This window comes from Sciurus carolinensis, chromosome 11 (assembly GCF_902686445.1).
Source record: "Sciurus carolinensis chromosome 11, mSciCar1.2, whole genome shotgun sequence".
Lineage (NCBI taxonomy): Eukaryota > Metazoa > Chordata > Mammalia > Rodentia > Sciuridae > Sciurus > Sciurus carolinensis.
In genome coordinates, this window is record NC_062223.1 from 125,539,810 (window position 1) to 125,657,671 (window position 117,862).

The 117,862-nt window shown below is 38.4% G+C and overlaps 5 protein-coding genes across 10 annotated transcripts; 3 read left to right on the forward strand and 2 right to left on the reverse strand.

Annotated features, from left to right (window-relative positions):
* Positions 1-14,206: 14,206 nt before the first annotated feature.
* On the forward strand, positions 14,207-18,364 carry Pate3 (prostate and testis expressed 3). Its single transcript, XM_047518047.1, has 3 exons — positions 14,207-14,255; positions 17,685-17,807; positions 18,240-18,364. Exons 1-3 carry the CDS (start codon positions 14,207-14,209, stop codon positions 18,362-18,364), a joined length of 297 nt encoding a protein of 98 aa, XP_047374003.1.
* An 8,924-nt stretch (positions 18,365-27,288) lies between these two features.
* Pate4 (prostate and testis expressed 4) lies at positions 27,289-28,367 on the reverse strand. The gene is made up of 4 exons (XM_047518048.1): positions 28,316-28,367; positions 28,192-28,215; positions 27,758-27,898; positions 27,289-27,458 (listed from the first exon to the last, which is right to left on the reverse strand). Exons 1-4 carry the CDS (start codon positions 28,365-28,367, stop codon positions 27,289-27,291), a joined length of 387 nt encoding a protein of 128 aa, XP_047374004.1.
* Positions 28,368-69,175: 40,808 nt separating this feature from the next.
* Positions 69,176-81,163, forward strand: Hyls1 (HYLS1 centriolar and ciliogenesis associated). 3 transcript variants are annotated; one of them, XM_047518618.1, is made up of 4 exons: positions 69,176-69,305; positions 71,902-71,956; positions 77,323-77,445; positions 79,838-81,163. In XM_047518618.1, the coding sequence occupies exons 3-4, from the start codon at positions 77,432-77,434 to the stop codon at positions 80,763-80,765; spliced, it is 942 nt and encodes a 313-aa protein (XP_047374574.1). In that variant the 5' UTR covers positions 69,176-69,305; positions 71,902-71,956; positions 77,323-77,431; the 3' UTR covers positions 80,766-81,163. The 3 variants fall into 3 exon arrangements, with proteins under 3 accessions (XP_047374574.1, XP_047374575.1, XP_047374577.1); XM_047518619.1 differs by having other exon boundaries at positions 69,199-69,296; XM_047518621.1 differs by having other exon boundaries at positions 69,237-69,320.
* Pus3 (pseudouridine synthase 3) lies at positions 71,090-83,072 on the reverse strand. Its single transcript, XM_047518617.1, has 4 exons — positions 83,036-83,072; positions 76,391-76,811; positions 75,708-76,273; positions 71,090-74,912 (listed from the first exon to the last, which is right to left on the reverse strand). Exons 2-4 carry the CDS (start codon positions 76,763-76,765, stop codon positions 74,486-74,488), a joined length of 1,368 nt encoding a protein of 455 aa, XP_047374573.1. The 5' UTR covers positions 76,766-76,811; positions 83,036-83,072; the 3' UTR covers positions 71,090-74,485.
* Positions 83,073-84,379: 1,307 nt separating this feature from the next.
* Positions 84,380-106,154, forward strand: Ddx25 (DEAD-box helicase 25). 4 transcript variants are annotated; one of them, XM_047519558.1, is made up of 13 exons: positions 84,380-84,498; positions 85,106-85,172; positions 85,411-85,452; positions 85,922-86,057; positions 87,897-87,989; positions 88,098-88,200; positions 89,763-89,877; positions 91,073-91,250; positions 100,489-100,726; positions 101,735-101,897; positions 103,986-104,174; positions 105,311-105,435; positions 105,634-106,154. In XM_047519558.1, the coding sequence occupies exons 1-12, from the start codon at positions 84,436-84,438 to the stop codon at positions 105,370-105,372; spliced, it is 1,449 nt and encodes a 482-aa protein (XP_047375514.1). In that variant the 5' UTR covers positions 84,380-84,435; the 3' UTR covers positions 105,373-105,435; positions 105,634-106,154. The 4 variants fall into 4 exon arrangements, with proteins under 4 accessions (XP_047375514.1, XP_047375517.1, XP_047375516.1 ...); XM_047519561.1 differs by lacking the exon at positions 85,106-85,172 and having other exon boundaries at positions 84,407-84,498; XM_047519560.1 differs by lacking the exons at positions 84,380-84,498; positions 85,106-85,172; positions 85,411-85,452; positions 85,922-86,057 and having other exon boundaries at positions 87,897-88,002; positions 88,081-88,200.
* The last annotated feature ends 11,708 nt before the right edge of the window (positions 106,155-117,862 follow it).

The following is a 117,862-nucleotide window of genomic DNA, read 5'->3' on the forward strand; positions in this document are numbered from 1 at the left end:
AAAAAAGAAAAAGTTCTGAGAGCTATAAAATTGGTGAATCATGGCCCCTCCCATGGGCTTTTGGCTCTGAAGTCCCCTTCTCTTCAGAAAGTTCAGTCTCTATTATTGTCTTAAATAAAACTCACTGGCTATGCTCACTTACCTTGGCTGTTCACAGTGTTCATTCTTTGACTCTGTGGAACACAAATTCAATCCCAATCACCAGTAAGACTGGTATTATCCCAGTATCAGGGAGAAAGGAACATTTGTACATTTGTTTGTGGGACTACAGACTAGTAAGACCACTCTGGAAAGCAAGTTGGAGATTCCCTAAAAAACTAGGGATGGAACAACCATATGATTCTGCTGTCCCACTTATTAGTATTTTCCCAAAAGATCTAAAATCAGCATACTACAATGATACAACCACATCAAGGTTTATAGCAGCACAATTCACAATAGCTAAATTATGGAATCAACCCAGATGCCTCTCAATAAAAGAATGAATTAATAATTGTGATACCCACATACACAAACACACACACACACACACCACTCAGCCATAAAAATAATTAAATTATGTTGTTTTCTAAATAATGGATAGAAATGGAGAATATCATGCTAAATGAACTTAGCCAAACTCAGAAACTCAAAAAGTCAATTTGTTTTTCTCTCATATGTAGAAGATGGAGTTAAATAAAGGAAAGGATAAGATAAAGAACCAATCAAATGCAAACTAATAGATAAGTGAAAGAAAGTCTGGTAAAGCAGAGGAAGGAGAATGGTGATACCAGTCCATTGCAGATTAAGAATGGGTTCTTGTTCCTTAGTGTTAAAGATTAAACACCCCAGAGACACTGAGGCAAGCATAGGGAGCAAGTGTTATTTAAGTAAGTGATAGAGACAAACTTCTAAAAAGAAGTGGGGCCTCAGAGCCAACAGCCCATGAGGAGGAAGCTTGCTTTTTTATAGACCCCAAGAGCCCCTTTTTAATTATTGTCTTCTCTTTCTTCCCTGCATATGTGACCAACAGCAGGGGCATGGAAGTTAATTGTTAGCAACCCTTTGATCTCCCCTTGATAACCAATCTTCATCCTCTTTTGACCCCCGTCCTTCATTACCTACACTAACTGCCTGACCTTTGCCCCAGCCTCAGTTTGCTGAGGAATGTGACATATTCTGTCCACTTAGGCCTGGCAGGGTTGCAGGTGAATTGCTTTTTGGCAAAAAATCATGTGCAGTCAGCACAGTGGGCCCATTTTATAGAATTATTCTTTCAGTCTCATGGTCCCACCATCTTCATATATCTTTCCTCTAACATTCCCCTTCAAGGACTCTGGGCCCCTAAATTTTTTAGGTATTTTTGTGCCAACTTTTTCCAGCTACTTCCTGCTAAAAGGGGGTGATGTCTAGGGGAAGGAAACACAAAGTTCTTGTTCTCCATCAGGGAGTGCATGGAAAGTTAAGGTTTTTAGTATCAGAGCAGACTAGAGATCCATGGTGGCAGTAGGTGGGTGACTGGTTGAGATGTGTACATAATAAGGCAGGGATCATGCTAAGACAACAATAAGTAATAGAGTAAAACTTTATTCTTGCCAAAAATTAGCATGGTATTATTGTTTGGTCTCTGAAAACCATGAAGATGGTAACTCTCTAGGGCTTTATAAACATTGGCAGAGTTGTTAAAAACATATACACAGCATTTAATTTTTATAATGTCACAGATGTCCTCATGAGCTGTAGTTAAAATTTCTAATGCCATTTGATTTTTGTAAAATACTTTTCTATTGGCGTTACCTCTATGTTTAGTAGAGATCACTTTATCTCTGTCACTTAGGGCTTTCTTGGTAAGGTTAGTTAGGATTTTCATGTGTCACATTACATCTTTTAGACAAATATGAGAGATAAATATTGGGGCTACATAATCATAGTAGCAAACACAGATCAAGCCTGACTAGGTAGGAGGTTAGGAAGATTTGCGGATCTCAAATTGATTCACAAAAGCTTGTGACTCTGACAGTCTTTTTGATATTTATCAAGCACTCCTTTCTAAAAATCCTTCCTTTATGGCCTCCAGGTTTACTTACTTTTGGTGGGGCTGACACAAGTATACATCTTAAATTACATTAGAGGAATTATTGTCTTTCCTTTTAAATGCCCATGTATGTCTGTGCTTTAGTTATAATTCTCCTGCCAGGTGTTTAAGACCAAGCTGATCAAAATTGATCTTATTCCTATCTACTGTGAAGAGTCAGCTGAGATTCCTCAGGGGGTCACTCTTGGGAACTTATGAGAAGCCCCTTTGCTTCTCTAGTTCATCTGTCAGGATAGGTCAGAGTCTTCCTGACCACATGAGGCTTCCCTTGAAAGCCTTAGAGAAATTTCCCTCTCCAATGAGCTTCTTCTTTGTAGAATGTGCATTGGTTGGCTTTCTGTTTTCTAGGGTCCCATTGATCCCACTGATCAGGAGGTCATTTGGCCCAGAGTTGCAAAACCCTTTCAGAAGTCCCTTTGTTCCCTGGGTTCAAGCTGATCTCAGAGGGCAAGAGTCAAAAATTGGCTATTTTCTTTATTGACCATTTTATGTTCTTTAGTCTCCAAGTTTTGGTTTTAAACATCTAGAAGGCCAGTTTCACTAGTCTTAAAGAAGGAGGACTGGGTTTTAACTTCAAAGTCTATAATTTTACAGTTATTTACCCCCTTTCATTTAATTGGGGGTCAGTATTACTGCTGGAAGTCAGCCTTATATTCTCTTTATCTTGTAAGTGATGGTTTATTATCTCAAATTAACTCAGGCTGTTATATTAGAAGTTGTATTTGTGCAAAGCACTCAGACAACAATTATAAAATTTTACAATGAAAATACAAAATGTAATTGACAAGAGAAAAACATATTTAGTTTGTATAATAGCTATTAATCAAGAAACATAACTTTTATAGTCCCAAACCTTTATTTAGTTATATCCAGTTTGTTTGAGATCACAGTAATCTTTATAACAAAAAAAAATCTAATCTATCTTTTTGAACTTAACTTTTTGAACTGAACTTAACTTTAAATGAACTCAAGTCTGACCTACTTTGGAACCATCCTAACAGAGAGTGAGTTGAGAGACAGAGTCTTAATTTAGGTGAGATGGCCTCTTGACAAATCTTAGGTAAAGTGTTTTATTTCTGAAGCTGATTTTTGTCTCTTTCTTAAATATTATTTTACAAAGTTCTCATATATTGTTTCCTGAGTCTATAAGACTATCAGTTAACACCATACAACATTGCATCTGAAACATTAATCAAACAAGCTGAGAGTTTTTTCTATTTTTTTAATTTTATTTGTTCTAATTAGTTGTACATGACAGTAGAATGCACTTATACATTTTGATAAATCATATTTAAGTAGAGTGCAATCTCTCATTTTTCTGATTATACATATTGCAGGATCACACTGGTCAAGCAGTCATATATGTACGTGAGGTAATAATCTCTGTTTCACTCTACTATCCTTCCTGAAAGTGGCAAAATGTTTTCATGTTTCACATTGTCAACCTTCAAATAAATGAGGTTGACATTTTAGCATTTTAACTTTGCAAGTTAATCAGATATCTCCTTTATCAAACACATTTGGAAAGATTAATACCAGTGATCGGGACAGGCAAATAAATCATTGAACTCCATAGCTTTGTACAACACCACTTCTGAGAATCTTTCAGTGCAATGGTGCTAGAGGAAATGCCCATTTGCAGGTGACCACAGTTAATGGGGCAGACTACATGCCTGGCATGGAATTTATGGGTTCAATAGCCTTGAATTCAAACACCTGCTGCCCTGGGGTGGAAGAAATATGGGCACACTCAATAGCCTTGAAGTGCCAGCTGTCTGGAGCTAGAGAAGATATTCTGCAAGTAGATAAGCCACAATTAACCTGTTCCTGTTTGACCTTATTTTTGTTTACCTTGAGGTTTTTCTCACAATTAATACCTTTGATGCTTTTTGCCCATAAAATAAAGCACGCAGAGTCTCACTGTTAGTTAGAACCAGTTTCCTTCAGAACTGGTTACCCACTGGGCCCCGCTATTCACATATAATTTTTTTTTGTCTTTCTTTCTTTCTTTTTTTTTGAACTTTCTTTTTTTTATTTTTTACAGACTGAATTTTGATTCATTGTACACAAATGGGGTACATCATTTCATTTCTATGGTTGTACATGATGTAGATTCATACCATTCGTGTAATCATACATGTACTTAGGGTAATGATGTCTGTCTCATTCCACCATTCTTCATAACCCCTCCCTCTCATTTCCTTCTACATAATCTAAAGTTCCTCCATTCTTCTCTCACCCCTGACTCCCCCACCCCCATTGTAAATCATCATCCACTTATCAGGGAAAACATTTGGCTTTTGGCTTTTTGGGATTGGCTTATTTCACTTAGCTGTTTCTTATAATTTCTAATTTTCCTAATCCAACCCACCACCCACATTGGAGAACTGTTCATTCACCATGCAGGTCACAGTGAGATCCATTTATATTATATTTAATTTACTCATTTTTAACTGTAAAAACCAAGATATCAGACAAATGTAGTTAACAGTATAAGTCATATTTTCCCAATTGAAGAAAATTTCTAGAAGCAATGGATATTACACTTCAAACATTTTATAGAAACCAACACTCCATTAATTGCCCAATCACCTCGAAAAACTTGTGGGTTAGTAATTTTAAAGACATCTTTACTCTTATCTGTTTAACTAATTTAAATTAAACTTTTTCTTAACAGTTTAAGTCATGTGAACTAAAAGGTATTTGGGGTTGGGGCACAGTGGTGCATGCCTATAATTCCGGCAGCTCTGGAGGCTGAGACAGGAAGATTGTGAGTTCAAAGACAGCCTCAGCAAAAGCAAGGCACTAAGAAACTCAGTGAGACTCTGTCTCTAACTAAAATACAAAATAGGACTGGTGATGTGGATCAGTGGTCGGGTGTCCCTGAGTTCAATCCCTGGTTGCCCCCGCCCACTGAAAAAAAGAGGTATTTAGATCTGTTCCTTTTTCTTTTTCTTATGTTTTAATTTATGAGCACTCATGTATCTACTTGCCAATTTTGGTACTATATAAATTGTATATAGACAAAGGCACACACATAGACACACATACAATACACAGGTGCACATGAAAACCAACAGGAAACAAGGATTTTTCAGCTTTCCCTTGAGTAATTTACCTCCTAGTAAAGACAGTTGGAGAAAGAGTGCAAAAAAGGAAACACTTTGTTAAGATATAACAAAACTAATCAAAACAAAATATATTAATTTAGGCATGCAGAACTCAAATGTGAATTCACCATAAAACCATGAGCTCAAAAAACACAGGAATTTTTTTAAAAATACAGAAGATCTAAAAAAAAAAAAAAATGACATGGCTATAATTACTCTAGTAAATGAGTCCACAGAACATCTTTATCAGAACAGAGTGCACTTTTGGAACAGATTAGAATCAGTCCAAATATTTAAAGAATGTGGAAGCCCTGAAATCCTCAAGTAAGTGTTCTCAAGGTAAAAGCGGACTTGTACATGTAAAATCATTCCATTTTCTCTGCGTGCTCAAGCATTTAGGGGGGAACTTATTGAGAAAGCAGAATCACAGAGTATGAGCAGACAAGAAAGTCATTTATGTCCCAAATCAGCTTGAATTTTAAAGTGACACTTTTTTCTCTCTGGTTCCAAACTAGTTTTGGACAATTGCCTATGCAGCTTAAATTCCAGATGCAAGCCTTAGATAGATAGATACCTGGCAGAAAGCTAAGGAGTAAGGAAAGCTACCATTTTGAGTTTGAGAGATGAAATCTCATAGGGCACTTTTGATTATTATTTTTTCTTTTCCCTTTTGTAACCAGTCTCTGAAAGTGAATTATTATAGCTTATGTTTTCCCCTGGAGACCATTTTTTCAATTCCCCCAGTTGGTAATCAGGCCAGGTTTGGATGCAGAAAATTATAAGGCATCTCCATTTTTTCAACTTTGATTAGGTCATCCCCTATTATTACTTTTGAGGATAAGGTTCCCCTCTGAAAAAAAAAAAAAAAGTAAAATGAATGAACGAGAACAGAATATGGGTGCCTCACCCAGGGAACTGTCTCTTTGGCTAGGGGAAGACGTTTTCCCAATCCTGGAGGCTCTGGTGGTCAGCAGTTCTCTTTCCTCCTTCCAAGACCTCTGGATTTAACTGCTGCCTGACCAGCATGGTCATAACTTCTTTCCTCCTTCATGGGTGGTCGTGAGAAAGGTACATGCCTTCAGATTATTCACACTTACTATATGACTTGTTATCCTGGGAGACCATGAAACCCTTAGATGCCTTTCTTGGAATTAATCCTGGTCTGTCTGTGTTGAGCCTACTATTAGTTAATAAATACTTGGGGGAAAACTAGGCCTCACTCAGAATAAAGGATACTAACTTACTGATAACTACTTACTCATGTCCCTCATGGGTGAGGGAAGGGTTCCCATTGGAGGGATGGGCTGGCTTCAAAATAAAAGCTAAGAAATATATATATCAGAAAAAAAGACAAAAATCAAGAATATTTTCAAAGCAGGGACATGACCGATTGAGCCGTCCAGAAGGTCTTTTTCTAACGAAGGAAGGAGCCTGTGCTTGCTTTATTTATATTGGTACAGATGAAAGGGGACAGGTAGGAGCTTCGTCAAGAAAAACAAGATAGGGGTGGGAGTAAGCAGGCCATTTGACTCTAGTGGTTCACTCACATCTCTGGTGCCCATACTTGAACCTTAGCAGTGAGCTAACACAGGATACCACATGACTCAAGCATTCTCAAACAGTGAATATCTGACTGTGAGTTGCTGAGGCCAGATATTCCAGGTTAATGGCTCAAACTTCACCCTGTTCTCAGAGTAATGGATGGCTTCCTACACTATTTGATTGGAGGGGAGCATGTGGGCTATTTACAGGGATGAAAGGAAGCAGAGATTTGGGGTATTTTCTCCTTAGTATACTCCCCTTGGTTGGCTATGATTCTCCATCAGAGAGCTTATATTGAGGCCATGCTTGGTAGCAGAAGAAAATGAGGTACTTTTTCTAGAGGATCTGTGGATCAGCCTTGCCCCAGTTTTCTAGTATTCAGGCTAGTGATGACCCTGGCATAAATATTGAGTTTGAAGCTCCCATCTGAATACAAGAAAACAGAACCTGGGCACCTGCTAGGGACATCTCCCTTATGAGTTCCTGAGGGTCAGCAAACCCATCTCTTACTCCCACGTCCTGCAAGATACTGCCTCATCAGCAAGGATGTAAGGATCTTTGTTTGCCACATGCCAAAGACCTAAGGAATACAGACTTATTGGCAATTACTGGCTTTCCCCTGGTCACTATCAAATTTGCAAATGTGGCGCCCCAAAGGGCAACCTACAGTATTCTTCTGCTTCATGTGTCTATGTATTTAGTGAGCCTAGCTCGTAAGAATTCTCCTTCTATTAAACAAGGTCAAAGAGGTCTGTGCAAGGCCAGAGTCAATAGGGAATAAATAGTTTATGCTTCAATCACTGTGGGCCAAAAGACTCTCCAGAGGGCAAAGAGGACATCTAGTGGTTGTTAAATGCTCAAAGTCCATTTTATGGAGAAATCTAAGAGGTGAATTGAAAGGGTATGGGGCCCATGATCTCAAGGATTTTGAGATGGAGATTGTAACAGGGAGGCCTCATCAGCTAGAGGATGGTGGGTTCAAATATGTCTCCCAAGATCTCTGAAAATAGGAATGTGTAGGTATAAGTCTCCCTTCTGCAGCAAAGAAGCTAATGGGGCACACTGGAGCACAGAAACAACAATGAGGGGAATCCCTACAGGCTTGTAAGGTCTCAACATGTGAAAAAGGGAATCTAGGCTTTTCCTTATTCACCATTTCATGTAAAATGGCCCTCTCTCAACTGCTAGAGTCTGATCAGAAAGGGAAGGGGAGTGCTCCAGAGTAATGAACTTGGGAAAGTGTGGTCAGTTTATACAGAGGTGTATGTGTTACTGGGGCATTCATTGAGCACTGCCTAGTCAACTAGTTACCACAGGATACCCAGAGGGCTGTCAGAAGAGGAGATCAAGAAGGAAACCTTTGAGATTCACCAAGGAGTGACCCTGGCCAGAATCTCAAGGTTGCTTCCCTCCTTAGTCAACTTTTCTGCTTCCAAAGGCAGACCAGAACCAGGGGCCACTGTCTACTAGCATCAGATGTGCTCTGAGCCAGGATAGGAAATAACCTTTGCAGAGCCCAACATGCCTGACCCATAGGGCAAGTGATTAGGAGCAATAAAATGCCATGAAGGTTTTCACCCACGATTTTAAGATTGACAGTCACACTGACCACATTTCAATGACTGATGTATGCCCAGAGATGTAAGGTGCAGAGGAACTTACCTTGGTGACAATCCCAGGAGAGACTCCAGCTGCTACCAGTCTATTGCAGATTGAAAATGGGTTCTTGTTCCCTAGTATTAAAGATTAAACACCCGAGAGACACCCAGGCAAGCATGGAGAGCAAGTGTTATTTAAGAAAGTGATAAAAACTTCTCCAAAGAGTAGTGGGCCCTCAGAGCCAAGAGCCTGTCAGCGGGGAGTGCTTGCTTTTTTATAGCCCCCCCAGGACCTATAAATTATTAACCCTTTTTAATCATTGTCTTCTATTTCTTCCCTATGTAAGTAACCAAGGGCAAGGGCACAGAGGTTGTTAGCAACCCACTGTTCTGTCTTTGATAACTAGTCTTCATCCTGTTTTGACCCCCACCCTTCATTACCTACACCGACTGCCTGACTTTTGCCCCTGCCTGTTTGCTGAGGAATGTGACATATCCTGTCTACTTAAGTCAGGCAGTGCTGCAGGAGAATTACTTTTCAGCAAAGAAAGCATGTGGGGTCAGCACAGTGGGCCCATTTTATAGAATTATTCTTTCAATCTCTTGTTCCCACCATCCTCATGTCTATCCCCAAACAATGTGACGGGGGAGGAGAAAAGGGAGGATCATGAACTTGAATGCTACATGACTTTCTTGGGATGAACCCAACTACTGTGTATAACCATAAAGCTCTAGTAATAATATTTTTTAAAATAGCTAAAGTATTTCCAGTGATCCCAGATTTCTCCTTGCAAGTAAATTGGCAATTTTTTTGTATTCAATCCCATCCAGGTGAAGAATATTCAAGGTACTTAGAAGTCTGCAAGGACGTTGGATTTTGCCCTTTTTGTACACATCAGCAGTATAGCCAAGAAGAATTTTTTTTCAGCAGCACTTAAGATCTTGAATTGAAGCCTTTATTGATTATTTTATTCATTATTTTAACCATTCAGATTGTTACAAAGTATAATTCAGGTAATCCCTGTCATCAGTAAAGTCATCTCTTTCAAACTGTGTCAAGAGTAGACTCTCAAAAAAATAAAAATAAAAAACTAAAAATAAAAAAAGAACACCAGAAAGAAAGAAAAAGCAAACAAAGAAAGGTTGGGGGAGGATTGTCTTACTAAAATAGGTTCTTTCAGGCTCATGAAAGCCAGGGAACTTTCTGTGTGATAGAGAAAACTTCTTGTTCTCCATTAAGATTTTTAAATGTAATGATTTAGAAAACTACTTCTGATAGAACTGAGAGTTTTGTTTGTTTTTGGCCTGATGTCAGAATTCATTTTTGAGTTATCGGAAGAATCAATGTGTGCCTATCATCAAAGGAATGAATGGTCCCAGTGTGAGGGGATTTCTTTTCATTACCAAAGTAGCAAAACTAGCTGGCTATCCAGCATTGTAGAGGCTCCAGCTGTGAAGAAAGGAAAGAAAGAAGCTTTTGTTCCCAGCCAACATTTTATATGATAAAAATTGAGTATTTTTTCTTTTTTGTTATGATTGCCAAAAAATTGGCTTTTGCAGCTTCTTAAAGAGACCTAATACAAGAATTCTTTGATGGTTTCAGCATGCTTATAGCAAGCAAAATCAAAAGGATAAAGGGGAAATGGCTTTGTCTAAAAATGCCTTTAGTTTTACCAAATTTTAAAACATAAAGGAAAATGGCAAAAGTGCCAGTTCCTCAATGACTGCTTCAAATTTTTAAGAGAAATATGAACTGTGCCATTCAACAAGAAAGGCATTTTAGATTTCCTCGGTTTGCATCCCCAAACCAGTTCTAACACGATTTACTAAAGTTTGTCCAATAACATGGAGCTTCTTCTCATTTAGCCTGCTGGGAAGAGATTTTATAAAAATGATCAAGCTATCATTAGGAATGTGCCAACTTTCCCAAATTGAACATTCTTATCAGGAAAAAAAAAATCCACATCCTGAGATGTAGACACAAGTGAGATGCTATTTAATTTTGTCTGTCTTCACACTTCCATTCACAAGAAAGTTTTTATACAAGTTCAAAAATAAAAATGGAACTATTAAATTCCTAAATTTTCACTCACTCCTATTGGTAACCAAGTCTCAGGGACTGCTAATATTCTTGTGGTTTGTTGCCAATATTTGATACAGTAAGGGGTTATTTTTATCAGTTAGAAATTAATTAAACATAAAAATGTTTCTGTTAAGGTTCATGAACCCTGTGTATTAGTATATTTTCCGTTACTACAATGAAATCTTGAGGCTGAACACTTCAGAAAGAGAAGAGTTTTCCTTAGTTCAGAGGTTCAGAGTTCAAACAGCATGTTGCTGGCTCTGGTGAGAACCCCTTTGACTACATCACATCATAGCAAATGGTAGCATGGTGGGAAGCCATGTGAGAAATATCACATGGCAAGATAGGAAACCCAAACAGGGAGAGGCTGTTTTATAAAAACTTGTTCTCTGGAGAACTAAGGGTCTTGTGAGAACTACTTTAATTTCTTCTGAGGACATGCTCCCAGTGACTTAGTGACCTCCCACTAAATCCCACCTTTCTAAGATCTCATCACCTCCTAACAACATCACACAGGAACCAAGCTTTCAATACATGAACCCTTGGGAGACAAACCACATCTAAATCATAGCACTTCAAAACCAGGACACCAGATTCCATATTAGTAAAACTTGCTCAAGAATGAAGGTAAGGTACTAACAAATCAGCATGAAAAAAGTCCCAAAAGAGCTTTTTGGAGTTTTTTATTATCCATTGTGACTTTTCATTCAAAGCATCACACTGACAGCAATGTGGAGAAACCTGAATTTTAATTACCCTAACCTAGACTTGGACCCCATCTTTGCTCCTTGCCAGACACTCCACCACCACGATGTTGAGAGGGATTCATGAGACAGTCTGTGTGAAAGCAGCTAGCTACTTGTGTGGCACATAGTAAGCAGTCGACAAATGTTGGTGTCACTCTTTTTCCTTTCCTCTCTACCCATAAGTAACTGGAGTCCAGAGTGGGTGCTGAGCATATAATTTACCAATTTTATCCGGACCCTTCAGCAGGCACCCCTCCCATGTGTCGGAGTTTTTTAAAAGGCTATTGTCTCTCATTTAAGTCTTCATTTACACTCTGTAAATCCAGTGCTGCCCTCTGGGAACCCAGGAAGAAAACAGATCCCTGACTCTGTGCCAAAGTCCATTCCTCCAAAACAAAAGACAGCATTTAGGACAGCAAAGTACCAGTGAAGACTGCTCATCCATGGTATCACCAAGATCTCAGTCACCCACACCAGAACCAAGAAAGACCATAAGCACAAGGACATAGTGTTTCTTTTTATCCTTCTAACAGTAGAGCAAATAGCTTCAATGTTGAATGGAGGGCATTAGTGGCATGGGGATATGTTAATTTGGATTTTGTGCCCCATGACTCAGTGGCATCATGGATAGTGGTATTCTGTGTCAGTGGAGTACTAGGTACTTCAGAGTAATATGATGTCATGAACCATAAAATGTTATAAAGTGTTGTAAAAATGGTCAAGATCTAATATCACAGATAAATGGATTGCTAAAGACACAATGAGTTATATAGTGGTCAACCACAGGACTCCAGAGCCCCCAGGAAATGCTCCATAACAGTTTTCTTCCTAGGTTTTAATACCCATCCTTGCCTGCCCCATGATAAACACACACACACACACACACACACACACACACACACGCACATTTTTCAAGAGAAAATTTGATAGATGAAGGCCCTGTGGAAGGATGGCATGTACCGCAGAGGATCCCAATATTTGGGTAGAGTGACAAAATTCCACAATCCTAACTGGAAATAGTCTGATAGACTAGAGATTCAAAATTCAAGGGGCCTTTCAGAAAGCATCTACCAAGGTCTACCAAGGAGAGCCATGAAGGAAGAAGAGTAGACCCTGTGTAAACCCACTGCATTTTGATTACAATGTCTGCTTCCCTTGCTCTGATTCTAGTGTCTGTATCTTTAAATAGAAGATAAACCAGAGAAATCAAGGGACAAACAAAATGGCCAAGGGAACTGAAGCTCTAAAGTCTCAGGGGTTTGCCTTCTTGACAAAACCAGGAATGCTCTGAAAAATGCCAGTGATTCTAACATCCTCTCCTGGAATCTGGAATATAAAAATAGATTCAAAGACTTCAGAACCTTACTCTCCATACGGAATCAATTGGAACTAATTCTCTCATGTCTAAGTCTTTAAGAGTCTCTCTTCTTAAGCAAAGATGAGCTCCATACTGAGGAGTCACAGCAAAGAAACATTGCAAATTTTGTGACATTCCACCCAGGACCTTATTCTATCTGATCTTCATCTGATGTGTAAAAACATCAGACCCACCATCTTTTAATGAATATGTTTCTCTTACAACTCGGGGTATGAGGGAAGGAATGATAGTAGAGTGAAACAGACATTATTACCTCATGTATATATATGACTGCATGACCAATGTGATCCTACAATATGTATAATCAGAATGAAAGATTACACTCCATTTATGTATGATCTATCAAAATGTATAAATGCATTCTACTGTCATGTATGACTAAATAGAACAAATAAAGAAAAAATCAAAAAATAAAAAATAAAAGAATACATCATTAAATCAGTTTAGTAAAAAATATTCCTGGTATTGCCAACCAAGGTCCCATCAGCTGAGCAATATGTTTAGGACACTTAGAATGCCAGTATTTTTCCATTTCCAGTGCTTTACCCAGGGTGAAACTTAACTGAGTTATTTATAGAGCTAGACACCTGAATCATGAACACAACTGGCCAGAATCAAAATATAAATGTGCTCAAGATAAAGTCGTGGGGCAATTCTAGGGAGGATTTCACAACCCCACAAAACAAACATTTCCTGGCCTTGAAGGACAGATTTCTGGAAAGGTGAATGAGTTCTGGGTTAAGAGTCAAAAGTTCTAGGTGGGAGGCTCAGCTTGGGCACTGGCTCTACATCTTTTTATCTCTTTCATGCTCCTGTTTCTCCCTTATAAAGTGAGGTGCTAGACAAGGTTGTCTACCTCATTCATTGCTCTTCTCCCAACACATTGAACTGTGTCTCGTATCTAAAAGTTCTCCATGAATATTTGTTGAATATAAATCTAAAAGAGCATTGAATCATGTAGGCAAAAAGTGTGTGTACTCCAGAATTAGAAAATCTTACTATGAGTACTCATACTATCTATCACTAGGTATGTGGCTATGAGTAAGATTCTGGACCTCACCAAGCCTCCCCAAGTCTCAGTTTCCTCCTCTGTGAAATACAGAAAATAATTAATAATAATAACAATAACAACAACAACAGAGTCAACCCTTCAGAACCACAAGTTCTGCACCCACCATCAACCAACCATGGGTCAAAAATATTTGGAAAAAATTAGTTGCATCTGTACTGAACAAGTACTGACACTTTCATTGTTGTTATTCCTTCAGCAGTACAATATACTAAGTTATCATTCGCCTTATATTAGGAACTAGAGATGATTTAAAGTTTACTAGAGTATAAGCATAAGTCGTATGCGAAGACTACACCACTTAATATATTGAGCATCCGTGGATTTTGGTATCCACAGAGGTTCCTAGATCCAATTGTCTGTAAGAACTATGGTACAACTGTGATTACTATAATGGATCCCATCATTTATTACTATTATTTTCTGCTGTGGGCAGGACACCCAATGTACTTGAGCTCCAAGAAGAAACCTTGTGTTGCCAGCTCCCCTTAGGCATGAATAATCACTAGCCTATGATAAAGGAGAAAGTCTCTTCCCTGGAGCCTAAAGACCTTTGCTTGCAAGCCCCAGTTTCTTTTCCACTGCACAAGAAACTTCTGGGTCAGAATGAACAAACACTTCTTGTTGCTCTTCTACCTCACCTGCCTCATTATGGGTGAGTCCCAGACCTGAGGAGTGGGCTTCAGTGACAGGATCTAGGGAACACCAGGGAAATTTCACATGTGTAACTGTGTCCATGTGGGAATGAGCTTTGACCATATTCAGAAAGGAGGAACCACCCTTTAGAATGCTCCCTCTGATTTCCTTGCCACCTTTCTGTCCTTCTCAAATTTCTACCATTCTCCTCAAGGTTGCAAGCCTCGTTATCACCATCCCTTCATCCTACTTATTTCCTCTGTCCTCATGATTCAAAACACTAGGAAGATTTCCCTTAGGACATTCTTTCCACTCATAAATTTATACCCATTTGCTGAGGGATCTGGTCAGTCTATAATGAATAATTTTGTAGTTTGTTTTACTCCTAGACAATGATTTCTGATAACCTTTTTCAGGGACTGTATATTACCAGAAGTATATTTAGGAGAGGAAATCCTGGATGCCCTGGAATTAGATTTTTAAGAAATGGCTCAGCCACTGTTATAAATTTATAACTTTGCTTCCTCATTTGACAAATAGATATGATATCTATCTGCAAGGCTTTCATGAGGAGTAAGTCAGACACAGTTTGAGAAATCATGACCAAATGAGGTGCTCAATAAATGCACTCTCTTAAATGAGTCAAAGAGAGATTCTTTGCTAAAAATGGAGCCTGTAGTTTAATAATTCGACCCACAGGAACTCATACCACTTGTTGTGTTATAATTCATGAGGTCTTTGAATCCATTTGAAGCTCAAAATAACATGATATATCCCCAAATAATATTGAAGCAACAATATACAAAGCAAATTGATGTCAAATGTCAGAAATTCCATCGCAATAATACTACCTTGGGTAAAATGTTTTAAAACACTCATCTCATTATCATACTCATGCCTCTCTGAAGGCCTGTCAAAAGACCAGACCAGCATTAATAGCACTAGTTTTTTTTTTAATGCTTCTATTAGAACATTATAGTTACACATAATACTGAAGTTTGTTCTTTTTTTTTTTTTTTGCTATTTTTCTTATTCCTTTTAGATATATGTGAGAGTAGAGTGCATTTTAACATATTATACATACATGGAGTAACTTATTCTAATTAGGATCTCATTCTTGTGGTTGTACATGATGTGGAGTTACACTGGTCGTGTATTCATATATGAGCATTGGAATTTTATGTCCAATGCATTCTACTGCCTTCCTATTCCCATTCACCCTCGCTTCCCATCATTTCCATTTTTCCAATTCAACGAGCTTCTATTCTTCCCCTCCCTACCCTCCCTTATTGTGGGTTAGCATCTACATATGAGAGAGAACATTTGGCCTTTGGTTTTTTGGGACTGGTTTATTTTACTTAGCATGATAATGTCCAGTTCCATCCATTTATCAGAAAATGCCATAATTTCATTTTTCTTTAAGGCTGAGTAGTATTACATTGTGTATATGCACCACATTTTCTTTATCCATTCATCTGTTGAAGGGCACCTAGGTTGGTTCCATATGTTAGCTATTGGGAATTGAGTTGCTGTAAACATTGATGTGGCTGTGTCACTGTACTATGCTGATTTTAAGTCCTTTGGGTATAAATCAGAGTGGGATAACTTGGTCAAATGGTGGTTCCATTCTAAGTTTTCTAAGGAATCTCCATATTGCTTTCTAGAGTGATTGCACAAATTTGCAGTACCACTAGCAATGTATGAGTGTACCTTTCCCCTCATGTCCTCACCAACATTTATTGTCACTTGTATTTTTGATAATTGCCATTCTGACTGGAGTGAGATGGAATCTCTGCGTAGTTTTAATTTGCATTTCTCCAATTGCTACAGACATTGAACATTTTTTCATATATGTGTTGACCATATTTATTCTTCTGTGAAGTGCCTGTTCAATTCTTTTACCCACTCATTGATCAGATTAAAGTTAAAGAATTGTTTCTGTTGGAGCTCAAAATTTTTTCAGCTTCCTTTCTCAGGTGAGTTAGGTGGGGTTGCTGGAATGTGATGGGAGATCCTGTAGGAAGGACTCCTGGGGACTAGGTTAACTCAGTTAACCTCCAGGTTCTTCCTTTAATGGTGTATTTGTCTGGGTAGTTGCCAGAGCATGCTGGGAGACTGTCCTCCAGGAAAAAACCCTGGGTTTCACTGGTGTGGTAGAGGGGTCAATTCTTGTTCCCTTCAGACACTTATGAACTGCCTGGTTTTAGGACTCTTGGGTTTAGGTCCAAACTCAATCAACTTTTCCCCAGTCTTTTGAACTCTTAGCCCAGTGCATCTCTCCCAGCCTGGCTGGACTGTCCTATCCAGGTGCAAATCTCCCAGCTGAATTTGCAAGTGCCCAAACTTTCAAGTAGTCATTCTGGAGGGGGAAGTGGGGAGCCAGGTGTGTTTCCCCAACCAGTTCTCCCCTATATAAACCCCTCTCCACACTGGATTTTCTTCTGATCACTAGACACAACCTGTTTTTCGGGTTAGGCACAGTTGTCAGAATTCAGATCCCCCAGCTGCCATTTCCCATGCTGGAGCTGCAAAATGGTTCCTTCCTCTGATGTCCCTGGTAGCCAGGAGAGATGCCGCTTCTTTTCCCACATAATGTTGTGCAGGACACCTTTCAGGTGAGTAGTGCAGTGTCTTTGATCTCTGATCTCTCCATATTCAGACAAACTTCAGACCTCCTAAAAATGGGGGCTCCTTTAATTGATGTATCCCTCCACTATTTTAGTGCAGGAGAGATCACACCTGCAGGTACCACTGCTGGTGGCAGAAGCACTGAGGATTTCTTCTTTATTTTGTTATATCCAACCACCTGAGTCTTGATCTACTTTGATTGTCCAGAGTTAATTCCCAGAAAAGTTCCCCTTTCTCACCTTGCTCAGAATTTGTGTGTCTGAATTCTTGGTTTCATGTCACAGAGCAACCAGGAAAGCAACCTTCTCTAATCTGCCATTTTCATGAAGTTTGTTCTGACATAATCATACATGCATGAAATAACACCCCAATTCAGTCCATACTGCCCTCCCCTCCTTCCTCCCCCTATTTCCCTTCCTCCACTCTACTTGTCTTTCTTCTATTTATTTTTTTATAATTGGTGCATTATAGATATACATAAAGGTGGAATTAACTGTGGTGTATTTATACATGTACACAGCATACTTTTATCAAATTAAGCTGGATAAATCAATCACATGAAGGCTACAGTTTTGCTTAAAGTCACCCAGATTAAAAGGGTTGAATCCTTTTATTTGCACAATGGCACTTTCATTTCATCACTATGGGATGAGGAATTGGTAAAATGTCCAACTGTGTATTGCCTAAATACTCCACCACAGGCTTTTCATCCATCCACCCACACCCTGACCACCCCACTCCCTGCAGGTCTAATATTTCTAGCTCCACACAAAGTCTCTGCCTCTGTCTGACCTCACACCAAGCTCTGTGCTCTCTCCAGAAGCAACATCTACAAGATGCATCATCTGCCACCTTCGCACCCGGACAGATCGCTGTAGAAGAGGCTTTGGTGTTTGTCATACTCAGAAAAATGAGTCATGCATGAGCCTAAAAATCTTCCAGAGTAAGTTATAGGATCGTGGAGGTGCTGTGAGAACCTTGGAAGTCTTAAGAGAGTATCTCAGCAATTTTGTATCTTAGATTATGGCCAACCCAGGGGAAGAACCAAACTGTAAAATGCTCCTGAGCATTGGGAGTACAGGTCCATGTGCATGCAGACAAGAGGACTTGGGGAAATGGGACAGAATAGATGGGTATCCATATTCCCAATAAGAATGGGGTGCCAGATTTTTACTCTGAAGGAATGAAACTGGTGTGCAGAGTTGCCAGGGACACTGGCAAACAACCCAACCACTGCCAACCAGCAATTTCTACATGGTTTCTATAAGCTGGAGACCATCCCTACATATCCCCTGCTGCCTGAGAGGTGCCAAGCTTGACCTGCCTTGTAGAACTTAGATCGCTGACTTTTTTCTATGACACTTTCCTATTTCAGATGATACTCTCCAGGTGTTATATACAGTGTGTCAGAAGTTCTGCAAAAACTTGAAATATGACTTCAACAATCGAACTTATGTTCATGAATGCTGCTACTACAATTCTTGTAACTATAGATTCTAAGATATTTGTCCCCCTAGATCCCATTTGAGAATGTCACAGATGTTTCTTACCCTTCACATTCTGTCTGCCCTGGCTTTCCTGGCCTGTCTGTCCTGACGGTACTCCTGCTCCCTCCTTAACCCCACATCATCCTTCCGGGTGCCTTCAGCCTGGTTTCCATGGTCAGGGAATGATGGTTGTGAACAATGGAATAGCATTTCCATTCTCCAAGAAATCTGCCCTGTAGAGTAAAATTTAAAACAGGACCATTCTAGAACCTCTTTTTTAGCTTACTTAAGTGAGATGGACCAGAACAGTTTCAATTAAAATACACAAGTATCTGTAATTAAACATTACATTTATCATTATCATGATTAAGCAAAAATAGGAACAGAGAGTATGGTGGATTTTCCTCCATGGACACAAAGTTATTTCTACCAGTTCATGATGGCCTCTTCAGACTCAGTTGTTCTGATTTTCCTGACAGAGTTCATTCTTACACATGTTAGCAAGAGACAAGAAATAAAAGAATTTCCCATTTCTTTCCCAGCTCAAGCATTCCTATCAGGATACAATTTCATGGACTGGAGAGGTTGCTCGGTGGTAAAGTGCTTGCCTATGCACAGGTGCAACCTGGTTCAGTCCAAGCACAGGAAAAAAAATATGATTTAGCCAGCTTTACACCATTGAGACCAAAAGAGCTGAAAAGAACAACGTAGAGGAGGAAAAGTTTATTTAGGGCTCACAGTTTCAGAGGTTTCAGTCTATAGATGACCAACTCCATTGTTCTGGCCCCAAGGTGAGGCAGAATATCATGGTGGAAGGGTGTGGAGGGGGAAAGCAGCTCAGGACTTGATAACCCAGAAACAGAGAGGTGGGGGAAGAGGGAGGAGGGAGGGAGAAAGAGAGCTCTCCTCACCATGAACAAAATATATACCACAAAGGCACACTGCCAATGACTCACATTCTCCAGTCACACCCTCCCTGCCTATAGTTATCACCTAGTTAATCCATTCAATTCTGTTAATGCACTGATTAATGTTCTCATAACCCAATCATGTCACCTCTAAATTTTCTTGCATTGTCTAACATATGAACTTTGGGGGGACACCTCATAGCTGAACTATAATAAGATATATGCCCATGGCATATCGCAACTCTAATTCTTTCCTTCTTTTTCTTACCTTTATTCTTTTCCTCCTTTGCCATCCACCTCCACTATCACCTTCCTACCTCCCATTGCTACACAAACTCTCACTCTAAAAGCAGGATGTCCTTCAAAGATTTCCCCAGTATGTCCCGTGACCTGTGGTACATAACCCATGGTGCCTTTCAGGGTCCCTCAGCTGTGGTGCCAAATGGTACACACTCAGCGACATCTCTGTCTCCCCAGGGCAGCTCTCTTTGAACCTTAGGGGTTGAGCACACAATGGATCTGAGACAACCTTCCCTTGTTGCCTATCTGGAAATAATAAACCCACTTCACATATATGTGTGTGTATAAGTGTGTTCTGTCTCATTGAACTGAAATAGGTAATCTGTGCATTGCTGGATCTAAACAGCAGCCTGGAATGCAGCTGGCAGAAGTTTATGGATTCCTGTTTCTTGTGGTTGGCATAGTGATAATCTTTACCATTCTTCATGAGTGGGAGTCCTCACTTGGGATTCTCTGTATACTATAATCCCCTCCATGTGTTATCTAGAGGAATTTGAAGCCTAAGAACCTTGCAACTACAAATATTTCTCTATACTCTCCAATCAAGATTGAGCACTTGCCAGTTACCGAGCCCTTGGTGAATATTCACAAGGGACACTCAAGAGAGCAGGAAAACTATAATTACATTTTGAGATTCACAGATTCCAAACCATCATATATTCCCAAAATATATGATGCTGATGTTTCCTAGTCACCCAAAATCTGTCATGGCAAGCCTATTCTTCCATCAGCAGTGAAAAAGTTTCACAGGTATCTTCAAGGAAGATGTTGGTCTCTGTTCTACTAGTTAGCAAGTGCTTGTTCCTTTCTGGAATTGTTTGTTTTTGCTTTGAATTTACAAATATCCAATATTATTGTAAAATATTTGACTTTTCATTACTTTACACATTTTTATAGTTATTGCAGTAGGATACATACTTTCCAAGCAACTCTCCACATTGAAAGCAGAAGTTAGAATATACAAGTCTTTATTGCACATTTCTCTTGTCATGAATTCTATGTGAATTCTAAGTTTTGCTGCATACTCATTTATAAAATTGTATTTAATGCAACCAAACTCTAGACTAAGTCATATAATTTAACCTGATCTTAAGTTGAGTGAAGACTTAGTGTTTTTAATACAACAAAAAAAATTTTTTTCTGGACCGGTTGGAAATAAGTTGATGCCACTATGCCTCATAATCCCTGGATTCTTCAATGTGTTTCCTAAAATCAATGACATTTTCCCAAATAACAACAAGGCAGAAACCTCAATTACAAAATTAACATTGATACACTGCTATCATGTAAACCACAGACACTTAAGTTTCATGAATCTCTCAGCAATGTTTTTATAGCAAAATACCTCAATCCAAGATCACAATATTGCTGACAGATGCCAAGTCCTTTTAGCACCCTTGCAACTTGGAATAGTTTCATAATCTGTTCTTGAGTTTCAAAATGGTCTCAATACATTTAATAACTATAGGTTAGTATTTTGTGAATGTCCCTCAAATTGACCTTCCCATTGTTTCTACTTGATTCAGGTTATGAATCTTTGGCAGGAATGTCATATGCCTATCAAGGAATGAATATATGCCTATCAAGGGGCATATGATTTTGTTGCATTCTATGTAGGGAAAAGGAGTGGGGCAAGAGGAACTTCCCTAGCTTCATCTCTGGACCCTAAAATGGAGGCACAAAAAACTAACCTGTCCATGTAGCAGCCTTCTACGGTGATTTCCAAGATTTGCTAACCATTATCCCCTCCCATATCAATTTCTGCATTTTCTGTGACAACTTAAGTCTTTGTACCCTGCCCAATTTTGTTTCTTCTAACAATTTTTTTATTTCACAAGATGGAGCTACATTTTTGTAAGTGAAATTTTAACACATAGTTTTACATTTCTGAGATCTTTGAGGGCTTAGGTCACACTAGTAGACTTTGATTTTGTCATAGTACTTTCCTTTTGTCATCTTAGTTGTCTGTTTTTTAATAAAAGGATTTGTGGAGGTTTATAAACTATGCTGCTCTCTCTCCAATGTGTTCCACCTGAAAGTTCACAGTACTGCCCTACTAGTACCAAGAAAAGCCTTTAAAGTCAACACAAGAATCTAAGGCAGGCAGCTCACAATGTCCTTCTGACTGACAGTCCTTCTGTGACAATTCTGACTGTCCTGTGACAGGTTGTTTCTTCTAACTAAGGCAGGAGAGCAGTTAGCTTTACCAAATAAATCTGTGTTCACATCTCATAAACATATAACCAAGTGGCTGAAAAAAGTAGGTTTTGTTTTTTCAATTTTTTTTTTGTCACCACCAGCAGCACCTTACCAATTTAAATCAGGCAATTCACATATATGTTCAGACATTCCTGGGCACATTTTGAAATCTTCAGTTATTTTATAGCATATTCTACAGAAAATGAGAAACCAAATTTTGTGAACTTCCAATCACACAACATCTCTTAATGATAATTGTAGACTCAGCCTCCTCTAATTCCAGTCTGATAAGGACTTGTGCAAAATTTGAAAACAGAATAAAAGTTGGAAGAAATGGTTTTCAGATGGTTTATCAATAAATAAGTATATTTATGCTGAATTTCTATTTTTATGCATATTTATGCAAATGAAATCATGTTCTTCAGATGTTAATAGGTTCCAATGGAGTTTATAGTTCTGTAAGAATTCAGCTTGACAAGACTGTTTTATAACTGCTATGATTGTCCCTGAGTCGCCTGGTTGGTTTTTCTGTAGAGTTTCAGAGCATACCATATTTCTACCATCTTGAAACCCCTCCTTTGAATGTCTAATTTCTGACAAATTGGGATATGGGATGTAATACCCAAAGGGCTTCTATGTGTCAGATATAATATAACTGTCTAATATCTTGAGTTTTATAGTTCTTGCTATGATCCTAAAGAATAGTGAGCTTCCTTAGTTCCCTCTTGTGCTAAACATCCCAAGATGGCTATGGGGGAAGAATTTTTTTATTTGTTGCAAATTAATTTGGTAATTTTGGTGATGAATCCTTTTGCACAAATTTTCAGCTCAGTGTTGATGTACTGACCCACATAAAGGGAAAAGAAACTTTTTGCCTGGAACTTGTTTCAAAACAATCCTATCCCAGTGTATGAAAAACAGCATCAAGGTACCATGACACTAAAGAAAGAGGCAGATGGATAAAGCATTGCCCAGGTTGTGATTTATTGGGCACTTCAACAGAAGAATGGTCCTGGGTGACAACAAGGGCAGTCGATCATCATAATTTGAGTCAAAAAGAAGGAGCATGTATAGTTAGGATAAAACCAGGCCCTTGAAAGTAACCAGTTTATCAAACACATCAGGAAGATTCCTGGAACTGATGATGCCAGGGTCTGGTAGTGAGGCTCCACATACCCTCTAATAGCTTTATTTATTTGTGGTATGTTGGAACTTCAGAAAATCCCATCTATTCTCAAAGCTCCAAATAGCTGGCCTTCAATTTATCAAGATTTATTCATAAAAAAATATCAGTATCCAGAAAAATTTCCTTTTTAAATGGTCATACATCACACCCAAGAAAGACCCAGTTTGGCTGACTCAAGTTGTCTCTTGAGGCATCAAAAGATTCCTAGTAAGTTCTGACATCTCTTTCCCTTGCAGCCTAGTTATCTAGTTTAACTCTTGGGGCAATTATTCCCCCAGCGATCAAACTTCCATTCTTTCTTCCAAAGTGAAAATTACTCCTCACAACTTCCTAAGGCTTTGGAAAATATGGGTCCCTTTCTGAGTCACAGTTTAAACTGACTTTCTATGAAGCCACCTAGTTTCTGGCTTTATTCTTCTCTTTCCTGAAATGAGAGCACAGAAATGTTGGGATATTTTCTCTCCTGCCCATGCAATACCCTATTCAACTCTTAATTTGCTTATTCTAAAAAGTTAACAGGTACACATGAAAAAAATAGGATGTAGTAAAGGAAACCGAATTTGTCATCTGCGGTATCTAGACTTCTCTTTTATTTACAACAGTTGATTCTCAACTGGGACAGCTTTTTGTCCCAGTGATTTCTAGGGACATTTTATTTTCCTGATTGGGAAACTGATGTTACATCTAGTGGGTAGAGGTCTTGAACACTGCTAAATATCCTACAATGCACGGGACAGTTCCACATCAAAGAGTTACCCAGGCCAAAAAGTCAATAGTATTGCAGTTGAGAAGTCCTGATTCACAAGATTAACATACTTCACTCTAGATCAATATTAAATCTGCCCCTCCTTATTGGGACATCTCATTGAATATTAGTAATTTCAGGACAGGAACTTGGCTACTAAGTGAGAAAAAGTAACTACTCTGATATAAAGATAGATCTTTAGGTCCCTTTCAGTTCCTGGGGGCTAATAGCTAAAATTATAGAAAATGGAATTAATCTAAACTTACTTGATCCCCACTGTACACAAGAAATACGAGGGGTTGTAAATAACAATAAATAGAAGACATATGCTATCTTCAAAGAGCTTAATAGTCTTGAGAGGATAAGGCATGTGCACTTGAAAAGCAGTAACATTAAATAGAAATATAAGATAGCAGTACAAGTGCTTAATAAGTAAATAAGAATGGCTGAGAATAATATACTTGAGTTGGTTCTTAAATAACTGATTAAAAATAAAAACAATGAATTTTAGAGCTGAAAGTAATTAATGACATTTCATGTAAATCTTTATTTTACAGGTGAAGTAACTGAAACACAGAGACTAACTTGTTTGAATTAGGATGCAAATTTCTGAGACAAGAACTGTAGACTCCTGATGCCTGACCCTTTGCTTCTGCCCTCCAACATACTGCCTTTGTGGTTGCTGGAAAAGGAGAAAAGAGTAGAGAAGGCTCTGTCTGTGTCTCAGTGCAAATGTACATCCCCATCACATCATTACTGTGGACATTTGTTGGGTGAGTGAACCATGAGGGGTTCACATTATGAAGCACCATAAAGGAATAAGCATCTTGGTATGAAAAGATAAGACTAAACAAATTAATAATATTCTCAGTCTAGGTGTTCTAGATGTTAAATGAGAAATAAAGGAAGTAATATAGGAATTTCAAAGATGATCAGATTCCAGAGGCTGGAGGGAGAAAATCTTTACCACATGCACTTCAGATAGAGCATTAATATCCAGGATATATAAAGAACTCAAAAAACTTAACACCAAAAGAAAAAAAAAAGCCAAATAACCCAATCAATAAATGGGCAAAGGAACTAAACAGACACTTCTCAAAAGAAGAAATGTTGTCAACAAACATATGAAAAACAATGTGCTACATCTCTAGCATTAGAGAAATGCAAATTAAAACTGCACTGAGATTTCATCTCTAGTCAGAATGGCAATTATCAAGAATAAAATTAACAATAAATGTTGGTGAGGATGTGGGGAGAAAGGTAAACTCATATATTGCTGGTGAGACTGCAAATTGGTGCAACCACTCTGGAAAGCAGTATGGAGATTCCTCAGAAAACTTGGAATGGAATGGACCCAGTTACCTCACTCCTAAGTATATACCCAGAGGACTTAAAATCAACACAATACAGTGATACAGTCACATCAATGTTTACAGCAACTCAATTCACAATAGCTAATATATGGAACAAACTAGGTGCCCTTCAACAGATAAATGGATGAAGAAAATGTGGTATATATACACAATGGAGTATTACTCAGTCATTAAGAATGAAATTATGGCATTTGCTGATAAATGAATAGAACTGGAAACTATCATGCCAAGTGAAATAAGTTAATCCCCAAAAACCAAAGGCCAAATGTTCTCTCTGTTTGTGGATGCTAATACATAATAAGGGGTGTGGGGAGAATAGAAGTTCATTGGATTAGACAAAGAGGAATGGAGGAGGGATAGGAATAGAAGTGACAGTAGAATGAATTGGACATAACTTTCTTGTGTTCATATATGAATTCATGACCCGTGAAATTCCACATCATGTACAACCACAAGAATGGGATACTAATTAGAATGATTTATACTCCATATATGTATAATATGTCAAAATATACTCTACTGTCATGTATATCTAAAAAGAACAAATAAAAAATAACAGTCTCAGTCCAGGCGTTCTAGATGTTAAATGAGAAAGGAAGTAACAAAGGAATTTCAGAGAGGATCAGATTACAGAGGTTGAAGGGTAGTTAGTGATGGCTTGGTGGAAGAGGAGGATTGTAGCTGAGTATTCATTCAAGAAGCATGTGATTTGGGAGGACATAAGAGAACAATCTAGATAGACACGGTAGTATGAACCTCAGAGTTAAATAAGCCAAGTGACTTTGAAGACCGTGAAGAACAAAGCCAACTGGAGTAGAACACTGGAGTCCAGGGAACTGGGAAATAAAGGCTGGAGAGGCAGGATGGGTCTGTACTGTGCTAGATCTCAAGAGCACTGAATTTATTCTTGCAAAGAGAAATCACTGCATGATAACTTATTACCTTAGGAAGACTAATCTGGTAATGAGGTAGAGGATGGACTGAGCCATGAGAAACATAAGAAAAGGAGCCATTCATCGAATAAGAATAAAAATAAAGAATAACAATAGTATATAACATCCATTATACATATATTGCAAATATTTTCAATTTAGTTTGGAGATTTAAATATTTTTACACTTTTGTACATATGACATATTAGAAACAAGCAATCATAATCCTTGTTATCAAGAGGCATACTTTTAAACCCGTGACACTACTACATATGGATATATAATTATACAATTAAAAAATAAATAAAATTGTGCCTATAAATTCTTATTCATGGGAAGGTTAACATGGGGTAAAATGTAAGTCTAAAATAAGTGAATAATAATAATCAGAGATTACTATTCCATGGCTTTTAATTTTGTTAAGAAAACTACAGGAAACATCTCTAACCCTTATCATTCCTTAACAATAATGTGTCAACAGATGAAAAATAGTCAGCTTTTATCAATAGGTGCATTGGTAAGTGCAAAGTAATATTTGTATATTTTTGAAAACTAATATCCTTTGCATGCCAAGAGACAGAGTAATTGACCAACACTCAAACAAATGCTTATCATGATATACTTGACTTTGGCCATGAGAGCAAATTAGATGATTAGAAACAAGTGGCCTGGGGCTATGTAGTCAGAAGCAGCTCTGACCAGTATAGCTTCCAAAAATGGCAGCATCTATTATGACCTCATGTGCATTGACTATTCTTTGCACATAAGTTAGATAATACTTTCTGCTGCTTAATACAAGTTCTCTCTACACCTCCTTGAAATACCTCTTTCACCCTCATCCCAGATATTTCTTCCAAAATCTGCAATTTCTACTTCTATCCAATCTGCTCTCTTGATCTTCCACCCAGAAACTCGTACAGGAAAATTCTTTACCTCCTTTGCAAGAGACTGTACACTTTTGTCTTTAGCCCAGGTTCAGCATCAGAACCTAAGGCCAAGTAGAGACTTCTAGGACATATCACATAGCAAAAACCCAGAAATTCAACCAGAAGGCAAAGTTGAGGTTCTTTTGACTTATGGCTTTCTTCTTTCCAAGCAATGAAAGTATGGATGCTAAAAAGACTAAGTTTCCATAAGTAGATTTCCCGGACTAGAAAACAGAGTGTGGTCTAGGTTTGAGGAAAATTTAAAATGTAAAATGTAAGATGATGTTGCCATTGGGTAAGGAAATGGTCAAGAGGACAGGAGACATGGTTTATAGTCTTAAATATTTTAATGTTCTTAATCGTTTTTTTTAGTCATCATGGTCTATTATATGTACCATATCTAAATTTGCTTTGCCATTGTTACATCTGTTTTTATCCATGCAGCAAAATGTTTCTCTCATAACATCTTGAAATATCTGCAACATGCCCGCCTCACAGGGCTCACATGAGAGTCTTGCATAATGATACAGGTATATGCCTAAAGAGAAGAAAAGCAAATGTGATTGACTTGCCTCACACTTCATCATCTTCCTGCAGTGGCTTCACTCCAGAACGTAATCAAGTTTCTGAAGACTAGAATGAGTCCCCAGTCCACATGTCTCTTGGGTCATAACCAAGCAAAACATACCTGATTGCTTTCCACACAAGCCCATGCCCAGGTCTGTGTCTGAAGAACCCATTGCTCTACACTTTTCCAGGATCCCAGATTCTGCAACTTAACTCCAGGGATGGTAGATACCACTGGTAATATTGTGTCTCTCTCTGAATTTCACTTACCCAAAAGGCGATCATATAAGTAATGGTTACTCGTTAGACAACTCTTGTTTTGTTCACCGAAATTTAACTTCCAGCAGGTTCCCATGCCACCCTTGCATCTGTATCCATCATAGTAATCACAGTAATTGCAAAATCGAATCACTATAGAAAGAAAGGAAAGTTTTAAAGAAATGCTCAAAAAAAAAGTAATTCTGCTTCCAAAAACTAGGGCACTTCAGACCTCACAAGAATAAGTTGACACTGTCCCCAGTCTCTCTCAGGGGTCCTTACTCCCTCCAATAGTAGCAACTATGAAACCCCCAAGAATTAAGGATCTGTATTCCAAGTCTGAAGGCAGAAAGAAGACATTGGAGAAGGAAAGGGTAGAAGGACAATGCTAACTCAAGCATGTCCCCCTATTATTTATCCAAGAACTGCAAACCAAATTCTCGTACAATTCCGTGTCATGACTCTGCTTCCTGTGAACACACACAAAAAAATTCACCTTAAGTTATTTCACAGCATCCTCCAAAGCCATCCCTCTCATCACCCATCTTTGCCTCCCTCTTCAGACCTTACCCTCATCCATGAGGAGCACTAGGAATACACCCAGCAGAAGCAATCGGAACATCCCGGGACCCATCCTTGGGAAGATACCAGTGGGAAGTTCCAGCTTTATTTATTTCCATCAACTACCCTCAGGCATCCCACTTCAATCATGAAATCATAAATTTCAGATCAAACCACCTGAGTCCTTTGCTACGTTTCCAGGAGAAGGTACATCCTGTCTGTGTTTGCAATCCTCCAACTGCTTAAATGTCAGCCTACACAGACACCCTACTTCATTTGATCAGATCTATCATAAGGTACTTATTCACATGATTTCAGGACCTCTCTTCTCTTCATTGTGTTTGTTTCTCTGTTAGTCTACAGGAAATGTGTCTAACATCACATCCACATGACATCCTTTCAGATAGGATGAAGCTGGGGTCACAGAGCATCTGGAGGTAAGCTATTAAGTCCCTCCAGTGAGACCACATGCTTCTCCTCACAGAGTATGTCACCAGAACCAAACCCCAATACTCCAGCTGTGGTCTGACTGCTCAGTCTCTCCCTGAGGGGCTACCGCAGCTTAGGACAAGGGAGAAAGGAGAGGAGATAGAGATCACATTAGCTTCTAAGTTTAATTCATTAATATTTTTTCAAAAGAGAAAAAAACCATAAATGACTCCAGTGGGAGAACCATGCTGTTTTTATGGGGACAAACAGGGAGGTATATTTGGACTGGTCACTGGGAAGAATATGCAGAGGGCTGGACGTGAGTCTTCCCATTTGTTCCTGGCCTTTACCTTATTTCCACCAGAAGATGTTATCCTTTTCTGAAGTCCTTCGTCTTCTGTGAGTTGCCACCTCCTCAGTGAGGTGTCTCCTAACCACCATATAGATAAAAGAGCAAGAATCACACACACCTTCTTTGTGCCTGACCTGAACTCAATGTTTCTTGAGAGTACTGAACACAGGTTGTGATCCCATGGCTTTTCTTCATTTGTGTGCATTTTGTCTCTTCCCTTCGTAGGACAAATATTCTCTGGATGCCAGAATTTCTGTTGCATTCACTGCTCTCTCCTCAGGGCCTAGAATCATGTCCTGTATATATCGATCATCAGAAATAATGTTTGATGAAAAGATGAATGGAATGGTTAGATATAGGCAGCATGAGAGGCACAAGGGAATGATTCTCTAATTCCAAGCACACAGGATGAAATAAGTTTGCAGTATTCACTAGAGAGCAGACAGGCAATAGAAATGACAGATTTCCCTGTGGTGGGGAGCCAGTGAACGTGGGACCAATTTAGCTAAGTAGACCCATTCCAAGAGTATAACACATTGGACCAAAAAGCACAATCCCTATATAACCCTTACTATGAAGATACCCCTTCACACACCTGCCATGTGGCCCTGAACAAGTTACTGAACCTCTCTGTGCCTGTGACTTAATATATGAAAAGCAAGAACTCTCACAGGTATATCTGAGGTAGTTAGGACATATGAATACACATATGGGAATTGAGGAAGAAAGGGGCACAAATATATAAAAGAGTTCTATACTTGGTTTGAGGTTTTCTCCTGGATGTGTTACTCATGTGATGTCTTTGAATTCTCTGAACAACCTTGTGGGTTAGGAACAATTGACTTCCTCTTACTGATGAACCAGGGGTTGTTAGAATTAAAATATTTTGGCTAGGTAACAAACCAAATCATATGGCTCAATAGGATATTATCTTTTCCATACACTGGAGGGTCTTCAGTATGGAGATGTGTTCCCAGGGTTGGAGCTTCAGGTGGGCTGTGTCCTAGTACTATCATGACAATGGCAAGAGTGGGAGAATGCACGAGACTCTCCACCAAATGACAATGGGTCTCCCTGCCTGGCAGGGACAAGATTCACTCAAACTAGAGGGCCCCATGAGCCTGGCTGGGATCTGGGATTGACATGCCATCATCAGGAAAGAAATTCCCAGACAGCGTTGGAGATCCCTTTCATGGGTCTTGCACTTGGAAAATGGAAGACACTGGCAGCAATCCACAGGGTTAGAGCTAAGAGCATCAAGCTTGGCCTTCCTGCAAAGGACTCCTTGTCCCAATCCTGGAAGATGCTCCTGTACCATGACCTGGGCATTCAGTGATTAAACATGTGGGTGGAATTCCAAACTCCATCCGACCCATGTCCTTCTCTTACAGTGTGTCCAAGCAACTTTGAACATTTTGCTCAGAAAAAGTAACAAGAATTCTAGAAATATGCTGAACTTGTTTAGAACTTAAAAAAAACCTTCTATGCTGAATTCTGAGGGAAAATAGTATGAATATTTAGTCACATTTCCATCCATTAATATTTCTCCAAAATATGCCACAAATTCATATTAACAAGCACCATTGTTTTTTGAATCATATATGTGTTGTTTGGATTTTGCACATAATATATTATTGTGGCATTTGTACCTTTAAATCACTGCCCTTCCTGGAAGTTAAGGCCTGAAGTTGGGCAGCAAATGCAAGAGCTAGTCACCAAAGATGAGAGGCTGATGGCTGGGTCTGCCTTCTGGACTCAATCATACCTTTAGCCAAACTCTCAACCTTTCAATGCCTCTCACTCTACCAGTTTCCTATGGGCCACCCAGACACACTTCTCCCTCCCAGAGAGAGGAACACTTGCTGTCCCATCTGCTCTTTCCTCTCTACTTTTGGTGTCTGAGCCTCCAGAACTTTCTTAGCTCTCCCCTGAGTCCTCTCTTTAACACAGAGCCTGCAACCTTCTCCCCTCCAACCCATCCTCCTACCCAATGCCTTGTCATTTCTCAAACCTGACTCTTAGACCTGCCTCAGACCTGAGCTTCCTGGAACATCCTGGATTTATCCCAGGACATGGGTCCACTAGATGGGATCTCACCCTGGAAACCCTTGACCTTCCATCTCCCCCTGCACAGCCAACCAACCCAAGTGAGCCTCCTGATAAGCCCCACTTACACTCCTATTATTTGCCCTTCTAAGCTTCTATCCTTGGACAACCTTGGACAGAAAGTATCATTTTACCAGATGTGTAAAATAAAGGAAATAAATGGAAGACATGGTTCAATGTCAATATTACATTCAGGAAACAGGACTCAAGCCAGGCAGGGTGCTGCACACCTTTAATCCCAGCAGCTTGGAAGACTGAGACAGGAGGATTGTGAGTTCAAAACCAGCCTCAGAAAAAGTGAGGTGCAAAGCAACTCAGTGAAACCCTGTCTCTAAAAAAAAAAAAAAATAGGCCTGGGGATGTGGCTCAGTGGTTGAGTGGCCCTGAGTTCAATCCCTGTTACCCCACCACCACCAAAAAAAAGAAAGTAAAAAGAAATAGGACTCATCTAAAATGTCTCCAAAATATAAAGTCAGAGGGAGATCCTCATCCATATCCTCTAAAAAATCATTCCAGACACCATGCCAGCCAGGTGAAGCAAGAATAGAATACAAATTTGGTATTGGTTATGAATTCCAAGTCACCTCCTTTCATAGGTCATCTTCTACACCAAATGCCCAGTATAGGAGCTTAACTTGTTGAACCTGGTGAAGGCCCAAAATAGCAATGACTAGCTTCTTTAGAAAAACTCTAAAGGATTTCTCCATGACCTCTCTCCTGCAGCTTTGCCTTGGCTGAGTCACCAGGATCCCAGTGTCTCAGGGCGAAAGGTTTCATTCTGGGTTCATTCTCTCAAACTATTCCAGCTATCGGTCCTCTGAATCCCAGGTCTTCTGTCTGTCAGAAGTCATCACATTTAAGAGGGATGCGTTTGGGGATAGGAATTTCCTACAGAGTGCCCTCAGAGTGCAGTTCTGTCCACAGCCCCAGTCATAGTAAATGTTCTTCACAAGTCTTCGGACATGGCAAGATTGACAGGTAAGGCTGGAGAAGAGGAACTGGATGTTCCAGCCCTGTGTTAGTTTCCATTTATGGGACAAAATACCTGAAAAAAATCACCATGAAGGATTAAAGATTTATTTTGACTCACAGTTTCAGAGATTCACTCCATGCTTAGATGACTCCCAGACAGAAACATATAGTGGATATGTGTGGCAGAGGAAAGATGCTCTCCTCATGGCTCCCAGAAAGCAAGGAAAAAGAGGAAGGATCTGGGGACAAGATATATTCTCCAGGAGCATGCCCCCAGAGACCTTCTCACTTCATCTAGGTCCCACCTTCCAGAGTTTCCACCACCCTCCAATGGTCATTTCAGCTACGAATTCTCCAATGATTAATCCATTAATGAGAACAGAGTTCACACAATCTAATCACTTCCCCAAACCTATGAACATCACAGCATTGAGGACCAAACCTTCAATACATGAATCTTTTGGAGGTACTACATATTCAAACTCTAACAAGTGCCATAGTGTGACTTCTGTCTGTTCTCTCCTGCCCAAGAAAACCTATATGTAATGCCCATGAGAGTAATAATGTTCACTTTAACTTTACAAGATTTGTTATAAAGTCCTTGGAAAAGGAGGACCTACTGCCATGACATATTGCTTCATGGGATTTATTATTTATATTTCCCAAACAAAAGTAACCCAAGTGCTGGACCATCTGTGTTCTCCAATGCCAAAGCACAAGGAAATAATTGAGGTAAGATGATGGCAGACTTGGGATTTGGGATGCTCAGGAAACACCCAAATATCCTAGTCAGAGTAGGTTTCAGTTGCTTCAGTCAGCAGGGTCACTCTCAGAAATCACCTGTCCAGGGAGTGCAGTGGGTCAGGGACTACACATGATGCTCTGACATGGGAAGAAAAACCCTACCAGTAGGGCAGATTTGGCCTAATAAAGGTTAACTGCCACCAAGGTTAACATTTGGCTTGCATGTTGGAGTGGGCAGGAGATCAAGAACACTTTCTTCTAGATGGTCTTTGAAGTCATGTACTGAGGTTCAGAACACACTGGTTTCTTTCAGATGGGTGATCAGCTAGGAAATTAGCTGAGCTCTGAGTCACTGAGGGAGGATAAGTACTGGATCTCTTCATCCCAAAGTAACCAAAGACTAAAGACATCCCTCAGAGGATATGTAGATGTCTAGGGAGCTCTACTTCTCTTGGGGACATTTTGGGTGTATGTAAGTGCCTTTCTTTCCAGATGCAAAAACCTAGGCATAAGCAGTTTTCTTCTGGAATGCCTACAGGTTTTCGTTAAAAAGGATAGAAAGAGAACCTAATCCCAGACCAAACCCAAAGTTACGCACAATTTCCTGTTTTAGATCTCTGCATTAATCTTGCCAATCCTCCTGTGCTCTCCCAAAGACTGATCCTCAGTACTCTCATATCTTTCTCTCTTGGGGAAGACAGAATCACAGCTCTTTAACTTTTCCCATAGCAAGGGATTAGAAGACACTGAAGCCAGAGAATGACCCTGGCCACAAAGGGACACACTCCCTAAAGGCTGTGATTCAAATATCTGTGACTATACTCTGTATTAGTCTGCTAAGTCTGCCATAACAAAGTAAAACAGCCTGGGTGGCTTAAACAACAGAAATCTATGTTCTCTGGTTTGGAAAGCAAAAGCCCAAGATCAAGTTTCTGGCAGGACTGGTTTTCCTGAGGTCTCTCTCCTTGGCTTGTAGGTGACCACCATCTTGCTATGTCCTCAGATGGGTCTTTTCTCTGTGCACACAAATCCTGGTCCCCCCACCACCATGTATGTATGTGTCTCCTTAAAAGGACAACCAACAATCATTGGATTAGGTCCCACCCATATGCCCTCTTTAGCAATAAAAACATCTTTAAAGGTTCTATCTCCAAATATACTAACATTCTAACATCTTGATGGCCAGGGTGTTCAAAACACAGACTAGGGGGAGACAATTCAGTTCACAGCATGGCCTCTGATGGAGCTAAGACTAGCATGGAACATCGATGGCAACATTCAAATGGCAAAGAACTGAACATAATAATACAAATTCATTTACTTTCAAATATACTTTCAAGAAAAGCCCACCAAAGGGGGATTTACATGAAGCACAGAAAAGAGAGCCCAGAGAATAGATTGATTTGCACCTGGATGAATCCTCTAAAGTGTAAGAAGAGATTGACCCTGAAGCAGAGGTGCAGGCAAGCATGAGAGTAAGCCAGACTCTGGGGCTTGGATTGGACACTGCCTATGATTTCAACAATTGATGACAATCCTCTAACAGCTCTGAAATAAATACCTGACCTTATAGATAGTAGCAGAAATTAACATGTTCAGTTTAAAAACTACCTACCAGAAAGAAAAGAAATTCTCTGTCTAGGTATTGAGGTTAGAGGAATAAACTTTCATTGGCAGAAGAAAACACCATACTGTTTGGGAATTTAGCACATGGTGGAAAAAAATGATAGCTGATGATCTTCAAAACAAAAAGCATTACAGAAACAGATTCCCTGGAGAAGAGTTCAGGAAAGTTCTCACTGACAATTTAAGAGGAAGAAGAAGAAAAGACATTAAATTGGCATGAGTAACATTCACAGTTTAGAGTTGGTATTCTAAGCCTCAACAACATTCCGGATAGATGACCTAACAACCAACATCTTGCATGCAGAGCCTAAGGTTCCTGAGAATATAAGAAATGGTAAATATAAAATAAAATGATACCTCTGGAGTAGTCTGCTTTACTGCCTAAGGGCAAATTGGAATTTATTTCAAAGGGAAAGTAAACTAAATTCAGGGGATGAATATTCAGAGACTGGCATTCAAAATCCAATTTTGTAGAAGACAAAAACCCCAGAAGCCAGATAATTATTTGAGAGGAGGGGGGGAAGTAAATACTAGAAATAGGAATCAAATTAGCACAAACAAAAGGAGGAATTTATTCTAAGTGTTTCAAAGTCTCACAGTGTTTCATGGAATTCAGGTAGAGAAGCAACAGAATAAACATTAACACAAACCCCCAATCACCCTCTTTCTTCTCTCTTTTCATGAATACACATTTTTCCTTTCTCTGACTTTAGAGGAGATTTCTATTTATCTACTTTTTGGAATATGGCCATCATCAAGTGAAGGATATGGAAAATAACATCCCCCAAGGAAAGGGGAACAACAGCCCACAGGGAGACAGTGTAATAGGGAGAGAAGAGGAAGGCAAACAATGGGCCTTGGGCTCTGGACTTTCATCCCAATAACAATGAGTTTCAAGCTTTTACAACTATTTTCCTAAGTTAGGTTTTTTAACCTGTGCAACTAGTTTCCTGACTGCCCAACCACTCATCTTCAGTCTCTAATGATGAAGTCACACCAAACATTCTGCTATGATTACCTCTCATTAAGACAGATTCCTCTTATAACCAGTGACCATTTTCTCCCCTGAAAATGTACCATTCTACTAATGCTTAATAAAGATAGCTTGCTGATCTATTTGGGGTCTGCTCCAATTTCCTTTATTTTTACTTACATTTTGGTTCCCTGACTAGGAAACAGTAGAAAGGGATCATTTACCCTCACTGTCCTAACAAACCTTCTAATAGTCACATTAACTAAATGGCTGATAAAACCTGGGAAGAGACCATTGATCGACCAGCACCCCTGTGGTCCTTCGAAGTCTGGGAAACCCCCAGCCACAACTGGTTCAGATATAGCTGAATTCCCAGACTGACTGCTCCCCTCCTTCCCTCCCACCCTATAGAAGTAGGCCCTTCATGCCTTCCAAGTTCACTTTAGTTGAATAGCTGCTGGAGCATGACCTGAAATAGACTCCATACTTGGGCTAGGTTTCTGAGGCTTTATTGCTAAGTGAATGGAGAAAGGACCTCTATCAGGCCCTTCACTGGTGGTTGGAGGCATCATATTTCTACTCCCTTCCCTCCCCCAAACCCCTCTTACCTTACTCCCTCCTTAAGACCTCTGGATTGGAGTCTGCTTTTTGCCATCTCATTCCTGCATACAACACTGGCCTTCTCATCCTCTGGAGAGATAAGACCCCCATCCAGACTCTTACAGAAAAGCACACTGCTTGAGACCTCACCATTTGGTTCACCAGGACCCAGGGGATCCACAGCATTGAGACTGGGGGGAAGATGTTCTCTCATTCTCTGGTGGACCAGTCTGGTGACATAAGATTTCAGAAGACGAACTGATCTCAAACCATCACCCTAGTCAAACCTTTCCAACATAGAAGCTACCCAGTCTATTCCATGGGACTTCCCCCTGTCTCATTAAAAATTTTAAGATCCTGTACTTCCAAACTGACCTTAAAACTAAACACCTCTTTAGGCTTAGTACTCAGATTTGGCCACAGTACAAATTAGACAATCTAAATTGATGGTCCAAGTTTGGGACCTTTGATCAAAAAATCCAAAGCAATGGTCTGAGGTGCCCTACTCCAAGTTTTCTTTTCTCTCTGCTTAAAGTCCTCATTATGCCAGCCCTGCTCTGCTTTACAACTAATCCTCACTGACTCACAACTCTCTTCTTCAATTTGCTGCCCAAGAAATAACCAATGAACCCTTCTCCTTACAGATCCTGGGGTCCCACTGCCCCTTCATCAAGCACCCTTCATCAGGGTCCTGCTGTTTCCCCATCTAGTGAAAACACTGTCCTCTTTTTGGCTTGACTTACTGAGGCTATTGCCAAATATACCACCCTAGATCTTAATACTCTTGTTGGTACTCTCTTTCTTCCTGTCCAATTAATTGGCATATCTGCACCCAATATCTGTAAAAACATTAAGACAGTTAGAACAGGGTCCCAAGTATCCTCAGCAGCAACTTATAGATGCTCTTTCAAGGTCTTTAACAATAGGAAGATGAGGCCAAAAAGGAAAAAGAAAACCTTCTTAAGGTTAAATATCAGCTCCTGGCTTCAGCCATCCATAGCCCTAAAAAAGCAACTGCTGCTCATGGCCACACTGAAACCTCTAATACACCTCCGGGTCCCTGTTTCCAATGTGGGCAGATTGGACACTGGGCAAAAGCCTTCCCTAACCCACAACCCTCCACCAAGCTCTGTCCCAACTGTGGGCAATGGGGACACTGAAGATAGACTGTCTCCAGGGAAGAACACCCCTCCCCTCAGTGCAACCTGCCTCCAAGTTCCATACACTGAGTTACTTAAATGGAGGTAGGGCCTGGACTCCACTGCCCCTATCACCTCAGATGATACATCCAAGGAGCCCCAAGTTATAGGGATGGTGAACAGTCGAGCAATTTCTTTTGTGGTCGACACTGGGGTATTTCCCTTCTGAATCAATGGCATGGACCCACTTTAAAAGCAAAATCCCCTATTATGAGACTCTCTTGAACCCCTACAATCCACTAAAGATACCCTCCCTCTTTTGTATGTTCAAATCCCTCTCACTATTCCATTCTTTAGTTGTGCAAAATTGCCCCATCCCCCTACTAAGTCAGGATCTCCTCCATAAATTAAAAGCCTCCAACATCATTCCTCCTTTAAGGTCCATTACCATCATTTTAATACATTCTAGCCGAGACCTGTCAACTTGTCAAGCCTCCTGATTATTCCTTGCTTGCTGGGAGTAACCCCACAGTCTGGTATACCTCTCAACCTAACATTGCTAAACACCATTCACTTGTTCATATACAAGTAAAAAGACCCTACATGCTTTCTTTTCCAAGAAGCAATGTACCTGCAGCCCTGCCTGACCTCTGAGGACAGGATATGTCCTTAGCAAACCACCTGTTCACTGCAGGAGAAAATACAGGCCCAAAGTAATGTTGATAAAAGGAACCAAGATTCCCTGAAGTAGGAATTTTTGTGACCAGATCTTCATCTGGCAGGAAAAAGACCAAAAAATCCATCTAAGTTAATTCAAGTAAAACTATCACTCATCTGTCCTAGTTCAGAAATCCAAATTATTTGTTTTCTCTAGTGTACACATCTCTCAGAGCACTACAGGTTGTGTTCCACTTCAAATTAGAAAACATAATATGAAATCATGGTTTTATGAATAACATGTAAAAAATTTTAAGGGCATAATTAGCTGGCAAATGTCCTCCCTTAAATTAAAATAATTATCAAAAGATTAATTAGTATCTGCCATTCCAAGTGAGGTTCCAGTCAGAGGTCAAAGAAGGAAGGGTAGAAACTGCTGACTCCTAGATGCTCTGTGATTGGGGAGCTGCCCCTAGCCAAAGAAACAGTTTTCTTAGCAAAGGAAACCATATTTCTGTTCTTTTTCTTTATTAAAAGGGGAACCTCATCCTCAAAAGTAATGGAAGGGAGCTGGGGCTGGGGCTCAGTGGTAGAGCACTTGCCTAGCATGTGTGAGGCACTGGGTTTGATTCTCAGCACCACAAATAAATAAATAAAAATAAAGGTCTATGGACAACTAAAAAAAAATATTTTATAAAATAATGAGAGATGATGTTTTGTAATTTTCTGCATCCAAATCTAGCCTGATTATCAACTGCTGAAAAAATGGTCAAAATGCCCTAGGCATGAGGTTTCTGCTCAAAACAGCAATTTACCTCAGCTTCTGCCAGATCTCACCAAGACTTCCTTTGAAATGTAAATGACAGAAACCTAAAGGCTCAACAGGGCGGACCAATCTGAGACTGAAGGTAAAAAAAAAAAAAAGAGAGAAAAAGTGTCTTTGGGAGACCTAAAACAGCTGGCTACACCACAGATAGAGAAAATAATTTCAGGGCCCCCCAACCTCTTTCAATACCAGAACTCATGCTAGAGGGAGCCAAAATGTAAACTGTACAGTGCTTTACTAAAATAAGTAGCGGCTGCATCATTTTTTTTTTCTAGGACTTGTTTTTTTTAATTGTATATTTTTGAGCTCATAGTCTTTTGTGGTGAATTCACATTTGATCCTGCATGCCTAAATTAACATATTTTTCTGATCAGTCTTATTTTATAGAGGTTATCAAACTCTTTTTGTTCAGAGGCCAAATTTTTCAAGGTTTATCTCTCAATCTCATAGAGACTTTAATAAACATATGTAACATTGCAATGGAGACTCACCTACAAAAGCCACAAGATCTTTGTTTTTTGTCTGTTTTGTGTATTTATACACACCTGTGTATTGTCACATCTACATGTGTTTGTGTCCATGGTATCAAAAATCACATGTAGATAAATGAGCACTCATAAATTAAAATCTAAATAAAAATGGATCCAAATACCTTTAATTCACATGATATAAAAAGTTCAGTCTACTCATAAATCCAATGCATTTTTATACATAAGTGATGAATCTTCAGAAACAGAAGTTAGGAAAATTATCCCATTCACAATAGCCTCGAAAAAAATAAAATACTTGGGAATCAATCTCACAAAAGAGGTGAAAAACCTCTACAATGAGAACTACAGAACACTAAAAAAACAAATTAAAGAAAACCTCAGAAGATGGAAAGATCTCCCATGTTCTTGGATAGGCAAAATTAGTATTGTCAAAATTGCCATACTACCAAAAGTGCTATACAAATTCAATGCAATTCCAATTAAAATCCCAATGACGTACCTTACAGAAATAGAGCAAGCAATTATGAAATTCATCTGGAAGAATAAGAAACCCAGAATAGCTAAAGCAATCCTTAGCAGAAAGAGTGAAGCAGGGGGTATCACAATACCAGATCTTCAACTCTACTACAAAGCAATAGTAACAAAAACAGCATGGTATTGGTACCAAAATAGACAGGTAGATCAATGGTACAGAATAGAGGACACAGACACAAACCCAAATAAATACAATTTTCTCATATTAGACAAAGGGGCCAAAAATATGCAATGGAGAAAAGACAGCCTCTTCAACAAATGGTGCTGGGAAAACTGGAAATCCATATGCAACAGAATGAAATTAAATCCCTATCTCTCACCCTGCACAAAACTCAACTCAAAATGGATGAAGGACCTTGGAATCAGACCAGAGACCCTGCATCTTATAGAAGAAAAAGTAGGGGGCTGGGGAGATACCTCAGTCGGTAGAGTGCTTGCCTTGTAAGCACAAGGCCCTGAGTTCGATCCCCAGCACCCAAAAAAAAAAAAAAAGAAGAAGAAAAAGTAGGTCCAAATCTTCAACATGTCGGCCTAGGATCAGACTTCCTTAACAGGACTCCCATAGCACAAGAAATAAAAGCAAGAATCAACAACTGGGATAGATTCAAACGAAATAGCTTTCTCTCAGCAGAGGAAACTATCAATAATATGAAGAGAGAGCCTACAGAGTGGGAGGAATATCTTTGCCACTCATACTTCAGATAGAGCACTAATTTCCAGAATATATAAAGAACTCAAAAAACTCTACACCAAGAATACAAACAATCCAATCAACAAATGGGCTAAGGATATGAACAGGGCTAAGGATTCTTCACAGAAGAAGATCTACAAGCAATCAACAGATATATGAAAAAATGTTCAACATCTCTAGTTAATAAGAGAAATGCAAATCAAAACTACCCTAAGATTCCATCTCACCCCAATTAGAATGGTGATTATCAAGAATACAAGCAACAATAGGTGTTGGCGAGTATGTGGGGAAACAGGTTACACTCATACATTGCTGGTGGAGCTGCAAATTAGTGCAGCCACTCTGAAAAGCAGTATGGAGATTCCTCAGAAAGCTTGGAATGGAACCACCATTTGACCCAGCTATCCCACTCCTCGGCCTATACCCAAAGGACTTAAAATCAGCATACTACAGAGATACAGCCACATCAGTGTTCATAGCTTCTCAATTCACAATAGCCAGATTGTGGAACCAACCTAGATGTCCTTCAATTGATGAATGGATAAAGAAACTGTAGTATATATGTATACAATGGAACATTACTCAGCCATAAAGAATAATAAAATTATGGCATTTGCAGGCAAATGGATGAAATTGGAGAATATCATGCTAAGTGAGATAACCCAATCTCATGAAACCAAAGGAAGAATGATCTCACTGATAAGCAGATGAAGACACATAATGGAGAGTGGGAGGGGTTAGTGTTAGGGTTAGGGTTAGGGTTAGGTTTAGGGTTAGGGTTAGGGAGGGTGGCAAGAATGGAAGAAGTAGGGACTGTATAGAGGGAAAAGAGGGGTGGGAGGGGCGGAGGGTAGGGAAAAAAATAACAGAATGAATCAAACAACATTACCCTATGTAAATTTATGATTACACAAATGGTATGCCTTTACTCCATGTACAGAGAAACAACATGTATCCCATTTTTTTACAATAAAAAATAAATAAATAAATAAATAAACTTATATAACTAAAAAAAAAAAGTTCAGTTTAAATTAGGTAAACAAATGAGAGTAAAGACTCTTTAAAATTACTAATACATGTTTTCCTAAGTGGACAAACTATAAAATGTTGATGTCTAAATCCATTGTTTCTAGGATTTTTCTTCAATAAGGAAGAGATGACTAATGCTATTGAATACACTTGTCAGATATATTGGGTTTTTACAGTTAGAAATAAGTAAATTATATTTTAACATCAATGGAACTAATCTTCATGAATGTGTTAAGGAAGCATTTGGCTAACTTACAAAGTTAAAATGCTAACTGCTAAAAATAAAATCAAGTACTCTTGACTTCTTGAATTCAGGGTATTATATTAAACTTATATAACTAAAACAACTAACTTATATTAAACATTATGCATGTTTTCATTAGGCTTAAGATTGCTGTGTCTGTGCCTTTACTAAAACAAAGTTACTAAGAGTCCAGATTCTATCAGGTGTAATTTATATGCAAAGAGTGTAAGAGGTTTCAATTGGGTTTCAATTAAACATAAAAGTATTTTAACATAAAAGTATTTCTTCTTAAAGTAAAATAATTTGTCTAAATCCAGAAATTTCATAAGGGTTGTTTCAGAATGTGAATTAAGAAAAAACGGTCAACAGCTAGGAAAAACAAGAAGGTTCTGGGTATGGAAATATATTTTAGTATGAAAAATAGAAGGAATAAGAAACGTTTCTGGGAAAGACAGTCTTTGTGTAGTAAAGTTGTGATGTTTAAGTAAGCAACAAGAGGGTCTGAAAAAGTGATAAGAAGGTCTGTGTAAGTGAAGGATAAATTTCAAATAGTTTGTGTATAATTAAGTTGGTTATATATAAGTAGTACAATCAGTTAAAGCCATTCAAGGTTTTTCCCTAAGGTCAAATATTAATGTACTAATGTATTAATGTACTAAACTTATATAACTAAAACTTATATAACTAAAAAAAAAAAAAGTTCAGTTTAAATTAGGTAAACAAATGAGAGTAAAGACTCTTTAAAATTACTAACACATGTTTTCCTAAGTGGACAAACTATAAAATGTTGATGTCTAAATCCATTGTTTCTAGGATTTTTCTTCAATAAGGAAGAGATGACTAATGCTATTGAATACACTTGTCAAAGTTTAATCTATGTGTTTAAGAATTTCTTAGAACATTACTCTTAGCATTGTGTCTGTTAAGTTTTATTTTTTAGAGCAACTAGTCTTGAAGAAATTAGGGTTTGTACAACCCTGGTTAAACAACAACTGTTATTTTCAATACTACTTTACATTACAGAGTCTAGATTTTCTTTAGAAGCTAAACTTCATTAATATAAAAACATCAATGTAATTGTGGTTTCTCCTTTGTCTAGTAAATGTATTCATATCTTCCAGGTGTGCAAGTCTTTAAAGTAATAGGCTTAAAAGAGCACTTTATCAAGCAGGTGTTCACCAAACTATAAGTTGTCTGTAATGGTAATTTTAGACACACAAAAATAGTAAAATTAGTTGGGGATTTATTTATATCATATAATGTTCTGTAACTGAACCTGAATTTTATGTTACTTTTACAATATATGTAAACTTTATAAAATGATATTTAATAAAGAGGCAAATATCAACTTCAGAAATAGAACACTGTACCTAAACATTTGCCAAGAGCCCCACCTCACCTGAATTAAGACTCTGTGCCTCTCACCTTACTCCATGTTAAGATAATTTCAAACTAGGATAGACTTAAGCTCATTTAAAGGTATCTTCAAAAGATAATTTTTTATTGTAAAGATTACTGTAATAAACAGGAGATATGTAACTAAGATTTTAAGTAAAGATTTGAATTATGGGAATTATGTTGCTTGGTTCATAGCTATTATGCAAACCTAATGTGTTTTTAACTATTGTTAATTTCATTTTGTGTTTTCTTTGTCAACTTTAAATGTCATCTGATAGTGCCTTACAAGAGTATAACTTTCAATATAACAATCTAAGTTAATTTGAGATAATAGACCATCATCTATACATAGGACGTAAGGCTAACTTCCAGTACTAGCACAGATCCCAATTAAATAAAAGAGGTAAAGGACTATAAAATTATAGCCATTAAAGTTAAAGCCCAGACTCTTACTTTAAGACTGGTGAGACTGACTTGCAGGATTTTTAAGACCGAGGCTTAAAGATAAAGGGTAAAATAATCCAAGAAAACCAATATTTGGCTGTTGCCCTCTGAATCAGCTTGAACCCAGAGAACACAGGAACTTCTCTAAGAGCTTTGCAACTCGAGGTCCCATGACCTTCCAATTAGGGTGATCACTGGGACCCTGGAAAAAGAAAGCCAGTGCACCTGCTGCCAAAAAGGAGGGTCACTAGAGAAGGGAGACATCCTTGATGCTTCCAAGGAAAGTCATGTGGTCAGCAAGAACTTGACCTATCCTGGCAAACGGCACTAGCAGAGCTAAAAGGCTGCTCACAAGTTCTTCTGAGAGTGAGCCCTGAGGAAATTCAGCTGACTCTTAACAACAGATAGGAACAAGGTCAATTTGACCAGCTTGATCTTGAATATCTAGCAAAACAGTTATAACCAGAGCACAGTCATCCTGGGCATTTAAAAGAAGAAACAATAGCTATTTCAATGTAACATAGATGTTCACTTGTGTCAGTCCCATAGCACTGATGTCCCCCAAATTCTGACGATTTTTCCTTTATGAGGCTCATAGTTACCCCTGCCTACAAAAATTGAACAGGACTCTATACCTTGGTCTTCCTTACTCCTTAAATTACATTTTACCTAAAAGTTTGCAACTAAAAGTTTGCCTATCCTGATAGCATCATACACCAGACACAGGAGAGCCCTTCAGTTTATTCCCTATACTTATAGAGCTGGAGATATCCACCAGGATTGGCACAGGAACAGTGGCATTAGGAACCCCTATTCACAATAAATTGAAGCTATCCACCAGGTCACCGATTTGGTACTAACTTTACAAAATCAATTGGATTCCCTGGCATCTGTCATCCTGCAGAATCATCAGGGCCTAGATCTCCTTACTGCCAAATGAGATGACCTCCTCCTCTTCCTCAGGGAAAAAATGTTGCTTCTATGTCAACTAATCAGGACTGGTAATGGACAAGGTTAAATAATTACAGGATCGATTGGAACAATGGAGGTGATTGGAACAACAAAAATCAACTCAAAATGGATCAAAGACTTAGGCACTAGAACAGAGACCCTGCACCTAATAGAAGAAAAAGTAGACCCAAATCTCTACTATGTTGAGTTAGGAACTGACTTCCTTAACAAGACCCCTAAAACACAAGAAGTAAAATCAAGAATCAATAAATGGGAACTAGGGTTGCGACTCAGTGGTAGAGCATTTGCCTAGCATGTGTGAAGTACTGGGTTCAATCCTTGGCACCATGTAAAAATAAATAAAATAAAGGTATCGTATCCATCTACAACTAAAAAATATTTTTTAAAAGAATCAACAAATGAGATAGAATCAAATTAAAAAGCTTCATCACAGTGAAGGTAAAAATCAATAACAATATAGGAAAAAGTCTTTAGCACACGCATCTCAAATAGAGCATTAATCTCTAGGATATATAAAGAATTCAAAAAATTAATACCAAAAAACAAATAACATAATTAATAATGATATAAGGAAATGAACAGACACTTCACAGAAGAATAAATACAATCAATCAACAAATATAGGAAAAAATGTTTATCATCTCTAGCAGAGAAAGGCAAATCAAAACTACACTGAGATTCCATCTCACTCCAGACAGAATGACAATCATCAAGAATACAAATAACAATGAATATTGGCAAGAATGTGTGAAAAAAAAACACTCACACATTGCTGGTAGGGTTGCAAATTGATGCAAAACCACCATGGAAAGCAGTATGGCGATTCCTCAGAAAACTTGGAATTGAACCACCATTTGATCCAGTTATCCCACTCCTCAGTTTATACCCAAAGGAATTAAAATCAGCAGCGTACAGTGACACAGCAATGTCAATTTTTTTATAGCAGCTCAATTCACAATAGCTAAACTATGGAACCAACCTAGGTGCTCTCTAACCGATGAATGGATAAAGAAAACACAATGGAATATTACTCAGCCTTAAAAAAGAATGAAATTAAGGCATTTGCCAGTAAATGGATGGAACTGGAGAATATTATGCTAAGCACAAAAAGTCAGTCCCCAAAGAATCAAAGGCTGAATGTTTTCTCTGATATGCAAATGCTAATTCACAATAAGGAGGTGGGAAGGATAGAAGTATTTTGAACTAGAGAGGAATGAATGGAGTAAAGGGGGTCTGGTGGTTTGAATAATAGTAGAACAAGTCAGACATTATTACCCTATGTGCATATATGATTACACAACTAGTGTAACTCTACATCATGTACAATCAGATGAATGAGAAGTTATAATCCATTTATGTATGATTATGTCAAAATACATTCTACTGTCATGTATAACTAATTAGATCAAATAAAAATATATTTTTAAAAATTCCTGGACACCTAGTATTATTTCCAGAGTCTTTGGGATGGTGCATGAGGTTACTGCAACTTAGATACTTTCAGTAATGTTAATTGTGAACTCTCCAACCACCCCAATCACACCTATAAAAAAAAAATTGCAGTCTCTCTTAAATACATGGCATGCATTCATTCATAAAGGAAAGGAAAAGGGGTGGACTTTTATCTTACAGCTATGCATGACCCGGATAAACCCACAGAATAGCATGTGATCTGATATGAATGACAAACATCACATATTTTGTAGTGTATAAAAAGATTGAAGACTGCTGATTTAAAACTTCCTGCACTAGACTCTGAATGTCTTGGATACCTGCATTGTGACATATTCATTCCTAATACCAAGAACAGCACCTGACTCAGGATTGAAATATTTGTCAAATGAATGAACTTTATAAACCTTGCCTGCAGCAGGAAGCAAGATGTACTTCAATCTTTGTGTTGTGTAATATCCTATCCCATAAAATTCACCATTTGAGCCTTAAATCGGGATTTCTGACACTTCTCATTTGACTATATATAAAAGTATTTGAACTTGGTAGTTGATTGCTTAACAATAATGGAATACTTTAAATAATGTAGAGAATATCATGAGTTTGGGAAGTACACCTTTAAAAGTTTTCAAAACCAAAAAAATAAGGGCCTTTGTGTACAGAACAACATATAAAATATTTAAGCTGAAATGGTGGTGGCAGAAGGTCACAAAGGAAAATTAAAAACAGAAGCCAGTACGAAGTTGTACTTGGTCTTCCTTCTTCTCAGACTTGTAAGGAAACCTACACTGAGGTGCCGCATCTATTTCCTGCCACTCCAATACTTGACACAGTTCTGTTGGAGTAGAGGATCCAATACTTGACACAGTTCTGTTGGAGTAGAGGATCCAACACTTGATACGGTCCTGTTGGAGTAGTAGACTCAATACTTGACACGGTTCTGTTGATCACACTCCCTCTTGGGGGCCATAGGCATGGCATGTCTCCATGTGTAGTTGCTTCTTAATATTAATAATCAATATATCATTAGAAACTTATTGGAAAACATTGGGAAGGTTTTACTGTATTGGGACACATAATAGTACACAATAAAAATTTAGCAGTAATACACAGATAAAATATATGAAAATAAACAATTGTAGCTGTGCTCGAGTTAAAAGGAGACTGTGATTGCTTTAGTATAATAATAGATGGATAAAGAGGCATTCATCTGAGCTTGGAGGCGGTGTTTAACCTTTGTTGCTTTCCTAGTTTTGATAGTTTATTCCAGAGATAATTTACACAATAAAAATATTTAGGTTAGTCATAAATACAACTTTTTCCTATGTTTAGTCTAATTCTTTGAGAATCAGAATAAGATTGTAATCCACCATTATATGAAATAGAATAGACTAAATTTCTTTGCCCTTTAATAATAGTAAAAACTTTTCACTGTTAAACACTGGAGTTCATGGTGTAGGTGGTTTCTCAGAAAATCTAGTGACATGTTTGTTCTGAAGGTTGAAGGTTGGCAGATCATGGTGCCCTCAGTTTAGCTGGGAGACAAGGTTGTTTTAGTTTAGCTGGGAGACAAGGTTGTTTTAATCTAGCTGGGAAATAAGGTTATTTTGGTCTGGGCTGTCATACAGAGAGAATGTGTACTTTGAGAAGAATCATAGATTGTATTTTTGAAGGTTTTTCTTATTTTAAACTAACCATAAAATGATACAATCATTACTAAAGAAAAATATCTACAAAAAGGCTGGCAGAAAAAATAAAGACAGATTTAGCCTCAGAACACTTGATGTCTCTGTCTGCTGCTTCTCCACCGCACTGATGCCTCCAATCCACCTAGGACCCTCGACCCCGGCTAAGGCTGGACCCCGGCACTGAGGACAGTCCCTGCTTTCTAAGCAGTCATATCCCATATCACAGAAGCACAAAATCCCCAACTGATTAAACCAGAGTGGGTTTGTGAACCAAGTGTAGACAGATCCACATACCATGGATCTACAAACCTAGGAGGGAAGAGCAAGCTGGGCCTTTCCCATATCCCAAGAATTTGAACTTAGAAAAAGATTGAGATCTGAGTAGAGAAAAGTTTCCCAAGACACAATAAGGGCAATCAAAACTAAAGCAAATGAAGGTATAAAGATACTTCATAGAATGGAATATTAGGAAGGAAACAAGAACAAAGCAAATTTTAGAAGTGGCCTGAATCTATTCAAGGAAGTCAACTCTCTTGGGGGTTATTGAAAACCACATTCAGAAATTAATCATTCATCATCATTAATACCTTATCAAATTACATTTCTTATTTTTAAACATGTTTAACCTTCTGGTTAATTTTCTAAACATGAAATACAGTTATTGCATACTTTACATAATACTAGAACATAAAAAGAATTGAAGTTCTTGCCCCAAATCACACATTTTAAAGATGACCAGTTTATAACATAATCACACTCCTGTACAACAGTGGGAGTTAAAGTCCTAAGCAGACAGCTGTCACAGGAATCTGTCCCCAGAGGAAAGGAGGCCCTGAAACACTTCCTCTTGCACCCTCTATTGGAGAATGTTCTGATTGCCACAAGATGAGGCCAATCTTCCCCTAGTTCATTTCAGCAGGGAAACAGAAGTCTGGCCTCAAGGCTTTGATTCATTCAGTAACTTTGTCAATTCCATCTCTAGATACCAAGCACTGCCCTAGGAGCTGGGAAAACAATTGCAGATATGACAGATATGATTCCTAATTCTCCTAACACATATATACAAGCAAGTAAGTAAAAGAATAATTACAAAGTATAATATAACCTATGAAAAAAGCAAAGAAAGTATAGGGGTATAAAATATAAAAATGACAAGATGGTCAGAGAAGAGCTCCCTGTAGATGGCTACATTAAGAGAAAGAAGGATGGATATGCCTGAACTGTGGAGCAGCGGAGAAGAAGGGACTGGAAAGGTCCAAAGGCAAGTGGAAAAGGATCTGGCATGCACAGGAAATAAGAGCAGGAGGTTTGGCAATTAGTGAGGAAAAAAGGGGAGGGAAAGGCGCACTTCAGCTACTGTGGAGAGAACAGATCAGAGACAGAAAGAAAAGTGGAAACACTGACAGGATATGAAGAGATGATGGTGCCTGGGGCTAAAGTCATAGTGGTAAAGATGGAGAGAAATCCAAGCATCAAGCACCTGAGGTTTATCTTTGCTCATTCTTTCCTTAGTTCTCTGTCTTACACACTGGGAATTGAACCCACAGTCTCACACATACTAGACAAGTGCTCTCCCCCTGAGCTACATAAACAGCCCCTTTTTTGTTTTTTTAATTTTGTGAGCCAAAGTCTCACTAAGTTGCTGAAGCTGGCCTCAAATTTGCAATCCTCCTGCCTCAGCCTCTTGAGGTGCCAGGATTTCAAGTGTGTGCCACCATCTATGAACTGAGATATATTTTTGATGTATAATCAGTGATCTACTAGGAAGTCCAAAGTAATTTTTATTCTGGGAAAGAAGTGTATATCAAAGACTGCCAGGTTTCTGATACATGCAAAAGGTTGGGAGTATCATTATTCATGTTGAGAAACCTATTTGAGGAATTTTGGAAGTCTAGTATTAAAAAGGGAGATATTACTGTAACTTAGTACATATTGTATCTGAGAGATTTGGGGAAGACTCAAATAAAATGGCAAAATATTCAGTACATAGTTGACTGTGTTGCTCAGGAGTTAAGACTGGGTAGAAAATAATTATAGGAGGAGTGGATTATCAACATGAAGATGTTCTAGGATTAAATAGCCAAGGGGATGGAAATGTTCTTGAGAGGAAGAATTTAGATTAGAAAGTGAAAGGAATCTAAAGTTAAGATCTATGGAATGACATTTGGAAGAAGAAGAGGAGTAAACTTTTTTAAAAAAAACTATTCTGTAAAGGATTACCCTTGAGATTATAGCACATAGGTTCAATTTATTCCAAGAAGTTACCTATTGTTACTTTTCCCACGTTGCCAGTAAGTTTAAAACTTTAGCATACTCTATCTCACTTAATTCTACCTAGCCAAAGTTTTATTGTTGTAATTGTTTAAACTCTGCAGAGCCAAGCAAATAATCAGTGAGCTTGAAGACATGTAAATAATAACTTCTGAAACTGGCATGCAAAGAGAAGAAAATGGAAAAGACATAACAGGATGTCCAAAACCTAGGGGACAGTTACTAAAATTATGCATAATGGGAGTTCCATCAGCAGAAGGAATGATATAAACATCACTACCCTATATACATGTATGATTACACAAATGGTATGAATCTACATCATGTTCAACCATAGAAACAAAAAAAGTACCCCATTTGTGCACAATGAATCAAAATGCAGTCTGTAAAGATAAAAAAATAATTTAAAAAAAGAAAGATTTGAAGTAACAAAGAGAATTTCCAAAATGATTTGTAGACACCAAGCCAGAGATACAAAAAAAAAAAAAGAGAGAGAATGCCAAGCAAGTAAAACACAAAAATAAAAATAAAATAAAATAACTAATTATACCATGATGAAACTGTAGAAAAACAAAGGCAAAGAGAAATTCCTGGAAGAAGTCAGATTAAAAAGTCACCTTACCTATAAAGAATAAAGGATAAAAGTTATTTTGGACTTCCCTTCAAAAAACATGTGAGAAAAGAGGAATGAAATATTTAAAGCATTCAGGGAGAAAACAATCACTTGAAATTCTATGCTCTGCAAAGTTCTGTTTAAAAGCAAAAGAGAAACAAAAATTTTCTCAGACAAATAAAAATTGAGAAAATTCATTACCAGTATATTTGCCTTGCAAGAAACATTAAAGAAGTTATTTACAAAGAAGAAAAAACTATAGTGGCCAGATACTTGGAATTTCAGCAGATCACTGAAGAAGGAACAAGCAAAAGTAAAATAAAACTTTCATAACAATTTGTTCAAAACAGTACCAGCAACAATGTATTCAGTGATGTACGCTTATGCATATACCATGCATATCATATATACATGTGCTGATTGTGATTATATCAGTAAAATGAGTGGCAGCAATGACATAAGGGACAGGAGGGTGAAGTTAGGATTGTTACCCATCTTACCCATGAGGTAGTGTGTGTTATTTGAAAGTAGGCTTGGATTATTTTTTTTTCTTTTTTGACATGATGAGGCCATTATTTGATTTTTTTTTTAGTTATACATAACATTAGGATTCATTTTGACATAATTATAAAAGTATGGAATATAATTTGTTTTAACTTTATCCCTAGTACTTCCTGTTCCCTCCTCTCCTCCTTCTCCCTGTTCCCTTCACTCCACTGATATTTTTGCTATTTGCTTAGTTTTATTTTTTCATTTAGTGTCTTGTGGACATACTTGATGGTAAGATTCACTCTGATTTATTCATTCACGTATGTCACATGGCTTCCCATTTGCCAGGCCATGCAGCACACAAGCCCCTGTGAGAATCGGCAGCAGAGTGTTGGAGCAGACCATTGGCCGTCTGGGTGAGCATGCGCATCAGGGGCAAGCACAGCCTGTGGCCTCCTGAAGCCAGCCATATAGCCCTGGTGGTCCTGAGGCACTTGCAAGCCAATATGGCCGACCTCTCACCCTTTCGCAGTCAAGCCTGGGCATGATAGGAATGTCTGCTGCAGAAGCCCACTCCATGAAGCAGGGCAGCCTGGAACCTGCAAGACTAGAGGATCCCATAACCTCAACCTTCCACTTCCTGATCTTCAAAGAGAAAATGAAAGTGTGCCAGATCAGAATGAAAATCGGGAGAGTTGACTAATAACCACTTAGTACATTTCCAAACACTAATTAGCATAAATTTGGAACAATAGCTTCAGTACTTCTTTCAAACCCAAAGTAGGGTAAGTTTGGACCAAATTAGCATAAGTTTGGAACAATTGCAGTGACTCACTGTGCTATATAAACCCCTAGACAAGCTCACTCACACAGAGGAAACTTGCTATGAAATCCCCTCTTGCACTGCAACTATTCTGTTCCTGTTTGTATTCCTAAATAAATCTTACACTTACACTCATTCATCCAGGTCTGTGGATTTCATTCTTCAAATCTGAGAGACATGAATCCCGAAAGAAGCAATTGACAGTGAGCTGCTGGGGTCTGCTGCAACACTGGAGGGCATGATCCACCATTAAGAGCTGCAACACTTCTTGGCTGCAGAGACCTTCAGCTTGTGCATACCCCACCTGCCAGCAGAAGCAGTGAATAGAATTTCATCTCAAAACCTGTTTCTGTAGGAAACTTAGGTCAGATTCACGCTACTGTCTCTCCCAACCCCATCACTTCATACTTTATTTCATTCCCCTTTGTCTGCTCTACTAATCTTTCTTCTATTTTTTCAATCCCCCCCTTATTTTGGATTAGCTTCTACATATCAGAGAAAACATTCCACCTCTGACTTTCGGGAACTCATTTATTTCATTTAGCATTAATCTCCAGTTCCATCCATTTACCACTAATGCCATAATGTCATTCTTCTTTATGGTTGAGTAATACTCCACTGGGTATATACATCACATTTTCTTTATCCATTCATCTGTTGAGGGGCACCTAGGTTGTGAATCATGCTGCTGTAAACAACTTATGTGGCTGTGTCACTGTAGTATGCTGATTTTAAATCATTTTAATATATACTGAGGAGTGGGATAGCTGGATCATATGGTGGGTCCATTTTTAGTGTTTTGAGGCATCTTCAAACTGCTTTCCAGAGTACTTTCACTAATTTGCAGTCCCACCAACACTGTATGAATGTACCACTTTCGCCACATCCTTGCCAACATTGTTACTTGTATTCCTGATAATTGCCAATCTGACTGAAATGAGATGAAATCTCAATGTAGCTTTAATTTACATTTCCCTAATCACTAGAGATACTGAACATTTTTTCATATATCCATTGACAATTTGTATTTTTTTATTTTCAGAAGTATGTTTAGTTTTGCCCATTAATCAATTGGGTTATTTGGGCTTTTCAGTGCTTTTTTAGTTCTTTGTATATCCTGGATGTTAACACCCTGTCTGAGGAGTAGGTAGCAAAGATTTTCTCTCATTCTGTAGGCTCTCTATTCATGCTTGTTTCCTCTGCTGTAAGGAAACTTTTTAATTCTATGCCATCACACTTAACTGATTCCCCATTTTATTTTTTTGGCTTTAGTAGTCTTGTTAAGGAAGTTTGTTCCTGTGCTGATATACTGGAGTGCTGGGCCAACATTTTCTTCTAGCAGTTGTAGGATTTCTAGTTTAAGACCTAGGTCTTTGGTTCACTTTGAGTTGAGATTTGTGCAGGGTGAGAGATACAGATTAAATTTCATTCTATTACATAGGGATTTCCAGTATTCCCAGCACCATTTATTTAAAAGGCTATCTTTTCTCCAGTGTATATTTTTTGCACCTTTATCTAGTATGATATAACTGTATATAACTGTGGGTTTGTCTCTGTGTCTTCATGTCTCTGTGTCTCTGTATTTATTCCATTGGTCTTCATGCTTGTTTTGGTGCCAGTACCATACTGTTTTTGTTACTGTAACTCTGTAGTATAATTTTAATATCTCCTGCTTCTCTTTTCTCTCTAAGGATTGCTTTGGCTATTCTGGGTCTTCTATTTTTGCAAATGAATTTCATACCTGCTTTTTCTACTTCTGTGAAGAATGTCATTGGAATTTTGATAGGACTTGCATTGAATCTAATGTGATTTTGGTAGTATGGCCATTTTGACAATATTAATTCTGCCTGTCCTAGGACATGGGAGATTTTTCCATCTTCTAAGGTTTTCTTCAATTTCTTTCTTCAGTGTTCTGTTTCATTGCAGAGGTCTTTTTCCTCTTTTAATTCCCAAGCATTTTATTTTTTGAGGCTGTGCTGAATGGGATAGTTTTCCTAATTTCTTTTTCTGTAGATTCATCATTGGGTATTGGAATGTATTTGATTTATGGGTGTTAAGAAAAGTGAAACTAAGAGCTGGTGCTTTGAAAAGATTTACAAAATTAGCCCACCCCCTTAATAAGTTTGACAAAAAGAATTTCTAATGTCAGGATATTACTGTAGACTTTGTAGACACCAAAAGAAAAATAAGGAAATTCTATGAGCTACTCTTTACACACAAGGTTGACAACGTAGACAACATAGACCAATTCCTCAAAAACTCACCAACTACCTCAAGTCATCAATATGAAGTAATTTAATTGGCCCTTTAAATATTGAAAAAACTAAATTAGCAATCAACTTCCCACAAAGTAAACCCAGGCCCAGATGACTTCATTGGTGAGTTCTAAGAGATATTTAAAGAAAAATTACCACTAATCCTTCACAAACTCTTCCAAACAATTAAGGAACAAGCCATTTCTTTATAACTTCTTCTTTGAAACCAATATTACTCTGACACAAAAGCCAAAGACAGTACAAAAAGGAATCTACAGACTAACATCACACATTAATGCAGAAATAAACATTTTTAATATTAGCAAATAAATCACAGAAATATGTACAACATGACCAAGAGAAGTTTTATTCTAGGATGCAAGACTTGTACAATATTCAAAAATGATTGGAAGTTATATCATCCTATTAAGAAGTTCAGGAAGAAAAATCATATGATCATAACAGTCAATGCTACAAAGCATTTGACAAAACATAAATCTCATTTAAGATTAAAATTGTTAAAAACTTCAGAAAGTGAAGACTAAGAAGGAATGTTTCTCAATTTAAAAGAGCTTCCACAGAAGTCAACAACTCACAATAGGTTTAATGTTTAACAGTAAAAGAGTGAATGCTGTGCCCTAAGATGAGGAACGAGGCAAAGATATACTTTTTTAAATATGGTTTTAGTTGTAGATGGACATAATACCTTTATTTTATTCATTCATAGATATACTTTTTAATCACTTTTTTTCTACATAGTACTGGATATTCTAGCCAGTGCAGTAAGGCAAGAAAAGGAAACTAATGAAAACATTATGTTGCAAGGAAGAAATAATAGTGTCCCTCTTCACAGATGGCATGATTGTCTATGTAGAAATTCACAAGGAATCTATCCAAAACATTAGAATAAGTACATTCAGCAAGATGGCAGGATATAAGACAAACAATTAGAGCCTGCCATATTTGTTCTTCACTAGTAATGAACATGTGGATACCAATATTTTAAATAAAATATCATTTATAATTGTTCATGAAAATGAAATACTTAGGTAAAAATATAACAAAATTCATAGGATTTGTATGCTATAAATACTTGGTATATATATAATCTAAAGATACAGATATCTATAGATAAGATACAGGTATCTATAGATATAGATGAGAGAATATGTGTATTTTCATCACTGTTTCCTTTCTGGCATATAGCTCCTAAAATCCTTGGAATCTCTAAAGTGATGAATGTCTTTTTGTATGCTAATGCATTAACTGAAGGGTGGAGGCTCCTGGATATCTTCAGGGTGGGGATGTTTACCAGAGAAGACATCCAGATGATTAGAGGATTTAAAAATTATTCCAACCCCAACCTCTGGGGAGGTTAAAGGGCAGCAGGTGAAGTTGATGCCTAATGTCCAATTAGTCATGCCAATGGAATGAAGCTTCTATCAAAAGCAGAAAGGTCATGAGTTCTGAGTTTCTGGACAGTTGAACATGTGGAAGTGCCCAGAGGGTGGCTATGTTAATCAGTTTTCTGTCACTGTGACAAAATACCAGAGATAAAGGGAGAAAAGATTTATTTTTGGCTCACTGTTTCAGAGATTTCAGTTTGTACTCATTTGGCCCTGTTGCCTTTGGGACTGTGGCAAGCCAGCACATCTGGACAGGAAGCACATGGTGGAGCGAATCTGTTTATCTCATGGAGGCTCAGAGGCAAAATGAGAGGGGCATGCCTTTAGCACAGGAGACACTGGGGGATACTCTACGTCCAATCTGGCACACCAGAAAAAGATATGGGAGCTCTACACTCCTTCCCACATAGCTTGCCTTATGACTCTCTTTCACCTGGCTATTCATTGCTATCCTTTGTACTATCCAATAAATAAGCAAAAAAAAAGTAAATCATGTGTCTTAATTCCACAAGCTACTCTAGCAAATTAATTGACCCCAAAGAGGGAGTAGTGGGAATGATCAATTTATACCTGACCCATGTGAGTACAGATGATAACTTATGACGTGTGACAGGCATCTGAAGTGTGAAGCAGTCTTGTGGTACTGAGCTTTAACTGGTGGGATCTGACCTAACCTCCAGGGAGACAGTGTCAAAACTGCATTGAATTATAGGACACCCAGCTGATGTTGACTACAGTATCTACCAGAGAATTGCTTGGTTTGTGTGGAAAAACCTTCTCACACCTGGTGACATAAATATTGAGTGAATGACTATGCACAAGCAGGAAATACATTTTGGATTTTGCTCTATCTTCTGTGATGAAAACAACAAAACACTTATGAAAGAAATAAGATGTAAATAAACCAAAACACTTAGAATGTTCATGAATTCAGACTTAAAATAGTTAAGATATCAATTTTCCCCAAATTGATCACAATTTTGGCACATTCCTTATCAAAACCTCAGCAAGAATTTTTGTAGATATAGATAAGAGTATTATAAAATTTATATTTTAAAGTAAAGGAACTATTGTTCACCAACTTAAAAATAAATGTAAGACTATAAAACTTTTAGAAATAAAATGCTGGAAGAAATCTTTGAGACACAGAACTAGGCAAAAGCTCCTAAATGTATAATCCATAAAAGAAAAAATCAACTGAACCCAATAAAATTTAATACTTTTGCTTATTGAAAGACCCTATTAAGGAGGTGAAAATGGAAGCCATGGACCTGGAGAAAATACTTGCAAACTATGTATTTGGCAAAAGACTAATAGGAAATAAAATCACCATTTAAAAAATCTAATTAGAAAATGTACTTAACATAAGAGCCATTTCTGAAGAAATAGAAACATTGCTGAAGAAAATATTGACCCATGCAGAGTGAAGAAGAAATCATTTGTGTGTTTTATTGTACCCCAACAGAAAATAGAGTTTATTTTTTCCTTTAGAATGACTGAAGGAGTGAAGTATAAACTCAGAGCTACAGATGGTTAGCTTTGCCTGCACTGGAGGGCTAACCTACCCCGTATTAAAGATAACCCAGATGAAAAGAATCAAGGGAGGGAGAGAAAGGTACAGTCATGATGACAACATTTGAGCCCCAGGATTCCTTTCCTTGACATTTTCAGGTAATGAACCAATAAGTCCATTGTGTGTGCTTGTGCATGTGCCTATGTACACATGTGTGCATGCAGGGGCATACTTAAGATAGGTTGAGTTGAATTTTTATTAAAAAAAGTCTCAGGTTCATATTATAGGTCTTTGATGATTCCTTCCCAGTCCCCTTTATGATCTTAAGGCTCCAGGTTAGACCTCATAAATCATCTCTCGTGTGCTCCATGTGAGTCTTACGTGACTGTAAAACATCTGTAAATTATGTGCCACAGAGAAGGGCACAAGACTGAAACTGAAGGGCTGGGGAGATAGCTCAGCAGGTAGAGTGCTTGCCTTGCAAGCACAAGGCCCTGAGTTCGATCCCCAGTACCACAAAAAAAAAAAAAAAAAAAAAAAAAAAGCTAACATGCTTTGAGGACTGGGCGATATTGCTAAAAAAAAAAAAAAAAAACAAAACGGAACCACTATAAAGAAGCACACACATTAAAATGGCCAAAGACTGAAACTGAACAATTAATTTTCTTTCCCAGTGATCAGTTTGGGTATTAGGGGGAAAAAAAAATATTTCTCTTATTCTGACAGTCGTCATTCGAGACTATGTAAATCTGGAGCAGAAGTCTTCATAGCCATCTGAGGACTGTCTGCGAATGAATTTAACCCAGAGAAAAGCTAAGCTAAGGCACAGAGGTGAAGATGAAGTAAAGAGTGAATATACCTGTTGAAGTCATTCCAACTCCCTACTCTGGTTAGATGGGCAGCCAGTATTATCCTTTGGATTGATTGTCTACATACAACAATTTCTCCACATTGCTTAAGGTAGTTTAAATTGGGGTTTGTCATATACAAAATAATAATGATCATCATCATCATTACAATAAATGATAACCCTCATCACTTCTGCTGTACCTTTCACTTACTTTGTCCTATGGCTAGTTACTATACTTAAAAAAAAAAAAAACTATTTTATAAGCATTCTGGGGAATCTTCAGGGTACAAACAGAATCAGTCACAGAGTCCTTAAAAAGCACTGGCCTAACCTAATTAGAACTATGTTACATAGTATTCTGGTAAAATCTGAAGGTACATCAACATATAAAACTGAGATTAGAAATGAAATTTTGTACAAAAGGATTCACCACAAAACTCACCAATGAATCTCTACCAAATTAATTTGCTGAAGCGACAAAGAAATTAATGCTTCCCCTATAGCCACCATGTGTTTGGCCATAGTACCCTTGATTCTAAGATGTTCAACACTGGTGGGAACCAGAAAAGCTCAGTACTCTCCAGGATCACAGCAAGGACTGTAAAACTCAAGGTATTAGGCAGTTATGTTATATCTGACACATAGAAGTCATGCAGACTTTAGCTCACATATCCCAAGTTGTCAGGAATTGGGAATTCAGAAAACCCCATCTATTCTCAAAGCTCCAAATAGCTGGCCTTCAATTTATCAAGATTTATTCATAAAAATTATCAGTATCCAGAAAAATTTCCTTTTTAAATGGTCATACATCACACCCAAGAAAGACCCAGTTTGGCTGAAACTCAAGTTGTCTCTTGAGGCATCAAAAGATTCCTAGTAAGTTCTCACATCTCTTTCCCTTGCAGCCTAGTTATCTAGTTTAACTCTTGGGGCAATTATTCCCCCAGCGATCAAACTTCCATTCTTTCTTCCTAAGTGAAAATTACTCCTCACAACTTCCTAAGGCTTTGGAAAATATGGGTCCCTTTCTGAGTCACAGTTTAAACTGACTTTCTATGAAGCCACCTAGTTTCTGGCTTTATTCTTCTCTTTCCTGAAATGAGAGCACAGAAATGTTGGGATATTTTCTCTCCTGCCCATGCAATACCCTATTCAACTCTTAATTTGCTTATTCTAAAAAGTTAACAGGTACACATGAAAAAAATAGGATGTAGTAAAGGAAACCGAATTTGTCATCTGCGGTATCTAGACTTCTCTTTTATTTACAACAGTTGATTCTCAACTGGGACAGCTTTTTGTCCCAGTGATTTCTAGGGACATTTTTATTTTCCTGATTGGGAAACTGCTGTTACATTTAGTGGGTAGAGGTCTTGGACACTGCTAAACATCCTACAATGCACGGGACAGTTCCACATCAGAGTTACCCAGGCCAAAATGTCAATAGTATTGCAGTTGAGAAGTCCTGATTAACATACTTCACTCTAGATCAACATTAAATCTGCCCCTCCTTATTGGGACATCTCATTGAATATTAGTAATTTCAGGACAGGGACTTTGCTACTAAGTGAGAAAAAGTAACTATTCTGATATAAAGATAGATCTTTAGGTCCCTTCCAGTTCCTGGGGGTTAATATCTAAAATTATAGAAAATGGAATTAATCTAAACATACTTGATCCCCACTGTACAAAAGAAATACGAGGGGTTGTAAATAACAATAAATAGAAGACATATGCTATCTTCAAAGAGCTTAATAGTCTTGAGAGGATAAGGCATGTGCACTTGAAAAGCAGTAACATTAAATAGAAGTATAAGATAGCAGTACAAGTGCTTAATAATTAAATAAGAATGACTTAGAATAATATACTTGAGTTGTTCCTTAAATAACTGATTAAAAATAAAAACAATGAATTTTAGAGCTGAAAGTAATTAATGACATTTCATGTAAATCTTTATTTTACAGGTGAAGTAACTGAAACACAGAGACTAACTTGTTTGAATTAGGATGCAAATTTCTGAGACAAGAACTGTAGTCTCCTGATGCGTGACCCTTTGCTACTGCCCTCCAACATACTGCCTTTGTGGTTGCTGGAAAGGGAGAAAAGAGTAGAGAAGGCTCTGTCTGTGTCTCAGTGCAAATGTACATCCCCATCACATCATTACTGTGGACATTTGTTGGGTGAGTGAACCATGAGGGGTTCATATTATGAAGCACCATAAAGGAATAAGCATCTTGGTATGAAAAGATAAGACTAAACAAATTAATAATATTCTCAGTCTGGGTGTTCTAGATGTTAAATGAGAAATAAAGCAAGTAATACAGAAATTTCAAAATGATCAGATTCCAGAGGCTGAAGGGTAATTAGAGATGGCTTGGTGGAAGAGATGGATTGTAGCTGAGTATTCCTTCAAGAGGCATGTGATTTGGGAGGACATAAGAGGACAATCTAGATAGACATGGCAGTATGGGCCTCAGAGTTAAATAAGCCAAATGATTTTGAAGACCAAGAAGAACAAAACTAACAGGAGTAGAACACTTGAGAGTCCAGGGAATTGGGAAATAAGGCTGAAAAAGGCAGGACGGGTCTGGATTATGCGGGGCTCCAGGGGCACTGAATTTATTCTTGCAAAGAGAAATCACTGCAGAGGCTTAAGCAGAATAACTTGATTAATGTCTTGGGAATACTTATCTGGTAATTAAAGGGTTATGGAAAATAATATTCCCACAAGACAGCCCCTGGGGACGGGGGAGACAGAAACATAGCACAGGAGGAGGGAGGGGAAATTAATCAAGCACTAACCTCTCCCAGTAAATCCTTTCCCAAATCAATGGGCCCTGAAGGAAAAAGGCTGATACTGAATGCTGGGCTCTGGACTTTGATCTTTCCCCATTGCAAATTAGTAAATATCCAAACTCTAGGAAACAAATGAATCCCAGAGAAAGAAAAGCAATGGGCAAAATTTGAGTACTCATCCCTCAGGATCTGGGCTCCTATCTCTCCATATAACAATAGGTTTCAACCTTTTTACAACTGCTTTTCTGAGTTATAGTTTTAACCTGAACAACTAGCCCCCTGACTATCTAAATGGCATGTCCACATTTTCCAGTGATTAAGTCATCCTCATTGTACCCTATAATATTAAAATCCCTTCTGTAACCAATGGCCATTTTCACATCCAGAAAATGAGCCCCTATGGTGCCCAAGTCTGCAAATGAATAAACAGCTTCACTGAATCTTTGAGGTCTGCATCTGTCATTTTGCACTTACAGTAATGATGTAGATGATGGATTGAACCATGAGAGATAAAAGATAAGGAGCCATTCACCTAATAAGAATAAAAATGAAGAATAACAATACTATATAATATCTATAATGTAAGGAGTTATTGCTTTGTTGACACTGCACTAACATTCATTTTCTCATTTAATGCTTATCATAACCCTTTAAAAGTTGTATAAAAGAAAAAAAGTTCACCCCTTTAGCTCACTTACCACTTACCATTCAACATAACACTTCTGATGCCAGAGGTATGGGGTTTCTTTCTTCATATACTAAGCAACCAAATCTGTAGAAATTAGCTGTGTGTCCTCCAATTCAATTCTGATACTCTCTACCTGAAGATAGGGTAATATCCAATAGGTAGAAAACTCAGTCCCCCAAGATTGCTCCCTACTTTAGATACCAGTCACAAGTGCCAGTTGTCTGATCTACTAGTCTTAAATTGGGGTTCCCCAAGCCCCCTTCTTGTGTTCAATTAATTTGCTAAGATGACTCATAGAACACAGGAAAACACTTATGCTTACTTGTTTATTATAAAGGAATTATAAATTATGGCAATGAATAACCAGATGGAAGAGATGCATAGAACAAAGCATTTACTAAAAAGGGCATGGAGTATCCATTCTTTCTCCTAGGGTGTCACCTTCCAGAAACATCCAGATGTTCAGCTATCCAGAATCTCTCCAAATTCAATTCTTGGGTTTTTGTAGAAGTTTCATTATGAAGGCATGATTTATGATACAACAGGCCATTAGTGATCAATACAGCCCAGGACCTCTCTCCCCTCTCCAGAGGGCAGGGAGTGGGGCTAACCATGCCATGGACCTTCTCGCCACCAGCTGCCATCCTGAGGTCATATAGGAGCCTCCAGCAACTAGTCATCTTACTAGCATTCAAAAGACACTCCTTATACCACAGATTCCAGAGATTTAGGACCCCTGTGCTAAGAAATGAAATAAAAACTAAGTATATGTAATATGATATGTATTTATCTAGAGACAGAGCATGCTTATTATAAATCACAATATCACAATTATCATCTCCATTCTATAAATGAGAGAATTTAGTCAGAAAAGAACCCACGTAGGTACCCTACAACAGATGACTGGATAAAGCAAATGTGGTATATATACACAATGAAATATTACTCTGCCATAAAAAGAATGACTTCATGCCATTTGCCAGAAAATGGATGGACCTGGAGACTATTATGCTAAGTGAAATAAGTCAATCCCCAAAAAACAAAGGTTGAATATTCTCACTAATATGTGGATGCTAAAACACAACAAAGGCAGAGGGAAAGAACAGAAGTTTAGTAGATTTAGACAGAGGAGAATGAAGGGAAGGGTCAGGGAATAGGAACTAGGAAATACAATAGAATTAATCTGACTTAACTTTCCTATGTACATATATAATACACCATAGAGAATCTCTACACCATGTACAACCACAAGACTGGAATCCTAATTAGAATAAACTATACTCCATGTTTATATAAATATGTCAAATTATATTCTGCTGTCATGTATAACTAAAAAGAACAAATAAAAATAATTTTTTTAAAAAGTGAAAGATGCCAATAACTTGTCCATGTCACAAAACTAGGGTGCAGAGGAGCCAGAATTTGAAAGAATGCAACTCCATAAAATAAGCCTGTACTCTTTACTATGTTAAAGAAGCTATGGAGGTCATTGTGCTAGTCCCCTGCACTAGGCCCCAGCACACCAGACCAAACAGAGTCACTGGTGTTAGGTGTCACAGAATCAAAATGAACTCTGAAAAGAGTCAAGTATCCAAAGAAAGGAAATTCAAAGCAATCAATCAGAAAAGATCCAGTTCACTTAGGTCAGAATTATAAGGCTATCCCTTTTGCTTTAACTTTATAAGGAAATGGCAATCCATTTTTGTTTGTTTCTGCTTTCTTCAGCCATTTTCTGTCTATAAAGACAACTCCTTCTGCCTAGTTCACTGGAACAATCATTTTATTTTTAAAAATAAGGAGTGATTCTGGAATCACAAAAACTAGTTCTTTGTTTTGATTTTTGTCTTTTGACAGTCATATTCCCCCATATTACTAATGTGTTACTGAAAGAGTTCAAAAACAAAATAATTAGAGGTAAACTAGTAATTAATAGTAAAAAGGAAATGGAAGAGAAATAAAGGATAATTTCCTAGGGAACAACTGACAAAACTTAAACCTTAATGCTTATTAAATATATAGAAATGAGAAAGTGTAAAAAAAAAAAAAAAAAAAAAAAAAAAAGATAATTTCTTAATTGTTGGGAATGTAGGGAAATAATACCATGGATAGAAATAGGGAAATAACAAGTGAGAACCCAGAAGAAAAGAAGAGTAATAAATATTTCAGGTATGTTGGATTTTGGAAGACGAAAAGATATCCATATGGAAATTTTAGCATACATCTAAGATTTTAGAAATTCAGGGGAGAGACAAGAATTGGAAATATAGATTTTGAAATTACCCCACATAAAATGGATAACGGAAGCAACCCAACTACCAAAGTCTCCAAGGTTTTAAGAAAATGATTGATCCTTGAGTAAACAGCAATAGTTCAGAGGCAGAAGAGAGGTGGGAAAAGAGCCAAGGCGGGTGTTACAGGGTTCAACAGATGAGAGCATTTCAAGGAGAGAGCAGTGAGCAGGCACTGCGCTACACAGGTTGCCTTCTCTTCATTCTGTAGTCCCTCCCTGGGAGACCTCATTCTCATCCATTCCTTTGACTACCATCTACTCATATGCAAATGAGTTACATGTCCATATTACCTAGCTTTTCACCTTGAGTTTTCCCTAAGCCCCACACTCAGATTTCCACAACTGTCTACTCTTATTTTCACCAAGGCCATCTCAAATTCAACATGCTCAGAATCAAACGCTGCCTCGAGTATGATTTTCTTCCAGTATTCCTTATCTCTGAAAATAACATCCTACTGCACAAACCAGAAACCTATGAATAATCCATGACCTGCCTGTCTCTTGTACCTCAATCCCAAACCAATCCTCATTCAAGTCATTATTAGTCTAAAACTAAAGCTTTCTTAACATCTTTGGCTATTACCATCTTAGCCTAAACTACCACCTTCCACCTGGAACATGGAACTACCTCCCATTCAAACTTTACATATAATCTTGCTCTCCTCAATTGTAGACAAGATGACTATGTAAATTTCAAATGCAAACCTGACTATGTAACAAACACCCAATTCTGCTTAAAATGTTGCTTTCTTAGCTCTTGGGGTTAAGTCCAAATTCCTTGCCTTGGTCTACTTGACCTGTATGATTTGGTCTCTACCTACTTTTTTTTTTTTTTTTTTTTCTCATTAAACTTTTCTTTTAATGGGTCTCAAAATTCTGCGACAGATCTTTGGTCAAGTTGCTTCCATTAGAAAGTACTGATTTTTAAAAATAACTCAAAACTGACACACACACACACACACACACACAAAATGGTCCACAAAACATTCTCCTTTCCTTCTGAAGGTTTTACCATGCATTGTTATCATTAACCAGTCTTTTACTATTAAACCTAAATGGCCAATTGGGACAAACAGTTCTGAGACCATTCTTCCACCACTGATTAAGACTGGGGTGGCAAGTGTTAGGGGTAATACTCATTTAGCCTTCTGAGCTTTCTGGGTAAACTTGGTGACCTTGCCAGCTCCAGCAGCCTTCTTGTCCTGCTTTGGCGACACCCAGAGCAACTATCTGCCTCATATAATGAACAGCAAAATGACCCAGAGGACCCAGAGGATAGTCAGAGAAACTCTCAACACACATGGATTTTCCTGGAACCATATCAACGTTGGCAGCATCACCAGATTTCTAGAATTTAGGATCATATTCCAGCTTCTTACCAAAATGGCAATCTTTTCTTTTAGCTCAGCAAACTTGCAAGCAACATGAGCTGTGTGACAATCCAGTACAGGGCATAGCCAGTGCTGATTTGGTCTGGATGGTTCAGGATAATCACCTAAGCAGTGAAACCAGCTGCTTCCATTGGTGGATCATTTTTACTGTCACCAGCAATACTGTCAGGACAAATATCTTTGACAGCATGTTCTTGATATTGAAGCCCACATTGTCTCCAGGAAGAGCTTCACAGTGCGTTTCAACAGACTTTACTTCAGTTGTGACATTGGAGCAAAGGTGACCACAGGCTTAAAAACACCAGTCTCCACTCAGCCCACAGGGACAGTACCAATACAACCAATTTTGAAGATATCCTGGAGGGGCAGACACAAAGGCTTGTCAGTTGGACAAGTTGGTGGCAAAATGCAATATAAAGCTTCAAGCAGTGTGATTCCACTGGCACTGCCATCTATACGGGTGATTTTCCATCCCTTGGACCAAGGCATATTAGCACTTGGCTCCAACATGTTGTCACCATTCCAACCAGAAACTGGCACAAATGCAACTGTGTCGGGTTGTATCCATTTTCTTAATGTAGATCCTGACTTCCTTAATGATTTCCTCATATCTCTTCTGAGTGTAGGATGGTTCAGTGGAATTCATTTTGTTAACAACAACAATTAGTTGTTTCACACCCAGTGTGTAAGTCAGAAGGGCATGCTCAAGGATCTGCCCATTCAACCAGCTTCAAATTCATGAACACCAGCAGCAACAATCAGAACAGCGCAAACAGCCTGAGATGTGCCTATAATCATGTTTTTGATAAAGTCTCTGTGTCCTGGGGCATCAATGATAATCACATAATACTTGCTGGTCTCAAATTTCCACAGGGAGATGTCAATGGTGATACCACACTCACACTCAGTTTTCAGTTTATTCAAGACCCAGGCATACTTGAAGGAGCCATTTCCCATCCCCGCAGTTTCCTTCTCAAAATTTTCAATGGTTCTTTTGTCAATCCCACCATATTTATAGATCAGATAGCCAGTAGTGGTAGACTTACCCAAATCTATGTGTCCAATGACAACAAAGTTGATATAAGTCTTTTCCTTTCCCATTTGGCTTTGATCTAGCAGTGGATTTCACAACACCTGTGTTCTGGTGGCAAACCTATTGCAAAAAAGTTCTGCCTACTTCTTAAGTCTCATTTCTACCATCTGTTTTTTGTTTTATTTTACTAGTCCTCTTTCAGTTTCTTGAATCTTCTAAGTTTCTACCCCCAAAGACCTCTGTATATGATTTCCCTCTATCTAGGAAATGCCTTTCATCCCCATCTCTTCCCTCCACATCCTTTTGCTTACTTATTTTTCAGTTCTTGGTTTAGTGATAATGTACTCATTGAATTCTTGCCTCTCCTTAGCACTGACTGATCACAGTTGTAATTTTACAATAATTTGTGATGTTTAATCAATGTCAATTTCTCCCAACAAGAAGCTTTATAAAGGCAGACTTTGTGGCTTTGTTTTCTTTAATTATCAAATCACCAAGACATACCACAGTACCTAACATGGCTATTCAATAAATATTTGTTGAATCAATTATTAAATACTCTTTTAAAAAGTAAAAATAAAAATAGAACTAGATAAAACAACAGAATTGACTATTTAGATTACTGATGACCTTTGAATGTGCACTTTGAAACTACTGATAAGGTAGAATTCAGAATGAAGGACTGAAGGAGCAATGGCAATGGAGTAGAGAAGATGGACAAGAAGCCTAGCAAGAGGGAACATCACTGTCAAGGGAAAGCTGCTTATTTTCATTTTGTTATTCTTCATATCATTAATGGTGTTTCCCCATTATAGGAAGACTTAAGGAGGAAAGAATTATACAGGATATAATTAGTGAAACGAGAACTAACATTGAAGGAGTTTGAAAATGTCAACAAAGAGTGAGGTAAGTAAAGTCATCATAAAGGAGTAGTCAATTTAAGCACAGAACCAGTTGAAAGTAATATTTGAAACCATAAAGATGCTGATGGGTTAATGAACCAATTACACCTGATTGGACAAGGCACATAAAAGAGAGCTGTGTTATAGTCAAAAGTTAAGGAAATCATGTTAAATTACACCACTTAGATGTAATCAGCAAAATACAGACTATGATAAACTTCATAGAACCAGCAACCTGGTTCCTTCAAAAAAATTGCAAAGGGGATAAAAGTGGAAGACGTTATTTATAGAAAAAAATAAACTTAAAAGACATAACAACCAATCACAATGTGTGAATCTGATTGGATCCTAGTTCAAAAAAGCAAACCACAAGAGAGAAAGAAGTAGAAAATTAAACAGTGGATATTTAACAATATTAAGTAAATACGCTAAGAACTTTCGGTGTGATTATAGTATTATGGTTATGCTTTGTTATACTAAAATATTTATAAGTTTTGGGTGACTGATATTTGCTTCAAAATAACACAAGAGAAAATATGCACATAATGATATGGAAGCAAAAAGAATGGTCGTGAATCAACAATGGCTAGATTTGGTATGGAGTTTATTGGGCTTCACTATAAAATGTTTGAAATTTTCCACGGTAACTTTTTTAAAAGATGAGATTTGGTTTCATAGCACAGGACTTTCTTCTATATACTATATTTTAGATCATCTTGGTTAATATTTCCTGGTCTGAGTTTGGTGAACTTCAGGAAAACATAGGGATCATGTGTAGGCAAATTTAAGTGATGCACCCAAAAAAAGTGTCGGGTAGAACGCAAGATACCCCTTAAATTTTGAAATATAACAGAAGTACATCTTTCAAGGTGTTACTAAATAGTTTCAAGATCAAAATTTAACACAAATGATAACAAGAAACTAAGGGGGGACAGGGTAAGGAGTATGTTCAAAGAAATGGGTAAGAAAATGATTTCATCTACTCTTAGAAGAGTACATTCATCAGAAATTCCCTGCAAGGAAAAAGTCACTCAGGTATAAAATGACCAAACCTGAATATTAGATATTTATTCCTGAACAAAGAAAAGAATGCATGCACTCAGGTAGTGTTTCAATTGTGCAAAATGGAGTAAGGTCACTCAAATCTCCACAACCTACTTCTGTCATCTTTTCTATTTCATTCATTCTATTTCCTTCCTCCAAATTCCAAAGTGCCTTAGAAGTTAGTGCAAGGCCAAGACAAAGCGGGGAAACTAAGAGGTAATACTGTTTGGATAAAAAGAATAAAACATTATTTCCCCTCCCCCTGAATCCTGAATTTAAGAAACTGCATAAATTGAACTTGACAAACAGCCCTGCTTGTTGGTATAAGATGGAAAATACAACCATCAGGACTTGGAAGACAAGTTGGATTGGATGCATGGCAGTGACTAAAAAACTGAACTGTAGGGAACTCTTTCCCAGATCTCGTCCTCAGCAATCCTCAAAGCGCTAGGCCTTTTACTTGCCGTAATATACAAAATAAAAAATTAAAACATCGGTCGTTTTAAATATATTCTGGGGCGGACCATGTGAAGTGTATAGAGTGCATTTCACAGAAGTGTATGTTTTAGCAAGAAAGTCAGTGGCTGGAGACAAATAAAGAGTGACAGTAGGAATTGTAGTTGGAGACTAAGGAATGGGGCCGCGCAGTCTTTATAAGCTGGATACATCAGACCACGGGTGGCACATCTGAAACGAAACAGCAGAACTGCCAGCGATGGTGCCAAAAGTGCTCTGCAGCCCACTGGCCTCCAGGCCATCCACCCCTAGCCGCAAAGTCGGGTTAGGGTTAACTGAGTTGGACAGACTAGGTCAGCCTCTCCAACCTAGCTGCTTCGCCATTATCCGAGAATTAAGAGTCCTTTCCTTTTCCGGGACCTAACCTCACCGCCAGACTTAATACCTGAGAAGGTGAAGAGGAAACGGTTGCTGAATACCCGCCTCAACCAGGCGGGTTAGGACAGCAGCAATTCCACCACCGGGATCCCCGGCTTCCTCGAGTCTGTGGGGGAGGGCCGAAAGAAAATTTGCGCCAATCACAAGGCAGATATGGAATGCGAACCGTCCCAAAGCCAATAAGAGAGCTGGTAGGCGGGGCCAAGGACGCGGGTTCGCTCCCGAGGTTTAAACCTCTACGGCTGGACGGTTAACGGCAGGCTGTGTGCGTGGGCGGGTTGTGCGCCTGCGCGAGCCGGGGGCACTAACCGAAACCTGCGGGGTTCCTGTAGTGGGGCCACCGGACGCGGGGCGATTTTTGGCCGTCGGTGAGGCGGGTGAGCTGGGCCGAGGTGGGAGCCACGGGGGCTGGGGAATGCTCGCCCGCCGCTGCTGCGGGAGCCGTGTTTCTTTCCCCTCTGTTGGACTCTTCGGAATTGCACTTTCCCCACCCTTTGAACAGGCTCTCCCCGGAGGCCATCCCGTGCCCTGGCGTTCATAACCAGTCCTGACTGCGTGTTCCCTAAGGCGCTGAAAGCCGTTCTGTGCTGTGCACAGGGTGACCGCAGCCCCTCGAGGTCACAATGTGTGCCCGCTGACCGCGACGCTGCGCGTCCTTCGCGCGGTTGCCTCTGAGCTGGGGGACGGAGCCCTGGGGAAGGTGGTTCCTTTCTGCTGGGAAGGAACGGAGCTCCCGGGAGCCCCGCGCGGCCAGCTGGTGCGACTGTTGCCTTTGTTGTTCTGAAGAGCAGACACGTCTTCTTACTGTCGAGTTACGCCTTTTGCGGACTGACAGTACAACCGAGGTGTTTGTCTACAGAGTTAGGATAGCGGATAGGAGGACCCTATAGTCTTATCCCAAAATGAAAATAAGCCTTTTCTTACTATAAAATTATATCATCTAATTAATGATGCAAATTAAAACTACGATATCCTTTTAGATTGGTAAGATTTTTCAATATCCAGTGCTGGTGAGAGTGAAAAAATAAGCCCCCCCATACTCTGCATGTTAAGGGTGATTGATTTTTCTAGAGGGCAGTTTTATCATTTTGATTAGGATTTACACTGTACCACAATTTCTAAATCATAATCCACTTCCAGGAATTTATTCTAAGGTGATACATCAGACAGGAATGAAGACATGTATATGTACGCGTTTTTAGAAATAAATCCAAGCAATATTAAGTACACATAAAGTCCACCAGCCGCAAATAATCATCATATAAATCACTATTCACATTTGGATTTACATCAGATATGTTCATTATGGATATATGCATTATATTTACATGATTATCCTTATAAAAATGTCCTTGCTTTGGTTATCATGAATACACAGATTATGTCTTATTCAGTCAGTACCATATTCAAAACATGTTTTTATGTCAAATGTAGATGTGCATTACCATTTTAATGCTAATGGCTATGTTGTACCATATATTTAGCTGATCCCCTAATGATGGACATTTATGTTGTTTCCAATTTCTTCATGATTATAAAATAGTATGTTACTGGTCATTTGTAACATTTGCATTTTTATCCAGTGTTAACTCCTTAGAATAATTGCCAAAAGTGGATGAGCTTTTGAAGGTGATTATTTTTTTTTTTTTTTTGCGGTACTGGGGATCAAACTCAGGGCCTTGTGCTTGCGAGGCAAGCACTCTATCTACCAGCTGACCTATCTCCCCAGCCCTTGAAAGTGATTATTTCTTTACACTCTCATCAACACTGAATATTGAAAAAAAATCTTACCAACCTAAAAGGATATCTTTATTAATGAGGTTGAACATTTTGTGTTTTAGTCATTATTTTTTGGTAGGTATCTTTTCCTGATGTTTGTACTTTTTAATAACTTTTTAAGAATTTTAATTACTGATTATTAAACATATTACAAGTACTTTCCCCAGTTTGTTATCTTTGACCTTTTTATGGTGGCATTTGCTTTAACGTAGTGTGTTTTAATATTGATTCTTTAAGTTGCATGTTTACCTACCCTGTGGTAAAGGAATTTGTTTCAGCTGTACAGTAGCCTCCTTGTAATGCTTAGAATCTGTGGACCCAGACCCTCTATCTGCATTTAAAATCCTCCCCCCCCCAACTTAAAATCCTTTCAATTGTAACTAAACTAGGACAGTGAGTCACTTGAGATTTTTGAAAGAAAGATATTGTTAGATATTTTGGTCAAAACTATCCTATTACTCTACAAAATAAAAGTTGCTCTAGCAAGTTTCCCCTCTAAGTAAATAGAAAAGATTGCCATGTCTTAATATTAGAAAAAATCGGTGACCTATGGACCTTATTAAAGTTAGCATCTTACTCTTTGCAAACATCTATCTTCACCTGTTCAAGGAATAAAATGAATGTAACAATTTAAATAAAGAAAACATGTATAGTATAGTTATGTATGCCATTTTAAAAAAAATCTCCTGGCTTTAGTCTCAAATCCTCCCAGTCCAGAAGCCCACAAATCACTATGTATTATCTAATTTAAATTTAACAACTTTTGGAATAATTCTTTCCATTCTAAAAACAGTAAATAAAATCTAATCCCTACTTGTTTTCTTCTAACACTTAGTGAGTATCTACCATGGATCAGTCTTTGGATTTTGTGCAAACACTACCTCCAGTAACAAGTAATTTTGCAAATACACATTTTGGGGGACTCATTTCCTCCATCCAGTATGACTATTGCAACTTTTTCCTGTGGCAACTATCAAAAATGAGGTTACTAAATAATTACTTTTCTGTATTTGATAATATAACTGGTCAATCTTAAAAGGATTTTACTTAAAATCTGACCCTGATTCTCTGTTTGCTTCTCCAGACTCTCCTAGCATATAACTTTTAGCTAGTGCTTTTTGTCATATTTATCATGGTTTTAGAGTTGATTTTAAGGTGAGGAATGATTTCTTAAACTTTATTTTCCTTTTCTAGGTTTTTGTTGTTGTTAACCTGAATAATAATTCCAATCAAGGTACATTGAAATAAGGTAAGAAATTGAAAAAAGTAACTGATTTGTTTTTACATGTTTAAGTAAGGTTAGTCTACTATTCTATGCTCAATGATTACACTACAAACAAGATCTTTACATCAAAATTAAAGGGCAAAGGAATATTTAAGAACATTCAGAGCATTGTGAAGTGTTATATCAGATCCCTAAAATTAACAGTGATTCAAAATCCAGACGACATAGATCATACAGTTGGATATTTTGAATAAATTTATTCTGTATCACTATTTTCCCATTTTTAAAATGGAGATACTTTCTGGTTCCCTCTCTGCTAGGAATTAAAAACACTATATCACATTGTACCTCCTCACTTTATAGTATCACAGGATCACCTCACTATCCTTAGGCTATTTTATTTCTTAACCCTAGAACTCTTTTCAGTACAGTCTTATTTCTGTACTATATCCCCTATTGAGCTTCTGTAGCACTAATGCAGTTTTCTATGTACATATCAGTATTATTTTTGATTGTCTCATGTGTTTCTTATATTTTAACCAGCAGTTTAATAAAATCCATATTTTTATTCTTGGAGTCTTGAACACAGATAGAGGAAACTATTTGTTGAGTGGTAAATGAAACTTTGAGTCTCATAATAATGTGGATAACACACTCTGCAGTTAATGGCAGTTAACTAATGAAGTAGAAGTATGAGTTCATTTGTTTTGTTGATCATTTTTGTGTTAATAAAAGACAATATTACTTAAGAACTTTGAACTCTTAAATACATATTGATGTTTATAAATAATATTTTAAGGGTCACTTACCAACTGTGCTTTGAGAATAAAGCCCCACTTCATTTTCCTATCTCAGTCTGTAGCAACAACAGCTACTCTTTTGCTCAGATCTGAACCTAGACATTATCCTAAAAGACTTCCTACCTCTTAACATTACATTCACTCAGACACCGAGTCCTGCTGCTGCTGCTTCTTCTTTAACCTCAAATTTATCTTCTTTACATCCCTTACTACTCCCAACTACAGATCTACTCTAAGCTTTCATCTGTTGCTTCGATTACTCCAACATCCTCACTGGTCTCTCTATCCTGTCTTGCCCTTTTTCAATTCACAGTATACCCAGAGCAGTGCTTTTGCTATACAGATCTGTCTAGCTTTAAATTTTTTTTCCAATGGCCCCTCAAGATAAAATCTAAGATTTTTAAGGAAGGCCTACAAAGCTGTAGAGATGTGACCCATGCCTGCCTTTCTAAACTATGCTTTTGCCATACTGAGATATTTAGTTTTATGATTATATATGTTATAATCTCTAATCTTTATACAAATTGCATCTTCTGAGTTAGACAAAGCTCTGGTTCTTTATCCTAACTTTAACCAACTCCCACTTGTTCTGTAAGATCTGTCTTGAGTCTCTTCTCTTTAATTTATTGGTACATAAGATTTATACATAATAGTGAGATTTATTATGCCATATTAGTACATGTGACCAATCTCATTACCTTCCCTTTCCCTTCTCTGTTCCCTCCTCCTGGAGGGCTTTGGGAAGTACTGGGGAATGAAATATATTTTTTTCTTTGTCTATGTAAGAATATACCGTAGTGAATCCCATTTATATATATAATGCACTAATTAAAATAATACAGTAGAGCAAGTGTTTTTTACATTTCTAAAGAGTTGTTAAAAAGAAAATACAACAGACCATTTGTGTCCCATAGAGCCTAAAGTATTTACTCTGCTGTCCTTCACAGAAGTTTGGCAACCTCTGCACTAGATTTATATGCTTCATAGAAAAGGTCTTGTACCTTATTCAAGTAGGTGAATTTCCAAAAACATCACTAGCACTAAACCAAGTTATCCAATCCTTAACTGACTAAATTTAATATTTTTTAATTGTCTTAAAAAATAAAGCTCTTTATGATAATTCATATGAGTAGTAAAAATCTCATTTGTCTTGAAAAAGAGCAGCAAAATGAACTAGACACTTGCAGGATCAGGTTTTAATGAATTTGTACACAAGGCACAGGTTTCCAGGTATACAGAAATTACAATTGCTTCCTCTACCCCTTCTAGTACTGGGGATTGAACTGTGGGCTGCTTTACCACTAAACTACATCACCTTTGTACTTTTTAAAATTTTTTCATACAAGTTCTTGCTAAATTGCCAAAGCTGGCCTCAAACTTGCCAGCCTCAGCCTCCCGAGTAGCTGGGGTCACTGGTAGGCACCTCCATGCCTAGCTACAAGTGAGTTTTGCTTCTTTCATCTCTTACTCCTTTTGGACAGGGATGACAATGTCTGAACTTTTTCCTGTTTAATCAAGAACTTCCTTAATATGGCTTTCTTCCCACCCCCCTCCCCCAAAAAACTACTCATCAAAATTGCTAAGACTTCTTGAAATTTTTTTTTTTTTCTTTAAATTTCATTTCTACTACCTACCACTAGCTGGTTGTTGCTCCCTAGATCCTGGTAAGTTATCTGTGATTAAATGATGCTTTTAATTTCTGCATCTATGCAGACCCTCTTGGTTGGTTTCTCCAAAACAGTATTTTCTTCCTCTAGTGTGTCATTACAGTCCCTTTTGGCTTTGTTTCTTCTTTGTGGAATAAATGTGGGTGTTCAATGCGTCCTCTGCGTACAAAATGCTGGATCCGAGATTCCAAACCTTGGCATTTAGGACGATCCATGAGGGGTCTATACGTGCGCATTTTCACTCCTTCTACAAAGGCACTGGTCTGCTTTATGACAGAGGGCTTTATGTCTCTCCACTCTATTGTTCCATCCATCTTTGGTCCTGTCTCACAGGGTAACACAACAGAGTCCAGTCCGTGTAGCATACTATATAACATGTGAGTTTTGACAGCATGATTAGCCCATAGTTGTTGTAGATGAGTAATATTGTACTCCTGAACCTCCTGATCATAGATCCATGTAATATTTTCAAACTTACAGTCGTACAACACTAGAGGAAATTCTACAGCCATACTATAGAAAAAGAGAGAAGAAACAGTGTGAGAATACATAGCAGCCACTTAATAGTTCTTTAAAAAAAAAACTGAAGCTTTCTTAAGCTAAAATGTAAGGGAAGACTACAGGTATCAACATTTAGGATCTAGTAGCTAAGAAAATACAATATTGTCTTAACCATGATCAACTTTATTATAATTTTAAAAAGAAAAAAAAAAAAAAAAAAACCACGGATCAATTTGGTCTATATTTGGTTAATGAGGTGAGTTGACATGGCTCTAAAACACTTCAGTAAAATTCAAAACAGCCCATAGTACTTATCCAAATTTGTTAATTTGATATTCTCATTACCTGGGAATGAATTACTGATTTCTGATCTCAGCCTGTTCTCAAAAAAAACAAACAAACAAACAAACAAAAAAAACAGGTGTTTTCTCTCTTTGGTACCATTTCAGAAGCTGGAAAAATACAAAAGTATGGCACCATGACTATTCAGTAATACAAAATAATCAAGATATAATATAAATAGTTTGAATATTCATGCTTTAATTAAACCAGAAACTAATAGTAATACCTGTTGGCAAATTCAAAAGCAAAAAAGATGTGGAAAATGGATGTCCAGAAATTTAAGGAGCCTGGTCCAAACACCTTATTAATAGGATAGAACAATGAGAAAATTAGAATATACTCCCACATGTTCACAACATTCTACAAGTTAGATTAAGAGCTTCATGAAATCAAAATCAGTGACTTGGTTATTCAGACAATCTTGGGGGAGGGGAGGACATGCTAGTTTGGTTTGGTTTAACTTACCTATATTGAGGTTTCTGGGGATTTCTCTCTATGTTGAGTAGTTCATCAATAATCTCTGGCTTCTCCAATCCTTGGCCAATCAGAAAGAGGATAGCCATCATACAACGGACTTGATGATAAAGGAATGCCTGGCCAATCACTTCAAATTGACATAACTGGAAAGGTTCTTGCCACCTCTCCTCACCCAGGCTTTGGCTCACTAGCTGTACTTGAGCAGACAGAATAGTCCTTTGAAAATTAATCACTCCATTGGCGACATCCATTTTACACAAATTCCTGAAATCATGGGTGCCAACATACTTCTGAGCTGCAAAATTCATTGTTATAATATCTAAATCAGCACGAGGGAAAAAATAGCGGTATGTCCGCTCAAGACAGCTAAACCTAGCACTGAAATTAGGTTCCACAGGGGCCCAGGCCAGGATACGGATGTCTGGAGGAAGCACCCGATTGAGAATGTGGGTGTAACGGATCTCTTTAGCAGCATCATTGGCTTCATCTTTTAAATTAAGAACCTCTGAATCCCTGCCCCTTGGAAATTGAGAACGTAGGTCAAGAGAAATCACCTATGGAATTAGGAAAAAAAAAAATTCTGTTTTAGAGACACAAATAATCTCAATACTCTATGTATAACTGGATACCCTGGGATTGCTTGCTTTGAGAAATAGTATACTGGCCCTTACCTGTCCAAAGGCACTAACTCCTTTGTCTGTTCGCCCACACCGGTGATAGTTGGATGTCTGTCTGCTTTCTACTAGTCGAGTCTTGGTTAAAGCATCAAATAGTTTCTCTTCAATGGTATTGTTTGTGTTTTCCTGACTAGCAAAGCCCTGGTATCCCCAGCCCAAATAAGCTATTCTTAGGGCTACGTGTCTTTTGCCATGAGCATTGAAGTCAAATGCACGCTTAGCTTTTCCAGATCCTGAAGAAACTTCTCTAACAGTTGAATCTTTAATGTTGTCCTGTTCTTTCTTAAGTCTTTGCACCTCCTGCTCCAATTCTTGTACTCTTTGTAGGAGTTTCTCAATCTGGTTTCTATCTGTGTCATTTTCAGCCATGATGTGACAACCCCAGGAGTAAACAAACAGTACTGGTCTACCCTCCCTGAAAAGAGAGCAAAGGGATAAAACAATGTTAGCACTAGTTCCTTTGGTGGTGTCAATATCCTTATGGTAGAACAGCGACTAAGATTTAGAAAGAGTATAGGCTTTGCTTGCCCAGAGATATAAGCACTAGTTTAATTACTATGGACTGATTATCCATGGATATTATTCTTTTACATCCTATCTGGCCATCTGACAGGGGCAAATTAAATACATTCACACATTATTAAGGGTTTTTAAAAAATTGTTTCTTTTAAAAATTTTTGGGAAATGTCTGTTGATTTCACTTTTTTCTTCATTAACAGAGATGACTGAAGACTTGTTACTTGTTTTTTTCTCTATAACATTTTCTGTTGATTTCTCATTATTATTTGTCCAGTTTTTCTAATCATACGATTTCTTCATATGGGCTATTTACGACTACTTCTGAATTTCCAATGCTTTTTAATACTTCAGATAAAATCAGTGGTTTGTATGTTCTATCAGCTATAATATTCTGTTCTGTTTTAAAGGTGGCACAAAATTAACTAGCCTAATTGAAGAGATATTACCAATTGTTATATTTCACATTGGGAGTACAACCTGGAGACAAGATTCTATTATTTAAATTAAGCATTCCTGATGGCAGAAAAAAGGTAATTAAGCATTACTGACCTTTTATTAAGCCAAATTTAATATATATTCTGATAAAAGATTGCTGTATCTCTGACAGTTACAAGAGTCAGTCTGATGGAATTTAGATGTCAATGCCGAAATTTCTGTATATTTCAGTAATCTGAGGGAAAATGTTCTACATTCTTAATCCATTTTGTTCCATCATTCCAGATTGGAACACTATAAAATCCTAATATATAACAATTATATAATAATATAATTATTACATAATAGCTATAATATGAATATACATAAGCTGTGGATTATTATTTCCAACCCACTATAATGTACCTGTGCAAGTTTTGCTGAAATAGTCACAGATTTGAAAATTTAGAACTTAATGGGTTAACATCAGGACAGTCCTAGACAATCATCTCCACATCTGTTCTAAAGGCTGACTGTTATTTAAGTCTAGGTAGTTCATATAATGTTCTGCCCTTTGAGTTTCTGTATGTGATGATTAAATGTAAAAAAGTGAAACAAGTAGAAATAACAACATAGAATAATTTTTTCTTATAATTCTGGAGCGGGAAAGGCATTTTTAGGTAACATACTATAAAAACCCAGAAACTGTAGAAAATCAAAATATGTGACTACATAAAAATTATTGCCAGCAAGGTAAACAACAAAGAAAAAATAGATGATGGCAAAGGTCTCTTTCACTATGTAAGTACTTCATTAATAATATAATCACTTTTAACAAAAACAATAGAAAAAAATTTAACAACCTGAGAGATAAATTAGCAAAGACCAACTGCTTCATATAAAAAGAAAAAAGCTAAATATATAAAAATATGCCCAGGTATACTCACATTAAATAAATTCAGAATATATAAGAAATTGTCACAGAACTGACTATAAGGATGATAAAGTTTGCTAGTCCACTTTGGAGAGATATTAGAGAACAAAGCTCTAATAATATATTGTTGGTACAGCTTCTTTAAAGATGAGCTAAACATTTTGACAACAGCTGTCAAAACTGACATCTTTGACCCACTCTTCCATGTCTAGAAATTTAACCTACACAATATTTTAAAAGTTGTAAGATATTCATTGTAACATTTTTTTCTCATATTTTTTATTGGTGCATTATAGTTGTACATTAATGATGGGTTTATTGTTACATACGCATATATTCACACAATGTAAACAATATAATTTGGCCAATATCACTCCCCAACACTTCCTATAACATTTTTTATTGTTTGTTCTAATAACATTAGTTGTTAACAAGTTATCATAAACCTAAATAAATCATGTGAATAGGGTCCAATGATAAATTATGGAACATCCATACATTAGAATTCAATGCAACTTTAAACAAAATGAAGTAAATCTGCATATCTCAAGAGGCTAAGGAGGAGGATCGAAAGTTCAAAGTCAGCTTCAGCAATTTAGCGAGGCCATAAGTAACTTAGTGAGACACTGTCTTTAAAAATACAAAAAAGGGCTGGGATGTGGCTCAGTAGTTAAGTGTCTCTGAGTTCAATCTCTGGTACTTTAAAAAAAAAGAAATTAAAACTGTCTTTGAGAGTGAAACTTGGTCAGGAAGGGGAAATTATCTAAAATTATCATATACATGTATTCATTTTCAATTAAAAAAATAGTACACAAACACTAGTAGGCAATAGATATAACCTTAGATCTTGACCAGTTGATTTGGATACTAAAAGTTTTATCTGTGGCAGGGTTCTAGAATGAACAGATTTACCTTGGCTACTGAAGATGCTTTAAAATTACTGAAGCACAGGGAGTATTATACCTACATTCACTTATGTGTGTGAGTGGGATAGCACAATACTGCTTTTTGATGGTTCTTTAGATTCAATCACTCTTAAGGTTCAAAGCAAGGACTCAGTGTGAAGCCAGATTGCTGGAGTTAGAATTCCAGCTGTTACTTATTAGCTGTGTAATTTTAGGCAAGTTACTGAATTTCTCTACCTCTTATTATTCATCTACAAAAAGGAACTGATCCTATAATTGTGAGCATTACATGAATTAATAAATATTAAATGCCAGGTACACAGAATATCCACTAAACATGTCACATGATACTCAAAACATAGTCTCAAGCTTTTTCTTATTTCAGAACTCACCAATCTTGTCATAAATGCTATTAAGTACATCAAGGGAGTAGAAAGCAGGGGTGAATTAGAAGTAGAAATGTAAGCAGAAAATAGATTCTTTAGAGCTGAGTTAATGCCCCTCTAAACTATTCCAGCACTACCTATTCAATTCTCTGCTTACTGAATTATTGTATTTATAATTACCTTAGCCATTCTTTTTCCATTTGACTATAAAATTGAGGCAAGGGAATGAGCAGGTTTTGAGCTGGGAATTTATCATAAGACTGACTAATGTTATCTCTTGCAGACAGTCCTACAGTGTAGGGGAAGCAATGGAGGAACTTGTAGGACCAAATGGACAAAAATGGGCAAATATGGATCCAGAAGAACGAATGTTAGCAGCTGCTACGGCATTTACCCATATCTGTGCAGGGCAGGGTGAGGGAGATGTCAGGAGAGAAGTCCAATGTAGCCAGTACGATCCCTACAGTAAAGCTTCAGTAACACCAGGGAAGCGACCTGCTTTTCCTATGCAACTGCAGTACCCACATATAGAAAGTCATACTGCATCAGAAACCGTCTCAGAGGCTTCCCAAAGACTCCGAAAGCCAGTAATGAAGAGAAAGGTGCTTCGTAGAAAGCCAGGAGGGGAAGTATTAGTGACAGATGAGTCAATTATCAGTGAATCAGAATCTGGTGGAGAAACTGATCTTGATCTCTGGGACTTAAAACAAAGATTAATGAATCTGCAGTTCCAGGAAGACAGGGAATCCCCAGTTGATACTTCACAAAAAGTTAATCTACCACATGAATACCAAGGAATTTCACAAGAGCAGCTCATTTGTTATCTTCAAAGAGAAGGAATGGGCTCTCCGGCTTATGAACAAGACCTGATTGTTGCCAGCAGACCCAAGTCCTTTATTCTTCCAAGGCTGGACCAGTTAAGTCGAAACCGGGGCAAGATAGACCGCGTAGCCCGATATTTTGAGTACAAAAGAGACTGGGACTCAATGCGGTTACCTGGTGAAGATCATAGGAAGGAGTTACGCTGGGGTATCAGAGAACACATGCTTTCCCGAGCAGAACCCCAATCCAAGCCTCAGCATGTGTATGTTCCAAACAATTACCTAGTACCAACTGAGAAGAAAAGATCTGCCCTTCGTTGGGGTGTTCGTTGTGACCTTGCAAATGGTGTCATGCCCAGGAAGCTGCCCTACCCTCTTTCTCCTTCTTAAGACTTTTTTCCTGTCTCTCCTTCCAGAGGATTTGTTTAGGATAACCTGCTGCTTTATATCCTTTTAAATAGAAACAACTGACTTGAAAAGCCCACAGAATATTGTATAGAATAAGAACTTCACCCATCATTGGGAGAAAAGCCAGTTGGGGAAGTATAGCTGTGTATCACATAGGTATCAGACACCACTTAACTTTCAAATTACCACTCTCAAGTGCAGCAATTGCATGAGCATATTAATGCTAGAGAAAGAAAACCTACCTTGTCTTTGTATTTTGTCCAATTAGTAAGCACTATTTCTGTTCAATAACCTTTTTACCTTGAGGCAGTGTGAATTGCTGTGTTTAAATGTGTTTTTATGTTGGTGGACATTAAACTTATCTATTAAAGAATTTTGGAAATTCATGAACTTGGACCTTATTTTTATGAAATATTTCTCAAGTAAGATGATAAACCTAGACTGATTCTGCTTCTGATTGTACCCCCCCACTCACTCTCATCAAAAAACTTGCTTTTACAGTCCTGAAGGATGGGAGCAGGGTAATGCCATAGATAAACCCCCATTATTAAAGGAACACAGTAAATTCATGTACTTTTTAATAAATGCCCTACCAATATTATTACATGACACATTATCCTAACCCAAGTTTTCAGAATTATTTCAATGAGGTATTGTCCTCCAGTTGTCACTTCTGGAATACCACACTTTTTAAAATTCACCACAGATTTTGTTTGGAATTATGCCTGTCATTTTGAATACTATTCCTACACTGAACAGAACTTCAAAGTACATCTGTAATCAGATGTTAATATATCAAAGTGAATTTGAACTGTCTGGGTACAGATCAAATACAAATTGTCCTCATCCTATACTAGAACTTAATTCTTATTTCTTATCCAATGAGTATCTAAAATGTGGAAGTTGTCATTTTTAGCACTTGAGGCCTGAAGAGTGACAGCAGAAATAGCTTGCCTGTTCAAGGAAGAAAACATTTAATAAGATGACCCTGACCATTGCTATATGCATTCTGCATATTTCAGACTACATGATACATTTGCCCAGTTCCATTACTAGGCTCTTATTAGGAAATAACACAGATGCATGTAAGATACATCCACTGCATGGGTTGGGGATATAGCTCAGCTGGTAGAGTGCTTGCCTTGCAAGGACAAGGCCCTGGGTTCAATCCCCAGCACCAAAAAAAAAAAAAAAAAAAAAAAATACATCCACTGCAAATAAAAACTGCAAAACAATACTAGATGTCTACTTAAATATATGACAATGTCACAGAAGGTAATGGAAAAATGCAAACTTAAGCAAACAGGTCACAAACCATAAAGCATCATCTCAGTCATACATGCAAAGCACACGGGGCAACTAAAATTCCAGAAAGTTGGAATAAAGGTAACTCAGTTTTTCAAAACTAAACATTACAGGGTGATGTTTTAGAGAAAGCAATTTACCTTCTTTATCTAAAATCCCAATTATCAAAAATAGTTCCCAAAGTGTTTAGTCCCAGAGTGACAGGGCAGGTGGTCATTAAGCAGATTTGTGGTACAAAAAAAAAAAAAAAAAAAAAAACCTTCAGCCCTAGACTCTTGACTAAGACCAGAGCATTCTACAGCACACCACACCCTTCTGAGAGTGAAAGACAGTAGTTCCCAGGCAGATGTAACACGTTGGAGGGGCGCCCAAATTACCACAAAGGGGATTCTTGGGTGCACTCTTCATCAACTATAAAATAGCCACCATCAGTCGTTCAATATCTTTTAGAAATTCAAAACGGGATCTTAATCTCGAAAACATCAGGAACCAGTGGAATGGCAGAAATAGCATTCCTCGTGATAAACCAAAGGGAGGAAGATGTAAAGTTCAGAGGGCTAGGGGACATGCATTACGATCACAATCTGAAAAGCAAGTGTGGTGTGTAAAGCAAGGCCCCAAATAACTTGAAAATTGCCAACACGACTCCCTCCCATCCAACAGACTACTGGGCTTTCGACTTCTGTTTACTTTCTGAGCAAACAATTCTAGTGCAGCAGAGTCCTCCAAACTACTGAGTCGATTTATACCCCTACGGATGCGACTTTCTGCCAGGAGCTCCATAAATACAAGGAACAAAAGATCCTAAGCCAGGTCCCACTTCTATACACCAGCGGCTTCCGGAAAAGAGTATGGGAAAATGCAAAAAGTAAACACCGTAAAGCTGTGCGCCCCTTCCTCCTACCCGGCTAGAACCCAGACATCAACCCACCACGGCCCACGCTCACCTTCCGGTAGTCCGCAGCGCGCCCTCAGCAGGGCCGGAAGCTGTCACTTTACGCCTTCTACGCGCGCCGAGGCCTCGTGGGAGGTGCCGCGCGGCTGTGGGAAATGTAGTTCCCAGGTCCCCCTGCGGCTCGACCCCAAAATTGCCTCCGGGAAGAATTTTTAAAGCAGCCACAGTTTTTCCACCCCGACAAGGCATCACACGGAGCCTGTTGTAATACAAGAACAAAAGGAGGAGTTCCAGTGCTGCTCTAAAACAGTAAATAACAGGTGAATTTCAAAAGTCTGCTATCCTTGTACGAAAACTGAGACTGCAGATCTTGGCCCGATTTTGTATCTAGTTTAATTAGTAGAAAGTTACTCGTGAGAGACTAAAACATTAACTATTGCAATCCAAGTGTAAAGGCTAAAAAAGGAGTGTTATAAATCAAAACAAACGTCTGAAGAGCTCTGACGCTGCCGGAACAGATGAGGGAGAGCTACTTCAGCACCACGGAGAGATCATGAAAACAGTTTTGTTTTGGGGGTTTTGTGTATTTAGCCCCAATTCCAGATATGCCGACCCAGTGCTCGAAATTCCAGTAAAAACTGGGCGAAAAAACTCTGGTTCTTTTGTTCAAGTTTAGCAGTCGCTAGTACAGAGATTTATTCTGGATTATGCAAATACATGTGGCTGATTAAGTTTGTACCTAAAGGAAAGGCGTTTTCTCGGGGTTGCTTTAACAAAGGACATCTCAAAATAAAAAATAAATGAGGCTGGTATAAGGGAACTTTGCAGCTATCTAAGGCAGGGACTTGAACTCTGCGACTTTCGTATTCGAGCTCATTCATTCAGATCAAACCCATTTGGTCCCTCCACTTTCCTAGGCAATTTGCTAAGCCTGTCACGTTTCGTAATGAGCAGGAGACATTCAGGGAAACACAGGTAGGAAAGCCTGAAGCAGGGTGTAGGGCACAGCCTCACCACCGAGAGAACTACTGGGTAGTGGGTGGTGGGGTAGTGGAGGTAGAATTCTCGAATCAGTAAGACTGCTTCCACTCAGAGTCCCAAGCTGTTGGTGGTTGGCTTAGCGAAGGTCAGCAGCGTGAGAACATGGACTACGGTGATATCCCCTCCGCAGTTTCTAACACCTGGCGCCGATAAGGGGCTAGTCAAACCCGAGATTCCCGGATGATCACAGCGCTTCAGTCTCTTTAAAGTCCTCCCCTCGTACTCTTCCTCCGCCCCGCTGCCTCCGCCCCCTCCGCACCTAAGCCCAGGCGCCTGCGCGCGGCGCCGCGGGTGGTCGCGGGGGTTTGAACCTGCCCCCTGAGCAAGCCCATTGGCCACCGAGCGGGGCTGGGCTCATCCTCGAGCCTGGGGTGGAAGCACGTGCTGGGGGCGGGAGCAGCGATCGCAGCTATGGCGTCGTTATTTTGGGGAGGCGACGCAGGGGCGGCGGAGAGCGAGCGGCTGAACAGCCACGTAACCGCCACCGAGCAGGGGAGGGCAAAGGGGCGGGGGCTAGAACAGGGACTCCCAGAGGGAAATCTGGACAAGGAGATCCCTGCTAGCTTTTGGAGTGGGGTGTCAAATGGTGGAGGGGAGATGTGGGATGGGTTTGGAAGAGGGCCACAGAAAAGGAGACCCACAGGGAGAAAAGACCTTTGGTTTGAAAGGGCAAAATGAAGATATCTGGAAATCCAGGGAGGGCAAGCAGCCGAGAGCCCTAACTAGACTCTTGAGTTTTCTACTGTAATTTGACCATTAAGCTAACTTAAGTCTTATATCTGCCAACGCACTTTGCTAGCCACTGTCCCCTTTTCGGCGCTGTGATCCCCAAGTACTGCCTACATTTACAGAGGCCTAATAAAGAGGAACTGCATTGTGCAGGGACTACAGAAAATTTCCTATTTTAGGATAATTCGTACAGGAAATCTAATACCTGAAATGAATCCTTTAATCGCTAACATTGCAAAGGAAATAGTTATGGGGTGATCTTCCCTGAAACCCCTCCAGTCCCTGTTGTAGGGGAGCACTGGGCTGCCTGACGATTTGCTTAATATTGGTTGAAATTTGTGTCTTTCGATAGTTTTCAAATCTCATCCACCCCCGGAAGAACCTTCGGGGTATTAAAAGTACCGCAGTCCCAAATATAGGTGAGTGCTATTAGGATAAAAAGGTTGGCCTCAGTTAATTAAAAAGTATTGCTTTCATCATGTCCCTGCCAGCTGAACATTTGAGATCCTCCACTAGCTTCCCAATAATTTTATCCACTATCTCCTTGATAACTCTCCATATATTCTGTAGACTTGGGAAGAAAAATTGGAATAGTATGGTTTACATTTCTGCTCAGCGTTTATCTTTGCATTCCTTGTTTCTCTTCTGTCCTTTTAGATGGGTCTCTTAACATCGAAGAAGATGATGAAGATGATGTAGGTAGGAGATAAATTCATTTGCATGTATTACTAGTATTCTCTTAGATTCATTATCACAATATGAATGAGTAATCGCACAATTGGAAAAGGGCTATCTTTGTTTCTCTATTCTTTATCAATAGTGAGTATCTGAAGAAATATTAAATTAGGCAGAGAATATTTCTTTAGAGGAAGTTGGGATATGCAAGGAGTAGGTTAAGATTTTCCAGCTAGCAAGTAAGAGTGGTGGAGATGGATATTGGTTTGCTTGAGGTTAGAGGTTGGTGTGGTGACAGAGCACAAGAAACTGGATCTTCTTGAAAGAAGGAATTCTCAGTGCTATATCATTCTTTCCAGAACCTTCTTGTAGAAGAGAGATGAGAGTAGGTTAGGTTTAATTGATTGGTGTACAACCACTGAATGGGAGAGAACTTTTAGATATTTTCAGGAGGCTTGATGTCCCCCCGCCTTTTTTATTTTTGCTTTTCTAGTGGATTTGGCAACTAATTCACTCTTGAACAAGTTAATCCGTCAGTCCTTAGTAGAATCCAGTCACCGAGTTGAAGTCTTGCAAAAGGATCCCAGCTCTCCACTCTACTCAGTAAAAACATTTGAAGAGTTGAGGCTGTGAGTATTTAAAATTTTTGGTATGGAAAAATGCTGAAGCACAGAACACAATGAACTATTCTGCAAATAATAAAAACCATCAGGATCTTGTTTTCTAATATTCGATAATAAAATGAGATATGTATGTTTTGTATGCAATAAAGTTATAGCTCAAAGAATAAATACTACTAAGATACCTTAGTTGCCCAAGAAATTGAGAACATTTTTGATAGTAAAATATTTTAATCTTACAGTTCAAAGAATGGCTAAGCCAGGCACAGCCATAATGCTATTCTACCTATGAGAATACAGATACAGGGGCATAGATGACATAACATCCTTCCTCATCCACTTTATGTAATTTATAAGCTTTTACTTTCCTAATTATATTTTGTTTCAGATGGTATTAAAATTAATAACTGCTGTGGTTGTGACTCAGCGGTAGAGCATTTGCCTAGCATGTGTAAGGCACTGGGTTCAATTCTCAGCACTGCATATAAATAAATAAAATAAAAATCCATCAACAACTTAAAAATTTTTTTTAAATTAATAACTTTCCCAAGTGGATTTACATTCCCTAGGGATTTATCAGTTGCCTTAAGGAAATGTATTTTAACAAAAAGAGAAAGTTACATAATACCAAACCAAACCCATTTTTCCCATTGCACATGGATGGGAGTGGCAAAACAGGCATGGTTTGGTAACATTCTGGCAAGCCAGCTAGAAGATAAGTCGAGACATACCTTTGGTTCATGCCTTGTTGGCCCTTTGCTGGTGTTGAGATCCTATGGAGAGGCCAACCAGCTGCTGGGCCTCTTGTTCCAAGGACTATTCCTGGAACTTTCTGCTGCTCAACACAGTTGATCTTTGACACATGATTTTACTTTTGCAATTGAGAAATGGTTTGGGGGTCTGGAAGGTATATTATTCAGTCGGTAATTCAGTAAAAGTGACATATTACTATTTCTCCTTCCCTCTGGTTTGGCCTTCATTGCAAGGCTCCTGGTTTGGGGGAATACCCAGTATTTGTTTTCCAAAAGGAAGTCTTGCTTTGGTAACATGTGGACTTATGTAAAAGATAAAAATTCAAAATCCCAATATCCAGATGTTTTCTATATATTAGGAGAGGCCTACATAATGATTAAAAATTATTTGCCAGTCACCTATAAATTAATCTACCAATTAGGAACATCCAACTAGACAAGTCACTTCAGGTGGAATTGTTCCAGCTTACTTGCTTTACCCTTGTTCTAACATTTTTGTTAAGATTCCGAGAAAGATTCATTTAAAAATACTGCCTTAGAAAGGATTACAAGTTCAAGGCCCACCTAGGCAACTTAGCAAGAATTTGTTTTAAAATGAAACAAAAAGGGCTGGGGATGTAGAGTACTTGCATCAATGGTAGAGTACTTCCCTGACATGTGCAAGGCCCTGGATTTCACCCCCAGTACCACAAAGAAGAAAAAAAAAATTACCTCAAAAAGATAAGGTAATATATAAAAAGTCTGACTTATCAAGAATTATCTCAATAAAACTGTCTTTTTCTGAAAAATGCTGTAGAAAACATTAGTGTCATTCATGAAAAAAAAAATAACACTTGTCACCTAGTTTTGTGTTTATGTGAAAAATGTAACTCCCATGGCAAATTGATGAACTCCTTTTATCAAATGATTTTTTTTTTGCTTTTTTTTAACAGTAAGTTCAGCTTTAGGCTTATAGCATAGCCTATGATTTTAGTGATCCAACTGTAGGGATGTGAATGTATACATTTGGGAATTGAGGTGTGAATGATGTGTTTTTAAATATTTTAAAGCTCAGTTGCAAGTGTTAAGTGTTTGATTTTTTTTTTTTTTTTGACAGAAAGGAAGAATTACTAAAAGGAATCTATGCAATGGGATTTAACAGGCCATCCAAAATCCAAGAGATGGCTCTTCCTATGATGCTGGCACATCCGTGAGTTTCCAGGGTAGTGGTATTCCAAGTTGGTTATCTTTAGTCTTTTCAATTTATGCCCAGGCTCTTGTATTCAGTTTATGCCCAGTAGTCTCCTCTCTCTTACAGTCCCCAGAATCTCATAGCACAGAGCCAGTCTGGAACAGGAAAAACAGCTGCCTTTGTCTTGGCAATGTTAAGCAGAGTGAATGCCTTGGAATTGTTCCCACAGGTAAGGAAGGGCTTCAGGAGAGGTGGAAATCCTTGTAATGGCAATGATATTTCAGTAACAGGTGATATTATTGTAAATATTCACTTACTTTTGTGATACATCAGTATGTGGAATAGCCATTCTTTCATAAAGTCATAAGAGCATCGGGTAGCATATAGGACAGGGATGGAGAGCACAGGCTTTATAGTCCAAGGGGGGTTCCAATTTCTGCCTTTCTACTAATCCTCTAGCTGAATGTCTTAGGCAAGTTAGTTAAATCACTCTGAGTCTGTTTCCTTGTCTGTTAAGATAGAATTTATAGGCATGGATCATAGTTGATCTGTTCACCCTTGAATCCAACACGTAGCCAATGCCTGGCTTGTATAACCACTCCTTAAACACTGTATGAATGAATGCTTTTCTCATAGGGTTATAGTGTGAATTCAGTGAAACACATGTTTAGCATTGTGCTTGGCATAAAGTAAGCATACACTGTGATGGCCTTTTAGCTGTAGGGCCAGAGAATCCTCCAGTCTACCTCATTGATTTAGCAGAGAGGGAAGCTGGCCTTTGGAAAGGGAAGTGTCTTTCCTGAGGTCACCATCAGAGTGGCAAATCAAGGCCTGGCACGCCCACTCACCATTCTATCCTACTTTGCACTCATGAAAAGTATCTGGTAGTCTTTCCCTCTTTCTTCAAAGGATACTCACCCATTCTCCTGCATTCCCATCTACACTACAGGTTATGGGGAACATAAGGGCTTTCTCAGCAAATTTACATTCGTATCAGCAAAATAAGCTGTGGATGAGTATGAATAAGGCCAGGCATTGGGCATTTTGTGCTTTTTAGAAAAGGTCAGTGGAACTTATATTTGTGGTTTTATATTTTCAATCAAAATTATTCAAGACAGACTATTTTTGAGCACATATTGAGAAATCTGGTGGAAAATATTTTTAACACTCCAGCTATGTTTCCTTCTGTATCACAGATTTCTAAAGTGCATAAATGTGTTAGATATCACCAGTTTCTTCTGTCAGCATCTTCATTTCATCAATAACCATTTCTAGGAGAGAGGGAATAACAAATGAAAGTTTGGGGGAATATTAGTCTGGCAGGATTTTATAACATGTATATATCATATAAATAGGTAGATTTAACCTATATTAGATTATATAGATGGATTGGCAGAATGTTCTGGAAAACAGGTAGATTTTTAATAACAGGCAGGAGGAGAAGGGGAGCATATTCAGGCTGTGATTTGTTTGACCTTCCCTCTCATTAATTCCCCCCTTTCCTACATGTCATTCTTCCATCAAAAGAGGGTGAACAGTAACTTACATTTCTAAATTACCCTTTAGAGGGAAATATGTAAAAATTGGCTATTTCTTCATCTTTTAGCCCCTTCCCCCCTCATCTCCAGCATTTGCTTCAAATCTATTGACTATTAAATTATATTTGATTTAAACTGTCTAACCCAAACCTCATTTCTGTGCCACTCCCTGTACAAATTTTAATTGTAGTTCAAATTTGAACGATGACCTGTATGAATCTTTCTCCTCCCCTCTTCTGTCTCTATCTTACAGTGCCTCTGCCTGGCTCCTACCTATGAATTGGCTCTGCAGACTGGCCGTGTGGTTGAGCGGATGGGAAAATTCTGTGTGGATGTTGAAGTGATGTATGCCATTCGAGGGAATCGAAGTATGTACCAGTAAGCCAAACCTGGCTGATTTTGAAAATCCTGGCTTCACCACTAACAAGGGTGTTATAACTTCTCTATTTTCTCATTTCTGAAGTGGAGTAAATATAACACCTGTATCATAGAATCATTATTAGAATTAAATGATATAGATTGTTGCACACAATGCCTGGAACATAGTAAGGACACAGTAAATGTTAGCTACATCATATCCACATCCTGGAGAGGATGCCTTTATGTATTGCTTTCTTTAAGACTCAGTTGTTTTGTGCAGAACATCTTTTATTTTTGGATTTTTTTAAAGTCTCAGATGCTTATTGCGAAAAGAAATTTTAAAAGTTAGAAGATGAGAAAGTAAAAAAAATCAAAGATGGTCTTTCTTTCCCTCCAGAAACCTGTCCTGAAAATAACTATTGTTAACAGGCAAATAGTTGCTTTTTGATTTTTTTTTAACTAATACAAGCACATATAAATGCTTGTGTATGTATTTGCTTTCACTGAGTGTTTACAAAAAAATGGAAGCACTTTTTCACACTGCTCATTCTTTTGACTAGCTGTGTAATATCTCACAATTTATTTAATGACAACTATTGATTGAAAACAACCAAAATGGTGAAGGTTTGAACTTTTTTCACAGCTGTACCAGTATTTCTTTAAGACATGGAATTGCTGCATTGTGCATTTGTTTGTTTGTTTGTTTTCGGTTTTGTTTTTTTGAAGACATGATCTTGCTGTGTTGCCCAGGCTGGTCTCAAACTTGTATATTCGAGTGATCTTCCTGCCTCAATATCCTGAATATCTGGGATTACAGGCACACCACCATGTGTAGCTTGCAGGGTGGCCTTTTAAATGACCAAGGGGAAGAATCAAATATGCAAGACTTTTATTCCCATGAACCTAGAAATTCAGTAAGTTTTCTTAACACTCTGCAAGATCAAAACCCACCCATGGGCTGGAGAGATAGCTCAGTTGGTAAAGTGCTTGCCTTGCAAGCACAGAGCCCTGGGTTTGATCCCCAGCACCACAAAAAAAAAAAAAAAAAAAAAACCCACCCATGACCCTCAGAGTTTGCACTTTGAAAATTATTATGAACTGTGCTTTTGTTTCCAATGTCTATGACACATTGCCCTGACCTGTGTCCTGTTGGACTAAGACTGTTCACATCTGCAGGAGCACTTAAAATTCTTTCCTTCCTAGTTCCCAGAGGCACCGAAGTCACCAAACAGATTATAATTGGCACTCCTGGGACTGTCCTTGATTGGTGTTTTAAGCGAAAATTGATTGATTTGACTAAGATTCGTGTGTTTGTCCTGGATGAAGCAGATGTGATGATTGACACCCAGGGATTCTCAGATCAGAGCATTCGTATTCAAAGGTAATTTTCAAATTCATACTTTATTCTTGCATTTTCTGTCCAGATGAGGAATTTCATTTGTCTATTGCTCCAAATTATTTTGATTGCTTAATTCACCACCTTTCCCTCTGAAAACAAATTTGGGTTTTCATTATTTTCACCAGCACATGGGGTCTTCAAACTGTCAGAATTTTCCAGCTTCAGCTTGTAACCTTGCCCCTCTACTTTACTTTCACAACACAAGGCTTAGAGAAAATCTATACACTGGGTCTGTAACAAATTTGCCCATGTTTTCTATTCTGAATAAAATTCCAAGTAAACCGAATCTGTTAAAAGAGCTATTGAGGATACAATGAATGGTTGGGATAAAATAGGGAAACCAGCAACCTAAAATCATTAAACAGGTTGTTTAGACCTGACTTTTACTCTAATTTGTAAATAAATCATATCATTTTCTAGGATTCTCTATCAGGATCACCTGAAGGACTTAAAATTACAGATTTCCAGACCCAACCTCAGACTTACTAAATCAAAATTTCTTGGAGGTGGGGCTTAGAAATCTGTATCATTTTTAAAAATAAAATCATATTACTCAGGGTTAAGTTCAAATAGTGTCAAAAGATTTGTGATAAAAAACAGTAATCCCCTGACCCAACCCCAAAGAATATCTCTGTTTTTCTGATATTAACCTTCATCCTTTTAAATAATACACTCACACTGCTATTTCCTTATGTATATTCATCGTCTCTACCAATTTCCCATTATACGAGGTGGGACCAGAGTTCCTTTAGACTACCACTATCCCTTTGCTGTCCCCTCTATCACCTCTCTGTGATTATACCATCAGAATTTGGTTATATTAACAGTATCAATATCATTTTGGCAGTATAAATAGCTGAGCCAAGCATTGTATTATTGTTGTTGCTGTGTTGTTTTTCTTGTAACCTTTTCCCCTAGAATTAATAATTATCTTTTTTCTTCACTTAATATCACTGTAGGGGTCTTAAGCTTTTCACTGACTATTCTGTTATATATGCCATGTCAGTGGTATCTCCACATAGTCAAATACATTTTTTTCCTTTTTTTATTGATTCATATTACTTATGTATAACATTATGATTCATTTTGACATAATTATAAAAGCATAGAATATCATTCTAATTCAGTCCCCAGTACTTCCCCTTATCCTCCCCTCCTTCCTCCCCCTGTACTCTACTGATCTTTCTGCTATTTATTTATAGGGTTTTTTTTTTTTTTTTTTTTTTTTTTTTTTAGTGTCTTGTGGATATATACAATGGTGAGATTCACTGTTCTATATTCATATATGTACATAGGAAAGTTAGGGCAGATTTATTCCAACATTTTTCCCTTTTCCTGTTCTTCTCCCCACCCCAATCCCTTTCTTCTCCTCCATTGATATTTCTTCTACTTTGATGGACTTCCCCTCCTGCATTTCTTTTCAGACTGAAAACAAAAGTTTTTTTAGAGAAGTTTAATATTCAGTTAATATCCTCAACTTAGTGTCATTGTTAAAAAGTTGAATATCATCCTTATCTCCAAGCCTTTGTATATGACCATTTTTTTCCTCTTTATTTAGAAGTTTTTGGGTTCTTCTCTCTCCCCAATGACATGCTTTAGTTCATTTCTTGTCTTAAACATTTAGTATGCCCTTTCATTCTCAAAACTTGTGCTTGCCATTTCTGGGAAAATTTCTTAGGTTATTTATTTTCCTAGAGTAACCGCCTTTTTAGAAAACCAATCCAGAAACACAACTGTAGCAGACAAAAATTATGTTAAAAAATACGAGAAATAATTACACATGTTATAGTTTAACATAAAAATATGAAAAACATATTTGAAAATGAATCCTGTGCTTTTCTATTATATCAGTGCTACTATTTAATCAAAATAATAGCATGATTAGTTGACAGTAGAAATTAATAGTATTTTGTGAGAAAATATAGTAATATTTTATGATGTTTTGTTCTCTGATACAACAGTTTATTTCAACTCTATTTTAAACTCATTGTAGGATGTTTGTACTTTGTAGATAATATTGTGTACTCTTAAGATACATAAACATAAGTCTTCTTACAGGGAGAACATAAAGACAATAGTGGTAATGAAGTAGAGAATACCTATACTTAATTAAAATTGACATGCTTCTTTCTTAGTAAGTTTAATTTCCCTCATTCTCTTTTCTTTTCCAATAATACTTCTCTGAACTGCCTCTAGCCTTTTTTAATGGGGTGATAAAACTGAATGTAGTGAAATGTAAACTTCATTTTGACTTGTAACTCTGGACCTGTCAAGGCCATGCTGATTAGTATCAGTCTGATGTGATGACATCACATCACATCTTAAGAAAAATGTTTGAGCATGGAATACTTAGGATTTTACTTATTGGCAACAGAAGGTTTTTATTTTCATTAATTGATTTTTGCAATTTAATTCTCTGATTGTTTTACTTATTTTTACAGCTTTTTTGAGGTATAATTGACAAATAAGATTCATATATAATCAAGGTATATAACATTGTGTTTTGATGTGCATATTCACACAACACACATACACACATTTTAAAAGGATTACCACACTCAAGCTAATTAACGTAACCATCGCTTCATGTAGTTACTCTGTGTGTGTGTGTGTGTGTGTGTGTGTGTGTGTGTAGAATTTTTAAGGTCTTTTAGAGAATTATTTTCTCTAGAAATGGCCATCTGGGCTTATTTGGGTTGACCAGCTGTTTGTCATTCAGATATCTTAAATTTATCAGATAAACTGTCTACATCTAAAATATCCCTCATTTTTAAATACTCTGAAGTATTAGACATCCTCATAAGTTAAACATCTCTCAAAGAAAATGGTTGTAAAGCACAGAGGTGATTTAACTTTTGAAATTAAAGATGGATTCCAAATAAATGACACTTTTAGTAAACAGATAATTGCCATTTTCTGGTGATATTTTTTGAGTTCTGCATCTGTCTTAATTCTTTCTCTTTTTTTTAAGGGGACTTCTTTCTTGCCACCTAAGGTCTTTTTGTTTTTGTTTTTGTGTTGTTTTGTTTTTTTTGTTTTTTTATTTTTTTGGTTTTTTTTGGTCATCCCTGTACATAACACTAGACAGCAGTCTACTCTTTCCTTTTTTCTAGATACCTTAGTTCCTCTTCAGAGGTCATCAAACAGTTTTGCAGAAACAGCATGTCACTTCTGTTTTATGGTGTTCCTTTCCTCTGTTCTCATCTTCAGTGTGTTTCCAAATTGGAGAAGAACATTGTTTTGCATCCTACACTTTGAAAATATATTACAGCAGATCAACATTGTAAAGTTTTTCAAGGGCCATCTATGGTCACAGTCAACTTGCAGGCACATGTATGTGGAGGATATTTCCCTCCATCCCTGTACATTTAATGATCTTATTAAGTGCTTCTGCAAGCTTCAGGGAAACTGAAAAGTGACCAAAAACTTTGATAATGAAAGACTTGCTATCACAAGTAAGTAGATCATATTCATTTAAAATTGTTGTGTGCAAAATATGCAAGACATTTAGCTGGTAAGACCTTTTCATTTCCTTTGATAAGTTTATGGATTGAACAGAATTTGTCAAGATTTACACTTGTACTGTAAACTGCATAAACAGATAGTTAAGACTAGTTTGGATCTGGGCATAATGACATATACCCATAATCCCAGCGACTTGGGAAGCTAGGCAAAAGGATTACAAGTTCACGGCCACCATCAGCAACTTAGCAAGGCCCTAAGAGATTAGTGAGAACCTGTGTCAAAATAAAAAATTAAAAGGGCTGAGGATATTGCTCAGTGGTAGAGCACTCCTACACTAAGAGAGGTGCATCATTTCTAATCAGCATTCCCCATTTGTTCACCCACAGGACATTTTACATGCTTCCTCTGAACCAGGAAATGTGACTGTAGTCAGTTTCATAGAGATTTCAGGGTAACAATGCACTAATGCCCATTGATTTGTGTGGTATGCCAAGATAAATCAGGGTCTACTGTTTACAACTGAGCACTGGTATCTTTTGAGGAGGCCAGATTTAGAAATTTAGAGGTAATGCCCATCTCATTCTAAAGTTGTAAGATCCATTCTCCAGATATGCTATTCACATATCCTCATCCACCATACCTAATCCCAAATTCTTTCTTTCCAGTGGTATATTATGCTGTATTTTCATTATTTACCTTTAGCTCAATTGTGTTACCTTCTATCTGTCATTAAATTAACATAGTTGTTTAACTTTGTTTTTCTGTTTGTCTAGATCATATTGATGTTGTCCATTGTTCATATTATTATTCATGTTGACATTGATTAGAATTTTTTTTCTGTTTTCATCTTTATCTCTGAATTATCTAGGTTTTCTTTTCATTTGCTACATCTGTCTTTCACAGTGGACCTTTCCTCTTTATATCCAATGAATCTTGGCTAGTCTTTCATAATCTAAGATGATGAACTAAAATTCTGGTTGACAGCACTGTGTGCATAGCTGGAGCTTGTAACTCAGGAAGCTTCACTTTAGGATGGTTTTCATTTGGACTTTAATGTCTCTGATCCCTTTTCCTGGAGCTTGACCCGTGGTGTCTGGCATTTGAAGGGTAGGGTGGGGGAACAAGCTGAGAAGGTTCTGCCTTTCAGTATACATATTTTCACTTGATCCCCTCCTTTCAGCTGTGTGCTTTACCCTCACCGTCATCCTGATGCTAGCATCCCCAGCTCTAGGATTTCTGCACAGAATAAACCTGTAGTCTTTTGACATTATATGCTTAGTGACCTGAAGCAGCGGGATCCAACTTCTCATTCATATTTGCAACCAACCTTCCTATTTAATTTTGGCCAGAGATCAAGGAAGACTCCCTCCTTGCTCTCCTCCGTCTCATAAATCAGTATTTTTATAAGTGCAAGGAAGTGAAAGTTTGAGTACTCCAGGAAAGATTCAGTAGTTGAAATTGGCTTAAACTTTGTTAAAAGTTCCTTTTATTTTCTGCTCAAGAGAGTATTGTACATAATGCCTCCCACTATCAGGTATAATTATAATGCACCATAAAATTGTTGGACCATATGGTCTCTCACATGATATAAGATACATTATCTTAAATAAAATTTTCAAACTTTTCATGTTTTAATTTTACAAGTTCAAAATTTTAATAAAACAGTTTTTATTTCTGACATCTCTGAAAAAAATAAAAGCAAAAAAGGAGAAAATATTGTATAATAATTAGAGCATTTGTGTTCGTTTTTGAGCCTTCTATTATTTAGTTTTTCTGTTGCTTAAAGCAAGGTTAAGGTCCAATGCAATATCATATGAGAAACATGAAATTTTAATTTTCTAAAAGCCACATTAAAAAGAAACATGTAAAATTAATGTTTATTTTATTTAACCCTAGATATCAAAATATCATTTCAATAAGTAATTAAGGTTTATTTTTCATACCTAAGTCTTTAAAAATCCCAGAATAACCCATAATTTCCTTTCCTTACATTAACGTGTACAAACTTTCACCTTGAAATGAAATGACCAGGCCTCAGAATCCCAGTGTTTGTACCATCTTTCTCCGGATGAAGAGTTGGGACACAGAAGATGGCCAAGAAACCCCAGCATGTGAATGCAAAATTTTCCTAGTGTCTTGTAACATGCACCCCATTTCCAGTTCTTTCCCCCTAATCCTCTGGTCTCTGGAGCTTATAAGTCCTAGACCTGTTGGTGGTTGTGAGGGAACAGTTGGCTGCCTTTTCATCAGTTCTCTGCTCATATTCTAGTTTTATCCTCTTTCTTTCTTACCACTCCTTTCCCTCTTCCAAAAATATTCTTAAATTTCTTGTCCATCAGTTTATCCTCTCATAGTCTCCATGTTTGTGTGGATTACTCTTTATCTCACATTAGTGAGATATAGACAGCTGAGACGGTAACATGTGTAAATGGGTTGCCATACATACCTGAGAAGGTAACATGTGTAAATGGGTTCCAGTTAACTGGAATCTATCAGATTTTTATTTTATTTTATTTACTTATTTTTCAAATCTTTATTTTTAAAAGCTATCCAGATGATCCAGGCTTTAGGCTTAAAATAGTGTTTGGAAATTGCTGGGCCAAATGGTCTCTCACACTCCCTGTTAGCACTAACAGTTTATTGTTCCGAGTGTTCTGTGTTCATCTCAAAAGAGGTGATTTCACTCTGACCTAGCTTATTTATTTTATTTTTTTAATTGATATTATTAGTCTCCACATATAGCAAGATCATATGTCATGTCTTTCCATTCCTGGTTTACTTCACTTACCATGATTTCCACTATACCCATGTGGTACAGGATTTCCTTCTTTCTAAGACTGAATAAGTATTCCATTTTGTATATATACCATTTTTTCTTTATCCATTGTTGATGGACACTTTTGAGTGTTTTTCATTTCTTAGCTATTGTCAGTAGTGCCACAGTGGATATGGGAGAAAAGATCTCTCTACATACTGATTTCCCACTACGTGGTAGTGGTGTTGCTATATAACGTGATAGTTCTATTTTTCAAATGTTGAGAAGCTCATAATTTATGGAAGCTCCTATTAGCTTCCATAATGACTGTACTCAAAAAGTTAATCTCACAGAAGATTAGAGGAGAATGGTGATTACCAGAGGCTGGGGAGAATAGGGATTGGGGAGGGGTGTGAAAAGATTGATCAATGAATACTAAGTTACAGTTAGGAGCAAAAAGTTCTGACATGCTGCTGGACAGCAGGATGACTGGATAGAAGTAATATACTGTGCATTTCAAAAAGCTAGAAGAAAGGATTTTGAAAGTTTTTACCACAAAGAAATGATAAGTATTTGAGGAGATAGATACATTTTTTTATTTGTTCTGATTAGTTATATATGACAGTAGAATGCATTCTGACACATACATAAATATAGTAGAGTTACACCAGTCATGTAATCGTATGTGCACATAATCGTATGTGCATATGTCTGATTTATTCTACTATCATTCCTACCTCCATACACCCTCCCCTCCCTTCAGTCCCGTCTGCCTAATCCAAAGTACCTCTGTTGTTCCCTAGCCATCTGCATTATTGTGAATTAGCATCCACATATCAGAGAAAACATTCAGCCTTTGGTTTTTTGGGATTGACTTATTTCGCTTAGCTTGATATTTTCCAGTTCCATCCATCCATTTACCAGCAAATGTCATAATTTCATTCTCCTTTAACACTGAGTAATATTCCATTGTGTATATATACCACATTTTCTTTATCCATTCATCTGTTGAAGGGTACGTAGGTTGGTTCCATAGTTTAGCTATTGTGAATTGAACTGCTATAAACATTGATGTGGCTGAGTCACTGTACTATACTGATTTTAAGTCCTTTGGGCGTAAACTGAGGAGTAGGGTAGCTGGGTAAGGGTGGTTCCATTCCAAGTTTTCTAAGGAGTCTCCATACTGCTTTCCATAGTGGTTGTACCAATTTGCAGTTCCACCAGCAGTGTATGAATGTACCTTTTCCCCCACATCCTCGCCAACATTTATTGTTACTTGTATTTTTGATGATTGCCATTCTGACTGGAGTGAGATGGAATCTCAGCGTAGTTCTGATTTGCATTTCTCTAATGCTAGAGACGTTGAACGTTTTGTCATATATTTGTTGATTGATTGTATTTCTTCTGTGAAGTGTCTTTTCAGTTCCTTAGCCCATTTATTAATTGGGTTATTTGGGGTTTTTTAGTGTTAAGTTTTTGAGTTCTTTATATATCCTGCATATTAATACCCTGAGTTGCAGATGGTAAATTTTCTCCCATTCTGTAGGCTCTCTCTTCACATTATTGATTATTTCCTTTGCTGAAAAGAAGCTTTTTAGTTTGATTCCATCCCATTTATTGATTCTTGGTTTTACTTCTTACACTTTAGATGTCTTGTCAGTTTCTAAGTTAACATGGTGGAGATTTGGGTCTACTTTTTCTTCTATTAGGCACAAGGTCTCTGTTCTAGTGCCTAAGTCCTTGATCCACTTTGGGTTGATTTCTGTGCAGGGTGAGAGATAGGGGTTTAATTTCACTTTGCTACATATGGATTTCTATTTTCCCAACCCCATTTGTTGAAGAGGCCATTTTTTCTCCATTGTATGTTTTTGGCACTTTTGTCTAGTATAAGATACCTGTATTTATGTGGGTTTGTCTCTGTGTCTTCAGTTCTGTACCATTGGTCTACATATCTGTTTTGGTACTGATATTGTGCCATTTTTGTTACTATGGCTCTGTTGTATAGTTTAAAGTCTGGTATTGTCATGCCTCCTGCTTCACTTTTCCTGCTAAAGATTGCTTTGGCTATTCTGGGTCTCCTATTTTCCAAATGAATTTCATGATTGGAGATAGATATGTTTAACCTGATTTAAGCATTACATAACATACATATTGAAACATCACATGGTGTCCCATAAATAGGTATAATTTTTATGTTTTCATGTATCAGTTAAAATAAATTTAATTTTAAAAAGTTGACTTTTTATTGATGTGTAAAATATGTACAAAGAAATAAGACCAGTCCCAAGTGTACTATTGAGTAAACTCTCACTCAAAGCCACATCCATGAAATAACCGCTCAGATCAGGAAATAATATTTATTTACCAGCATTTCAGAAATTCCGTGGAGACCCTTTCCTATCCCTAGCCCATCTCTCTTCCTCAGGACTTGCCTCTTTCCTGGCTGCTAACTCCATAGATTAATTTCTCCTGTGTTGGAACTTTATGTAAACTATCCCTATGTTTATTATGACTCAGTGTACATTTCAGTTACTGCTCTTTCCCCTTTGCTTCTCTTTTATTTATCTATAGGTTCTCCCCACTCAAACTAAGTTGATTGTGGTTCTTTCCTTCCCAAGACACATAACACCAGCCATTGAACAACTAGCCTGTGTTTCCTTCATTCCCATTTATAAGTTTGTGTACACGACCCCTTCTGGCTCTGTGAGTCTTCCTCACCTAAGGAGGAAATTGGCATGAGAAACTTCAGAGGCGTACCCTCTGGAATGTAAACCTAAACTTTTTTCTCAGCTCTACATTCCAGTAATGTGCTTTTCCAAATTCTTTGTGACAAGAAGGGGCAGGACATTTGGCTCGTTACCTGGAGGTGTAGCTTGTCATTGCAGGTAGCAACTCATGCCCCTCAGGTGCGTGTAGAACATCTGTGTGGCAGTGGACCTGCAGTGCTGGGAGGAGAGGACCATCCTGGCAGTTGGGTAACAGCCATCTTCTCTTTTACAGAGCTTTGCCCTCCGAATGCCAGATGCTCCTGTTCTCTGCAACATTTGAGGACTCTGTGTGGCAGTTTGCTGAGCGAATCATTCCTGACCCTAATGTCATCAAGTTGCGCAAAGAGGAGCTGACCCTGAACAACATCCGACAGTATTACGTATTGTGTGAGGACAGGAAAGACAAATATCAAGCTCTGTGCAACATTTATGGTGGCATCACCATTGGCCAGGCCATTATCTTCTGCCAGGTAAAGTTGCTGGATGTGTCTTTATCATACCCTAATTTCCCTACAGGGAGAGGTAGGGGATGGTAATATTAATAGGTGCCAGGTAGCCAGGCACTGTGTTCAACACTTATGTGTTCTCTGCAGAGCAACTCTGAATATAAATGATTTGAATTTTAGGGGGAAACTTAGAAAGGTTAAGGAATAGAATAGGATCTTCACTATGAACCTAAATGAAGGTCTTTCTTATTCTAACTTTTCCCCATCTAGATTGGTGTTTATTGTAGTTTTACAGGGTAAGTTGTTGCTTATTATTAATTTTGACTTTTTTGTTTTCATGTCTATTTTTTGCTGTCTTTTTCACACGTGTGTTTTATTTTCTCACTGCCAGTTGAACATGCTAAGGCTTCATGATAACAGGGTCTCATTATCTCATTCATGTCCACATTCACTGCACTAGACTGGCACCTTCCAGTGGACAGCACTGAAAACATATCTGTAGAATACAAGAGCGCAGCTCTGCCACAGACTGGCTGTATAACCTTGGACAAGTTAACATTTTTAAGCATTGGATTTTTGTGTTCACTTTCAAAATTTTTTTTCCAAAATTTTTTTGATGAAATTAGGTTACTACTTCATTAAAGTGTTGTGCAAACACACAAACACATGCCCATAATGCATGTGAAGATATTAGCCAGTGCCTGGCACATACAAAGCACTCTCAGAGTGTCCATTGTTTTCATAATAATGAAATACCTTTTGTCATTATAGCCCCATATGAGATAAGTGCACCATGTTTACCTTCATTTTGTGGACCTAAGGATGTGATCCTTAGAAACACCGGTGGCAGGAGAATCCCATGCCACATTCTAAGATTCCTGGAGGATTGAGAAAGCCATGAAGCACAACTCCTCTGCAGCCCTCTCTCTCCTGCGCCCAACCCACACCCTGCATCCAGGAGCATCAAGCATCAAAGGCACAGCCAGTCTGCTGTAACCAGGGGTGCTGTGGTGGGTTTTGTTTTTTATATAGACACGTCGAAACGCCAAGTGGTTGACCGTGGAGATGATGCAGGATGGCCACCAGGTGTCGTTATTAAGTGGGGAGCTGACAGTGGAACAGAGAGCTTCCATCATTCAGAGGTTTCGGGATGGGAAAGAGAAGGTTCTTATAACGACCAATGTTTGCGCTCGAGGTGTGTGTGTGTGTGTGTGTGTGTGTGTGTGAGTGTGTTTGAACCCCATTCTGAAAAAACAAAAATGCAAACACACAGTCAGGTATTGAGGTATAAGTTACACATGATAGTGATTAAGTGTACAGTTTGGTGAATTTTAACAAGCATACAGTCATGTGTCCATCACTGCAATCAAAATACAGAAAATTGTCTCCCCTCAATTTCCTCATGCTTCTTTGTAGTCAGTCTCCTCTTCCTGTCACATGTCCTCTAGCGCCCACTGATTAGATTTCTGTCTCCACATTTTTGTGTCTTCTAAAATGCCATATAAGTTAAATCATACAGTTTATGGCCTTTGTGTCTTTCTTCCACCTAGCATAATGCTTTTGAGTTGAATCAGTATTGTCACATGTATCAGTAGTCCCTTCCTTTTTATTGCTAGTAATAGTCCTTTGGTAGTTCATTCACTCACCAGTTGGTATTTGGATTATTTCCAATTTGGGGCTATTTTGAATACAGCTATAGTAAAAAGTCATGTGTAGCTCTTTGTGTTAGACATATGTTTTGATTCGAGTAAATATCTAGTAGTAGGATTGCTGGGTCATATGATAAGTATATGTTCAGTTTTATAAGAAACAGCAAAATATTTCTACGGTGACTGTACCATTGTCACCAGCAATGTAGCAGAATTACACTTGCTCTGCATCCTTGCCAACAACTATTATTGTCACTCTTTCTGATTTTAACCATCTTAGGAGATATGTTGTAGTATCTCATTGTGGTTTTAATTTGCATTTCCCTAGTAACTGATGAAGTTGAGCATATCTGGGGTGTTTTTTGATTTAAAGCTATTGAGTACCAGGGGGAAAATCTTTTTTAAGAGAAGGACTCTCTCATTTTCTTCATCCTTCCCATATCCTTGGATCCATGTTTCCTAGTTCATTTTGAGTTCTGCAACTAGAACTGAGAGCTGCTGGGTGAGGAGTGAAGCCTGAGCTCTACCTCGTAGAAGTATAGCCTGAGAAAGAACCAAGTCCCTGACCCTCAGAAGCTCACCACTTAGGCTCACCTCTCTACACTAGCACCATTCAGTAGCACTTCCTGTAGTCATGGAATTGCTCTCTTCTGTGCTGTCCACTTGGTAGCCACTAGCCATGTACAGTTCTGAAGCACTTGAAATGTGGCCAGTGTATTTAATTTTATCAAAATTAAATAGTCATCTGGAGCTAATGGTTACCATATTGGACAGCACAACTCCAGACCCTAGAGGAAAAGGAGCACAGAAAGTCCAGGATAAAGATCAAGGGCAAGGAGGACAAGGGTCGTGACCCACATAGCTTGTTAGTGTGGGGAATGGAAGGCACAGGGATTACAGAGGTCTTCCTGGGCAATGTTAGAGCTGAAAGGTTTTGAAGGAAGGGTAGCAATTCAGTTGGATGAGAATTTACAGTGCATTTGGGAAATGGGGAACCCTTGTGACAAGTGCTTTGGATCTGTGAGTCTGGAGAGGAGGAGGTGATACTTCAAGTGCTGTGAGGTCTTGAATGGCTTGTACTTTACCCTCTGTGATTTGGGCAGTAGGCTCTGAGCACAAGTGCTCTGAACCTGGCTGTGGGATTGTTGAAGGAGAGATTAGAGGAGTGGGAGAAAAACCAATCTGGAAATTGTCCTAGCTGTTGAGTCAAGGGATGAAAAAGACCTGAGGAGAGCAACAGTCATGAACTGGAGCAGAGCAGAGGCCTGCTGATAGGTAAATGGGTAGAGACTGAGGGGCCTGCTGGGGAATGAAGTACAACAGAGGCAGAAAGGAGCAAGTAGCCCTGTGGACTCTAGGTACCTCTTCCCTTCCCCCACACATGCAAGTGCACATGCTTTGACACATTTGAACTTCTGTAGAATTAGCCTGTCTTGACACTATTATCCAGCATCGTAGGCATCACAGCACACAAGCAAACTGCCTGGACCAAAGTACCTGTTTCAGTGATGTAAAGCCAGGTTCGATTATCAGATCTTCTCCATTAATGAAAATTGCTTCAGCAAATGTGGTTCTTAAGTGGCTGTGTCCTGAGGAAAATACTGCAAGACCCTACAGTGTTCTTCCTCTCCTAGGGATTGATGTGAAGCAGGTCACGATTGTTGTGAACTTTGATCTCCCTGTAAACCAAGCAGAAGAGCCGGACTATGAGACCTACCTCCACCGCATAGGGCGGACAGGACGCTTTGGGAAAAAAGGCCTTGCCTTCAACATGATTGAAGTGGACAAGCTACCCCTGCTCATGAAAATTCAGGACCATTTTAGTAAGTAGCACTGCTTTCACAATATGAGCCAGAGATGTGCTCACACTGATGGGGTGAGGTGAACCAGGGAACCCTAGGTCAAAGGCTTAGGATGGTGTGGAGGCAGAAGCCATGAGGTGGAAGACTTCCATTCATAGGTTCAGAGTCCTAATAATATGAGACAGTTGATTAAATAATTCTTACATGGTAGTTAAAGAAAATTTAAAAGTTATCAGAATTTATATGAACTCATTCCAGTATCCGGAGCAGAGATTCACATCCTATAAAGATGTACCCTAAGCAAAATCTTAAAGTCCTTTAAGATTATGTTCTACTGCCAGCTTCCTCTTTTATTTACGTTTTTCCCCTACTCTCGCCCCTCCTACACCCAGATAGACAGTCCTAAATTCTAAGATCTGCAGTCCTTCCTCTAGCCCCACCAGCTAAACAAGGCAGGTTCTACTAACCTGCTGGGGCTCTGAACTGACAGATGCATTAATGGAATTCTGAAGTCACATCACCTGGCATATCCACTCCTCAGATCACCGCACTCCCCTAAGTGCACAGATGTGTCTGGAGAGTAGGGCAGGTACACCTTTCTGGGATGGTGGTACTTACCCTTTGTTGAAAGTAGTAGGCACTCTACAAAAAAAAAAAAAAAAAAAAAAAAAAAAACATAGACACATATATAGCATTTGGAATATAATTTTTAAAAGTTTGCAAACCAAATGTTGTATGTATGCCTTCAGGAAAATAGATTATATACCCCTGTGTCAGGCTGACTGGGGCGGGGTGGAAGAGAAAGAACCTTGGCCCTGTTCCTGTGGTGAGCATCTAAGGATCTGGTCTTGGGAAGTGACCCCAGTGGAAGAGCCTTCTGCCCCATGGCATCTGAATGTGTGTGATCTAGGTGTATTTGCTGCCATTTCAGTTAGTGTCAGTCAGTTATATTGCTATCATCCCTTCTTTGTGTTCCTATCTCAAGACTTTCTATGCAAGGTATCCCAGGAACTTAGATTTTCAAAGGTGTACTGTCTTGAGAAACTCAGAGTTGGCTGAAATGAGCTTTCATTTGGGCTGTTTTCTCTCTCTCTCTCTCTCTCTCTCTCTCTCTCTCTCTCTCTCTCTCTCTCTCTCTCTCTCTCTTGTTCTTTTAGACAGCAGTATTAAGCAGCTCGACCCTGAAGACATGGATGAGATTGAAAAGATTGAATATTGAAGAAAGAACTGTTGTTTGTGAGATATCCTAGTTTATGTGAGAATGTTCCAGTGGGTTTTGAAGGTAGTTTTTTTTTTTTTTTTTTTTTTTTTTTTATGTTGAAGCTCTTTCAATGTGAAACTTCACAGATGGCAAAATAAATTACCTGGTACCCGTAGTTTAAGACCTGAGGAATTTTTGAAACCACATTGATGTGAAGCACATGATCCTTTTGAATTAAAAAAGCAAGATTCTTTCTTTCTTATTCTAATCTCTTTACAGGTAAACATCTCTGAGTGGGCTTCTGGGATGTTTCTGGATTTAGTTCATATAAACTAAGCAGATCATGCCTCTTGCCAGTCATTGCCACTAGATGGCAGTAGAACATTGCTGGTTTTGGAATTTGAGCTGATGGGACAAATGGAAAAGCCAAGTATTTCCAGGCCTCCTTGCTTACAGGCTACCCTTTCCAGCCATTAATGTCCCTCCTCTCTCCCTCTCCACCCTCCTCTGTGTTGTGCACACATTCAGAGGCAAAAAAATTGAGTAAAACTTAAAAGTGAAATATTTAGAATAAAAGGACGTTTTGCTTTTTAATATTTCAAGTGACATCGAGAATTTCAGAATATTTTCCTGTTTTGCTTTTTGTTGTCTTCATATTAGAGAAAATTTACTCAATCGTCAGTTCTTTCATAGTATGAAAATGTGGCGTTACTCGAGGCATTTATTAAAAACAGGCAGTGGGGATTTAAAAAAAAAAAAAAAAAGCTCACATGCCTTCCTAAAGAAGTAATGTTCAGGGAGCCTTAATGGTATATCTGTGAATCCTGGTCATTTTCCTTCAAGCCCCATTGGGATGATTTCTCTCTCCCATTTCCTACTCAAAAGTGAAGCCCTGAGGTTGAGAACAAGGAATGAATGGCTCATCTCCCACAAAGTAGGTCATGTAGCCTGCAGCCAAAGCCCAGGCACCAGTTCTGTCACAGCCTCAGGCTGCTGAAAGTGGCTCTAGTGAGTGCCTGTCATCCTGGTGTGGACGATCATTTCAACTTGTAGATCTCCCTGCTTGTGTTTTATCCCTCAGTGGAGGACTCAGAAGTACATGAAAATCACCAGGCTCCCTCATTCAACATCAGAAGTTTATTGTGCACACTTAACCCCAGGAAAAGGGAGGTGAATAGAATACAACAGACATCTCAGAATTCAGATTCTAATGGCAGAGACCCAGAAGAAGACAACTTTAGAATAGACAGTGATAAAGGAGAATGTACAGGTCCCTGCATAGAGGAGAGGCCCCTCATGCCATCTGGGCCAGCTTCCAGAGGAGTAGACACTCAGGGTCTTCTATGGGAGGGCAGGGGATACATTACATGCCCAGTGTGCCTGTACTATCACCTTGCAGTTTCCTAACCTGGGCCCACTGAGGCAGTTTTCCAGACCCTGCTCATCACCTCTGTTGCTGGAGAACCTGAGAGAAAACTATAGATTCCTTCCCCCATTACAGACAAAGCCACTTTCTGAGAGTAGAGCCCCAAAAGATATACTCAGGCAAAAGGAGCGGAAAGGAGAGGCAGAGCAATGGATAGTACAGACCACTGACTTAGGGAGGAGACACTGAGGCAAAGAGAAGTCCTTGGAGACAGAATTTATAAAAAGTGGAGCTGCCCTTGGGAGTGTCTACTCCAGGTCTCCTTATACTACTATGCATCCCTCTCTAGACTGGAAACTGGTCAATTTCATTGTCTATTCTATACCCAGCCCTTGACACAGAGCCCAGCATATAGTTAGGCACTCGTCCAATAAATATTTTCCTTTTTTTTTTTTTTTGCCTTGATTTTTTCATTCATTAACATTTTTCCTTAATGTTTTCCATTCTTGTTTTGAACCTCAATAAGGTGGGTAAGCTTGGGAAGCATGATATTTTGCTCCCTTACTGTTTGATGATTGAGCTGGACTTTCCACCATACTCAGCCCAGTGTTGGCTTATCTTAAATAAACCTGCTCACCTCCCTTTCCAGTTCAGACCTCTGGTAAAATCTCTACCAGTTACTCTCATGAGTGCCTACACTAATCTCCATTTGGCACCTGTTCCTAAGGGTCTGCAAACACTAGGCATTCTTCTGTCTTCCCCTTTGCCCCTCTTGACATCCCTTTGTCTCGCCACCTAGGAGGCAGCAGAGCCATCCTGTTTTCTGCTGAGGTCACAGCTGTATTAACACTAGCTGTCCAGATTGGTGAGTCAACAATTCAAAGGCTGTTTAGCAGGGTGCATCTCCTTGCTCAGAACTGTAAGCAATTTTCACTTCTCCACACATGGCCTGGCCGAGGTCTCTCTCAGTGCCTGCCTGAGGAAGAAGTAAATGGAGAGGCAAGGAATACCAGATGACTTCAGTGCATCTGTGAACTGGCGTAATCAGCTGTGTGTTATTTGGCACCAAGTACTAAACCAAATCCATTAGGTTTATCTTGGCCAGCTTAATACTGTTAACATATTGCAATTCATGATTATGTGGAGCAGGGCTGTGATTTGCAGTGGGAGTTGTGAGTGATCACCTAGCCTGGAGCATGGCTGCTGTGATGTTAGGTGCTGGATCTAAGGCAGCTGTTAACAGGAAAGGCAAATGAGCTGGTCATCGTCTGGTAGGATGTCTGACAGCTCCTTCTCAAGAGACATTATTGTGTTTGGAGAAAGTGTTGATCCTCCTCAGCAAGGCTCAGTCCCCATGAAAGCACTGGCAGTCTCTGCAGAGATGATCAACAGTGGAAAATCTTAGGGGATTGCTGGGGTAGGGTTGGGGCAGGGCCATGAGTGGCACCTTTGCAGACACCAGGGAGAGAAGCTGGTCATGTCAAGCCTTGGTTTGACTCTTAGTTCTCTTGATTCAAGTAGAAGACTAGAACAGAGAAAGGACCCAAGAAGAGATCTCTCTGAGTGAACTTCAGGAGCCCAGCAATTGGGCTCTTTTTACCAAGGGAGTAACAGAAGAGTCAGATTCTCTTCAATCCTAACCCCTCTCTCCAACTCTCAATCCCTTCTGGGAAATAATCAAGTACATCAAGTACATCTTCATATCATTTTAACCCACACACTGAAATATCACAGTCATGCAGTAAGCTTGGGGAATACCAACACTGCTCTAAAAAGAATTCAAAAGGCATTCACTTCAACATTTTCTGTACCATTTACATCCATGAATGAGAAAAGAATTGGACACAGCCACTTCTTTCACTGACTCCCTCCTTCTCCAGTTCTGCCTCTCACTTCCCCAGGCTGATGTTTTCATCTGGATTCTCCACCTTTTCACTTGCTGCAGGGTCAGAAGGCTGTTCTCCGGCCCTCTCACACTGGCTTCCTCCTACCTCTCAATGTTGCCTGGTGTCTGTTCAGCAAAATGCTATTTGGACAATCCTCTCTAGAGGTTTCTTTCTTCTTCTGGTTTCCTTTATTGCATTGCAAACTGTGACTCTAAAATGTGGGTCAGGTCAAAGCACCATTTTCCATTTTTAATGTGGATTTTTTACTCCCCTTGGAACTCAAACTTTAGACTCTTCCATTGAGATACAGGAAATAAATCTGCAGTGTTACTAGAGAAGTAACAGTGAATCTGGCCAATCCACAGAGGGTCCTAGTGGCCTGTGTCTGAAACTACCAGTCCTTCTGCACCAACTTATCAGCCTTCCACTTCTGCCAAGGTTAGAAACAACCAGAAGTTCTCATATGATAAGAAAGAGGAGCTCTGAAGCGTTCCCTTTTTGTATTCAAGAGCACTGAAAGAATTTTTATGAGAATCTTGAGCCTGTGAAAATAGAGCAACTCTCTGAAGCACTTTTCTTAAAGAATTATTCTTTGCCTTTAATTTTCTTGCTAATCAATTTCTGCATTGCAGTTCCTAGAATATATTTTCCATTAATGGGAATGGTCTCCCCATCCTGAGACGCCTGCTGGAGGCTTGAAGCTCATTGTCAGGGGCTATTTTGTCTAGGATTGCATAGTGTCTGAATTGGGCACTGCTAATATTGATCTCCCCTTAAAGAAAGGGTTTTGGAAACCTATAGGGTCACTATAAGCCTGTAGGGGGAAATCTGCAATACCCCAGATCTGCAGTGCTAGAGGGGAAGATATATGAACAACATGAAAAAACAAGGGAAGAAAATGATCCAAACAAATCTAGATTCTATATTAATAGAATCCAATGACAGTATGGTAGAAGAAATGTCAGAAAAGGACTTCAGATTATACATGATTAAGATGATTCACGAAGCAAAGGATGAGATAAGAGAGCAAATGCAGGCAATGAATGATAATACCAATAAGCTGAAAGAGCACCTGCAGGAAGCAAAAGATCATTTCAACAAAGAGAGATTCTCAAAAAAAAAAAAAAAAAAAAAACCAAGCGGGAATGGTCTCCTGTTTTGAGTGTAATATTTTTCTACTGCTAGAAAGAATGAATCAGTCTCATTTCAGCCCTTTGGTTTGAAATCCCAGTTGGAAAGAGGTGATTAATGTGAAAGCCCTGCCTTGCGTGAAGTCCCGAGGCATGTCACGTGTGGACTGAACAGGCTGAGCTTCCCATCCATGGAAGTATTCAGGCAACCAGAAAGCAAACAGTTACCTGTAATGAGTACTGTACTTCTGGTTCTTGAATTACCAGGAGTCTGGAATAAAATGATCTCTGAAGCTCTCTGCTCATTCTAATATACCCTGTTTCCATGACCCCTCACAGAATAGCTTCACACCTGTGAGCCACAGAAACTTAGCACAAGAGTATTTCTCACAGATGAAAGGAAAATGGGGTGATTAACTTCTATTGCACCTTGTCTTAACATTCAGATTCACTGGCCTCTTTATGTGATCATTTCTTTATTCTGACCTTCATCAACTTATGCAGAATGTAGATTATTTTTAACTTAATATTCATATTATAAAGCAATAAAACAACAAACAAAAGTAGCAGTAAAGTTATCCAATATCTCATTACTTAATCATTATAAATATTGCCTTGATATAGTCCTTTTCATCTTAATATGAATAACTTCATCATGTTTTTTATTACATCACTTTACTTGAAACATTCAAGTGCATTTTCCCCCTCATGTTGCTACATCATCTTTGGGATTATTATTTTTAAAATAATAATTGACAAGATTTTCTGGTGAATATACATAGAACTATCTTTGAGCAACAATTATGTGGTATCCAGTTTTCTTGTGTTATACTTATAACTAATGCTATAGTGAATATCTTCTTGCCCAATATTTTGAATTATTTCTTAGGATTAGAGATGTTAAGTTTGAGTTCCAGGTAAAAAAAGAAAATAAGAGCATTTTTATAGCTTTTGATAGATGGTATATCAAACTGCTTCCAGAGGCTGTAGCTTTACCAATATATGTTCCTCACTGATTTTTCTCCTCACCTTACCAGCAAGAAATGTTTTCATTTTAATATTACATGGTGACGTTTTTGGTTTACCTTTTTTTAAGTACAGACAAGATAGAGTATTTCCTTGTGTGAAGTTCATTGTTCACCCATTTATCTTATGAGGTCTTAATGCTTTCATTATCAAGTTGCTGAAATATGTATGTGAATTACCTTTTCCAACTACAATAAAGATATTAACCTTATTTTTACTGAAAATATATTGCCCATCTGTTAGCCTTTTAAAAATTTGTTATAGTTTCACACAAAATTACATAATTTGTGTAATGAAATATATCAACTATTCTGTGATTTTTTGTTGTCGTTGTGCTACTGATTCTAAAATGTTAGCACTACTCTAGAAAACATGCAACTTCGTTCTTGGTTATTGTGACTTTTGTCTTTAAAAAGTTATTTGACTTTATCTCTGTAATTTATCCTGGTGTGAGGTACATGGAATTACAGTTTTGCTTCTTTAATAATGTTAACTGGCCACATGGTGGTGCATACTCGTAATTCCAGCAGGTCTGGAGGTGGAGGCAGGAGGATTGCAAGTTCAAAGCCATCCTCAGCAGCCTAGCTAGACTCTGTCTAAAAATTTTAAAACTAAGACAAAAAGTGCTGTGGATGTGATTCAGTAGCTATGCACCCCTAGTTCAATCCCCCAGTACCAAGAAAAACAAACTAATGATTCCAATACTTCTTACTGAGAAATCTCTTTTTATTTTCTTATGCTATCTCCTTTATCATAATTCAATTTATATACCCCTAAACACATAATAGGATTCTGGGAACCTACTGAATTTGTTTATTCAGTGCCAGTAGTAAGAGTTAAGTATTATTCTTATAGAATGTAATTTTGTTTCTTGGGGGTTTTGGCAGTACTTCAATTTGCACTCAGGGCTTCACTCATGCTAGAAAAGCACTTTACCATTTTGTTACATCCCCAGCTATATAATGAGTTTTAATTTAAATACTTGTTCACCTTCCCCATTACTTTAATTCTCTCTTGTATTTTGTTTTTAATTTCATTACCTGTTTATTCTTCAAGATTAATTTTAGAACCATTTCTTCAATTTCAAAAAAAATGCTCTAGATTTTTATTTGACTACATCCATTTGACAGTAATAATTTATTCACTCCATATATTACTTTGCAGATTAATTTCTTTACAGTTTTTAGTCACATGCTGGGTCTTTCCTGTGTCAAGGAAAAAGTCAGGGGCATACTAGGAGCAAAGACTTGCAGACACCTGGACCAAGAGACTGTGACTGCCAGGGGCAGAGACAGGCTGGGCATGCTGGGATAGGTAGTCTTGGCAGAGTGTGTGGGGTGGCTGAGGACCTCAGCAGCAGGCCCAGGCACCTCTCCACCTGCCAGCTCATCTGCAGGTCCAGATTCTGCTGGCCAGGAGTGAGTGCACATGAGGGGTGAGTGATGTGTAGGGAGCGAGGCAAGAGGACAAGGTTCAGGCCCCATGGGCACCATGAATCTGCTCTGGCTTTGGTCAAAAGTGCTTCAGTTGCTGTGGTCTCACCCCCAGTTCCACGATCCCTTTAATCTCTGACATGGCAAATGTGTAATTATGTGTAGAAAAGAAACTCAGAAACACAAAACCAGTTGACACTTATAGAGCTGGAAGTAGGGTTGTGGGTGACTTTCTGCCATATATCTGTTGCTATAAACTGCAAAGAATAGGAATCTTAAAGAAATCTCTTAGTAAACAGGATGGAAAAGCAGTTCTTTGTCTTCCAGTCACAGACTGTGTGGGGCACACCACTCATTGTGCCTGCTTTGAGCTGCTCTGCACTCGTGGGGTAAGGTTTCTCTCTGACTGGGAAGAGTTTCAAATGTTTTCAAACAGCTTGTTTGACTTTTGCTCTAGTTTAGAAGCATTTGAGATTCTAACCACAGCCCAAAGGGTGACATGTGACAAGCTGTCCCACCTCTGGTGCAAATGTAGGCTTCAGAGATAGAAGAAAAGCCTTCATTTCCCAGCCACGGTTAACCCAGTCAGACCACATGACCAGTGGTGGCTTCCACACCCACCAAGAGTATTAAGAAAAATCTCTGAGGGGGGATGGGAGTGTAGTTGTGCTAGTGATAGTGTTTGTCTAGTACACTTCAGGCTCTGGGTTCAAGCCCCAGCACTTGCAAAAAAAAGAAGAAAAACAAAAATGTCTGATGTAGAAGTTTTCGTTTCTTACTGGAAGAATTTTTATGAGGCTAAAGCGTCGACAAGTTTGTCATTCCCACAATCTGCCAACACCCCCCCACACCCGTTTCTCAAATTTTTAGTACTTTTCCCCTCTTCATTTTTAGAGGGGAGGGAAAACTATCTCGAACAGGCAGAAAGTTTTATCCAAGGTGTTTGGCAGTGACTCCAGGTACTGGGAAAGATTTATGTCTCAGTTCTCTGGCACGCCTTGTGTTAGCTCACTTAAAACAACTGAATAAATGAGTTCACTTTATCCTGTCAGAGTGGAACCTAGGGCAGCAGGGTACCCAGCTGGGGTCTGTGGGGACCCTGAGGCAATGTTCATGTCTCAGTCACTTAGGCTGAGCTCAGCCATTTTTATGTCTGTCTGAGATCATTAAAACGAGTAGGGCAGGGGGCAGAAAGACCTGCAGAATGAATGGCGTGATGGAAACACCACTTTAGAGTCGAGAGCGCTCTACCAGGAGAAAGGAGCTAGGGGCTCACTGAGAAATCTGCCTCTCTCCTACTGTGTCTGTCCCAGTCAGCAAGGCTCCTGAAAGCCTCCTCCAGGAATGTCTCTGATGCCAATGATCCCCTGAATATCTGAATTTTCCTTTCTTGTTCAGTCATATTTTTTTCACTCCTGCTGCCCCACTGGCATCATGACTAGGCTCTGGAACAGGAAAAGGAACAAGGAACCTGCCCTGTATGGATTATCTGGACCAGGATCGGGTTCATCCTTCTCATGTGGGTACAGGCTCAGAATTCATCAAGTGGTGTTGATACTAACCTAGGGTACCAGGATGGAAGAAGAACAGCTGCCCCAAAGGACAGAGCGAGTTGTATTATCTGTGGACCCAAGGTCTGTGCCTGCCTTTTGTTATGGGGCGCAACTTAAGAACAGACCGATCACCACTGAGAAGTCCAAATTTGAGAGTCTTTATTAAGCCAGCCGGCTGACTGTCTCACACAATGCCCCAAAACTGGCTATTGGGAGAACAGCCCCGACTACAAGGTTGTAGGGGTTCTTATACCAAAAATCACATTAATCATAAGTGTCTACTGATATGATTTGAAATTACACATTAACATGAGATCATCCACAGAGGGGAAAGTGGGTCAAAATGACCCTTACATAGGTACAAACTAAAGAATGGTTGCTAACATCCACACAATCACCATTCACATGGTACATTGTATAGGAGCAATAGGAATCAAAAGAGAGCAATTCTTTACTACATAGGAGTTGCCATTGTATATTATTAAACATGTCACACCAAGTAACTGATGATGGGCACAAAGGTGGGGTGTTCCCTTGGGAGAAGCTTATTTGCTACATAACATGGAGTCTCAGAGCAAAGTGGAGTCTGTTTAGTCATTTCCCTTAGAGTCTGGCCTAGAACATTCTCATGGAGTCAGATCTGTCAGCCCATCACACTTTCCCAGGACACGGCTACATGACTCTACTTTCCCCCATGCTAGTCCTGGTTCCCCCTTCCAAAGTCCTCAGGCTTTAACTGACAGGAAGGGGTCATTTCTGTCTTACATTGGGGAGCCTGGAACTGTAATTGCCCCCCCAAATTCCTAGCATTTAAATTGACAGAGCATGTACACTAAGTTGTGAGCAGTCCAAGAGCAGGGATTGTGCCTGCTTACTGAGGAAGAAAGGAAGGGGAAAAAGAAAAGAAGGGAATGAGTGAGTTAGCTGATCCTCACAAACCCTGGGAGGCTCTTTGGAAACTATGTCATTTCATGCACAAGAAGTCAAAGGGCATTGATTTGCTGTGATGCAGCAGAGCTGGCATTGAACTGCAGGCTTGCACTGGTCTTGGATCAATGCTGCCCAAACCTCAGTTGTTCTGTTAACACCTTCACCATCTTTGCCAATTTTCATACTACATATTTATATAAATATCTCCTTAAATCAACAGTAGTTTGCCCCTTCCTGGATTACTCTTATTTCTCTTCTCACAGGGCCATTATGAAGACAGAGCTAATGAAATCAGCCTTTCATGGTTGACCTACAGGGAAAAAAAAAATCTGATGTGAATGAACACCTACATCAAGGAAAACACCTTGAAATTTACACATAAAAGTGCAAAATGCCTGCTAGTTTTTCTGTGACATCTTGGGTCAGAATTCAGAAGCAATGGGGAGAATCAAATAAGTGAGTTCCCCATTCCTAAAACAACAGCTGTCCAGTAGAACATTTCTGCAATGACAGAAATGTTCCATATCTGCACTGTATTGGGAGATAATTTTTCATGGGTCTTTTGCATTTCTACACATTTTCCAAATAAAGGCACTGACTGACTTTGTTCTAGATATTTTCAAGTATGTTTGTATATAACCAGCCACCTTGGAAGACAGGGCCGGCCTTTAGAGCAAAGGGTAGCATGTTTAATGCTCATTACAGAAGATTCATGTTCCCTAAACTCAGGGTTCTGGTATGGCAACCCACTATGTGTGCAGGTGTCATTTGATCCTCTTCACATTGCCCTGTGGGAATTGGAGCTCATGAAATTAGAACAAGAAAATGCTGAAACTCTGGCTACTGATATTGCTATAAATAATAAAGTTCTTTGTCTCATGTCTTCTGCCAGCATCCATGAAACTGGCAGACTGACTTGTTAGTTTGCAACCAGGGAAAAATAAAAGACCCTTAATGTTTCTTGACACATTGTCCAACACAAATGTGGCAATTTAACACTTGAAATGTGGCTAGTGTGACTAAAATACTCAATTTTTAGTTTTAATTTTAAATGGCCACATGTAGCTAGGAGCTACCATATTGTAACAGCTTAGAGTATCCAGGCATAAACTGGAATAGCTATTGGTCAAGTGCTGTTGAGAGAACCCCTACAATGAGAAGCAACTGAGACGGGGGAATCAAGGTTATTTTTAGTATATGAGTTGTAATGATTAATGAATCTGCAGCTCTAGAAAGAGTGGAATTATGGAAAGGATAGAAAGATACCTTTTTTTATTTTTTTTTTGTACTGTGGATTGAACCCAGGGTGCTTTACCACTAAGCTATACCCCCAGACTTTTACTTTTTGAGACAGGGTCTCTCTAAGTTGCTCAGGGCCTTGCTAAATTACAGAGGCTGAACTTGCAGTTCTCCTGCCTCAGCCTCACAAGTTGCTGGGATTACAGGTCTATAACGACACACCTGACTGATGATATTTCTTAATACATGTTGAGAGGTTTTCTGGCAAAGCTGAGATACCTACGCAAAGAGAAACTGGAGCTATGTTTGGAAATTGAAGATGGGAGATGTTACTGGCATAGGCTATGACTTTTGAAGGAGACTTGGAGGCTAAGATCAAGAAAATATGGCCCGAGAAGAGCAGAGCACTGACCCTTGAAGAATCTCCTCAGCCTCCCCTTTTCTCTCCGCTCTGCTTGAGAACATCCCCCATCTGCCCCTGGTTGGCTGAACCTTCTCTGGGCCCTCCTCAGCTCCCCAGGCCCCTGCCCCTCTCACCTCCTGGCTCAGAACAATCTCCTCTTTGATTACTGGCTCCAGTCGGCTGACTGTCGGGTCATCTGCACCTAATCAGGAGGAGTGGGGGCCTGAGGGATGATAAACGGGGCTTCTCATTTCAATAAAGTTTGTGCAGAATATTGGAAACAGCTGTGGGCCTCGCTGGCCATGCTGGAGGCTGTAGGGGCCTAGTGCTTAGGGGAGGAGAGTTGAAGTGGGGCAACCAGGACAGGAGTCTATTTAAAGGGTGCTCGACCACCTAAGACTGACAAAGTTAGTAAGCTTAGGTCAACATCAGCTCTTGCCTGGAACCCAGGCTCTGATGAGGAGGGAGTGCACTCTGGGATTAGAGGACACTGGTTAAGACCTGGCAGGTCTGAATTACGTGGCAGGCATTTATTTACAGTTTTATTGTCAGTTATTTTACAAATACTATAGAGATTTCTCTGCAACTTGCTTTTCTCACCTAACAAAACATTGTGGAAATCCCTTCAATTTATTCTTTTTTATTGTGGTAAAAGACACAGTGCAAAATCTATCATTTTTAAGTGTACAGCTTAGAAGTGTACAGTTCAATATATTCATATTGTTGTGCAGCTCGTCTGCAGAACTTTTTCCTCTTGTGAAACTGAAATTCTATATTCATTAAACAACTCCTTGTTTCCTCTTCTTCCCTAACCCTTGCCAACTACCGTTCTATTTTCTGTCTCTGATTTTGACTACACTAGGGACCTCATATAAGTGCAATCATACAGCATTTGTCTTTCTGTAATGTGTTGTTTTTAATTGTTGCATAAGGGAACATTATATGGATATGTGGGTATCATTCAACCATTACTAGTGTTTTTGCCACTACAAAAACAGTGCTGTAGTATAAAAATTTTTGCATGTGTATCCTCAAATGCTGGATTTTGTTTGTTCTGTAATATAATTTCTGGAAATTACATAATTTGGTCAAAAATGCATATCTGTCAGCTCTGATGGCTGAGGCAGGAGGATCATGGGTTCAAAGTCAGCCTCAGTAACTAGGAGAGGCCCTAAAAAACTCAGGGAGACCCTGTCTCTTAATAAAATTTAAAAAGTTGGGGGTGGGGGACTGGGGATGTGGCTCAGTGGTTAAGTGCCCCTGAGTTCAATCCCTACTACAAAAAAAAAAAAAAAATATATATATATATATATATATATATATATATATATATATCTTTAATTTTCATATATTTTGACAGGTACCTTTCTCAAAAGTCTGTGATAATTCACATATCCTAAGAGTCTTGTTTCTCCCTCAACTTCTCCAGCCCTAGGTATGATCATTCTTTTAAAATTTTGGCTATTCTGATAAATGAAAACCTGTATCTCATTTTTAAAATTTGCATTTCTTTGACTCTTCATGAAGTTGAGCATCTTTCCA

Excerpts from the sequence above, each read along its gene's own strand:
- Pate3 (XM_047518047.1), top strand. The coding sequence starts at position 14,207 with ATGAACAAACACTTCTTGTTGCTCTTCTACCTCACCTGCCTCATTATG. Across the intron at positions 14,256-17,684 it reads CCTCACCTGCCTCATTATGG|AAGCAACATCTACAAGATGC; the intron begins GTGAGTCCCAGA and ends TGCTCTCTCCAG. Across the intron at positions 17,808-18,239 it reads GAGCCTAAAAATCTTCCAGA|ATGATACTCTCCAGGTGTTA; the intron begins GTAAGTTATAGG and ends TTCCTATTTCAG.
- Pate4 (XM_047518048.1), bottom strand. The coding sequence starts at position 28,367 with ATGTTCCGATTGCTTCTGCTGGGTGTATTCCTAGTGCTCCTCATGGAT. Across the intron at positions 28,216-28,315 it reads AGTGCTCCTCATGGATGAGG|GAAGCAGAGTCATGACACGG; the intron begins GTAAGGTCTGAA and ends GTGTGTTCACAG. Across the intron at positions 27,899-28,191 it reads CAGAGTCATGACACGGAATT|TGATTCGATTTTGCAATTAC; the intron begins GTACGAGAATTT and ends TTCTTTCTATAG.
- Pus3 (XM_047518617.1), bottom strand. The coding sequence starts at position 76,765 with ATGGCTGAAAATGACACAGATAGAAACCAGATTGAGAAACTCCTACAA. Across the intron at positions 76,274-76,390 it reads GAGTTAGTGCCTTTGGACAG|GTGATTTCTCTTGACCTACG; the intron begins GTAAGGGCCAGT and ends CTAATTCCATAG. Across the intron at positions 74,913-75,707 it reads CCCCAGAAACCTCAATATAG|TATGGCTGTAGAATTTCCTC; the intron begins GTAAGTTAAACC and ends CTTTTTCTATAG.
- Ddx25 (XM_047519558.1), top strand. The coding sequence starts at position 84,436 with ATGGCGTCGTTATTTTGGGGAGGCGACGCAGGGGCGGCGGAGAGCGAG. Across the intron at positions 85,453-85,921 it reads AGATGATGAAGATGATGTAG|TGGATTTGGCAACTAATTCA; the intron begins GTAGGAGATAAA and ends TTGCTTTTCTAG. Across the intron at positions 88,201-89,762 it reads CCTTGGAATTGTTCCCACAG|TGCCTCTGCCTGGCTCCTAC; the intron begins GTAAGGAAGGGC and ends TCTATCTTACAG.